Genomic DNA, 144,179 nt, shown 5'->3' on the forward strand with positions numbered 1-144,179 from the left:
GAAAGCTTTTGACAATGTTGACTGGAATACTCTCTTTCAAATTCTGAAGGTGGCAGGGGTAAAATACATGGAGCGAAATGCTATTTACAATTTGTACAGAAACCAGATGGCAGTTATAAGAGTCGAGGGACATGAAAGGGAAGCAGTGGTTGGGAAGGGAGTAAGACAGGGTTGTAGCCTCTCCCCGATGTTATTCAATCTGTATATTGAGCAAGCAGTAAAGGAAACAAAAGAAAAATTAGGAGTAGGTATTAAAATCCATGGAGAAGAAAAAAAACCTTCAGGTTCGCTGATGACATTGTAATTCTGTCAGAGACACCAAAGGACTTGGAAGAGCAGTTGAACGGAATGGATAGCGTCTTGAAAGGAGGATATAAGATGAACATCAACAAAAGCAAAACGATGATAATGGAATGTAGCCGAATTAAATCGGGTGATGCTGAGGGAATTAGATTAGGAAATGAGACACTTAAAGTAGTAAAGGAGTTTTGCTATTTGGGGAGCAAAATAACTGATGATGGTGGAAGTAGAGAGGATGTAAAATGTAGACTGGCAATGGCAAGGAAAGCGTTTCTGAAGAAGAGAAATTTGTTAACATCGAGTATAGATTTAAGTCTCAGGAAGTCATTTCTGAAAGTATTTGTTTGGAGTGTAGCCATGTATGGAAGTGAAACATGGACGATAAATAGTTTGGACAATAAGATAATAGAAGCTTTCGAAATGTGCTGCTACAGAAGAATGCTGAAGATTAGATGGGTAGATCACATAACTGAAGAGGAAGTGTTGAATAGGATTGGGGAGAAGAGAAGTTTGTGGCACAACTTGACCAGAAGAAGGGATCGGTTGGTAGGATATGTTCTGAGGCATCAAGGGATCACCAATTTAGTATTGGAGGGCAGCGTGGAGGGTAAAAATCGTAGAGGGAGACCAAGAGATGAATACACTAAGCAGATTCAGAAGGATGTAGGTTGCAGTACGTACTGGGAGATGAAGAAGCTTGCACAGGATAGAGTAGCATGGAGAGCTGCATCAAACCAGTCTCAGGACTGAAGACCACAACAACAACAACAAATCCTCAAGCCAAAAATAAAACACGTTCCAGCCTTGTTACATATGCCTACCTAGGAACAACATCTGACTGACTGGCCCAGTGGCTTACCTTAGTGCCACGAAAACAATACAAGTAGCGCCGACTGTCGGGCGCGGACAGTGACAAGTTCCGATTTCAAGCATTGTAACAGAAATGGTTGAAAAAACCACACTTAATTATAAAACCAAATTACAAGCGAAGAGAGCATAACCTATTTTTGAAAGTACACTGTAGTCACGCAGATGAAATACAAGAATCACTTACATTGAAGTGCCAAAGTAACTGTTATAGGCATGCGTATTCAAATACAGAGATATGTAAACAGGCAGAGTAAGGCGCTGCGGTAGACAACGCCTACATAGGACAAGAAGTGTCTGGCGCAGTTGTTAGATCGGTTACTGCTGCCACAATGGCATGTTATGAAGATTTAAGTGAGTTTGAACGTGGTGTTATAGGTGGCTCACGATGGGACACAGCATATTGGACGCAGTGATGAAGTGGGGACTTTCCCGTACGACCATTTCAAAAATGGTTCAAATGGCTCTGAGCACTATGGGACTTAACATCTATGGTCATCAGTCCCCTAGAACTTAGAACTACTTAAATCTAACTAACCTAAGGACAGCACACAACACCCAGCCATCACGAGGCAGAGAAAATCCCTGACCCCGCCGGGAATCGAACCCGGGAACCCGGGCGCGGGGAAGCGAGAACGCTACCGCACGACCACGAGATGCGGGCACGACCATTTCACGAGTGTACCGTGAATGTCACGAATCTGCTAAAACATCAAATCTCCAACATCGCTGCGGCCGGAAAATGATCCTGCAAGATCGAGACCAACGATAACTGAATTCACCGAACATCATCGATACAGGTTTTCTGAGCCGAAGGCCGACTCATAGACCCTTGATGACTACACGACACAAAGCTTTACCCCTCGCCTGGGCCCGTCAACATCGACATGGGACTATTGATGACCGGAGACATGTTGCCTGGTCGGACGAGTCTCGTTTCAAATTACATCGAGCGGATGGACGTGCACGGGTATGGAGACAATCTTATGAATCCATGGATCCTGCATGTCGGCAGGGGACTGTTCAAGCAGGTGGAGGGTCTGTAATGGTGTGGAACGTGAGCAGTTGGAGTAATATGGGACCCCTCATACGTCTAGATTCGACTCTGACGGGTGATACGTACGTAAGCCTTCTGTCTGGTCACCTGCATCCATACATGTCAAATTGTGGAATTCCACGGACTTGGATAATTCCAGCAGGACAATACGACACCCCACACGTGCAGAATTGCTACAGAGTGCCTCCAGTTGAAACAGTCTGCTGGCCGCCAAACTCCCCAGACATAAACATTATTGAGCATATCTGGGATGCCTTGCAACGTGATGCTCAGAAGAGATCTCCACCCCCTCGTACAGATTTATGGGCGGTGCCCTGAAGGATTCATGGTGTCAGTTCCCTCCAACATTAATTCAGACGTTATTCGAGTCCATGCCACGTCGTGTTGAGGCACTTCAGCGTGCTTGAGGAGTCCCTAGACGATTTTAGTTAGGTGTACCAGTTTCTTCGTCTCTTCAATGTATTAGACTTTACAGAAATTACTATTACGTGCAGGACAAAATAAAATAGAAAATTAGTACAAACAGCTGTACAAACCGTAAAATGTCTACATGGAGGTAAATACAGAAGTGCACTTCTGTAGGATTTGGAGATAATCGTGTTTCGCAACTAGCGACAGAAAATTACAGTAAAAAATAGAGGATACAAAATTATGCGAGTAGTGGACTAAAACCACTGGAAAAATTTTGTTGCGTAATTGTAACTGTTTATTGAGAAAGAGTCCATCGTTCTTAGAAATGTGGTAGAAAATCTCAAGCTCTTCGAGTACGTACAGTCTATCGCCTGTCTTTTCTTTATGTGAAATGGAACTTTATTCAACGCTTTTCGGTTTGTGACCGGAAAGTATCAGATGATCAACAAGAGTGGAATTATGTACATTAGTGCCTCTTCTTCCCACCAAATGTTCTTTGTGCCTGACACTAAATGATCTTCAGTTTGTCCTATATAACAAACGGAAAATGTATCACACGTGATTTTATATACTCCTGAGTTATGTATAGAAGCAATTGTAGACTTGCGATTGTGAGCAAAATTATTATGCACATTATTGTTGCTGGGAAAGTTAACTTTGCATCCGTAAATTTTAATAAGTCATTTATCTGCAAGACTGTAATCGAGGGATAATGATGTCAACAGTACTGTGCAGCATCTCAGTAGTATGGTGAGAAAATACCTTCAGATGTCTTTTAGCAATCCTAATACGGTCCGACAATCACAGTAGACTTGCGACTTCATGTAATCCCGAAACCAATACTCAGACGAACTACTTGGGAGGACAATATGGCGGACGTGGCAGCCCTCCACGCGAGCCTCACTAAACAATGCGCCCAAGAGATCAATACGGATGAATCGCCATCATTCTTAAGAGTCGTACCTCCCAGCGGGGGCCGGCTAGTGTGGCCGAGCGGTTCTGGGCGCTACAGTCTGGAACCGCGCGACCGCTACGGTCGCAGGTTTGAATCCTGCCTCCGGCATGGATGTGTGTGATGTCGTTAGGTTAGTTCGGTTTAAGTAGTTCTAAGTTCTAGGGGACTGATGACCACAGATGTTAAGTCCCATAGTGCTCAGAGCCATTTGAACCATTTTCCAGCGGGTGTTTATCATCTAGACCAGGGATGATTTGATCCCTCTTTCACTACGGCTCATTTTATACACGGTTTTCATGTAGCTTCACTGGTGTGTTGCTGTCCAACGTCATATGTTGGTAAATTTTTGCATTAGTTTTTGGTTTCATTAAAACCCCGCTCCCCCTACATTAACAAGCGAATTAGTGCATTTTCAAACGTTAACGTACTTTTGGGTCACCATGTCGATTTCACATTGCTAAGATGGAAGCAGCGACTCCAGTAAGCTTTGTTAAGCATACTACATAGTTCTCAGATTATTATGGTTCGTTTCAATGCCGCTATGGGCTTATTGTGTGCACTCTGCCTGGTGGGCTACAACAACGGCATATCTGTTCCCCTGTCAGTGGGTGGAATGAGCTGGTCATGCATGTATCTTGCAGTAGCCATTTCTCCCTCCCTCCCCCCCACTCCCCCCTCCTCCCGCCACACTATCCTCGTACAGTTATGCTGGCCACACTACTGAGATCACTTCAGACTCCATCTCTGACTGAATGCAGTGACTGCCGTAGCTGGCTTAGCATCGGCTGTGACTGTAGTGATGGTGGAAGTGATTCCTGACCCTGAACAAAGTGAGGTTCATGTGGGAGGCACCAGAACAGGTTTTGGACGGAGCAGACCATTAAAAACACCTTCCACCGTTTATGCTTGTTTGTATTAAAGATATCGTTATTGTTCCTGTCCCATCTCTATGGTGGCGGTAGCAACAAAAGTGCAGGAAATTGTTTAAAAAGGCTTACCAGTGTAATTTAGCTCCGTCTTGCGTGTGAGGTGTAGTGTGTATACATACAAGGCTGTACAAATGTTAATACTTATCTTTTTTATTTTTTGTCGCTTATTACAAATGTATAATTATATTAGTGTCAGTCTTATCTAATGCAACCTGATAGTGACACCATATGTCTAGATCATTTTTTGTGTCACAGATTATAGCAAGTATGGTAGAAAGTATTTTAACAGACTGATAATGCAAAAACAAGTTCCTTGTGAGTACATATATTCGACTGTCTGGACCTAGTGGCTGATCTCTGCCAATGATTCATGTTGATCGGGTGATGTACAGACCACGAATGACGAATTTGTTACCATACGTAGATGAATGGGAGGGGGGATGGTTGAGATACAAGCAGTTTGGTAGAAGAGGAATGTCTTATGCTGCCGTATGGGATTGTGACATATTTGACCTCTAAGTTATAGTAATTAAGATCATTCAGCCAATAAGACAGCGCCCCTTTCAATTTTTCCCCTTTCTTACCCATCCACAGTACTGTCAAAGCGTCTGGGCAGCGATGAGATAGTTTTTGAGTAATCAGTTATAGTAATTCGGATCACAATTTACTTATACATTAACAGATTGATGTAGATGAGTACAGGAAAGGAGGGGGAATGCGCTATTCTTTAGCCCTTAAATTATAGCTATTAAGGTAAGCCTATAAGCATTTCATCATAAATCAGGCTTACATTAACATAACTTAAGAGCGTTATTGTGTGGTTCCTTCACATGAGGATAAGAGTGCAAATGGGCTACTAGGAGATGAGGAGGTGTGTGGGGTGGTGATCTTGAAAGTGATAAGTTTTTTTTGTTTACATAATGGACATACATTAGTGGGACCGAACTGGTACATACTTACTACCTCTCCTCTGTACTGCTTCCTGGGATTCCATTCTGGACTCAATTAAACACGTTGTTCATTCTTGGCTCCTAGACTTTACAGTGAAAGGGTTTGGCTACATATCATTCTCCAAAGCGACCATCAGAGATATAGGATCTATGGTTGGAAACTTTCACGTCTACATCGACATCTAAATCTACATCTGCAGTCTGCAAACCACCGTGAACTGCTTAGCGGGAGAGTACTTTCCACAGTAACAGTTATTAGGACTTCTTTTGGTTCCATTCACGTACAGACCACAGGAAGAATGATTATTTAAACAAATTCCTGTGCGCCGAAACGCAACAAAGAGCACAAATGGAATTCCAAACTTCACAAAATGTTTCGGAATCGGAAGTGAAAATCAAATCTGAATCCCTTGATGACGAATACGGGGGGACAATTAAAGAGGAAGCCGCTACGGAAGTACTTTCCACAGTAACAGTTATTAGGACTTCTTTTGGTTCCATTCACGTACAGACCACAGGAAGAATGATTATTTAAACAAATTCCTGTGCGCTGCAGTCAATCCAGTCCTCACAATCACTATGAGACAGAAAAATGTCACTTGTAGTATATTCATGCTTTCATCACATGCGGCTGATTTTTGAAACTTTGTAAGCATTCTTCCTTGCAACAACGTTCGCCTATTATCAATGTGTAACGCCGGAAATGCATATCCTCCTATTTCCATTTATTGTACTATATATTTGTTTTCCTTATTTTGTTACCTGAATATATAACATTTCTGTGTCTTCGTATATTGTAATTGTTTTACTATTTGTATATATATATTTATGCATTTATGTCGATGTATAATTGGTTTGTTTCGTAAATATTATTTGTATTTTTACGCTGGGTCTTGCCTAGGGAAAACTGCTATCGAACGATTACATCGATAGGTCGTGTGAAGAATCAAAGTGTGTAGGATCTTTGGTAGTGTTAACTCTGTCGCGTGGAGCGCGGGCTGAGCAGAGAGGGAGTCTGGCTGGAGTAGCGAGTGGAGCAGGTGAGTTGTGTGACGCTCCCGCGAGTTGTCGCGCTTTCGGGGTTTGGCAGCATGTAATTGCGCTCGACTTGCGATGATAGTTTCTGACACGGTGTCGCGGACGGGAAGCATTAGCTGGCGCACGTCAAGAGCCCGTTTCGCCTGGTGACCGTGTCGAGAGGAAGGCGCGCCAACATCCAGCTTCTGCAACAGCGACGGGCGACAATGAGTGACTGTCGCCACCTCCTCGATCGACGGCTTCAAACCTTCAATCAACCAATCAACCAACAAGGAAGACTGGGAGCACGTAAAGTTTTAGAACTGTATGGCAGACCTCAGCTTTTCAAACTCTACCATTTTCGTAACTATAATTACAGCAACTTAGCATGAACATTTGTTGCTCATTGTCCCAATTGCATTACCAAGCAGGGTCCCTTGCTTTTCCGGAATGAACCCGAGTGTCGTTAAAATTCAAACGCCAGCATTAAAATAATAATATTCTATTTCACTGCTTTAATTCCAAAGTTCAGTTAAAGTACTCATAGCTGGCTACAATATTTAGATTACACAAGCACAAATTAAGAGTGCGAGTTTTGTTACCGTATTTTAGCTTACCTGTGACTGCAGCTCAGCTTGGTACGTACTAAATTTTACTACTGTTAATTGTTCAGAATTATTTAATTCAAGTTCAAAGTTAAATCCCTTATTTCTAAATTGCGTAGATTCAAGTAGCTTTTGAAATGATTGTTGAGGTAGTCCAAGACTAACCGTATTTTTCTGAATTTCGATGTGCTTCAGAAAGAAAGCTCACTATTAACTTCAGTCACTAAATTAACTTTCGATTTTCCGGTTTTATTAATTCTTTTGCTAAATTAAGTCAGAGTGTAGCGAAATTTATTACTTCTGACAAACTTTCTGTTTTCACACAACACGTGTCAACCTTCAGTTGCCACGCTTCTAGTGCTAATTATATGTGTAATAACCTTTCTTTTTCAGTTACTATAGTAATTGTCCTTAGGACTGGCGACCGTAATTTCCCCCAAATCTCAAATATCTAATTACCGCTAGTTGATTGTTAACGTAATGGCCGCACATTTACTTCCTTTATTAACTTTACCCCTATTTCAAAATCAATTTCCACCAGTTTCATTAGCACTTTTTCTTTCATTTAGATGTAACCCTTTCCTCCCTCTTTACCGACAAATTAACTTCGGTGACGATTGCTTTTCCCAAATTTCCATTAGGTACATGCGGTTTAATTTTTCACTGTCATTAAGGTCGATAAGTGAGGGGGAGGTTACACCTGGTGACAGGACAATCTTCGGATTTGAGGTTGTTCTGGACACGAATTTTGCATTGTGCAAATCTCGTAACAAAGTACTGGTTACCAAACGGTCGATACATCAGCCAGAATATTAGTGTGAGGAATCCTAATTAGATTTGAGACTTGGCATTTACATTGAAAATTATTAAAATGAGTGAAGGCAACAATTACCAAAATTTGGTAGACTTGGATACGGAACAATCGGTCGAACAGTGGGAAACGCGCACCGCGGTACCCATTGTTCAGGGACAGGCGGCTAGCATGAAAGACGCGACCGCCGAAACGCAACAAAGAGCACAAATGGAATTCCAAACTTCACAAAATGTTTCGGAATCGTAAGTGAAAATCAAATCTGAATCCCTTGATGACGAATACGGGGGGACAATTAAAGAGGAAGCCGCTACGGAAGTAAAACCGGTAGTTTCCGGGAATTTAACTGATTTATTGAATGTTTTGATTAACGAAATCAAGAGTCAATCGGCCAAGCAAGAAGCTCAGTCTGAAAAAATTGAACGAAAGCTAGACAGTCAGAACAAAGCTATTAATGTTGTTAACAACAATGTTGGAGTTGTTAACACAAAAGTTGATAAAATCAAAGAAGATATTGTTGTGATTAATACCGAAATCGGTAATCTTAAACAGGAAATGATAGGCGTTCAGGCGGAAATTGCGAGCATAAATACTCGTTTTTATTCCGAAATTAGCAGAATCGAGAAAAGTATAGGAGAACCAGTTGCTCCGATCACCGAGACTAAGGTGGCGGAACAAATTCAATTAGTGAAAAAAGAGGATCAAAAGTAGGTGGAAACTTTAAAGGCTTTAGTATCCGAAGTAGACACCAAAGTGACGAAGCAGGCTAATACCTGCGAAGAGAAGAAAAGGGAAGTAGAAACGCTTGCGACAACCACTTGCCAAGTAATTACGAGAGTGTCGGAATTAGAAAAGAAACTTGACGAAAAACAGAGCTATGTGCCAATCTATGCACATAGTTCGGATTTTTTGACGAAAGAGGAGCGGTTCGACCCCTTGAAATAGGCGGTATACACGCGACGGATTTCATTAAGAATTGTGAAAGAGTTTTACCCAGATAATGGACTAATGAGAGAAAAATTAATGCGATTATTGATGTGTTGGCTGGTGATGCCAAGCGCTGGGGCTTAAACCTCAACATTACGAACCTGACTTTTGACGAATTTAAAAATTTGTTTCTGGCTGAATACTGGTCAGAGCAAAAACAGCAAAGTGTCTGGCGCGAATTTGTCGTATCGAGGCCTTTCGATGCGAATTCGCGCGGTTCGATGAAGGAGTTTTGTGAGGGCTGGATCCGCAAGTTGGAATATTTGCGTGATCGCCGCACGGAATCCGAAATAGTCTGGGAACTCTACAAAAAGCTTCCAGATGATACAAAACGCTACGTAGGAAGCAATTACAGGACAATAAATGATTTCCTGGAAAGAGTGGAGGACGAGGACAATTGGCGCAATAATAGCGACAGTGGTAGAGACCGTGGTAACAACAACGGGTACCACAGCAACCACAACAACGATAAGCATGGGAATAATGCATACCGCAACCATGGCAGCAATAACATTAATGGTTCGGACCGTCATAACAATCGGTACAATGCAAATAATAACAGGAATGACGGAAACCAGTATCGTACTAACGTGATACGGGCTTCACAGAATAGTAATAACGCCAGAGGGTGTGATCAGCCGCCCCAGCAGCATCCGGGGACTGTATCTGCTGGGACGAGACAGGGAAACCATTAGCCGCGCCGGTGAGGGGCCGACCGGGCGTGGAGAAATTTTGGCGGCCCAATAACACGAGAAAACCCAGGTGTCGTCGTTATGAAAATTCCGTGTGGAATAATCAACGGCGGGAGAGTGTGCCAGTGTTAAGAGAAAGGAGTACGCCCACGAGTAGTAGATCAGCTGTAGACACGGCAGTAGAAAATACATTCACTGTCAGTGAGAACAATTTAAGTAGTGTTCCGGAAATCGATTATAAAGTGGCAGCTGTAACACCCACAGCGGAAATGGAGATTGAGTTTAAGAATGATTCGCAAGTGTTGAGAGAAGATCAGATGTCGGATAAAACGTCCGTCATCGAGCGAGGGGATGCAGAGAGGGATGGGGTCTGGTTAAGGCAGTTCGGTCGCTTATACGACGAACCAAGAGATTATAGGGGTCTGTATGGGAGAAGTGTTTATGGGGAGCGTGTGCAGGATTTGCCGCGTCTCGTCCCGCAGGAAGATAGTGTTTGTGAAATGATAGAAAGTTCTGGCCCTACCGGCAGACTTTACCAGAAACAGTTGATGTTAATGGGTAGCACGAGCAAGATTCGTCGTGTTTCGTCCCGCAGGAGTTAGATGGTGAAGTAGTAACGGAAAGTTCTGGCCCTAACCGGCAGACCTTACCGAAAGTCGTAGTGGTAGAAGTAGCCGACCCATCCGACGCAAACCTCCAGTTTAAACATTGCGAGAGTATTAAGGAGAAAGATTGCGAAAATTTTAGTGATAGCCGCAAACGATTAGTAGAAAAGCACATAGATTACAGCGTGTATGAGGTTAGAACTGACGTTATACGGTCAGACGGTAGCAATGTGGGTTGCGCAGATCTAGAGGAAGTAATTGCAGATACTACTGGGCACATTCCTCCAGGTAAATTGGCAGATGAGATCAATCTGACCAAAGTGGAATCAACGAAGGTGACAATTAGTGAATTGATAGCAAAGCAACACTCACTAGTTGACGAGTTACAGGAAAAGGTTTCGTTATTGGAGGCGAAGCTACAGACTAAGCCTCAGGACAAACGTGTTGAAATTAAAACTGTATGTGAACAGAGGCTGAAAAAGCCGCCGGATAAGCCGGATTTAGGATCAAAGCCGGATGTTTTTTTCTGGAATGACCTGGATATAGACGAGGATTTACTGTGGGAAAATAAAGAAACAGTCGAGGACAAGTGTAGACAGATAGTAGTGTCTGTTAATATGTACGACCTACAACTAAACGTGTTGATTGACACCGGTGGAGAATTGAGTGCTGTATCTGGGAAAATATTTGAGTTACTGAAAGACAGACCTGGCATCGTAGTTATGCCAGCAACAGGAGTGAAAATTATCGGTGCTACTGGGAAGGCCAGTAAACCGGTCACAAAACAGATTTTTGTCAACTTCGAGATATGTGGGGCACAATTTGAACAAGAATTTGTCGTCGTGCCAGACTTAACTACGGAAGTAATTATCGGGTTAGATTGGCTATTAAAGTACCGTACAGTGATTAATTGCGAAAGCAAAACTTTGACATGTACGTCACAAGATAAAACAATAGTAGTTAGCTTTGACGAGGCAGGAGACGGTGTGCATAGGCAATACCAGCCTATACACATTGTTAACTGGCCGGATGGCCTTGATGTAGGTATGAATTTGAACTGCCGTAACGTGAGGAATTTCGGCATTGACAAAAGTGTAGAAAGTGAATTGGAAAGCATTGTTGACGGTGTGTCAAACGTAACATGCGAACAAAGACGAGGCCGACTTTCCCGTACCTATTGCCATCACAACCATAGGGCATGGGGCAAATATGAAGCAGAATTTAAGAGAATTATGAACACCTTGAGACATGAATCGACGGGATTTTCTCCAGAGGAAATCCTGTTTCATGACAGAAGTAAAAGTTTAGTGGAAGAGATAATCAAATTCCCTCCACGGATTAACATTAGTATTGGTGTGAAAAGAGATCGTGTGCGAGAAGTAATGAAGCTAAAAGCCGATGCTCGCATACGTCGTCATGACGCTAAAGCGCGTTTTGCTAAGTTTGCAATCGGAGACTTAGTACTTGTAAAAGCTCATGAGAAATCGAGCGAGATAGACCATGAAATCTCTAAATTTAAGTTTGTTTATAATGGACCATATAAAGTCATTGGTATACCTCACACGAATGCTTATTGCTTAGAGTATCCAAGCTCTGGAAAGCTATTAGGTATATGGAACGTTGTAGACCTGAAATTGTACCAACCAAGGATTGATTAATACCACAGAAAGGGTAATTTGCACAGTATGTAAATATAGAGTGTAACATTTTAAGGATGTGCCATGTTGCGATGCTTTTGCCTGACCTAGAGGTCTTTAAAGAAGTTGTAATTAGTAAGTAATTAATTTTGATTAATCAATTTAATTTTAATCAATCTAATCATGATCTAATCAACTGAAAAATCCAAGCTGCTAGTTTAAGTTTTCAGCTGAGTCACAGTAGATTAAGGAATGTAAATATGATTTTGTAAATAGCTGTAAGATTCCATAAATATGTCATTTACTAGTCATTGCCGATGTACTTAGACGCTGTTTAAAGTTTCAGGCTAGTACATGCGTGTGATGATGGACAGTGTTGAGTTATCCACTGTGATAGTGTTTATGGACTCCTTGAGATTACTCGGGAGTGAGTTTTACCGAAAGAATTCAGTGAAACGGACGTTCTGGAAATGCCGTTACAAGGGCGAGAGAGATCAAGCGTGCCGCACAGGCGGGCGCAACAATACTGGCGGGGCGGAACCGCTGTCGGCTCTTGTGCCGCTGTCGGCTCTTGTGCCGCTGTCGGCATTCTTTGTACTTGCGAGTACGGAAGGCGGAGTTGTTTTTCTTCCCGGACAGCTGATGTGAAAGAATTCTGTTGTCAATATTTATGTTTTTGTCGACCTGCTGTATATTATTTTCTTGTTTAGCGTTAAGTGCACACTCATGACGAGAATATTAATTATGAAACGTTTATATAAAATACGTATTCTATGTAATTAATTATTAATTTGCGTATTTTGATATACCTGTTTTCTATGACCATGTAATCTGGCTAATTTTGTAAATAGTATTCCATTTCTTGATACTGCTAGGAATTTAGATTTTTAGAATAGCTAAACCATTTCTATGTTTTCTATGAATTTTAATATGTTGTCAACCTGTTTTATTTTGATCAAGATGGAAGAGTGGTATAAGATTAGAAGTGTCTCCACTCAATTATTATCGTCTAAAAATTGGTTTATGGTTAATTAGGCGAATGCTAAATTTTGTTGACGTTTTGAGCATATGCATTTCCGCTGTTTCTTTTTTGGGACATTTTCTGAGTCTGTTTAGGTTACACGAACATCCTCAGACAATGTGGGGCACGTGTAACGCCGGAAATGCATATCCTCCTATTTCCATTTATTGTACTATAAATTTGTTTTCCTTATTTTTGTTACCTGAATATATAACATTTCTGTGTCTTCGTATATTGTAATTGTTTTACTATTTGTATATATATATTTATGCATTTATGTCGATGTATAATTGGTTTGTTTCTTAAATATTATTTGTAGTTTTACGCTGGGTCTTGCCTAGGGAAAACTGCTATCGAACGATTACATCGATAGGTCGTGTGAAGAATCAAAGTGTGTAGGATCTTTGGTAGTGTTAACTCTGTCGCATGGAGCGCGGGCTGAGCAGAGAAGGAGTCTGGCTGGAGTAGCGAGTGGAGCAGGTGTGTTGTGTGACGCTCCCGCGAGTTGCCGCGCTTTCGGGGTTTGGCAGCATGTAATTGCGCTTGACTTGCGATGATAGTTTCTGACACTGTGTCGCGGACGGGAAGCATTAGCTGGCGCACGTCAAGAGCCCGTTTCGCCTGGTGACCGTGTCGAGAGGAAGGCGCGCCAACATCCAGCTTCTGCAACAGCGACGGGCGACAATGAGTGACTGTCGCCACCTCCTCAATCGACGGCTTCAAACCTTCAATCAACCAACAAGGAAGACTGTGAGCACGTAAAGTTTTAGAACTGTATGGCAGACCTCAGCTTTTCAAACTGTACCATTTTCGTAACTATAATTACAGCAACTTAGCATGAACATTTGTGCTCATTGTCCCAATTGCATTACCAAGCAGGGTCCCTTGCTTTTCCGGAATGAACCCGAGTGTCATTGAAATTCAAACGCTAGCATTAAAATAATAATATTCTATTTCACTGCTTTAATTCCAAAGTTCAGTTAAAGTACTCATAGCTGGCTACAATATTTAGATTACACAAGCACAAATTAAGAGTGCGAGTTTTGTTACCGTATTTTAGCTTACCTGTGACTGCAGCGCAGCTTGGTACGTACTAAATTTTACTACTGTTAATTGTTCAGAATCATTTAATTCAAGTTCAAAGTTAAATCCCTTATTTCTAAATTGCATAGAATCAAGTAGCTTTTGAAATGATTGTTGAGGTAGTCCAAAACTAACCGTATTTTTCTGAATTTCGATGTGCTTCAGAAAGAAAGCTCACTATTAACTTCAGTCACTAAATTAACTTTCGATTTTCCGGTTTTATTAATTCTTTTGCTAAATTAAGTCAGAGTGTAGCGAAATTTATTACTTCTGACAAACTTTCTGTTTTCACACAACACGTGTCAACCTTCAGTTGCCACGCTTCTAGTGCTAATTATATGTGTAATAACCTTTCTTTTTCAGTTACTATAGTAATTGTCCTTAGGACTGGCGACCGTAATTTCCCCCAAATCTCAAATATCTAATTACCGCTAGTTGATTGTTAACGTAACGGCCGCACATTTACTTCCTTTATTAACTTTACCCCTATTTCAAAATCAATTCCACCAGTTTCATTAGCACTTTTTCTTTCATTTAGATGTAACCCTTTCCTCCCTCTTTACCGACAAATTAACTTTGGTGACGATTGCTTTTCCCAAATTTCCATTAGGTACACGCGGTTTAATTTTTCACTGTCATTAAGGTCGATAAGTGAGGGGGAGGTTACAAATGGTCTGCTATTTCACTTTCTTCAACATCTCCATGGCACACTCATGCATTTTAAACGAGCTTTCAATTTCCCCATTAGTCATACTTGATATTGACAACATTTTGGGATGGGTCCCACGACTGTTTTGTTAACCATAGAATGAAGGCTTTCACGGCAGGTGTTGTCATCTCTTAACACTTCCGGGCTGAGATGCCGTGGTCCATACATGAGACTCTCCCCTGACGTTTCGCCTTCGACTGCAGAAGGCATCCTCCGAGGACAATCGGCTAACTGCAACGAGAGCACGAGTGAGCGCCGTATATGTAAGCCATCCAGAGGGCGTCGCTGCCAATCACGTAACGTCGGCTGTGCTATGATCTCTGATATTCCCAACTTTCTCAATTGAAATTAATCGATTGTCACGCTGTTGCTGTAATGTTGACATCCATATGTCCTCGGACATATTGATAAATCGACTGTAGCGGAACATGTGTTTCAGGAAGGTGATCATGAAGTAAAGTTTAGTGACACGTCATGGCAAACACGTCGCATTATTATGCGTGAATGTACAGAGAGGCCATTGAGATTGCCAAACACTGCAATAATTTTAATAGAAAAGATGAAAGCATTAAGCTGGATAAGATATGGATGTCAACATTGCAGCAACAGCGTGACAATCGATTAATTTCAACTCAGGAAAATGGTAATATCAGAGATCATAGCACAGCCGACGTTACGTGATTGACAGCGGCGCCTTCAGGATGGCTTATATATGTACGGCGCTAACTCGTGCTCTCGTTGCAGTTCGTCGATTGTCCTCGGAAGATGCCTTCCGCAGTCGAAGGTGAAACGGCAGGGGAGAGTCTTATGTATGGACCACGGCAACTCAGCCCGGAAGTGTTAAGTGATGTTTTGTTAACAATTTCACTTGTACATTGATTACATTTCCCTGGTGTTGTACCAAAGAACCAAAGTCTACCATGCGGTCGTCTCATTTCATATTCCTAGTTTCTGTTACCACCACGTATTTGTATGAGTTGATCGATTACAAACGAAACTCTCTAACACTGTAGTTGTAAGTTCATAAGTTTTATGGTATCGTGAAGTGCACAATTTAACATTTATGAACGTTCAAAGCAAGTCGACAGTCTTTTTGCAGCATTTGGAAATCTTGACAGGTTCCGACTGAATATTTGTGCATTTTCCGAGAATAGTCTGAGGCTTCAATACACACTGTCTGCAAGGTCAAAGATACACACCATGAACAGCAAGAAACCCAGTGCACTTCTCAGAGGTACAATAGAAATTACTTCCATCTAAGGCAATATACTACGCCTTCCCCACCTGCAAATCCATAATGCCACCAAAATCAAGAAAGACAGTATCTCATCAGGTATGTGCCATGTACGAAAGTGACCTACAATCATGAATAGTAACTAAGAGGCCTTATTTTTGAAGCTTTGTTGTAATAAATGAATGTTCACAGCTTGGTTTCATAATATTACTAGGTGAACACAAAAATCAAAGTACTGATCTTTAGTATTAATTATACAAGGATTCCAATGAAACTCAAATAGTAACTTGAAAGGTACTATGCCTTAGATGAGTAAAAAGAAAAAAACAAGTCATGTTTGTACATAGCCGTTAAGAATGGGAAAAGGAAGTAAGTGCTTTCATTCAAACTTCTGATGATACCTTTTCCATTACACATTAAAATATCCAAATGCTGAACATCGAAAATAGAAGTGCATCCAATTTCTGCTCTTCCTTCCTATCAGGCCTAACGTAGAAATGATATACAAAAGTAAAGTTTCTTGAATAGCATTCAGGTCAATTACATGAATTGTTTGCACTAACTTATGCATACCAGACAGCTATACTGTGTCAACTGCTATGTCGATTAAGTTGTCAACAGAGGAAATGCAAATCTGTAAATCATGTAGCATATTCGTGTCGTTATTGCTCTTACTTTCAATAATATCCATAGCTATTGTGCAACATTTGCTATCTTCGGTTCTGAGGCCGAGATTACAGACAGAGTTTTACGTGGATTGTATCACTTTAAGATACATGATTTTTTTAACATTGGTTGGATACATTGAAAGATTATGGTGCAAGAGTGGAAAATTAAAACAACTATAATTGCTTCGTTATTACATTTAATGAAATAATAGACCGGTGGTGTGGCAATGATGCTGTTGAAACTGATGTGGCTGCTATTTTTACCGCAGTTGATGGTGAGCCACCATTCGAGAGATAAACTTTTTTTCAAACGAAGCACTGGCGCAGTCAAAAACATCACTGTTTTAGGTTCTTCTCTGGATCCATTAACATATCCATTGCTATTTCCTAATGGATTCACTGGGTGGCATGCCAGTTTTTTCCATAACACCACAATACATCTACTATCAAAAGACTAGAAATAAAGTTGCTATGTAGCAATATACATGTTATCACCTTTGAATTAGATATGACTTCAGACTTTTACATCATTCACGAAAATTATTTTTGCGATGGATTGTTGATATCTATGTACTTCTTGAACACAAAGTCAGTCATTTCTAAGCTCAGAGATTGATAAAAATGTATGTGATGGTTCTAATGGATCTGAGCACTATGGGACTTAATATCTGAGGTCATCAGTCCCCTAGAACTTAGAACTACTTAAATCTAACTAACCTAAGGACATCACACACATCCATGCCCAAGGCAGAATTCGAATCTGCAACCGTAGCAATCGCGCGGTTCCAGACTGAAGCACCTAGAACCGCTCGGCCACCTCGCCCAACAAAATGTATGTGACCATATACAACTAACCACCAGTCATACTGTAAATACTGGAAGAACAGTTAGCCTGCTTTTCTCGGTTAAGGATTCCCCAACAAATATGTATCAAAACTGTTTGGATGCAATGTCCATTGTCCAATACTTCTGGAAAACTTCACTGTTTGGCACAATTACGTACAGTCCTAATTGGTCAACAACATTGATCCACAAGAATCTGCTAATTTACATCCATCAATTATTGTGAGAGTTGTGAGAGTATTCAAGGTGAAATTACAAAAATTAATTCATGCAGTAGTAACAAAATAATTTTTGGTAAAGTTCAAGCAATCATCTACACAAGTAAATCTCAAAAAAGAGGATTTCCGCATGGCCACATTTTAATTACTTTTGTGAAATCGATAAAATGTTAGACATTTGTGATATTGATGAAGTTTCCACACAGCAATTCCATATATCCAAACATGCCTTAAACTTTATAAATATGCTAATAAACATATGAATCATGGACCATGTGGTACATTTAATCAAAATTCTGTGTGTATGACAAATGCATAATGATGTTACTGTTAATTTTCGAGGACAATTGTTATTTTGCACTATACCATCCCTACTTACCTGCAAAATTTGCTTTTCATGGGAATTTTGAAGTTTTCAGTACAGAACTGTTACATAAAGTCATAAATATGTATATAAATGGTCTCATAGTGGAATTGTAGGTAATGAAAGAACACATAGGAATGAAGAGGTTCAGATTGATAAAGTGTGCAATTTTGTGAACGGACATTACACTACAGCGATTGAAGTGATATGGGATATTTGTAAATTTCCAGTGCATTGTTGGTTGCACACTAACATTAAACTTGATATTCATTAATCAAATAGACAGAACCTTCATTTTGGAGTGGGACAATCTGAAGATGTGAAAAATATTTCTCGTTCTTTGCATTAAATGAAACTAATCCACTTGCGAATGTTAACTATGTTTGAGTACATGCTGGAAAAACAGAGAAGAGTACATGCTGGTGACAAAATGATTGACCATATTTGTGTAGTGTCTCCAAGGGATGTAAAACTTTTTTGTTTACCTTTGCTTTCATTTCACAATCGTTGTCCTAAATCATTTGGAGATGTTAGAACTTGTAGTGAAATCGCTTACAGTACATTTACTGAAGCATATCACACTCACAGTACTGGTTCAAATGACAATGAATGGTGTGAATTTTTAAAGAAACAAAGGAATTGAATTTGCCAATGCAAATGCATCATTTATTTGGTACAATTTGAGCAAGGAATGTACCAGCATTAGCATTGTGACATGAATTTAGAATTTTTATTTGGAAATATTTCTTAAGGAAATATGCAAAAGAAATTTCTCACAGCAGCACAGTATAAGAAACAAATATTTTGAATGGTCATAATCTGACATGTGGATTACTTGGAATACCTGTTCCAACATTAATACCAGAATTTCGTAAAGCAGGTACTATAGATCCCATCCATGGAAGAGCTACATTATAATGAATTTTATAAAAGAGTGAACTGTGAGCGACATAACTGACTGTATTGTTCTGGAAGTTCATTACGGTGACACTGGCTCAAATGTGTTTTCCGTAACTGCTCATTCAGGTCATGGTAAAATATTCAAGGCAACTGCAGTTATTCATAAATTAAATTTGCTGAAACATTTTTATAGTGCTACAGCTGTTAGTCACATGTATTCAACTATTCTAATTAGAGGTATAATCTTGCATATGTGTTTCAGTTGTCCGTTCCAGTTTTGGAAAATTCGGTGTCCAGTAGCACATCGATTGGTAACTAAGATCAATAGACTATTTCATGTTTATTGATTACAGTTGATGAAGTTTACATGTGTCCACTTCAAGTACTAAATCCTATAGGTGGATTACTTACAGGTTTATGTAAAAATGAATGTGATATACATAAACGTTTGGCAGCAAAGTTTGTTCAGTGATTTTCTACAAAATTAACAGTTATTCCAAATAGATTACACGCAAATCTACTCGAAAACTGCATTACAAGTTGTAATGAGTTTCATAAATTGCATCATGTTACTTTAACTGAAAACATGAGAGCTCTGTTACATGAAGTAGAGTTTGTGAAATTTTTGATACAAATGGGTAACAAACAAGCAAGGAAATTTGCACAGTTTCGTTACAATATTATTGAAGTACCACAGCCATTAGTCATCGATCTAAATAATATAATTTATTCCAGCACTAAAACAAAATGAAGAGTGTGTTGTCATAACAAGTAACAATGTACTCAGTGTTATGCTAGATGGAGCAAAAATTTATCACAGCTATGAGAAAAAAATTTGTAATAACATACACAAAAATAATAATTACTAGCATTCTTGAATTCTCTGTGTGTAAGAAGTTTACTACCAAATAAATTACAATTAAAAATGAACTACATTGTTCTTGTTATTGAAATTACAAAAACAAAAGAAGGATTAGTTATGCATTAAGAATGCATTTCAATTCATCATCATTTCCTGGTGCCTTTGTCCCACATCAACATGGGGTCAGCCTTGTTACTACTGATTTGGCATTGTTAATATCAGACGGTGGCCAAATGCCCTTCCTGTCGCCACCCCAACCCCCCCTCCCACCACTAGGACAGAATGAGTGTATTTGTGCGTCTAGTGTAATCCATGGAATAGGGCGAACATGTTCAGATGTCTGTGAGTCCTATAACTGAGGCGGGACATCCCAGTATTAACCTAGTGGTATATGGGGAACCGCCTAAAAACCACTTCCAGGCTGTCTGGTACACCGGCCCTCATCGGTAACCTGCCAGGTGGATTAGATCCGGGGCTAGCACATCTATCCAAGTCCAGGAAGCAGCGCATTAGCACTCTCAGCTAACAAGGCAGGTCAGAATGCATTTCAAATGTTTGTATAATAATGCCACCAATGGCCAAGTTTTAACTGAAATCACACAAATTCAATCTATGAGTACATATGACTTGTTCAGGTACTATTTGATATTTTCAGTTTCAAAGATTACAGTTCCCAATTACTGCTGCATTTACTATATCCATTAATAAGTCACAAGTGAAAACATTCGAAAAATCTGGGATTTTATTGAGACGAACAGTTTTCCTGGGTCTTGCCCACTCATCTTGTACAGGATGTCTAATGGATGCTGCATTCTCGGAACGCTATACAACAATTCAAGCACATAGCATTAGTAGTTGTATTTCAATAAAGCAGATTGACTATACTTAACTTGGAGATTTACAAGTAGTAGTCGTTAGCAATGGGCGACATGCGAACAGTAAAATTCTTAGCTGTGAAATATTCCTGCATGTTTGACACACGTCACGTATAACTGATCTGCGAGTGCCAGTCTACAACTGCGCCTATACTGTCCACTAATGTCCTTGTACTGAGCTGATCTGAGCACTAATGTCCAGCCGAGGCTGGCAGCAGTGGCGCTTATATTCACTTCTTGCAGGGGGCGCTCCTTTCATGGTGTGGTCCTAATCAGCGCGCACCGTTGGCTGACGTCGTTTCACCGCCTTCTCTGATCTTCCATTCTTCATCTTCGTTCCGGCGCTGGTGGTTACGGCTCAACAATTTTTATGAATGGTCAGTTATACGAGGTGTGACAATAAAGTAATGAGACTGATTTTCTTTGTAAGATGTGGCAACCCTGCAGGCTTCAATAGGCGCAATATCTCTGACCTTGGTCTATAAGCTGCTTCTAGTCCAAGTGGCACATCGATGCAACTTCTCAGTCGTGAATTGTGCTGTAATAAGTTTGTGTCTCTCATCACGGAAGTGAAACCACATAATATTGCGAAAGGGTATGCCATTTCTTTTTGCATTAAATTGGGTGAAACCGCGACGACAACTTACGGTAAGCTTCAGAAGTCTTTTGGACTGTAGGTTATGTCAAGAGCTCAACTTTTTCGCTGACATAAAATGTTTAGTGAAGGAAGAACAAATGTTGAAGATGAAGACTGCAGTGGACGACCATCAACCTCTTTTATTCTAAGGAAGTTGTTCATAAAGGGTGGGTGCCTCTTGGACAAATAGTTAACCAACATTACTACAAAGAAATTTTAAAAACACTTCATAAAAGTGTTCTTCGTGTCTGTACCAACATTGCTGATAATTGGATTCTGCATCACGATAATGCACCATCCCACACTGCTCTGTCAGTACAGCAATTTTTAACCTTAAAGCAAATTTCAGTATTACCACACACACCTTATTCACCAGATATCGCTCTGTGCGACTTTTTTCAATTTCCAAGATTCAAAACGGCGGTCGAGGGACCCCATTTTCAAACAACACAAGATCTCCAAAAAGCTGTGACGATGGTGTTGGAGGATATTACAGAAGATGAGTTCCAGAAATGTTACCATCAATGGCAGAAGCGCTGAAAAAAGTTTGTGCAATCATAAGGGGACTACTTTGAAGGAGACAACACTAAAATTGACTAAAACTGTAAGCAACATTTTCTTTCACATCAGTCAAATTACTTTATTGTCACACCTCATATATTGCAACAACTAGAGTTCAGTCATTTGGTGGTTTGAAATTTATATTACTGAAGATTGCGAGCAAGTACATTTAACAAATTATGATAGAATATTTACTAAAAATGTTATTTATACTGAGGTTTTGTATCATTAAACTGTAGACTGAAGAAATTATTTCCTCATTTTTGTCTTTCATTCTCTGACACTTCCTCTACATCCTTTCTTACTCAGTTCTCATAGGAATTAGGTTCTGGTGAGAACTAAAAGCCTGTATAGAATAACTTCAATATACTTACATTAATGAAGTTCAGTTTCGTTGCTTTATAAACACGACTGGTCAAATTTCCACCAGAGGTGATGGCATTTCAAATGAAAACACAATCTGACCAAGAGAAACTCAAAAAAATTGTTGCTTCAACAATCCCACTTGTGCAAACAACTGGAATCTGGAATGGCAAATGAAATTTCTATGGCTATGTACTTGGACATCAAAGGGTAGGTATACATTGACAAAGTCCTACCAGAATGCAATAATGCAGTTACATTCACCTTGTCGCCTTACACAGTGCAATGAGTATGTTTTCTCATGACTGTAATTATGGAACCTGGACTCGAAAGGTTTTTCACTGAGATACTTCATCAAACCAGCAGATCCGTAATGAAGGTCAGTGATAAAACCTGCACACATTATTGAATATCATGATATACTCAAAATATCTCGTTGTTAATATGAATTAACACACTGTATAGGACTCCACTTACGTCAGCAATCGAGCTACAGTGTCCAAAATTGTCTTTATATATCAGTAAATTACTCATGCGGACATTGCCTATGCACAGACAAAGATGTTGGCTATTACTACTTACGTATGCGATCATTAATAGATGGATTAATCTTGAAGGGACAAAAAGATATTATAGGAACAGCTGTTAAAGAAACGGTGTCACACCAAGTGTGCATATATTTTATGTTCAATGATAAGTGGATGGCTACAGAGAAGCAAAATTGATTTTCAAGAATACTGAACATAATTATTTATTATTCGCAGATTTTGCAGGCGGGTAATGCAAACCACATGGATTCTCAATAAACTTGCAATAAATCTAAGTTTTACTAAAAGCCATAATAATAAGTATTGTCTACACCGGTCTTACCGTAAACCATAAACTTAGTGCAGGAGAGGATGATGAGAATCAGTGCAAAAATTATCGGATGCAATAAATAAGACTCAGTTCCATGATCAGCTTCCACCATAAGACAATGAGTCGTCTGTAAGGCTTTGTGATAACACGCGCGCTAAAATACCAAACCATGTTAGAATCAATTCTAAATTCTAGAAGCGGTGTAATTGGAATAAACTGTGCAGATATACGTATAACTTGAATAAAATGATTTGAGCACCGTCTATGAACAACCATAGCTAAATAAGGAATTCTCACGAATAGCTCCAACATTGTAGACATTTCCAACGACCTGCTTCGCTTCGAATTCTGAAACACAGTGCCTATTCAGATAAACAGGTTCTCAATGCGCAGAACCCACCAGCGTCCCTTATTAGCGAAAGGCCGAAGAAGCAGGTCTGAGATGAAAAGTCTCTTCCGCGATGTCACAAAGAGGCAACCCATAGAGTTTGCACAACTATACGGAAGCCTATAAATGAATATCCTTGCTGAATATTGCAAAGACTATCTCGCGATATTAAGAGAATGCTACATGTAAAAATGGTAGGGGTAAAAATGAAAGTACTATTTCACACGCAGTTTTCAATCAATCTGACAGATTTGAGCCATGTGTCTCACGTGGATAGTGAGAAAAGTGCGGGTTGGATTTCGCATGATCGACGTTTTCTGGGTCTATGCTGCTTGCATGGAGGAGGTCACTCTGTTCGAGACACTTCGTTATATCTTATTTCAGAATATGTTCTAAGATACTACAAACAGGATAATGGACGGTAGGTTTTTGGATAACTTCTGCTGCCCTTCTTGTAGAATGGTGTGACATGTGCTCTCTTCCATCTAATGGGTACGGTTGTTTGTTCGACGGATCTAAACAGTATGTTATCGTTAAAAGTGTGGTAATTGGTGAGGTGACATGCCACTGCTCAATAGTTCGCTAAAATAACTCTTCACCTGCTGTACCAAAAATTCTTATGTACTGACGCTTTTCGAGCACAGCCTATTATCAGACCATGTGCCAAGGAACAATAAGAAACCAGAAACACAACGTAACTGTCGAAAGTCACTTAGAGTAAATTTACAAATGGTGTTTCCTACTGTTATGTAATTTATGGATTCAGTATCAAGTTCTGTTTGTTAAGGTATGTATAGCCGTCTTTCAATTAGTTAAGTTCTGACACTGACGGCTGATAGACGTGACTCCATATTCTGTACGAAGACTTCCCTTTTTGTTATGTCTGCCCTTCGAGAATTTCGTCATCTTGTGATTATGGATTTGTATTTTTCCTTGGGAGATGTTCTAATGATGAGGTATGTCCGCAACGCTTCAGTAAATAATAACACCAAGTGGCAAGTTATCCATCTATTCAGTAGTGGCTAAGTCTCCTCAAATGTTACGTCATGGTCATAGACCGCATGTACGAATTCAACCGCATCTTAAGTTACCTGCTAACTCAACTGCAAATTCGGTAAACAGTCTGATAACACAAGCCAAATTTGAACTTTTTCTGCATCTGACTTTTAAATGGGCATATTTGTCTAATTTTGGAAGGCCGAATTCAATGGCAAAATATTTTTTTCTCTAATACGTCACGTTTCCTAGATACATAGCAAAATCAAAGACAGAGCCGGCGAGTATTCACCGAATTAATACAAAGAAGAACTTTACAACTCAATGCTATGATATATATATATATATATATATATATATATATATATATATATATATATATATATATATATATATATATATATCTGTACAGGACGCCAATAGAAGCTCTAAAGGAATACACAACATATTTTCAACTTTAATCTTGTTTGGTATTTGAGTAACGTGACCAAGATGCTCTTCTTTCGTTGTCGTTTCATCACTCTTTGTAACAAGACCCAGTAGCAGTCGTCTATCATCGACTGGTTCCAGTGACCTTTATAACAACGATCCATCTTACGGATGTCTTGGTGAAAGCGCTCACACCACTCAACGCTTACGGCTCCCACATTTTCCGGAAAGAAATCAAGGTCGAAACGTAGAATGAGAGTTTTAAGCAAATGTTCTACATCTTGTGTTTTTGAAGCTGCCTAACAGGTAATTCGCAGTGGAAACACTGTTATTATCTCTTCTATTTCCCAAAAAGCCGCTCATAGCTGCATTGAAGGCTACCAAGCAGCTAATTCGATATTTGTGACTCTGGTATCACACCTTGCATTTTTCATCAAAATTCCTAACTGTGATGCAACAGATATACCTTGTTTCAATTTCGACCCATTCAATTTAGGAAACATTAGTTTTAAATGATTAAAGATCTTGTCTCCGTAATCCATAACTTTTACAAAATACTGCGCGATGCCCAACTTAAGAGGAAAAGGAAGCCAAAATGATTTTATTTGGTTCAGCCAATGAATTGTTTTTCAGATTTTCCTTACCAGATGTATACTTTCCTTGCAGGCCATTCCTTGACAGCACAGTGGTTCGAGTTACGACTGTTCTGCAGCCACAAAAGAAAAAAAAAGTGTACTTCTTGAACTCATATAAACTGGTAGCTTGCGACTTACAGACAGGAAAGACAACCCTTCATTTCAGGCCGCCAACAAATGCACTGAAGATACATTTGGATTCTTTGGTTTATGTCCAGTTTTGCTGGGTTGCCCTGCAATATTTCTGAGGCAAGAAAACAGTCTCATAAATCGTCTGTAGGCTCACACCACACTACTAGCACAGCAAATGACTTGGCTGGTGTTTAACGATTCGGCTGAAGTGGTGGTACAGGCTATGCAGGCAAAAGGAGGTGCTAAATTTTTATCTTGATCAGCAACAGCATAACCAAAATGTAGTTTATATGCCTTCTTAATTCAGTCGGTAGTTAGACATCCAAACAAAAGTACAATAAACAGTGAAATATAGAAATTGAATGAATAAACGCTTAAAAAAATCTTACGTGTTAGAAAACTTTGGAAGGTAGATTCTAATTCTACAGACCAAGACACATACTAAATGACGGATCACATCGCAGATGCTGACTGACTGTAGTTTAGTTATTCCATAGGGCCCTAAAGCTTTGTTCAGTTTCAGCGATTGCAGCAGTTCCTCAGAACAACTAACGGTAAAACTAGTATTGTATTAAACCAGGGTCGGCCGCTGTGGCCGAGCGGTTCTAGGCGCTTCAGTCTGGAACCGTGCTGCCGCTACGGTCGCAGGTACGAATCCTGCCTCGGGCATGAATGTGTGTGATGTCCTTAGTTTAGTTAGGTTTCAGTAGTTCTAAGTCTAGGGGACTGATGACCTCAGAAGTTAAGTCACTTAGTGCTTACAGCCATTTGAATCGTATTAAACCATGTTCAAAAATGGTTCAAATGGCTCTGAGCACTATGGGACTTAACTTCTGAGGTCATCAGTCCCCTAGAACTTAGAAATACTTAAACCCAACTAACCTAAGTACATGACACACATCCATGCCCGAAGCAGGATTCGAACCTGCGACCGTAGTGGTCGCGCGGTTCCAGACTGTAGCGCTTAGAACCGCTCGGCAACCCTGGCCGCCATTAAACCAGGGACCTAGAAACGAACCCCACAACAGCCTAGAGCAGTCCACCCACCCCACCGCCGCCCGACACTGAACCCAAGGTAATTGTGCGGTTTGGCCCACAGTGGCCTCACCCCCTCCCCTCCCTCCAGGAAAGTCTCCTAACAGACAAGTGTAACCCCAAATGTTTGTGTGGTAGAGTTATTATGTTGTAAGCATACGTGAAAAGAGTGTTTGCGCACCAATCGCCGACATGGTGTAGCTGAGGTGGAATAATGGGAACCAGCCCGCATTCGCCAAGGTAGATAGAATACCGCCTGAAAAACCATCCACTAGCGGCCATCACACCGGACGTTGACGCTAATTCGCCGGGCGGATTCGTGCCGGGGACGGGAACGCCTTCCCACTCGGGAAGCTGCGCGTCAGACCGCGTGGCTAGCCGGGCGGGCAAAATGAATGTTACTCATCTCTGCAGCGGTGTAAGAATAAAATGTAGCAATACTCTCAGAATTTCCTTTGCAAAGGAAGGAACGTTCGAAACACTGTTCTGAATGTTTGCTTTTGCTTTGCCATCCTCAATTTCGTCGCATGTCTCGTCCTTGAGCGTTTGGACAGTAAACTTGTTCACCAAGTGCGGAACTCGCACTCAGCTGAAAAAGATACCTCGTTTCTTTGCCTGCAAGGCATATATCGGCAGAGGCTCTACCCTCGGCGTGGGTCGCCAGTGTCGGTCGTGGTGTGGAGGCATGTGGCGGCTGCGACTTCAGCGCGCCTCAGACGCAGTCCGGCGCGCGCCTCGATCGTCGCGACCGGCGGCGCTGTCCCCGCCGACTGTCTGAGCGCGTTAATTACGGCGCCGTGGCGACGCGGCGCACCTGAAGCACATGCATCAGCCGCCAGAGTCGGCCAATTAGTTTAATTAAAGCCTGCCACTGGATACCCGGTCTCCGGCCGCGTCCTCGCCGTTCGCATGATATAAGGGCGCGCGGGCGAGCGGCTCCGGTTGCTGCGTGTGGAAGCCGACACCTCTGGCAGGTGAGCTGCCGGTGCTCCGCGGGTGCCAGCCTTCTGCTCTGTCATACGGGCTGACTCCTGAGAAGCATACAGCTGGCTACTGGCGTCGTTCTGGCTGGACAACGTGAATAACAACAACTTGTACATTCGGAAGTGATGCTGTCATCCAGTTGGTCAAGGAAGACAGTCGTGTGAAGTTAGCACCCCTTTTTCAAGAAATATACATTTTTTTCACAGTTCTTGATACATGTAGCATAGTTCTAGAGTTCTTTGTACAAAATTTCAATAGTTCTGCAGAATTTAGCGACGAAAACAACAATACTCGAAAAAATTTTCGTATCGAAAACATTCTTTGGCAATTTCCAGAAAATGTAAATAAGTACAAGAGTTCTGAGCACAGTTCTGAACAGAGCTCCAAGAGTTCTTTCGAAATTCCAAGTAACATTTTTTTGTGCAGCTAACAGTTTACGAGATAATTGCATTTTAATGAGAAAATCTTTTCACTTACTGTGAAGTTGGCACCCTTTTTTTCAGAAATATATATTTTTTTCAGAGTTATTGATAGATATGGCATAGTTCTAGAGTTCTTTGTACAAAATTTCAATAGTTTTGCAGAATTTAGCGAAGAAAACAACAATATTCGAAAAAATGTTCGTATCGAAAACATTTTTTGTCAATTTTCGCTAAAATTAAACTTGTACAACAGTTCTGAGGACAGTTCTGAACAGAACCCCAAGAGCTCTATCGAAAATCCCAACAACATTTTTCTATGTTGACAATAGTTTACGAGATAAATTGATTTAATGTGGGACACACTTTGTCTACGGAAAAAATAACTCAGAAAAAAGTATACATTTCTGAATAAAAGGGTGCCAACTTCACAGTAAGTGAAAAGATTTTCTCCTTAAATTGCAATTATCTTGTAAGCTATTAGCTGCACAAAAAAATGTTACTTGGGTTTTCGATAGAACTCTTGGAGTTCTGTTCAGAACTGTGCTCAGAACTGTTGTACTTACTTACAATTTGTGAAAATTGATGAGGAATGTTTTCGATACGAAATTTTTTTCGAGTATTGTTGTTTTCTTCGTTACATTTAGCGGAACTATTGATATTTGGTGCAAAGAACTCTAGAACTATGGCACATCTAACAAGAACTGTGAAAAAAATGTATATTTCTCGAAAAAGGGGTGCTAACTTCACACGACTAAGGAAGACTGCTGCCTGTCGTTTCCACAATGCTCAGGTGACAAACAAAATGTCGTCAGTACGTCACGCCTTCAGAGTCCTGTCATCAGTGTGTAACAGCCAGTGGACTTAAGTTACATACTGTCCATATATGTACACTCAGTTTGTTAGCTATGGAATTCTTTTTGGGTAACAAGTGCACGAAGCAGACACAACTTTAAAACTATGTAAAAACTGTCTGTTGAATACCTGCTGAAAATAGTAGGCTTTCGAATTGCACTGAGCACAGATCTCTTTAAACGGTTGGGGATTCTTTTTGCATCATGTGAGTACATCTACTCAGCACGTCTAGCTGCCAGCTGCGCACGTCCATGAGGATGGAACATAGGTAATTTACCTGGTGGTTATAAACTCTAAGGAAGAAAATAAAATAAAACGACGCGCTTCAAAGCAAATATCCAAGTGGGACGGAAATGATTATATGTGATGTACATGTACAGACAAACAACCAATATTACTCAATATCTCAATGGTAGCACACCTGTGTGCCTAACGTAGTTCACTGTCGGTACAGGAATGGGGCTTTTTTGCAGTAAGACAAATGTCCATACGAACTGTGCAACAACTGGTGCAACACCTCGGACTGCCAGCACGGAGGTCATAGTTGGGGCACCCCTTGCCGTGGCAGATGAAAGAGGCACGCCAGTAGTGGTTTCACCGATGACACATCATCACGCCCCCTTTTCAGGCGAGTGCAGGTTGTAGGTGCAACATTACAATGGAAATAGACGTGTGTTGGGGCTCGTTCCCACAGTGCATGCGTCATTGGCGTAGGACCCGAGCATCTGCATTGGTGGTATGGGTGCCATTATATACACCACACGATCATCTCTACTGAGCATATCAACTAATTTAAACATTATTCTTTAATTTTCTGTCGTGCTACGGCCGGCAAATGTTCCCTGTGTTCATGGTTTTTATCAAGTTATCTATCACCAATATAACGCAATACTGCATGTTGCCCTTGCCTTCTGACTTGCCTTGATAGAGTCATTGTTCCCAGCATTCTCTCTACATTTTTTGCTCAGTAAAATTACCTCTTCAATGGTTGATGAGAGACTGGCATAACACAATTCGCCGGCGACTTTACTGAAGAACTCTCATGTGGAGTGGAATCAACATGGAATAACGTACCCATATCCCAAGCTCTGTTCGACTCTATGCCCAGTTCTCCAAGAGTTATTTTTGCTGCCAGAGGAGGCAGCTTTGTGTACAGAATCTCGCATGTTGAAAACTCCAATTTACCTACAAGTTTAATTATATATTCTTCTTACTGTACAACGTACACACACTAAATTACTTTTCGTTGTTTGCAGTCCTTCATGGTGCTGCAATTTCAATGGCGCCAGCAGTGCGTAAATCATTAATTCCCTTTATTATTTAATATTATAACATTTGAATCGAAAGAAAGTAAGCGATTACCGAAAGCAGAATTGAAGGCTATAACGTTCCTATACTCTACGGAAGGACGCGCTAAACAGCACTCCGCAACGCAAGCCCTCCGGCCACGCTCTTGTCGAGTGTGAGGCTTCAGGAGGAATAGGAAAATGAAGGTTGCAGCCGGACGCCGCTATAGTAAAACAGTTGCCTTGCAACACCTTAAGCGCTGTCCTGACAGGACTGCTTGCGTTAATTCAGATTTACGTTATGCTTTCGAAACGCTATGGCGTCTACTTACTTGTCCAAAAAAGAAGAAATGGAGACGCCACATCTGTCAATGCCAGATGGGAATTTCCCTTTTCGTATCGTTTAGAAGACATGCTAAATGCTTAATAAACCGACGCTCTATTATTTGGTAAAACACTTATGGATCGTCATTACCTCACCAGCCACAAATACAATATGATGCACCTGTCTTCTGACAAACGACATAGCATGCTGGCTGCACTGTAGGCGCCCATTAGGGAACAAACTGATATTAATGGTTAGCATAATGATGCAAAAAAGTTTTATGCCTGACTTCACTAATTACTGGAACTCGTTAAGTGTCGTAATGCAAGGGGAAATTCATGCGATAAAAGATACTGCGGAAATGATTGACGCTGCTAAGAAAAAGAGTAATCCTACAGATAAATCAACTTCAAGTTCATCACATAGAGCCTTTCCCATAAACAAAGGCAGTCATTTGTGAACCAGACATGACTATGCTTCAGTAATTGAAACGTTTAATTATTCCACGAAAAAAAGATTTCGATTTGTCTGTCAGACTGCTCTCGCTTTTGGCTATTAATGTACCTCGTTAGTTCCAACTTTAGCTGATAGATGTAAAGGGTAGCATTGAGCTCGGAGGCAATTTTGTCCAAACAATGAATTTTCGGTACTTTTATAAAATGTTACCCCAACTGCAACATCATCGACTGCACAGGTAAGCAGGTAAAGTTCTTTCAGTGTCTGTTTTCAGTACATATGTGTGTGTGCGAACAGTTTTCTTCTGTTATAAAATTGGTTAAGCCTCGCTAACGTTTTGGTTTAACATATTTTAGCCTGCATAGCTCCTTGTGTTTGGCTGTACCACGACGCGAAGTCCAGATATAGTACATATTCCAAAAAGTGAAATGTATAAAACATGACAAATTTATGTTAATTGCTTGTTTGTATAGCTTTTTGTAGTTCTGCTCAACATATCAGCACGAATGTGCTGATAAAGTTTTGCTGATAGAATTACACTGCAATATTCGCCTCTTAAATGCAAGCAAATCTTCTTAAGTTTCCCACATGTGCAGCCTTCGACATATAGCTATGCCACTCGAACACTTTCTTGGAATAGGATCATGGTGGGGGAATTAAGAGCGCTAACCAGATACGGCTGCGCTCCTGGAGCACGAGTGCACTCCAGGAGAGCAAATTTAGGACAGGCTGCTCTATGGTGCATGTAAGTTTTGTTGTCAGCTGAAGCACGGCATCGAATCCGAAGATCAATGTTTGCCTGTAGAATGTAGATAGTTACAACCTGATCCCTATCACACGAGTGTTTGTTACTATATACAACAAAAACTAAAATGTGAAAAATAGTAATAAATTAAAATCTCAAGGTAGTTAGCCGTAATTCTGAATGCCAGAATTTAGTTTCAATGAATCTAGATTGCAATATAAGACGGTCGCCATCTCCAACACAAGCAAGAATTTAAATTTAGTAAACTACTGTAATGACTTTGAAATGACAGGACTGTCATGTGGCAAAAGCAAAGCAGCAACTTAACAAAATGTACACGCACTAGCTTACATGTAAAAGACACATGTACCATAAACATGCAAGATGTTAACTTGGAATTCAATGGTGTTAGGCCGGCCTCTGTCGCCGAGCGGTTCTAGGCGCTTTAATCCGGAACCGCGATGCTGCTACGGTCACAGGTTCGAATCCTGCCTCGGGCATGGATGTGTGTGATGTCTTTGGGTTAGTTAGTTCTGTATCTAGGGGACTGATGACGTCAGATGTTAAGTCCCATAGTGCTTAGAGCCATTTTTTCAATGGTGTTAGTTACTATAACGATCAACAGTAATAATCAACACTCTATAGAAACTGTACTGCGTTACATACCTCACGATGATGTTGTCCGTTTGGAAAAGTGCCTAAAGGAGATAAAAACTGTTTATTTTTGCAACTGGTTCATTTTTAAAATAGGTGCAGCAAGAACTACTTTGACTACATGAAAGACAGCATCCTGTTGTCATACAACATTAATTTGTACTTTATACAACTTTTAATTTGAACTGATTGTCTGTGGTAGTATTGCGATAGTATATGAGGAACTATAGTTACTGCCACATTTTACTGCATTAATTAAGCCGGCCGAAGTGGCCGTGCGGTTAAAGGCGCTGCAGTCTGGAACCGCAAGACAGCTACGGTCGCAGGTTCGAATCCTGCCTCGGGCATGGATGTTTGTGATGTCCTTAGGTTAGTTAGGTTTAACTAGTTTTAAGTTCTAGGGCACTAATGACCTCAGACGTTGAGTCCCATAGTGCTCAGAGCCATTTTTTTTTTTTTTGCATTAATTATTCTATTGGAACTGAACTGCAAATTTTAGTATTGGCTTTTTGTGACTGTTTCTTTCACTTGTGATTTTCTTGGAATTAGTGGTGGGAGAATAGGACTCTACTGATTATTAACGACTCTGGTCAATGAAGTTTCTCTCGAGAGGTTTCCTCTTTGACTGAACACGCATTACCGTTCCAAAAAGTTACTAAGATGATGGCACGGCCATTACACAGCTACAAAATATTGGCTGGATCTTACTTTGCGGAGATTTGCTTGTGGAGCGATGTAGTGCTTATTATGAGATCCATTAATGGCAACAGGCTCTTCTTCAATAATGGGCAGCTTGCATAAATTTGTGCCAAAAGTATTCTTCATTGCTTCAAAAATCTTCTTGCCACCATATACTGTGTCGACATCCCTGTCAGGGCCAGCATGGTTACTATAATGATTTGACACAAATAATTCTTACTTATCCTCTCAACATACATTATACACTCCTGGAAATGGAAAAAAGAACACATTGACACCGGTGTGTCAGACCCACCATACTTGCTCCGGACACTGCGAGAGGGCTGTACATACAATGATCACACGCACGGCGCAGCGGACACACCAGGAACCGCGGTGTTGGCCGTCGAATGGCGCTAGCTGCGCAGCATTTGTGCACCGCCGCCGTCACTGTCAGCCAGTTTGCCGTGGCATACGGAGCTCCATCGCAGTCTTTAACACTGGTAGCATGCCGCGACAGCGTGGACGTGAACCGTATGTGTCGTTGACGGACTTTGAGCGAGGGCGTATAGTGGGCATGCGGGAGGCCGGGTGGATGTACCGCCGAATCGCTCAACACGTGGGGCGTGAGGTCTCCACAGTACATCGATGATGTCGCCAGTGGTAGGCGGAAGGTGCACGTGCCCGTCGACCTGGGACCGGACCGCAGCGACGCACGGATGCACGCCAAGACCGTAGGATCCTACGCAGTGCCGTAGGGGACCGCACCGCCACTTCCCAGCAAATTAGGGACACTGTTGCTCCTGGGGTATCGGCGAGGACCATTCGCAACCGTCTCCATGAAGCTGGGCTATGGTCCCGCACACCGTTAGGCCGTCTTCCGCTCACGCCCTAACATCGTGCAGCCCGCCACCAGTGGTGTCGCGACAGGCGTGAATGGAGGGACGAATGGAGACGTGTCGTCTTCAGTGATGAGAGTCGCTTCTGCCTTGGTGCCAGTGATGGTCGTATGCGTGTTTGGCGCCGTGCAGGTGAGCGCCACAATCAGGACTGCATACGACCGAGGCACACAGGGCCAACACCCGGCATCATGGTGTGGGGAGCGATCTCCTACACTGGCCGTACACCACTGGTGATCGTCGAGGGGACACTGAATAGTGCACGGTACATCCAAACCGTCATCGAACCCATCGTTCTACCATTCCTAGACCGGCAAGGGAACTTGCTGTTCCAACAGGACAATGCACGTCCGCATGTATCCCGTGCCACCCAACGTGCTCTAGAAGGTGTAAGTCAACTACCCTGGCCAGCAAGATCTCCGGACCTGTCCCCCATTGAGCATGTTTGGGACTGGATGAAGCGTCGTCTCACGCAGTCTGCACGTCCAGCACGAACGCTGGTCCAACTGAGGCGCCAGGTGGAAATGGCATGGCAAGCCGTTCCACAGGACTACATCCAGCATCTCTACGATCGTCTCCATGGGAGAATAGCAGCCTGCATTGCTGCGAAAGGTGGATATACAATGGACTAGTGCCGACATTGTGCATGCTCTGTTGCCTGTGTCTATGTGCCTGTGGTTCTGTCAGTGTGATCATGTGATGTATCTGACCCCAGGAATGTGTCAATAAAGTTTCCCCTTCCTGGGACAATGAATTCACGGTTTTCTTATTTCAATTTCCAGGAGTGTATTTTCATATACACTAATTACTGGAAAACATTAACCGATACATATATTTATAAAAATTGTTATAAACTCGAAATGTCAAATTGCTGAGAAATACGTGGGGCACTGGGTTGTAGTGTTAGATAGCGACCACAATGTGATTCTAGCGTTCCACCATACCAAGACGTCCACCATTTTCAGTTTTAGTATCGCCAATCTCATTGGTTGCCGTGTTATTTTTATGAGCGGGTGATTCTGCAGGATACATTTACTGCTCTTAGATTTGCATGTCATCACTGTCAACAGACGTCGCCTGCAGTTTACGATCGCTGACGTGTCACGTCTGCTGTTTAGAGATCTCGCTTCTCCATTTATATGCATTGTCTGTTTGGCTGCAAACTACGGATGTTTTGAATCTCCTCTCATATCGATGTCGGACATCTTGGCAACCAGTTTTGTGAATATCGCGCAGTATCCCTGTTCTTGATTTTAAGATAAAATTTTTAAAGTAGGAACAGACGTTAATAAATTAACGTCCCACCTGCAGCGTATGCACTTATGATAGAACTGTTGGTGAGTTTATAAACTTTGAAGACGAGGGAATATATCACAGGTCTTTTCGAAGAAACGATTTTATAATCTAAAAGAAGTGATTCAGACCGTCAAGGAAAACCTAAGTATGCATGACAACGCTGTCATTGGAACACAGTTCCTTGCAATAAATATAATTTTCGTTCATTTAGAGTAAGGCGCGAATGCAGTGTAGCGCCAAGATTATTGTCATGTTCTTCTACGGTCTCGAAGCCTGTGTGTCTGTCAAAGATTCATGAACGGTAAATACTTCAGTATCTTTCGTAAAAAACGGATAAATTCGTTAAATTATTCGCTTCACGCTGTGCTGATAGCAGATTGTTTTATACACATACCCACTGCAAAACATAGTTCATACTGCGACCATAACATGCATCGCCGAATAGCGCACTCAGTATATCGAATACAAACAATAAGTATTTATTTAACGTCATGACACTTTATCCACGTCACTTCAACTGACTTTGTGCATAGTACGAGCGTAAAGTATAAGGAGCCTCAGTAATCTCCATAGATGACTACAAGTCAATGCACTTCAGTATCGACAAGACTGGTGTTTCATAGCTATTCAATTGTGTAGGTTATATACTGCTAACACCACTGTCCCATGTTAATGTCCAAACAGTTTCCAGTACATTCGCGCCACCATAAGTCCGCCATGTTTATTCGTGTCTGGAAACTGTACTGAAGTGCCAAAGAAACTGATGTATGCATGCGTACTCAAATACAGACATACGTAAACAGGCAGAATACGGAGCTGCGGTCGGCAGCGCCTATATAGGACAAGTATCTGGCACAGTTTTTAGATCGGTTACTGCTGCTACAATGGCATGTTATCAAGAATTAATTGAGTTTGGACGTGGTGTTATAGCCGGCGCACGTGTGATAGGATACGGAGTCTCCGAGGTAGCGATGAAGTGGGGATTTTCCGGTACAACCGTTTCACTGGTGTACCATGAATATCAGGAATCCGGCAAAACATCTAGTTTCCCACATGGCTGCGGCCGGAAAACGATCCTGCAAGAACGGGACCAACGATGACCGAAGAAACTCGTTCAGTGTGACAGTAGTGCAATCCTTACGCTAGTAGCTGCAGATTTCAGTGCTGTCCACCAAAAACCGTCAGCGTGCGAACCATTCAACGAAACATCATCGATATGGGCTTTCGGAGCCGAAATCCCACTCGTATACCTTGGAAGACCACGACACAAAGCTTTACACCTTGCCTGGACCCGTCAGCACCAACACTGCACTGTTGGTGACTGGAAGCATGTTGCCGGAGCACGAGTGTCGTTCTAAATTGTATCGAGTGGTTGGAAGTGTACTGGTATAGAGACAACCGCATAAATCCATGGACTCTGCACGTCAGCAGGGGAGTATTCAAGCTAGTGGAGGCTCTGTAATGGTGTGCAGCGTGTGGAGTTGGAGTGATATGGAACCCCTAATACGTCTAGATACGACGCTGACAGGTGACACGTACCTAAGCATCCTGTCTAGCCACCTGCATCCATTCATGTCTATTGTGCATTCCGAAGGACTTGGGAAATTCCAGCAGGACCATGCGACACTTCATACGTCCGCAATTGCTACAGAGTGGCTCCAGGAACACTCTTCTGAGTTTAAACACTTCCGCTTGAGCATATCTGGGCTGCTTCGAAATGCGCTGTTCAGAAGAGATCTCCACCCCTTCGTACTCTTACGAATTTATAGGTAGCTTCGCAGGATTCGTTGTTTCAGTTTCCTCCAGCACTACTTCAGACATTAGTCGAGTCTATGCCACGTCGTGTTGCGGCACTTCCGCGTGCTTGCGGGGATCCTACACGATATTAGCAGGTGTACCAATTTCTTTGGCTCTTCGGTGTATAGCATGTTTCACAGAAAACTGAACGAAAACTGGTATCAAAGCATTTTTTATCTAGTATCTATGGACTGCCCAAGATCCACAAAGAAGGTGTGCCTTAACACCCTATAACAAACAATACTGGAGCAGCCAAATGCCTGGTTTCTTGACTCAGTCGAATTGTAGGCACGAGTCTACGTAATATAAGAAAATCTGCTGATTTCATCAGCAGATTTTAGTCACTTAAGCTGGAAAACTGCGACTTATTGGTCACATTTGATGTCGTTTCACTTTTTACAAATGTGCCTCCGGTGGAGGTTTCAGGATGACTTTACAGCTTTTTTCGGACACACTCTGTCCTCTACGTACTTTTTTACTATTAAAAAAAGTATTTTCAACAATCTGACTGTGTCGCAGAGGGACACTTTTGTTGGTGGCCAATTTTTTATGGAAGATTTTGAGGAGTGAGCACTCGCCTCAGCTATTTTGAAACCAACATCATTTAGGAGATACGTTGGTGACTCTTTTATACACTCCTGGAAATTGAAATAAGAACACCGTGAATTCATTGTCCCAGGAAGGGGAAACTTTATTGACACATTCCTGGGGTCAGATACATCACATGATCACACTGACAGAACCACAGGCACATAGACACAGGCAACAGAGCATGCACAATGTTGGCACTAGTACAGTGTATATCCACCTTTCGCAGCAATGCAGGCTGCTATTCTCCCATGGAGACGATCGTAGAGATGCTGGATGTAGTCCTGTGGAACGGCTTGCCATGCCATTTCCACCTGGCGCCTCAGTTGGACCAGCGTTCGTGCTGGACGTGCAGACCGCGTGAGACGACGCTTCATCCAGTCCCAAACATGCTCAATGGGGGACAGATCCGGAGATCTTGCTGGCCAGGGTAGTTGACTTACACCTTCTAGAGCACGTTGGGTGGCACGGGATACATGCGGACGTGCATTGTCCTGTTGGAACAGCAAGTTCCCTTGCCGGTCTAGGAATGGTAGAACGATGGGTTCGATGACGGTTTGGATGTACCGTCCACTATTCAGTGTCCCCTCGCCGATCACCAGTGGTGTACGGCCAGTGTAGGAGATCGCTCCCCACACCATGATGCCGGGTGTTGGCCCTGTGTGCCTCGGTCGTATGCAGTCCTGATTGTGGCGCTCACCTGCACGGCGCCAAACACGCATACGACCATCATTGGCACCAAGGCAGAAGCGACTCTCATCGCTGAAGACGACACGTCTCCATTCGTCCCTCCATTCACGCCTGTCGAGACACCACTGGAGGCGGGCTGCACGATGTTGGGGCGTGAGCGGAAGACGGCCTAACGGTGTGCGGGACCGTAGCCCAGCTTCATGGAGACGGTTGCGAATGGTCGTCGCCGATACCCCAGGAGCAACAGTGTCCCTAATTTGCTGGGAAGTGGCGGTGCGGTCCCCTACGGCACTGCGTAGGATCCTACGGTCTTGGCGTGCATCCGTGCGTCGCTGCGGTCCGGTCCCAGGTCGACGGGCACGTGCACCTTCCGCCGACCACTGGCGACAACATCGATGTACTGTGGAGACCTCACGCCCCACGTGTTGAGCAATTCGGCGGTACGTCCACCCGGCCTCCCGCATGCCCACTATACGCCCTGACACTGACGGCGGCGGTGCACAAATGCTGCGCAGCTAGCGCCATTCGACGGCCAACACCGCGGTTCCTGGTGTGTCCGCTGTGCCGTGCGTGTGATCATTGCTTGTACAGCCCTCTCGCAGTGTCCGGAGCAAGTATGGTGGGTCTGACACACCGGTGTCAATGTGTTCTTTTTTCCATTTCCAGGAGTGTAGTTCGGTCTCATGGATTGGTCAGTCTCCGAGAGTACCTTCAACATCTGAACCCCATATATGAAAACATAAAATTAATATGAAGATGAAGAAAGATGGTTGCTTGCCGTTTTGAGACGTCATGGAGTGACATAAGAGTGGTGGTACTCTTGGGCATTTGGCGGTTTGAAAGCCAGCTCATACAGACCTATCTTCGCAAGATACTAGTTACCACCATCCGGCACAAACGATGGGCGTCCTGAAGACCCTACTTCATTGAGCTCCTACCATGTCGAATGCCGATATCTGCAAACAGGACTGGAACACGTACAGACTGTGTTCCTGAACAATAGATATTCGTCTCAGGAAATACAGAGAGCGCTACAGTCGTGAAAATTGTAACCTCCCCACAAAATATAATGTCAATGAAAATGTAAATGAGCCAAGCGTAACCTCCTCAAATACAAAAATGAAAATGTGAGCCAAGTATAACCTCGCCACAAAAAATAGTAATTAAATGAATTTTTCTATGATTGTAACCTCTGAACAAACTTGGCTCCGATTTAAGTCGCTGTGCAAAGAATGCATTCACACATAATATTCCCACAAAATTCTTTTCTCATTTAATATCAAGTTCGGAATAGAAAAATTCCTAAACAACAAAAATAATAAAATAGTTTCTGTAACCTGATAAATTTTATAAGGACAGCAGCGCTGACCTTCGGCCCTGTAATCTCAATAAAAAAAAGCAAAAATTTCTTACCTCAATAAAACTGCAATTATATCCGCTCTTAATTACTCAGTTTTCGACACAGCTTCGTGCAATGCTGGCATATATTTTTTGATTTTTGGATGCAATGATAATGCATTGGAAATTCTTTAAATTGAAATGAATGCTTTTCTTTAAAAGAGTTGGTTTATATTATAAAAATTATTATTGGGGAATTTTTTTAAACAAATTAAATTACAATTAACATACATTATTTAATATGCGCAAGGCTGCTTCTTTACCTTCTACAACAATACTCATCCTCCAGAGTCGCGAACAGAGCACACAGCCAACGAATGCCGACTCCCGCCGACTAGCACGGACTAGCACGGACTGACGACTACTACTCACTCGCTATTACTACTGTCGACTCGCGCGGTCAAGCGCAGACTAGCAACAGCTAACGATAAACTACTCTCTGGTTAGAGATTCTGTCATGCCTCGCCAATCGCTGGCAATGTATACATCTTTCAAAATGGCAGAACTAGGAAGAGGATGAGGATTCAATTAAGAAGATAAAAAGTTGTCCTGTTTCCAACCTCTCGGCACTATTGGGCCCTATTTAAGACAGAGTTGTGCAAGGTAGGTGTTTACAGGTTTGAGTACGAAAACGGAAAATCGTAATTAGTGCAAACGGCGCGCACAGTAAAGATCGCATTGTAAAATGTCACCGCTATAATCGCTTCCTCCTAGACGGTAAGACTTCTATCCGCGAACACTGAATTTTAACTGGTCTTTTGAGGAAATTCAATGAAACAAATTGAGGGACATTTGTCAAACTTTTGGAGCTCCAGCTTCAATGTATCAGTGGAAATACGACTGAGTCCCTTATTAATAGAGACGGTGGCTTCCTGTTCTGCATGGAATCGTACCGGAGAAAAACATTGTGTCTTGAGTATCCGGCATCATTCCGCGATGTTACCATACGAAGAAATCGATTTGATATCGACAAGGGGCGTGGCGCAGAGCACAGATTTGTCGCAGAAGAGCAAGTGCTCAAGCAGCGAATGTGTAACGCCAATTGAATACACCACGCATGTGCTGCTGATGTATGAGACATGTCAACTCAGAACATCGTTAAGGTAAACCACCGCCGATGGGCGTGATTAGTCCACCGACATCGATCAAAGTTCACAGATTATAATGGCAAAATCTCCTCATGAGTTAACAGACGCGTAAAATGTGAGAAATTGGAAGTTGACAGTTATAAAACGCAAATTCATAACTGAGTGATGTGTATAACGTGATGAACAATGTATTCGGGTAATAATGCTGCATATGACTGTCGCTCTGTTACAGAACATACAAAGTAAGTTTGCGTTCACCATTCTAACTTAATACGTCACTCATAATTTCTGTTACGAATGGAGCAATAAAATCTCAAGAGACATTGCTAAATTTGTAAGTTATGTGAAGAAAGGAATTATTCTGGTTTTGAAACACTTCTGTTCATCCATTGATTCCCTGATATATATACTGTTACAACAGTTAACATGCGGTTTAGAACTAGATGTAGATACGTGACCCTTAATCGTGTACAGACTGCTCGAAGCTGAACCAATTGGTACTGCTCGGGAAGATTGGGTTGCGAGCTATCACAAAGCTTCACCTTCACCTTTTCAGTCATTCGACATTCGTTTTGAACAAACCAAGCTGTATTCCGTTCTTCGGAATACACGGGTTAGAGTCTTCCGAACAGCACTGATAAACATGTGGCACTCCATAAAGCTAAGGCAAGTCAGGATTATATAGAGTGTCCATACAGACCTGGTATTATTTCAAAAAATTATAAATTGAAAGTATTTTGAGACAGAAAATAGTGGTTTAACGTAAAACTTTTATGAGTTCTCAAGGTTTCGTTTTTCTATTGTCTTTGTTGCGGATTTGAAATGATCACAAATTGCACAGATGTGTGGAAGTTGCAAAGTATCGGTGGTGTGCGGAATTCAGATCTGTGACAACGATTATTCGTAATTATCGACGGTGATATGGGCGAGCACGTCTGGCAAAGACAAACGAAATGGGGTTGTTCAAATGCTTCATACAGACAGGCGGTGTCGAAGGCCTTCCTCTAAGTTGAGGACCAAACCTTCTTCCCTTCCCAGTGTATGAAACGCGGTCTTGACAGAGTGCAAGCTGCATTTCAACACATCTTTCAACACGTTGTTACAGCCACACAGAATGACACAGTTCCCGACAGGTAGATGGACCCATCGCATGGCTTCCGCACTCTCCCATGTCACTTTTGTGGAGCTGCCCAACAAGAATCAATGACAATGCTACGCTTTGGGCTCGAATAAGTGAAGTAGTCACAAATACTGTAGCTGTAGTGCTGATCTGTACATGGGCATGGCTTGAATGGCCCGGATGCTCTACATGCCATGAGTGGGACACACATTGATATACTGGCGTAACAGACAAATAGCTTTGAGGTCTATTTCGTGCTTTACAATTAACAAGGTTGATCCGTTTCTAACAGCTTACACGTTGTGATATGTAAATAATAGCAAGACTTCATGGACACCCAGCGCTTAGGAAACGAGCGATGAGAAGAAGTGTGGGAATCTCACATGACTCTCTTCGACAAAGCCATTGCGGATGTGATTTGTCATTGGCTGCCTAAGACCTGTCATGATGTATTATGTGTGTGTTTGCGACGCATTTACGTCTGTGGCGACTCCTTATCAGTGCAGAGTTTTGTTGTTATGATCTAAAGGAAGCGAGATGGTCAAGCATGGTGCCTACACGTAGCCTGCCTGCTCCTCTCGAATAGCACCAAGCTGACCAATGTACCAAACATCGCCATCCGATGTATCACCATCAGCAGTAACCTGTCTTCACTCCATGAGACACTGTGATATGGTAGGGAATTTAACTGAGGACACTGGCCTTATGTGGTGATCATTAACCGTATTTACAGCTCCTTCTCCCCCGCCCCCCCCTCACTCCCTACAGACCAAATACTAGCGATGAAGATTACGTTCAACAAGAAGAACTGGTTACCTCCGAATTGCCCAAGACCGATTAGGCATACGATATCGATCTTGGCTACTGAGTTGAGGACACATTTTACGTGTCGTTTTTACAAGGACAGCAATGATGGACTCCAGGCTAATTCTCAGCTCCCTGTTCACTTTATGGTGTATTGTAGCAAGACTAATTCAGGAGTAGGTTGAGTGGATACAACAATATATACACAAATTATTAGTAATTTATTAAGACTTGGACATGGTAAATCTTAACTCTGGAAACAAATAGCGGTCACATATATGAAGTGAAATTGATGCTCTCCCTGGCACTTATAACGATTCACTATGAACGACCCCAACAAGTGCGATGATGTCATGCATTCAATTCTGTTTCCTTATAAGTGTAAGTAGGCTGTTTATGTTTTCTTATTGGCAAAGTTACGTAGCGCTCTATATGAAAATCACTGGCTGTGCTGTGTGCAGTCTGTGGCTAGTTTGCATTGTTCTCTGCCATTGTAGTGTTAGGCAGCGGCAGCTGGATGTGAACAGCGCGTAGCGTTGCGCAGTTGGAGGTGTGCCGCCAGCAGTGGTGGATGTGGGGAGAGAGATGGCGGAGTTTTGTAATTTGTCATGAACTGCTGTATACATTATGACTATTAAGGTAAATACATTGTTTGTTCTCTATCAAAATCTTTCATTTGCTAACTATCCCTATCAGTAGTTAGTGCCTTCTGTAGTTTGAATCTTTTATTTAGCTGGCATAAGTGGCGCTCGCTGTATTGCAGTAGTTCGAGTAACGAAGATTTCTGTGAGGTAAGTGATTTGTGAAAGGTATAGGTTAAAGTTACTCAGGGCCATTCTTTTGCAGGGATCTTTGATAGTCAGATTGCGTTGTGCTAAAAACATTGTGTGTCAGTTTAAGCACAGTCTTGTATAATTTGTTCTAAGGGGATGTTTCATATGTCGACCCTTAGCCTAGGATACCTCACTGGAATCTTCTGATTTTTTCTTGTAGTTTGTGTATTTAGTGTAGCTTTTGTTTATTGCTAGCGCGTAATTGTAGAGAGAATCTCCTTTGTAGTTGCAGTCTTTCATTGTTGTACTGTAAAACAGTTGTGGCATGCATGTAGATTTGCACCAAGTATTTCGCAGCTGCAATTAACTAGATATTATTTTCAGTGCTATGTTAATGTGTTCTCTTATTTTTGCTCTTCAAATTGTGTTTTTCTGTGTTATCGTGTGAAATATTGTCACAATAATGGCGTGTGAAAAATGTAACACTAGGCTCCAAAGTAAACTGAGAAATAATAGTGACGACGAGCGTAGCTTATCAGCACCACTGTGTAGTGAATTAACAGACGTTCGAAGTAGTAATTTGGTAATTGTGCATAGGGAAATGGAGCGGGCGGCAAACAATGGTGTAGACGGTGAAACAGGTTGTGAACAGGGAAGCATTATCGATCGATCGGTCGGCAACAGCTCGCCTCAGGAATCCGAAATGACAGGTCACAATTTTACAAATACTGTAGATTCAGGTTTTGCGACCTCACCGTTTTCTCAAATAAGTCAAGACACATTTTCAGCTTGTCAAAATGTGAATGTTGCCGGTGCAAATGCACTGCCGAAAAGCGTAGAGGAACAGATTCCAGACACTAATGCATTGTTATTACAACTAATGCAACAAATGGAACAAAATCAGAGACAAACACTGCAAAAGCTTCAAAAGTTAGACACAATGGAACAACATCAGAGACAAACACAGCAACAGTTAGACGCAATGGAACAAAATCTTCACACCATGCTTGAACAAACACTTGAAGATTTAACTACTGAGTTACATAAAATAGAATCGAAATGTCAAAAAGCCTGTAATGACGTAAAAACACAAATTTGTGAGCATTTCCAACCTATTTTTTCGCGTCATGAAAATGCATTACAGAATCACGAAGCAGCCATAAAAGAACTGCAAACCATTGTTCATGAAAATCATGAGACCTTGTGGGCTAAAATTGACTCAGTTGCATCTACCGATTCGGTTACGCAACTTGCAAAAACTCAGGAAAACTTAAAGGACACAGTAGATACGATTTCAACACAAATGGACACTCTGAAACTTGGTTCAGAAAAACACACTGAGGAAATAAGTACACTATCGGAGAAAGTAGCCGAACTTTCGGATCAGTTCACTAACTTATCTGCAAAGCTAGATGATGATCTGAATGACACAACACCTGTAGCCATCACTGACACAGAAGAGTGCGAACAAATTAGGAAATTCAAACAAAATCAGAATCAAATTAATACGCAACACCAAAGAGAAATCCGGGAATTACACGATCAGCTGACACAGGTAATACAAGAATTACGTATTTCAGAGGCCACTCGCGCTCCAATACGGGTAGAGGGACATAGAAATACGGAACAGCCACAAAATAATAACACAGGGCATTTCGGAAGTTATGAAAGAAATTGGCAATGTGCACCGAATTTTGAGATGGAACCGCCGACACGACGTAACAATGACCGACATGCGACTCGCCGACATGATGATTTTGACTATAAGCTGTTCATTACTACACGTAAATTCAAAACATTTAAGAATACTGCCAACGACATTCATCCACAAGCGTGGCTCCATCAATTCTCTCATTGTTTTCCTCCCAACTGGTCATTGGAGCACAGGTTAGAATTTATGTGTGGCTACTTGGAGAATGAACCAGCTGTAAGAATGCGATCGGTCATTCACGATTGTCACAGTGAAGGAGAATTTTACCATGCGTTCCTCTCGGCATATTGGTCACAAGCTACACAAGACTGAGTAAAACATAGCATCATGATGATGAAACACTTTGAACAATCTGAATTTTCCAGTCTTGTCAAATATTTTGAAGACATGTTGCACAAGAATCAATACCTGTCAAACCCATACAGCCCCTCAGAACTCATCCGCATTTGCTTAATCAAATTACCTGAACATTTACGGCATATTATTTTGGCAGGACGTTGCAAAGACGACATTGAAGCTTTTCAAGGATTGTTACAAGAACTGGAAAGTGACACTGACAATCGCGGAACGCGGAAACAGGAACACAACATTTACAGATCACATCCGTCGCAATTCCGCGATGAAAGAAATAATAACTGGACGCAACAAGGCTATTCTTACAACGCAAATCGTGACCAAAACAGACACCACCCATACAGTTACGATTCCGGGAGAAATTCTCCACCACATGACCGACAAACAAGAAACTGTGTAAACTACCGGCAAAACGACAGACCTGAATTCCATCAGAACTGGCGAGCTTTAAACAGAGCTGGGCCCTCTCGGCAAGGCGAATTTGTGGAAGTTAGGCCTACTAATCCCAGTAACGACGCGCGCCAACAAAGAAACAGACTATGACTCACACCGCAGGCAGCCGCGTGCGCCGGCTGGCTCAGAGAAAAATAACATTGACGCTAACCTTGACCAAAACTCCAGTATTCTTTACGGACGAATACCCCATGATAATTGCATTCAAGTTGAAACTCTGCGTACTGTGAAGAGTAAAGTTTTACTCCACATTTCACATGTAAAACCGTTTACTGAGAGATAATCTGCTTTTAACTTTGTCTTTGCCATAAAACGTTTCACTTCACGTTACTAGTATGCTTTAGAAACTGTTACCATGCAACAATGTTTGAAGTTAAATATCCAGTCAAGAACCAAGAGAACTTATTTAAACAGAAATTACGAATGCATTGTTATTGTGAACAGACGTCACAGTGTTATTGTGTGTGTGCATTCTTGCTTGTTAGTTGCACGATTACATAACGACTATAAGTCTCACATACTTAGAACATTTACCAGTACTGCAAATGAGATTCTAATGCAACATTTTGGTTTACTGGAAAATACATTTGGGACTTAAAGTACTTTCTGTGAGATTAGAGATGACTTAGTATTTGGTTTCTTTGACAGCTACATGGTTATATTACGACACTACTAATGTGTGACATAATTTACATTGTTGCTTTTGCGGTGTATCTGTTTTATATCTGCACAGTTTTTCTGAATTCTTCTGGAAAGCAAAACATGTTTTATTAGTAACTTTTGTGGTATAGCTACAAGGAGACAGCCTTTTCCATAGCACATCAATACGTTACAGCACAGTACTTTCATCATCACAACAATAAGCGTAATAACTAAGATATATCTACGCCAAGCATTTCACTTTTGTTTATCATGAGGTAAGTACATTGGCTTCTGCAGAACTTAGATTTCAGAGGAAAATAACAATGACACTTCCACAGAGATTATCTTACAACAAGATGCACCTTTAGCGCTACAGGACACGCATTTCAGTGATTAATTTTGTACTTAAAACATTTATTTTTAAAGATTTTTGAATTACAAAGAAAGTTTTCCGTGATACATTTCATTCCATTGCTGTAATCTGTAACACCTGAGGGTATAATTACATTAATCGTCAGGGGGGTACATGCCTACTTTGTGTACCTTGTGTTTGGCAATCACAAGGAACCCTAGCTAATATGGTATTTGCTTATACAACTTTACACATCGGTACCATATTTCTATAAAACATAAATTACACAGCTATCTGATCATTTAACTCAGAGATAAACATGTTTTTTACTACGTCAGTGACAGATGTTTACGTGATTACACCGTTGGATAACTTCACACTTACGAAATTGTATTTTGTCTGTACTTTGTGAACTGTTCATATTTCTTCGGACCCATTGTGCTACTACGAGAGCTTTGAATGATGTATTTGGTATGAGATCATGATTTTTAAAGTATGTTTGAGGTAGATGACACTATTGAAATGAGAAGAGAATTTTTTTATGGTTTGAAATTATTGCAGAAAGCTACGACTTTTTGAGATTTGACTGAGGTGTTATGATGTTATTTTTACGACGACGATGTGTATTATGCTGTTGAGGTACGTTGATGTCAATAAGATGATGCTACCATATATGAGGAATGTGATTACGTGTTTATATGTATATGAATAATGAATAGAAGTTAGGGACTCTTGGCTTGTGAAAAAGGATGTTGGAAACCAAGAATCGTACTTTAAGAGTTATGAAATGTGTGTAAATGCGTGAATGTATCACAATGCCGGCGAAAATTTTTTTGGACACTGTTATATTCATAAGATTTTGTTTCTACACATTTGCAACGCAAATTCTTGACCTGTGAAATATTTTTATATGAGACTGTCACTGTAGCGGAAACTGCTGTCGTAAATATTTCTGTAAGGGAGTTAAGTGACCACCTGCACGTAATGCGTCGTGTGCACCCAGCTGCGCGACAGACGCCTGGAAAAAAGCTATTAGTGCCTTTCAGAGGCAGAGGTGGAGAAAAAAAAAAGAGACATTAACCTCGCTGTTGACATTCCTTTAGAGAAAACATTGCAAATGCGACACCCTCATTACTTGGAAAGATACTTACATCTGCACACCTGATTATGACAAGCGTCTTTCTCTAGAATTGAGGGAATTTTTACTGCATTATGAAACGCCATATGGCTAATGAATGATGTTTCATGTCGTCCTTTGTACATATTTGCTCATTTCCTTTAATATCTAGTTCCTAGCTGCACTGCAGCATTGGTTAAAATAAAATTTAATATATGTACTAATATAGTTATTTTATGCCTACAGATCCAGTCAATAAGAAATTTATGATCTACTTACAAGAAAACGAGGGCACATAAATAGACATTTCCCTTCACAGGAATTGCATAAATAATTTCTTTACGATTTGGTAACTTATCTGCTAGTGTAAGTTCTCGTGATGCATCACTCTAGTGTTAAGATGTGACATAGGTATTAGACATGGCCATTTTAGTGTAATATTTTTTCTGCTTGAGCTTTGTCATGTATAGATATAAGTTTTATATTTTTTATATTTTTTATATTTGCTGCTGCTGTTTGCCAGGCATAATGTTACAGAATTTGACTTTGTATTACGCTGTTAAGCCAGTTTTACTACGGATTTAGTTTTCTTGTTGCTGCATATTGGCTCATATTAGTTGTAATTTTGCATTTTATCTGTTAATTTAGATTTACTGCTGCTTGCTTTGCAAATTGGCATTTTTTGTCATTGCTGTTTGTGTTAATTTGTTATGTGCTGCTGCATTGCCTCGTCCCTTAGTTTAGCATCTGAGCTCAGTAGATTTAAGTTAGCTTAAGAGGGGGTAGCCTATAAGACAATGAGTTATGATGAATTGGAAGAAATGCATTGAGAAGCTATACGAAAAAGGTTTGGCAAAAAAAAGTAGTGTACAGTGGAGAAAAACTGTTTTTGACAGAGGATGTGAACAGAATACAGAAAGCAGGCTTAGATAGGACTTTTGAAAATAATGATGAACGAAGGGAGATCTCCATGCAAAATACTGCAGTAAAACAAACCCTGTCCTTTCCTTTTGTGTTATCCCACTATGTGTTTGTGCACCCTTGTGTTTTCTTCCTGTCTCTGTGTAGTTTCATAGAATTTTTTCTTCTTTTAATATTAAGCTACATTCACTATGATGAGGAATACTGCTATCCTCAAATATAATTGGCATTAATAATATGTTATTTACCTTGTAAATATGCTTAGACATTATTTATTCTGTTTTGTTTAATGCTCATGTGTGAAGTGGATGTTTCAATCATTATTCTGATCTTTTATGTATTTACTTATGTCATAATTCCTGTAACACTGATGTATATGTTTATTTCTATTCTGTTGTACAGCCTGTACTACAAATGTTCTCTGTATTGTTATGTTCTTTAATGATGTATTTTGTACCTTTGTAATTGTATTCTCATGTTATAACATTGTAATTGACACCAGTTCATCAAATTAAGTAACTTGTAAGCATTCATTTCACTGCATACATTTCTGTTGGTCGTAGTATATGGACAATATGTGAGAAGTAGGGACTGTTAGTGTTTGCACGTGTGTTGATAATTCAGCAAGGGACTGGATAACAGCATTGCTCGTTCTAAGGATGATTCCAAAAAACTTTGTGAGTGCACAAGTGGTGGTTATGGACTTGCTATATTAACTGCAAGACTCTTCACTGGTGATTGTGCACCCGCACAGTCACAACAGATGGCTGCTGGTCATCTCTACCAGGACTACAGTGGGCCTCTCCACACTTTCTACAAGGACTGCAGTGGGTCTGCACCTCTGGTGGCCCACCAATACCATACTCTCTACCAGGACTACAGAGGGTCTGCTCTGTGATGACCTACCTACCAATATTCATCAACTTCGACTGACTCTTCTATGGGTTTGCTCTGTTGTGGCCCATTACCTGTCTGCATGTCAAGAGTCAGCACTGTCTTTCCGTTGGAAGGACAACACTACTTCTTCAAGACTTCATGGATATCCACTACTTCTGTGTGCAATTTCTTTTGCTAATGAGACTTTGTGAAAAACAAAAACTGTAATTACTACTGTGATGAACAATCTGGACTGTCTTTATGGACTGTGAGAAAATTTTAGCTTTTGACCAACATTGTATAACTAAGTGTGTGCATTTGATATCTTTGTTATTGTAATTATGAAAAAATTTTTCAAATCATTATTGGCCACTGCCCAAAAATATTTTGTAAAATTTTTTGTGGGGAGCACGGGGGCTATGTAAGTAGGCTGTTTATGTTTTCTTATTGGCAAAGTTACGTAGCGCTCTATATGAAAATCACTGGCTGTGCTGTGTGCAGTCTGTGGCTAGTTTGCATTGTTCTCTGCCATTGTAGTGTTAGGCAGCGGCAGCTGGATGTGAGCAGCGCGTAGCGTTGCGCAGTTTGAGGTGTGCCGCCAGCAGTGGTGGATGTGGGGAGAGAGATGGCGGAGTTTTGTAATTTGTCATGAACTGCTGTATACATTATGACTATTAAGGTAAATACATTGTTTGTTCTCTATTAAAATCTTTCATTTGCTAACTATCCCTATCAGTAGTTAGTGCCTTCTGTAGTTTGAATCTTTTATTTAGCTGGCAATAGTGGCGCTCGCTGTATTGCAGTAGTTCGAGTAACGAAGATTTTTGTGAGGTAAGTGATTTGTGAAAGGTATAGGTTAAAGTTACTCAGGGCCATTCTTTTGCAGGGATCTTTGATAGTCAGATTGCGTTGTGCTAAAAACATTGTGTGTCAGTTTAAGCACAGTCTTGTATAATTTGTTCTAAGGGGATGTTTCATAAGAACCTCAAAGAAGACTTGAAACGTCCCCTTAGAACAATTATATACATGACTGTGCTTAAACTGACACACAATATTTTTTTAGCGCAACGCAATCTGACTTTCAGAAATCCCTACAAAAGAATGGCCCTGACTAACATTAACCTGTACCTTTCACAAATCACTTACCTCACAAAAATCTTCGTTACTCAAGCTACTGCAATACAGCGAGCGCCACTACTGCCAGCTAAATAAAAGATTCAAACTACAGAAGGCACTAACTACTGATAGGCATAGTTAGCAATTGAAAGATGTTAATAGAGAACAAACAATGTATTTACCTTAACAGTCATAATATATATAGTAGTTCATGACATCCAGTGTTACAAATTTCAAAACTCCGCCATCTCTCTCGCCACATCCACCACTGCTGGCGGCTCACCTCCAACTGCGCAACGCTATGCGCTGTTAAAATCCAGCTGCCCAACACTACAATGGCGAGTATTACAACAATGCCAACCAGCCACTGACTGCACACAGCACAGGCAGTGATTTTCATACAGAGCGCTATGTGGCGTTACCAATAAAAAAACCTATACAGTCTACTTACATAGCCCCCATTCTCCCCACAAAAAAATTTACAAATTGTTTTGGGCAGTGGCCAATACAGATTTGAAAAAATTTTTCATAATTACAATAACAAAGAAATCAAATGCACACAGTTATTAATACAATGTTGGTCAAAAGCTAAAATTTTCTCACAGTCCATAAAGATAGTCCTGATCATTCAATATAACAGTAATTACAGTTTTTTCACAAAGTCTCATTAGTAAAAGCAATTGCACACAGAAGTAGTGGATTTCCATGCAGTCTTGAAGAAGTAGTGTTGTCCTTCTAACGGAAAGACAGTGCTGACTCTTGACATGCAACAGAGCAAACCCACAGCAGAGTCAGTCGAAGTTTTGAAGTATATTGGTAGGTAGGTCATCACAGAGTAGACCCACTGTAGTCCTGGTAGAGATTACGGTATTGGTGTGCCACCAGAGGTGCAGACCCACTGCAGTCCTTGTAGAAATAATGGTACTGGTGGGTCATCAAAGGTGTAGACCCACTGTAGTCCTTGTAGAGATGGACAGCAGCCATCTGCTGCGACTGTGCAGATGCACAATCACCATCGAAGAGTCTTGCAGAGAAGATAGCAAGTCCATAAACCACTACTTGTGCACGCACAAAGTTTTTGGAATTGTCCTTAGAAGTCTGGCAGACAATATAGCAAGTCCATAAACCACCACTTGTACACTCACAAAGTTTTTGGAATTGTCCTTAGAACCAGCAATGCTGTTATCCAGTCCGTTGCTGAATTAGTAACACACGTGCAAACACTAACAATCCCAACTTCTCACATATTGTGCATTACTATGACCAACAGAAATGTGTACAGTGAAATGAATGCTGACAAGTTACTTAATTTGATGAACTGGTGTCAATTACAATATTATAACATGAGAATACAATTACAAAGGTACAAAACAATACAGATAATATTTGTAGTAAAGGCTTTAAAGAAGAATCGAAATAACATATACATCAGTGTTACAGGAATTATGACATGAGTACATACATAAAAGATCAGAATAACTTTCTAAACATCACCTTCACATATGAGCAACAAAACAGAACAAATAATGTTTAAACATCTTTACAAAGTAAATAACATATTATTAATGCCAATTATATTTGAGAATAACAGTATTCCTCATCATAGTGAATGTAGCTAAGTATTAGAAGAAAAAAAATTCTATGAAACTACACAGAGACAGGAAGTAAACAAATACACAAGGGTACACAAACACATAGTGGGATAACACAAAAGGAAAGGACAGGGTTCGTTTTCAGTGTAACATTTGGTACTGCAGTCCAACCCAAAACTTCATTCCATAGATCTTTCGTCTTATTTCGATATTTGCTCCAGCCAAAAAAATCCTATCCAAGCATGCTTTCTGTATTTTTCTCGTATAACCTCTCAGTGCATTTCTTCAAATTGATCGCAACTCATTCTCTTATAGGCTACCCCCTCGTAAGCTAACTTAAATCTACTGAGCTCAGACGCTAAACTAAGGGACGAGGCAATGCAGCAGCACAAAATAATTAACACAAACATCAATGACAAAAAATTTAAATAGGCAAAGCAATTGCAATATTACAAGTAATATAAGGCACTGTGCAGCAAACAAGAAAAATAAATCCGTAGTAAAACTGGCTTAACAGCGTAATACAAAGTCAAATTCAGTAACACTATGCCTGGCAAACAGCAGCAGCAAAAGCAATAACTTATATTTAAACTTGACATAGCTCAAGCAGAAAAAATATTACAGTAATGATGGCCATGTCTAATACCTATGTCACATCTTAGTGTCTATGTAATTAAAGTGGAGCACCACAAGAAGTTATTCTACAAAAAAAATTACCAAGCAGTTGAAAAGAAAATTCCATATGCAATTCCTGTGAAGGGAAATGTCTTTGTGCTCCCCCATTTTTGGGAAATGTATTACAAAATTAGTATTTACTGGATCTGTAAACAGCAAATATTTATATTAGTACATCTATAAAATTCTATTTTAACCAATGCTGCAGTGCAGCTAGAAAGTAGATATTAAAAAAAATGAAAATATGTACAAAGGAAGGCATGAAACATCATTCATTAGCCATATGGCATTTCATAAGGTAGTAAAAAATCTCTCAACTATAAAGACAGTAGTCATAATCAGGTGTATAGACATAAAATATTTCTCGTCATTTCATTAGGCATTTCAGTAAATCATAAATTAAGAGCTCCACAGTGTAATCATATGTTTTCAAGTTTGAGCGTGTCGTATTTGGGATGCTTTCTACAAAGGAATGTCAATAGCGAGGATAAGGGCCTCCTTTTTTTTTCTACCTGTGCCTCTGAAAACGCACACACTAATGGCTTTTTCTCCAGGCGTCTGACGCAGCTGGGTGCCCATGACACATTATGTGCAGGTGGTCACTTAACTTTCTTACAGAAATATTTACGACAGCAGTTTCCGCTACAGTGACAGTCTCATATACAAAATTTCACAGGTCGAGAATTTGCGTTGCAAATGTGTAGAAACAAAATCTTATGAATATAACAGTGTCCAAAAAATTTTCGTCGGCATTGTGATACATTCACGCATTTACACACATTTCATAACTCTTAAAGTACGATTCTTGGTTTCCAACATCCTTTTTCACAAGTCAGAGTCCATAACCACTATTCATTACTCCTTACCTTATTACACATATATAGATTCGTCGACACGTCAATCTTGCGACGACACTTCAATATTTCATCATAATAAATACATAGCATAATCAAATTCCTCATATAGGATCAGCTTATTGATCATAAACATGCCGCAACAGCATAATACACATCGTCATCATAACACCATAAAACCTCAGCCAAATCTCAAAATCGTCGTAGCTTCCTTCAATAATTTCAAAACCTAAAAAAAATTCTCTGCTCATGTCAAAAGTGTCATCTACCTCAAACGTACTTTAAAAATCATGATCCCATACCAAATACATCATTCAAAGCTCTGATAGTATCACAATGGTTCCAAAAAATATGAACAGTTCACAAAGTACAGACAAAATACAATTTCATAAGTGTGAAATTATCCAACTGTGTAATTGTGTAAACATGTGTCACTGACATAGTAAAAAAAATGGTTGTTCCTCTGCTAAATGATCAGATAGCTGTGTATTTTATGTGTTAGAGAAATATGGTACTGATGTGTAAAGTTGTATAAGCAAATACCATATTAGCTAGGGCTCCTTGTGTTTGCCAGACACATGGGACACAAAGTTGGCGTGTATCCCCCAGAGGATTAATGTAATTATACCCTCAGGTGTTACAGATTACAAGAATGGAATGAAATGTATTATGTAAAACCTTTGTATCGTTGTACTTCAAATATCTTTAAAAATAAATGATTTAAGTACAAAATTAATCACTCAAATACGTGTCCTGTAGCGCTAAACGTGCATCTTGCTGTAAGATAATCTCTGTGGAAGTGTCGTAGTTATTGTCCTCCGAAAGCTAAGTTCTGCAGAAGTCAATGTACTTACCTCATGATAAACAAAAGTGAAATGCTTTGCGTATAGATGTCTTACTTATTACGCTTATTGCTGTGATGAAGAAAGTACTGTGCTGTAACGTATTGCTGTGGTACGGAAAAGGCTATACCACAAAAGTTACTACTAAAACATGTTTTACTTTCCAAATTAATACAGAAAAACTGTAGAGGTATAAAACAGATACACCGCAAAAGCAACAATGTAAATTGTGTCACATATTAGTAGCGTCGTGATATAATCGTGTAGATGTCAAATAAATTAACCACTGTGTCATCTGGTATCTCTCAGAAAGTACTTTAAATCGAGAATGTATTTTCAAGTAAACCAAAATGTTACATTAAAATCTCATTAGCAGTACTGGTAAATGTTCTAAGTATGTGAGCCTTATAGTCGTTACGTAATCGTGCAACTAACAAGCAAGAATGCACACACACAATAACACTGTGTCGTCTGTTCACAATAACAATGCATTCGTAATTTCTGTTTAAATAAGTTCTCTTGGTTCTTGACTGGATATTTAACTTCAAACATTGTTGCATGGTAACAGTTTCTAAGTCTGACAATGTATACTAGAAATGTGAAGTGAAACGTTTTATGGCAAAGACAAAGTTAAAAAGCAGATTATCTTTCAATAAACGGTTTTAGATGTGAAATGTGGTATAAACCTTTACTCTTCCTAGTACGCAGAGTTTCAACTTCAACGCAATTATCATGTGGTATACGTCGGATTCTGTAAGGTCCATTGTAAACTAGAAAGAATTTGTGACTCAAGTGTTTCTTCTTATGTGACAATGAATGAGCTTTAATGAGAACTTTCTGACCAATATATAATTTCTTTGCATTTGCTTTACAGTGTAGTTTTCTCCTTTTGTTTGCTGCAGATTTTATATTTTTAAGAGCCAAATCAATCATGTGTTTGTGTCGAAGTTTACGTGTATTCGGGAAAGGTACAAGCTCTCTGATTCTGTTCGGTGGTTCTTCATTCTTTAGTACAAGAGTAGGTGGTAAAGCAGTGGAATCATGAGGCATTTCATTCAGCACATTTTGAAATAAGTGTAAATATCTGTCCCAATGCTGATGCTTTCTGTGACAATAAAGTCTGCAAAGCTTATTGATTTCTTTCATAATCCGTTCAGACGGGTTACAATGTGGTGAGTACAATGAAATAAAAACAGGTTTGATTTTATGATTCCGAAGCATGCGTGACCAAACAGCAGATCTGAATTGCGGTCAGTTATCTGAAATGACTTTAGCAACGTGGCCAACTTCACGTAATAAATTTTTAACAAAGGCGTTGGATACAGACCGTCCAGTGGCTTTACGTAACGGAGTGAAAGAAACAAATTTTGAAGTAAGTTCAACAGCGACTAGAATGTACGAAAATCCATTCGATGTTCTGACAAGGGGTCCCAAGAGATCAACAGCAGCAAATTCTTTTAATTTAGAAGGAATAATAGGAAACAACGGAGCATGATGTGAGATAGATGGTTTCGCCTTTTGACAAAGTTTACAAATAGACAAGACTCTTCGAATTCTCTTTTCCATATTGTTAAAATAACAAGTTGTTCGAAGAATATGATAACATTTTCGTGGACCAAAATGTGCGTAGCTGAAATGAATGTACCAAATGAGCTTATTAACAAAATCGTCTGGAATGCGAAGTACCCATAGCTTGTCATCAACAGTGCAGCTCTTGAAGAGTATGTTGTTTCTAACCAGATAATAATGCCGAATCTGAGTGTGTGTCTTTTCATGCCATTTACTTTTGACGTCTTTCCAAATCGGATATTTATCTTGTTCGTGAGCAATGTCCTTTAAAGATGTGGTGATGAAGTTTTCAAAGGCGACTTTCTGAATGTAAAGAATACTGAAATTTTTCTTGAGGTTGCCTTCTGTGTTACTTTTCTCAAGCCCAGCCAGTGCGCATGACAATGGGTCCGCAACAATGTTGTCCTTGCCAGGAATGTAGAATATTGTGAAGCGGAATTCTTGCAGAAACAATCCCCAACGTTTTAACCTGTCATGATTTAATTTTGAAGACATAAGAAATTGTAATGCACGATGATCACTGTATACTTTTACGTGCTTACCAGAAAGAAAGAAACGGAATTTGTTAAATGCCCAAACGATAGCTAAAGCTTCTAATACAGTAACGGAATAATTTTTTTCAGATTTTGTTAGCACTCGGCTAGCAAAAGCAATGGTTTTCTGAACAGTAATGTCATTTTCTATGGCTTCTTGAAATAAATGGGCACCAAGACCGACTTTAGAAGAATCCGTGCTAAGGCAGAAATCTTGTGACAGATCTGGACGAGCTAGTATTGGCGCGTTAAGTAGCGATTCTTTCAAAGAATTGAATTCCAACTGTGCTTGTTCGTCCCAGTTCCAAATAGTATTTTTTCCAGTGAGAGAACTAAGTTTGGGTGTAACAAGAATTTGCATATTCAGAAAACGACGGTAAAAATTTACGCGACCTAGAAAACTGCGGATTTGTTTTTTTGTGGATGGAACTGGAATGGCTCTGATTGCTTCTAACTTTTCAGGATCCGGCTGAATGCCTTCAGAAGAAATAATATGTCCCAAAAACCTCACCTTTGACCTACCGAATTCAGACTTTTCCAAGTTAACTGTAATTCCAGATTCTGCAAAAATACGTAACAAACTGTTGAGGATGCGGTTATGTTGTTCCCACGAAGCTTCTGCTGTTAGAATATCGTCCACATATAAGGTGATGTGACGTTTTAAGAACTCAGGTAATATGGAATTTAGCCCGCGAATGAATGCTGCTGAAGAAATGTTCAAACCAAAAGGAAGTTTCCGAAACTGATAACAAATGCCGAAACAAAGGAAAGCTGTGTATTTTCTACATTCTGGATGAAGTTCGATCTGATAAAAGCTGGATCTGAGATCAATGGAAGACAACACTTTTACACCATTAAAATTTTGAAGAAGTTCTTCCATCGTCTGCGGCCTGTCTGTTTCAGGAATAATGATAGTATTGATTTGTCTCGAATCTAAGACAAGCCTGATCGATCCATTTTTCTTCTCAACAACATGTAACGGATTGTTGTATGAGCTTACTGCAGGCTCAATAATGCCCTCATCAAGCATAGATTGTATTTCTGTTCTAACACGGTCCCTATAATGTGCTGGAATTACGTATGGTCTAACAAAAAATTTAGTATGCTCACGAACACGAAATTGGTATTGAAATCCCTTGATTGTTCCTGTTTTGTGAGTAAAAACCGTGGAATGTGCTTGTAAAATCTCAAAAAGGTCCTGCCTATCAATGTCATTACAATTCTCAATTGTTTGAATTATATTCTGAATTAACTCATTAATTTCAAATATGCCGTCGATATCATCCCTGTCAGTACTTGCAGAGTGATTGTTAGTGTCTAGTTCCGTAGAAAATTCCGAACTGTTGTCTAACAGAAGGTAAAGCCGATTAATTTCCTCGTCATGGATTGAGAGCCAATCTTCAAATTTCAAAGCTATTGACTTACCTTCCTTCTCTAAACTTATTTAAGCATCGTGAATGTTTAAGATTGCTTTGTATTCATTCAAAAAGTCTACTCCCAATATAATTTCCATTGACAATAATGGAACAATAAGAAAGTTCATAGAGAAGCTGTGGCTTTGGCAAAAGAATTCTAAATTGGTTTGTTGGCGTACATCTACACTTTTTCCAAAGATTGCACCTTGTAATTTAATCTTACGTAAGGGAAGTGTGGGGCAATCGTTCGATATGTTGCATTTTCTAAAAGCTGTGTCACTAATTACTGAAATGGGACTGCCGAGTCAAGTACTGCCGTAAATTTTACGTCATTTACTGTAATGTGAATCACAGGATATGCAATGTTGTTATGTTTTACGTCGTGTTCCTGGAGTAAGATGTCTCTAATGTCTTCCATTTTTATGTAATTACTAGCTACGGCAGCTGCGTCGTCAGTTTCATAAGCACGTTTTGTGGCTGCCAGCGGTATGAGTCACTGCCTCTTGTGTCTTTGTTGGCGTGCGTCGTTATTGGGATTTGGAGACCTAACTTCTACAAATTCACCTTGTCGAGAGGGCTCTGCTCTGTTTGAATCCCGCCAGTTCTGATGCAATTCAGGTCTGTCGTTACGATCATATCGTCTGTCGTCCTGTCGGTAGATTCCATAGTTTCTTTCTTGTCAGTCACGTGGTGGAGAATTTCTCCCTGAATCGTAACTGCACGCTGGACCGTTTCATCTGAAGTTATTCTGTCTCCCTTGATAATAATTATTTTGGTTCCCATATTGTCTGTTTCTCTGATTGTCTCTGTGATAGTCATTACCGTGGAGAGGTGATCTTTCCCTGTAATTATTAATACTCTGGCAACGGTTGTTATACGGGTGGTGTCTGTTTCGGTCATGATTTACATTGAAAGAATATCCTTATCGTATATTATTTCTGTCATCGTGGAATTGTGACGGATGTGTTCTGTAATTGTTGTGCTTCTGTTTTCGCGTTCCGCGATTGTCAGTGTCAATTTCCAGTTCTTGTAACAGTCCCTGAAATGCTTCAATGTCGTCTTTGCAACGTCCTGCTAAAATAATATGTCGTAAATGTTCAGGCAGTTTGATTAAGCAAATGTGGATGAGTTCTGAGGGTCTGTATGGGTTTGACAGGTACTGATTCTTGTGCAACATGTCTTCAAAATATTTCACAAGACTGGAAAATTCAGATTGTTCGAAATGTTTCATCATTATGATGGTATGTTTTACTCGGTCTTGTGTAGCTTGAGACCAATATGCTGAGAGGAACGCATGATAAAATTCTCCTTCACTGTGACAATCGTGAATGACCGATTGCATTCAATCAGCTGGTTCATTCTCCTAGTAGCCACACATAATTTCTAACCTGTGTTCCAGTGACCAGTTGGGAGGAAAACAATGAGAGAATTGATGGAACCACGCTTGTGGATGAATGTCGTTGGCAGTATTCTTAAACGTTTTGAATTTACGTCTAGTAATGAACAGCTTATAGTCAAAATCATCGTGTCGGCGAGTAGCATATCGGTCATTGTTACGTCGTGTCGGCGGTTCCATCTCAAAATTCGGTGTACCTTGCCAATTTCTTTCATAATTTCCGAAGTGCCCTGAGTTATTATTTTGTGGCTGTTCCGTATTTCTATGTCCCTCTTCCTGTATTGGAGCGCGAGTGGCCTCTGAAATACGTAATTCTTGTATTACCTGTGTCAGCTGATCTTGTACTTCCCGGATTTCTCTTTGGTGTTGCGTATTAATTTGATTCCGATTTTGTTTGAATTTCCTAATTTGTTCGCACTCTTCTGTGTCAGTGATGGCTACAGGTCTTGTGTCATTCAGATCATCATCTAGCTTTGCAGATAAGTTAGTGAACTGATCCGAAAGTTCGCCTACTTTCTCCGATAGTGTACTTATTTCCTCAGTGTGTTTTTCTGAACCAAGTTTCAGAGTGTCCATTTGTGTTGAAATCGTATCTACTGTGTCCTTTAAGTTGTCTTGAGTTTTTGCAAGTTGCATAACCGAATCGGCAGATGCAACTGAGTCAATTTTAGCTTGCAAGGTGTCGTGATTTTCATGAACAATAGTTTGCAGTTCTTTTATGGCTGCTTCGTGATTCTGTAATGCATTTTCATGACGCGAAAAAATAGGTTGGAAATGCTCACAAATTTGTGTTTTTACGTCATTACAGACTTTTTGACATTTCGATTCGATGTTATGTAACTCAGTAGTTAAATCTTCACGTGTTTGTTCAAGCTTATGTTCCACTGAGTCTAATATTTGAAGCTTTTGTTCCATTGTGTCTAACTTTTGAAGATTTTGTTCCATTGTGTCTAACTGTTGCTGTGTTTGTCTCTGGTGTTGTTCCATTGTGTCTAACTGTTGCTGTGTTTGTCTCTGGTGTTGTTCCATTGTGTCTAACAGTTGCTGTGTTTGTCTCTGGTGTTGTTCCATTGTGTCTAACTTTTGAAGCTTTTGCTGTGTTTGTCTCTGATTTTGTTCCATTTGTTGCATTAGCTGTAATAACAATGCATTAGAGTCTGGAATCTGTTCCTCTACGCTTTTCGGCAATGCGTTTGCACCGGCAACATTCACATTTTGACAAGCGGAAAATGTGTCTTGACTTATTTGAGAAAACGGTGAGGACGCAAAACCTGAATCTACAGTATTTGCAATATTGTGTTCTGTCATTTCGGATTCCTGAGGCGAGCTGTTGCCGATCGATCGATCGATAATGCTTCCCTGTTCACTAATTGTTTCACTGCCTACGCCATTGTTTGCCGCCCACTCCATTTCCCTATGCACAATTACCAAATTACTATGTTGAACATTAGTTAATTCATTACACGGTGGCGCTAACACACTGCTTTCGTCTTCACTGTCATTTCTCAGTTTACTTTGGAGCCTAGTATTACGTTTTTCACACGCCATTATTGTCACAATATTTCACACGACAACACAGAAAAACACAATTTGAAGAGCAAAAATAAGAGAACACGTTAACGTAGCACTGAAAATAATACCTAGTTAATTGCAAGCGCAGCTGCGAAATACTTGGTGCAAATCTACATGCATGCCACAACTGTTTTACTGTACAAGAATGAAAAACTACAACTACAAAGGAAATTCTCTCTATAATTAGCACTAGCAATAAACAAAATCTACACTAATTACACAAACTACAAGAAAAAAAATCAGAAGATTCCAGTGAGGTATCCTCGGCTAAGGGTCGACATATGAAACGTTCCCTTAGAAAAATTATATACGTGACTGTGCTTAAACTGACACAAAATATTTTTTAGCGCAACACAATCTGACTTTCAGAAATCCCTACAAAAGAATGGCCCTGACTAACATTAACCTGTACCTTTCACAAATCACTTACCTCACAAAAATCTTCGTTACTCAAGCTACTGCAATACAGCGAGCGCCACTACTGCCAGCTAAATAAAAGATTCAAACTACAGAAGGCACTAACTACTGATAGGCATAGTTAGCAATTGAAAGATGTTAATAGAGAACAAACAATGTATTTACCTTAACAGTCATAATATATATAGTAGTTCATGACATCCAGTGTTACAAATTTCAAAACTCCGCCATCTCTCTCGCCACATCCACCACTGCTGGCGGCTCACCTCCAACTGCGCAACGCTATGCGCTGTTAAAATCCAGCTGCCCAACACTACAATGGCGAGTATTACAACAATGCCAACCAGCCACTGACTGCACACAGCACAGGCAGTGATTTTCATACAGAGCGCTATGTGGCGTTACCAATAAAAAAACCTATACAGTCTACTTACAGACTCTTCATCCTGAAGGTGAAACTTTGAGACGGCGGAACCAATTGTCTCCACAGTGGTCACAGATGAGGCTACACGGTAAGGTGACGAGGACTGTAAAATAATTCTGTTGGCAAGGAGTGGTTGGACGAAAGAAAAATTTTTAAGCCTTTCTCCCACGTGTGTGAGGAATGGAGTTTCTCCACGTGCCCTATGATGTTTGAACAAACCGTCCAGTTTCACCGTTACACTGAGGGTAAAAAGGTGCAGTAGTTATATGGTATATGCCGTTGTCCACACAAAACTGTTCTGGATTTGCTGTTGTGGTGTGCGTACTGTAAGACCTTCGGAACACACACCATCAGATTATTTGACTTGTCGCTCTAGCGAAGTAGGTGAGTGTCAGCAATATGTCTCGTGGTCTTATCGTGGCGTGTTTATCTTCTGCCGTTAGGTCAGACGATAGAAATGCCACTTGCACGCTTAGAGTAGCAGATTGCCGGTGACCAACTTTAAACATAATTTTCACACACATTTATTACAATAATAACCGTCACAAACCTTACTTAACTTGATTCTGGATGCTATTTACAATTGACGATCTGAAGTTCCTTTGGTCTTGGTACGTTAATCTTATTCTCACATATCTCTGATACTTGACAAAGTGTCTATTCATTTATCTTCATTATGTACAGGAATATGATAATCTTACTAGGCGCAGACTGAAACTTGACTACAGACTGATGCAGACTCATGTGTCACTGCGCGAGCGTGATCCGCGAGGAGAAAAGGTTCTACGTTAGCAGCAATCTCATTGGCTGCGTTACATATTAATACGCGGATCGGCGGAAACAGAATTTGGTCCGTCTTTATGGCAGCGCCATCTCGTAGAGCGGAGACGGACGAGCGCTGCGCCTGCGGTGTTGTGCTTAGCGGGGCGCGCTCTAGTGGGAAAGTTGTGTACGCGCTGACTACACGGAACTATGTACGCAAAAGCTGTCGTATATTGTGGTCCGCTGCCTGAGTCAGGGACCTCAGGAAGACTTTGGAGACAAAAGTCGAAGACGAAGACTATACAAAACTAGCAGTAGTGGTAGATGTCATGATTTCAACAGAAAGAAACATGCTCTACACATCTTACATCATCAACCACCACGTGTTCTAGGACGGACCCGCAAAATCAATATTAATGCGTCTCCACGCTCCACATAGACGTGGTAACTAGTTATTTGCTGAATATTCACATCCATACCATGCCAAGTACAACGACACTGGGTGAGATGTTGTGTTCGACCGACACCTCAATGGCCTTGATGCAATAATGAAAACTCATCCCGCAGGACAGAACGAGGAATCACGAGTCGCATATCGTCATTCGCTGTGTGTAACAGCAGAGCGGCCGTGCGGTTAAAGGCGCTTCAGTCTGGAACCGCGTGACCGCTACGGTCGCAGGTTCGAATCCTGCCTCGGGCATGGATGTGTGAGATGTCCTTAGGTTAGTTAGGTTTAATTAGTTCTAAGTTCTAGGCAACTGATGACCTCTGAAGTTGAGTCGTATAGTGCTCAAGAGCCATTTGAACCATTTTTTTGAACAGCAGAGCACGTGACATCATGGATAGCGTGTCACGTCGCAAAAAATTCCGACGCGCCGATGGGCGGGAAATTTATTACAAACTGTGGGGCCACCTGTGGCACACTTTTACAATAATTTTTTTTCCGAATATACTAGAATTGTTTTTATGACAATATTGTTGGCTTTAATTTTTTTGGGTGGTGACTTTTATTCTTTTATATTTCTTTATTAAGCTTGCTGTTATATCTTTTGGGTTTATTTGAGTTCGAGGTACTTTACTGCGATTTCATTATGGTAAGTTTATATACTTGGCTTGAAAGAGCTTTTCATCTTTATCTTTGAATTTTTTTATTTTCTTTGTAAGGCAAAACTGCCGGAACAGCTTCGTCAGGAGCAGTTGCTCAAGAAACACACCGAAAGTCGAGAGAAAAATTCTGAACAATTTCTAAATCGTGTCAATTTGATAACATGATCCCTGAGACGAATCAGATGCTATGTCGTTACCGACCTGTAACCGAGAAAACAAGTCAGTATTAGAATGTTGTGTATCACAACTTAAACTGATAATTAGAAAATAACAGAAGGCCATACGGCAATTTTTGTGCTTTTATGGGAGCACAAGTTTGGGAAGATTGAACATCATCTTTTTCTTTGGACCATGCCGGGTCGGCCTCGTTACTATGGATTTGGCCATGTTAGTGTCACAGGGTGGCCGGATGCCCTTATAGTCGCCACCCGCTACCCCTCAGGACGCAAATGGTTCAAATGACTCTGAGCGCTATGGGACATAACATCGGAGGTCATCAGTCCCCTAGAACTTAGAACTACTTAAACCTAAATAACCTAACGACATCACATACATCCATGCCCCGTGCAGGAATCGAACCTGCGACAGTAGCGGTCGCGCGGTTCCAGACTGTAGCGCCTAGAACCGCTCGGCCACCCCGGCCGGCGGAAGTCTTAGTCACAAGGTCCAGGGAGTGCAAAAAGGTGGAGGTTCCCTACTGTTTTGGGGTGGCATTATAAGGGGGCCGACGTACGCCGCTGGTGGTCATAGAAGACGCCGTAATGGCTGTACGATACGTGAACGCCATCCTCCGACCGACAGTGCAACCATATCGGCAGCATACTGGCGGCGCATTCGTCTTCATGGACGACAATTCGCACCCCCATCGTGCACGTCTTGTGAATGACCTCCTCCAGGATAACGACGTCGCTAGACTAGAGTGGCCAGCTTATTCTCCAGACATGAATCCTATCGAACACGCTCGGGATATATTGAAAAGGGCTGTTTATGAACGACGTGACCCACCAACCACTCTGAGGGATCTACGCCGAATCGCCGTTGAGGAAGACCTTTTCGAGATTTTTGCTAACAACGTTTCACTATTATCTTTACAGGTCAATAGCACGAGCTGTTCTGAGCTACCGAGTATCAACCATGAAATGACCGTATTAGTATGTAGTGTAGCCTCCACAGGTGGCAACGAAGGCGCTGGCTGTGGCATCCAGTCGATCGAACGGATAGGAACACTGTCCTGGAATACGTAATTCCACGCCTGCTCGACTTGTTCACGAAATTCTGTGAGAGTTGTTGGCTGACAATTCACTTCTTGTCCCATCCTACCTCGCACGTGCTGGACTGGAGACAGCGCTGGAGATTATGGTTCAAATGGCTCTAAGCACTACGGGACTTACCATCTGAGGTCATCAGTCCGCTAGACTTAGAACTACTTAAACCTACTAACCTAAGGACATCACACACATCCATGCCGAGGCAGGATTCGAACCTGCGATCACAGCAGTCGCGCGGTTCCGGACTGAAGTACCTAGAAATGCTCGGCACAGTGGCCGGTGATGCTATTACTGCATCCCAGTTGTATGCTTCTAGTATAAGCCATGAAATAGTGCGAACGTTTTCCAAATGTCTGCGATTCGTGTAACTAAGGCAGGATGTGGGGATCAGTCCGGTATTCACGTGGTAGGATGTGGAAGACCGCCTAAAACCACATTCAGGCTGGCTGGCACAGCGGCCCTCGTCGTTAATCCGCCAGGCGGATTCGATCAGGGGCTGGCGCTCCCAACCAAGTCCAGGATCCAGCGCATTAGTGCCCTCGGCTAACCTGGCGGGTCCTTTGGAAGGTTTGAACAAAGCTGTTATAAGCCGACGGTCTGCAATCAAATAGAACTGCTAACCATACTAATGTTGCTGGAACTTGGCAACACCTAGTCATAGACGGGAAATTAAACACTAATCTCCTCCTCCTCCTGCTCCCCCTGGAATTTGTTAAGCCATAGATAATGGCGAGGCCCTTTGTTTCAAGTTGCTTGCTATTGGATTGAGCTTTGTTGAGAGTTTTCGAAACAAAAGTAATAGATCGATCAGAGTAACTATGGGAGAGCACAGTCCAGACTCATAAAAAAACATATTTTCTGTTAACACAGCTAGCTTAGTAAGATCGAAACAAATCAGACCAAGACTACGTAGCAATGCGCCCTTTAAATGCTGAAATGCATCCTGATATTTTTGGGACCGCAGAAAGGCAACACCTTTCCATCGCAACTGATTCAGCAGAGCAGCAGTTTGTGTTGCATTAGCAATAAACTTCGTGTAATATGTCAGTTTCCCCATGAAGGCCTTTACATTACTGGGTCCTAGCACATTATTCTGATGTACACTACGTGCGCTACGAGACTGAGAAGTTTTGCGTTTACTTTTACGGTTAACAAAAATGGCTCTGAGCACTATGGGACTTAACATCTATGGTCATCAGTCCCCTAGAACTTAGAACTACTTAAACCTAACTAACCTAAGGACATCACACAACACCCAGCCATCACGAGGCAGAGAAAATCCCTGACCCTGCCGGGAATCGAACCCGGGAACCCGGGCGCGGGAAGCGAGAACGCTACCGCACGACCACGAGCTGCGGGCTTTACGGTTAACCTGGGCATTGTCTTTACTTATTTGTACATTCTCTTTAGATTGAGTCTTGTACGCATTTAACAAGAGAAATATATGGAAAATCCAAATCAATTTCAATCGTGTCCACAATACTTTGGTTCTCTAAAATAGACATATCTGTACTCAGAACTGGATCTCGCAGTTTCAGAATAAGTGCATCTGACGCATTTTGCACGGTTACACGTGTAAGATAACAACACTGCATCTTAGACCACACTAACAATGTAACCTGCCACGTATTCTTATTCATTTTAAGATGGGCTGTACTTTTCTTTAAAGAGTTTTCCAGTTGCCTCTGTAGACAGAAATACTTAAATATCGCTGTACCTGTCTAAAGTTGTGCATCAAAAAGCAAGTGGAGCTCACAGACGAGATCATAATAAGCAGGTTTTTCAGGACGAGAGTCTGGGCGTAACTTAAGACTGAGTCTATACATTTCGGCTGCTACAATAGACAGGAAATACACATGCGCGCCGTATATTTGTTGTAAGCTGTGGCCTCCAATTGCGCGCTATGTTCAGGCCATTCCTCTTCCTTACTGTTAAACTGGCGAAACCTGAAAACAGCAGCCGGCTGTGGTGCAGCTTGTAGGAACAACAATGTGGTCGTCTGTTGAACTGTCAGCAGCATCCTTTCAATCTTGTGCGCCCGAAACTGGACAACTTCGCATACAGACGTTTCTCGTGGGGGCTCGGACAAGGTTAAACACTGTTAACGCAGCAGACAAAAATGAAAATGGTTGCTGTCTTAATTAGCGCTCCCGATGCGACACAAGGAGGCGTGGGAAGACTTTTAATGAAGAAACATACATCAAGCAGCGTCGATTTTACGGGACGGAAGAAAATCTCGAAATGGCCGTCTCCGTCCTCATTGTTCTGAAATTTGTCTCTGTATTCTCTGTCACACTGCAGGTCAATAATTTCTAGTTGCAGCTCAGGACGAATCTCTTCAACATTCGATGAATATGGAGAGGAGAACAGATCAAAATCACTGTCTAGTGCTGTCAGATCTTGAAAGCGTTGATCAAATTCTTCCTTAAGGGCAACTAAACTATGTGAATAACGTTCACAGTCTTTGTGAACATCTTGCATGGATGATAATTTAGGAAAATGAGCTAGATTTCCTGTTTCCAGCTGACTCACCCAAAGTGTGAATTTCATTTTAAAAGCTCGTATTCTATCTATGAAATGAGTAATTAGCAGATCTTTACCTTGTAGTGAAATGTTCAAAGCATTCAGATGGCTAGTTAAATCTGCTAAGAACGCGAGATCACATTTCCATGAAGGCTCTTTCAATTCAGGAACACACATCTTATTTCTTTCCATGAACATATTTATCTCATCTAATAGGCAAAAATATCGATTTAATAATTCGCTACGACTAAGCCAGCGGACCTCGCTGTAATAAGGCAGGCTACCATACTGGATTTCTATATCCTCAAGAAAGCTTTTAAATTGCCAGTGTTGTAACCCATGCTTCCTTATATAATTGGTTGTACGAACAACACTCATCACATTTTTTAGAGAGATACTCTTTGCACATAAGTTTTTCTGTTGGATCACACAGTGAACGCCCTTTATTTCATTCGGCACGGTCAGCTTTTGCATTTTCTCCTTCAACAGCGCAACGAAACCTGATTTTTTCCCTGTCATCGTTGGTGCGCCGTCTATAGACACTGAAACTAAAGAATTCCACGACAATCCTATATTTTCAACACTTTCTTCAACACTACTTAAAATATCACCTCCGGTTGTAGTGTTCTTCATGGCTGCTACATCGAGGAGCTCCTCCCTCACCTGAAGATCTCTGTTAACACCTCTAATAAATATGGCAAGCTGCGCTGTTCCAGTGATATCAACACTTTCGTCCAGAGCTAGAGAATACGCCATAAAATCTTTACAGATCTTTGCAAGCTGGCTCTTGACGTCGTCTGCCATGTCCTGCATGCGACGCATAATGGTCATGTTAGATAATGGCACAATCCGAAACTGTTCAACTTGAGATGGACACAAATGTTCCGCTGAAACTGCCAAACATTCTTTTATTAAATCGCTATCAGTGAAGGGGCGCAGGGATTTTGCTAAAAGCAAAGCAATTTTGTAGCTCACTCTGAGAGCTGCCTCAGTTGATTTTTCTGCGTCGTCCAGATCTTCTTCGGAAAGCTTCCTTTTAAGTTTAATAACTTCCTGTGCACGATCTGGTCCATCACATTTTCCACTTCCGTAGTCTTTCGCGTGGTACGACATATAATGTCGCTGCAAAATAAATTTTCTAAAAGAATTCAGCGTTTTGTGACATACTAAACATTTTGCAACACCATCTTTTTCTGTAAACAGATAAACTTCTTCCCAATGAGGGTTGAACTGCGAAAGCATGGTTGGGGCTACACAACGGCGACTTGACATGATTCTTAACCAGCGAAGTGACTGTCAGATCTGATCGTAGTACTTTAAACGTTACACAGTCGGCGCGAATTCAATAGGCACGCTGCGACCCTATTCAAACGTGCGCGTGCATTTCCCCTCCCTCCCTTCTCCGCGACCATGCACCAGCTCACGAGCACGTGCCTGAGCAGACGCGAGTACTCGCGCTCAAAACCGGCCAGTTGTTAAGCCCTGACCTAACAGACCAAAGCGAAAATTTCTGTTCCGACACTGATAATGTTGAGTGTTTATGGGAAAAGTTCAAGGCAATCGTAAAATGCGTTTTAGACAGGTACGTGCCGAGGAAAACTGTGAGGGACGGGAAAAACCCACCGTGGTTCAACAACAAAGTTAGGAAACTACTGCGAAAGCAAAGAGAGCTTCACTGCAAGTTTAAACGCAGCCAAAACGTCTCAGGCAAACAGAAGCTAAACGATGTCAAAGTTAGCGTAAGGAGGGCTATGCGTGAAGCGTTCAGTGAATTCCAAAGTAAAATTCTATGTACCGACTTGACAGAAAACCCTAGGAAGTTCTGGTCTTACGTTAAATCAGTAAGTGGCTCGAAACAGCAAATCCAGACACTCTGGGGTGATAATGGCATTGAAACAGAGGATGACACACGTAAAGCTGAAATACTAAACACCTTTTTCCAAAGCTGTTTCACAGAGGAAGACCGCACTGCAGTTCCTTCTCTAAATCCTCACACGAACGAAAAAATGGCCGACATCGAAATAAGTGTCCAAGGAATAGAAAAGTAACTGAAATCACTCAACAGGGGAAAGTACACTGGACCTGACGGGATACCAATTCGATTCTACACAGAGTACGCTAAAGAACTTGCCCCTCTTCTAAGAGCTGTGTACCGCAAGTCTCTAGAGGAACGGAAGGTTCCAAATGATTGTAAAAGAGCACAGGTAGTCCCAGTCTTCAAGAAGGGTCGTCGAGCAGATGCGCAGAACTATAGACCTATATCTCTGATATCGGTCTGTTGTAGAAATTTAGAACATGTTTTCTGCTCGCGTATCATGTCGTTCCTGGAAACCCAGAATCTACTTTATAGGAATAAACATGGATTCCGGAAACATCGATCGTGTGAGACCCAACTCGCTTTATTTGTTCATGAGACCCAGAAGATATTAGATACAGGCTCCCAAGTTGATGCCATTTTCCTTTACTTCCGGAGGGCGTTCGATGCCGTTCCGCACTGTCGCCTGATAAACAAAGTAAGAGCCTACGGAATATCTGACCAGCTGTGTGGGTGGATTGAAGAGTTTTTAGCAAACAGAACACAGCATGTTGTTCTCAATAGAGAGACGTCTACAGACGTTAAAGTAACCTCTGGCGTCCCACAGGGGAATGTTATGGGACCATTGCTTTTCACAATATATATAAATGACATAGTAGATAGTGTCGGAAGTTCCATGCGGCTTTTCGCGGATGATGCTGTAGTATACAGAGAAGTTGCAGCATTAGAAAATTGCAGCGAAATGCAGGAAGATCTGCAGTGGATAGGCACTTGGTGAAGGGAGTGGCAACTGACCCTTAACATAGAGAAATGTAATGTATTGGGAATACATAGAAAGAAGGATTCTTTATTGTATGATTATATGATAGCGGAACAAACACTGGTAGCAGTTCTTTCTGTAAAATATCTCGGAGTGTGGGTGCGGAACGATTTGAAGTGGAATGATCGCATAAAATTAATTGTTGGTAAGGCGGGCTCCAGGTTGAGATTCATTGGGAGAGTCCTTAGAAAATGTAGTCCATCAACAAAGGAGGTGGCTTACAAAACGTTCGTTCGACCTATACTTGAGTATTGCTCATCAGTGTGGGATATGTACCAGGTCGGGTTGACGAAGGAGGTAGAGAAGATCCAAAGAAGAGCGGTGCGTTTCGTCACAGGGTCATTTGGTAAGCGTGATAGCGTTACGGAGATGGTTAGTAAACTCAAGTGGCAGACACTGCAAGAGAGGCGCTCTCCATTGCGTTGTTGCTTGCTGTCCAGGTTTAGAAAGGGTGCGTTTCTGGATGAGGTATCGAATATATTGCTTCCCCCTACTTATACCTCACGAGAAGATCACGAATGTAAAATTAGAGAGATTCGAGCGCGCACGGAAGCTTTCCGGCAGTCGTTCTTCCCGCGAACCATACGCGACTGGAACAGGAAAGAGAGGTAATGACAGTGGCACATAAAGTGCCCTCCGCCACACACCGTTGGGTGGTTTGCGGAGTATGAATGTAGATGTAGATGAAGAAATGACTTCGTTCCTGCAGCGGCGCAAACAAAGATTAGGAGGCATGTCTCCGCCGAAGTATCCGATTTGTTCCTGCTTTTGCATCGACTGTGTTTTCTTGTGGTGCAGTATTGAAATACCAACTTTTGCAACATTCTTAGTTCTGCGCACGACGCCACAGACGTTGCTTTCATAGTCCCTACACTACATATTTCTACCATTTGTGATATTGCGTTTCGAGACAGAAGGATACCGAAATTACACAATCACACTGTGACTTCTCTGTGCCGCTTAATCTTACGTGCTGTTGAAAATGGCCTTCATAAATACGTAATGTAACTACACTCCTGGAAATTGAAATAAGAACACCGTGATTTCATTGTCCCAGGAAGGGGAAACTTTATTGACACATTCCTGGGGTCAGATACATCACATGATCACACTGACAGAACCACAGGCACATAGACACAGGCAACAGAGCATGCACAATGTCAGCACTAGTACAGTGTATATCCACTTTTCGCAGCAATGCAGGCTGCTATTCTCCCATGGAGACGATCGTAGAGATGCTGGATGTAGTCCTGTGGAACGGCTTGCCATGCCATTTCCACCTGGCGCCTCAGTTGGACCAGCGTTCGTGCTGGACGTGCAGACCGCGTGAGACGACGCTTCATCCAGTCCCAAACATGCTCAATGGGGGACAGATCCGGAGATCTTGCTGGCCAGGGTAGTTGACTTACACCTTCTAGAGCACGTTGGGTGGCACGGGATACATGCGGACGTGCATTGTCCTGTTGGAACAGCAAGTTCCCTTGCCGGTCTAGGAATGGTAGAACGATGGGTTCGATGACGGTTTGGATGTACCGTGCACTATTCAGTGTCCCCTCGACGATCACCAGTGGTGTACGGCCAGTGTAGGAGATCGCTCCCCACACCATGATGCCGGGTGTTGGCCCTGTGTGCCTCGGTCGTATGCAGTCCTGATTGTGGCGCTCACCTGCACGGCGCCAAACACGCATACGACCATCATTGGCACCAAGGCAGAAGCGACTCTCATCGCTGAAGACGACACGTCTCCATTCGTCCCTCCATTCACGCCTGTCGCGACACCACTGGAGGCGGGCTGCACGATGTTGGGGCGTGAGCGGAAGACGGCCTAACGGTGTGCGGGACCGTAGCCCAGCTTCATGGAGACGGTTGCGAATGGTCCTCGCCGATACCCCAGGAGCAACAGTGTCCCTAATTTGCTGGGAAGTGGCGGTGCGGTCCCCTACGGCACTGCGTAGGATCCTACGGTCTTGGCGTGCATCCGTGCGTCGCTGCGGTCCGGTCCCAGGTCGACGGGCACGTGCACCTTCCGCCGACCACTGGCGACAACATCGATGTACTGTGGAGACCTCACGCCCCACGTGTTGAGCAATTCGGCGGTACGTCCACCCGGCCTCCCGCATGCCCACTATACGCCCTCGCTCAAAGTCCGTCAACTGCACATACGGTTCACGTCCACGCTGTCGCGGCATGCTACCAGTGTTAAAGACTGCGATGGAGCTCCGTATGCCACGGCAAACTGGCTGACACTGACGGCGGCGGTGCACAAATGCTGCGCAGCTAGCGCCATTCGACGGCCAACACCGCGGTTCCTGGTGTGTCCGCTGTGCCGTGCGTGTGATCATTGCTTGTACAGGCCTCTCGCAGTGTCCGGAGCAAGTATGGTGGGTCTGACACACCGGTGTCAATGTGTTCTTTTTTCCATTTCCAGGAGTGTATAAAGAATCTTGTGGCCATTCATGAGTTGTAGTGTGTAAATTATCTTCCTTGGTTTTTAATTTAGGGAAATCCGAGGGACGTTAAATGTCCAGATGGTTGCTCGTCCAGAAGTAGCTGCTTCCCAAGCATGTCGACAGTAACATATATTTGATTTCTTGTAATCTGGATGTCATATATCACTGTACCTCAAAGCAGTGTAGTTTTTATAAGCATTAGATAACTTTCAAATACTTTCATACATGATGTGGGTGTTCTGGTTAATATGATGAGTATGCATTCTTGCGGAGCTGGTTTGAAATCCCAGACCGACCGATCTGGTTACGGTTTTCCGTGATTGTCATATATAAGGGCGAATACTGAAACTGGCTTCTCGAAAAGACTGCAGTGGATTTACACCCACATCAATGCACAGTCACTCCTCTCGAATGACAACGATGTCGACAAGATGGTCAAACGAAACACCTGTTTCCTCTTTAAAATTATGGTAGGTGATTCAGTTTTTATATTACATTCTGCACCTAACTCAACAGTATGGTGGACAATCTATAAAGCAAGAAAATTACAGATAGTAATACAGAAATATGAAGAGAAAGGCTGCTTTAGTAATTACTTTTAAAAGCCGTTTGACATAAACAAACGCCTGAGTAGATGTTATACACTAAGTTCGACTTCTGCTGTTACGCACGATGGGAACCAACAACTCTGTGCCGGGACCCCATCTTTTTCTTCGTGAAGCACTAAGTACCAGGTACTGAGAGATAACAACAAATGGATTGGGCTAAACTAAAAGCAGTAACTTGAGGCAGTAGACATCTTGCAAGAAGGCTCACGCTCTTCTCTTAGAGCTAAGACCTATTGAAGTACAGTAGTAAATGTACTCCGGACGAACTGCCCTCCTTCTCTCTGACTTGTTCCTGCGTCTCCTCAAGATCGGCTTACAAACTCTGTTCAACGTCTACGAGTACAATGCAGAAGCACGCTCGGCATGAGGGCTCTTGAGCTGATGAGATGTCTTCGCGCTGTGAAATTGCTCAGCTTCTCCTTCTGCACGGTTCTACCCCACACCATGCAGTGCTTATAGACTACCCACCAGAGAAAGAAGACAAGAGGATTCATAACACCCGTCTGTACTGACAAAAGTTGGGGTCGACAGCGCTGATGCGCATTACAGCAATTCGAGACCAGAAATTGTTGGGAACAGCAACAAATGAAGCCAGTGTGCAACGTACCACGTCTCATTGCAGTGTCATTGCTGCTGGCACACAGAGTCGTCTCTTGATTGAAGGGTATTGATAATTAATTAATTAATTAATTAATAATGTTAAACAAATATTTGTGAAGTAGTTTATGAATAATAGTCAACTGTCTCATGATACTTGAGAATGCGTTCGCAAAAAGAAAATCTTGGGTCTTAATTTTGGATCCGATTGAGGGTCAATGTATCATAACATTGCCCAAAAATATACTGCCAAATTCACATGTACGCGAGAAAATAGTGGGTGTAAGAAGCTCGTTGCTGTTCTTGTTGAATTAAAATAATATATATATATATATATATATATATATATATATATATATATATATATATATATATATATATATATATATATATATTATTTTAATTCAACAAGAACAGCAATATATATATATATATATATATATCGGATTGTGTGAGAGCTAACAAATGAAACAGAGGCTGGGATCAAAGTTTTAACGTATCTGTGTCTAACTAGCTGTACCCGACCACGCGTTACTGTGGCTGTATGAACCATAGGGAAAAGAAAAAAAGAGAGAGCACACGTTTCGGATATGTATTGGGATGGCATGTTCGTTCTAATTTCCTTCTTTCACCTCCCCCCCTCACCCTCCTCGCTCCCAGAGTCCCGATCCATCTCCTCCTTCCCCTCTCCTTGTCCATTTCCTCCTTCATCTCCCACACCTCCTCCTACTCTCTTTCTGTCCGTCTGCTGCCCGCCCTCTATGTCCATTGCCTCCCGCCCCATTGTCCATATCATCTACCCGCTCGCCTCCTCACTTAGCTTTATCCCTGTTTACTGTTGCTGCATAGTTCGATTCTATGGTAGAATTCCAATCATAAACCAACAAGAATGAAATACAACTTCCCTGTTTTGTGGTAAAACTGTCGGAAGAAGCTAAAACAACACATTTTTGTGTACAAAACTTACTTTTAAAAATACATGCAATGAGAAAGAATGTATGTAAAAGAAAAAACTTATCTGACTTCTATCGGAGTTAAAAATTCCCTACGACAACGAAAACAAAAACGCACATTTTTACAGCAGAGTACAGTAGAAAATTTTCTTTCTCAGAATAACTTTCAACAGAAATAAGCTATTTCGTAATTTCTTGCGTATTCCTTTCACTCGGTATGCGCGTGAGTCAAATGTCACGTGACTGTTCGAACTAGTTCGATACTGTATCGAACGCTGCAGCGTATCGGGAAATCTCGAACCCGTTGGACCGTGAGTATTGTTTGCCCAACCCTACAGCCCACTTCGCCACACTCCAGACAATTGCTTTCCACTTTATACAATGGTGTGCAAAACTTAACGACGAAAGTAACTTTTGCATGATGTGCCGCAGCCAAGTAACATACCTCGAACAAATTTGAATTATAGAAAGACACAACAACTACAATATAGTACAGCTGGCGACTGAAAGAAATACGCAGTGAGACGAACAGAAATGACACCTGTATAAAAAACCATAATTATCTGAAGTCACCGCGATTCATGATCACCCCCTAGGACATATCACGCAATGCGCCGTCGTTCTTAATACTGTGTGCGATCACTACCGGGTGGAAATGTACGCAACGTGCACCAAAGCTGGCCCTGAGGTAGGTAAGTTCTTGTTGCAGGGTGTTTGACAATTACGGGATAGTAATTGGCGCATGTGGAGATGCTGCGATACGTCACCCGAACGCATACCGGTCAGGTGAACGTGAAGGCCTTCCATTAGCCGAATATCCTCTCGTTCCAAGAGATCCTCCGCCTTTGATGTTAGAGGCGGTCGTGCACTGGCACCCATGACAATGAAGTCACAGACAGAGAACACTCCTTAAAAGAATCACAGGAGGAGTGAGTACAGTATCACAATAACGTTGATCGGTGAGTGTACAGTATTAAGAGATCTGGGGATCTGTACACACATAGAACGGTATATCTCCCCGCACCGTAGCACATTGACCACCATAACAATCCCCAGCTAGTTTCCAATCTGGGCCAGCACTGGAGTACGTTACAGAGCATGTACTTACGTCCATGATGATCACACGCCCTATTATGAACAATGTCCCACCGCTTGTAACGTCTAGAGGAACATTATAAATCACGGTGACTTCAATGTACTTATTGTCTTGTAAGGTAGTCAAGTCATTTGTAGTCAAGTCATTTTGGTTTTTGCATGTCATTGATGTGCGTGTCAGAGAGAGAGTATATTGAAATGAAATGAAGTCCCATGGGAACGATGCGGGAGACCCGCACCGCCTTACTAGGCAAGGTCCTAATGGAGGTGGTTTGCCGTTGCCTTCCTCCGACCGTAATGGGGATGAATGATGATGATGAAGACGACACAACAACACCCAGTCATCTCGAGGCAGGAAAATTCCCTGATCCCGCCGGGAATCTAACCTGGGACCCCGTGCTCGGGAAGCGAGAACGCTACCGCGAGACCACGAGGGGCGGAGAGAGTATATTACGTTACTGTTAAACTATCTTTGGTCTTGTCGTGGTACAACCGTAGCTTCTGTGCACTCTGATACATTCTTAATTGAAGGGTGGTACGAGATGGACGTATTTAATAGTGCTTGTGATTGTATCTGTTAGGATGAATATGATGTAGACAATGAAAGGTGAAAGAATATAGATTTTCAATAATATACTTACTTTCGAAGAGAAGAAGTTTGAGGTAAGACTGCAGCACTGCGTACCTAATTTGTCGGAATGGATTTTGTCAGTTGGTTAACTCACTCACAGCTGAGAGAAAGACCACCCCACTTCCCTGAATCATCGATTAACATACTAATTAATTAAGCTGTTTGATTTTTTATAGAAATTCTCTGTTAACAATGTACCCTTTTTAAATCGTTGTTCACTTTGTTAAGCATAGTATTATTCAGACCAATCTTATGTGTAAAGATCACGCGAATTTTTACTGTCTTTCTTAATATATACTTCGCTATAAAATCGTTGTCTTGGCATATAATTTCATAGGGACAGTTACTCTTTCCACCCCACCGTTTATCATTACGTACTATCACATGCAACAGTTTGAATATGTATTTAGAAACCGAAATCTAGCTTACTCGCTGCGTGGTTGCTGTTTGCTGTTGTGCTTCGAGAAATCTGCAAGAATGTTGTCAAGACACGAGGTAAGTGGAAGTTTTAATTAGTGCCAGTTAGCTGGTTTTCTTCAGTTGCGCATTTAATAAGTTGCATTCAGGTCAGTTACAGTTCGGTTCAGATTAGGTTCTTCTTAATCAAAGGCTCTCAACGAGTGTAAGTTGAATAACAATTTGTAAATACATAGTTTTGGTTTTATGTATATTTTTGTAGAGTGGAAGGTAAAGTAGGGCTAAATTTCAAACAGAAACAAATACATCTGGAAGGTTACAGTCTTTACGTAAAATGCCATTTCCGTTGGTTTCATTGCGTTTTTCTTTCAATTAACTTCTCTAGTACACTGCAGCAGTTCCTTCTATGTATGGTCCAATTTTCATAGAGCTCTGTGGCTTGGCAGTGACACATCATGCAAAAGCTACTTTCGCCTTAAGTTTTGCGCATCAGTGTGATATCAACCTGTCGGCAGCCATATGATCCGACAACCACTACTGATGTTCTGGGGAGCCATTTATGATTTCTTTAATTCTTTTGGATTATACTTATGTTGAAATGTATTTATTTATGACTATTTTTGATCCTTCTCTGTTTATTAAACAACTGTTGAGGGTTGGTTAATTCTTTGATATTTCCGTGAAGCTTTATTTTTATAACTTTTGATCATTCTTATGCCGATTTCATAGCAGGAGCCTTTTGGTTGCCACTCACAGCATCCTTATAGCAGCATCCAGTGCTTACACTTAAGCAAGATAATGCCCGTCAGCACTCAGCGTGACATACTACTGCTTGTGTGCGTGCTTTCCAAAACCTGAACTGGTCAGCAAGGTCGCCGGATATCTTTCCAACTGACAGCGTTTGGAGCATTATGGGCTGGCCACACCAACCAGCTCGGGATTTTGACTATCCAAAGAGCCAATTGGACAGAATTTATCACGGTATCCCTCAAGAGGTCATCAAACAACTCTTTTAATCACTGCGAAGTCGAATAACTGTTTATATGAGGTCCAGAGGTGGATTAACGCGTTTTTGACTTGGTCAATTTGTGAGGCATTCTCATCCAATTTTTCTGAAACTGTGATAATTTGTTGTGTATGAAAATCACATATACCGATTTCCGTCCCATTCGGATAGTGCCTTCGTGGTGCGTTTCTTCGTTGTTAGGCTCTATGAAGGATGAATTCAGCTTTTGACTATGTGACTGAATAGATATTTAAGATGACATTATGTAATGGCTAGTGAATTTTTTAGTGGCTATTCATTCGCACTAATTCACATTTTGCTTACAATATTTCTAACAAGTTTCCAAGTTGAAGTAAAATAATACCAGGTCGCTCTGTAGTAAATATAAGACTGTCTCTCATCTTGATAACGTATTCCCCACTACGTCGCTGCAGAAAAGGCACCGCTGTCTCAGCAGCACACCAGAATTTTTTGACAGGTGTCGTGTTCTGTGGCTGTCCACTGTGGTGCATTTTTTCCACCACGCAGGGTCGAAGATGTCGACGAACGTTTTCTGCAACGGTGCCACCTGTTCGCTGCAATTCGCGTTTTCGGCCGCCTCAGAATCAGGTAGGCCCCTTGCACATGTCTTCACTATGTCTACAGAGCACCTGTAGACATACGTTTTCGTATTTTCATTTAGATGTCACACAGTGAATGTAAAAATATCAGGAAGAAGGAAGATTTTTAGCATGCAATAACGAATGAACCGGGAAGCAACCGTAGTAAAGCCAAGATACGAGTGAAATATATGGATGCAAAAATTGCCAATTATTTAACAAATAACATATCTTGAATCCTCCGACACGTAGGAAAGCAAATTTTAAGGCCAAACAGTAATTATTTTTTCAGTATAATTCCTGTTGTGTATACAGACTTTTACTTTAAGGCTAGCGGCATTTGTAATAATTCCGTAACCTGAAAAAAGGAAGACGTTAACGTTTCTTATGTTAAACACTGCACGATAGTGTATACAAGAAATATTTCTACATTCATTACAAAGGTTCAGTCCAGTACCTCGTGCCTGTAAACTGCCTCGCCTCCCTCCACATCGTTTCGATGTAGGTGGTGCAAATCTCTTAATATTACATAGAATTACCTACGTAACTGAGATAAAGAAAAAGGTTATCAGTGATGTAAACCAGTGACTACAATTGTAAAATATTCATGAAGAAAAAAATAATGGAAATAGTATGTGATAACACTGGAATACATGAATAACTAAGTCTGTGTAACTTAAGAAGTAAATACTTTCGACAATAAGTAATTAATAGTTGAAATAATTAAAAAAATTCCTGTATCTGTAAATGTTGCTGTGACAATATGTCACCTGCTGTATTCAAAATTTCTGAAGGCTTGTTATTCTTGTCGTGGAGGGTCAAAAAATTTCGGAAATCTGCATCGCAATTTTTTGACTTTACTTGTGTAAGTAAGATATATACTCCATTTATGACTTGACTCCTTTGTTCTTATTGGTCGACATAATAATCTCCAGTTAAACCAGTACGCCAAAGGCATTTTTAACTACCTGTATAAAACCCATGGTTATATTATAAATTATTTTGGGTCATTTTTAGGATGCTGCTGTGGAAAAGAACGATTACGTTATGGCTTAAGAGCGAAATCTTCATCACCATCCAGTATGTGCGGGCAAGATGTATTCTGTCCGAGAAGATTTTCATGAGTTAGAACATCATAGCGTTCTCTTCAAACCTGCGACCCATGTCAGATGCCTCAACAGTCCCAGCGTCGTTATTTTTCCATAACCACCTATATCGACACAAGCAAATGTATTATCCGGCCCAACGAATGGCATGAGCACCAAAGAAAATTTGTTGAAGAAGCGATAATAATTTGACATAATTTCTGTGCATGCTGGATAGTACACTCCTGGAAATTGAAATAAGAACACCGTGAATTCATTGTCCCAGGAAGGGGAAACTTTATTGACACATTCCTGGGGTCAGATACATCACATGATCACACTGACAGAACCACAGGCACATAGACACAGGCAACAGAGCATGCACAATGTCGGCACTAGTACAGTTTTTCGCAGCAATGCAGGCTGCTATTCTCCCATGGAGACGATCGTGGAGATGCTGGATGTAGTCCTGTGGAACGGCTTGCCATGCCATTTCCACCTGGCGCCTCAGTTGGACCAGCGTTCGTGCTGGACGTGCAGACCGCGTGAGATGACGCTTCATCCAGTCCCCAACATGCTCAATGGGGGACAGATCCGGAGATCTTGCTGGCCAGGGTAGTTGACTTACACCTTCTAGAGCACGTTGGGTGGCACGGGATACATGCGGACGTGCATTGTCCTGTTGGAACAGCAAGTTCCCTTGCCGGTCTAGGAATGGTAGAACGATGGGTTCGATGACGGTTTGGATGTACCGTGCACTATTCAGTGTCCCCTCGACGATCACCAGTGGTGTACGGCCAGTGTAGGAGATCGCTCCCCACACCATGATGTCGGGTGTTGGCCCTGTGTGCCTCGGTCGTATGCAGTCCTGATTGTGGCGCTCACCTGCACGGCGCCAAACACGCATACGACCATCATTGGCACCAAGGCAGAAGAGACTCTCATCGCTGAAGACGACACGTCTCCATTCGTCCCTCCATTCACGCCTGTCGCGACACCACTGGAGGCTGGCTGCACGATGTTGGGGCGTGAGCGGAAGACGGCCTAACGGTGTGCGGGACCGTAGCCCAGCTTCATGGAGACGGTTGCGAATGGTCCTCGCCGATACCCCAGGAGCAACAGTGTCCCTAATTTGCTGGGAAGTGGCGGTGCGGTCCCCTACGGCACTGCGTAGGATCCTACGGTCTTGGCGTGCATCCGTGCGTCGCTGCGGTCCGGTCCCAGATCGACGGGCACGTGCACCTTCCGCCGACCACTGGCGACAACATCGATGTACTGTGGAGACCTCACGCCCCACGTGTTGAGCAATTCGGCGGTACGTCCACCCGGCCTCCCGCATGCCCACTATACGCCCTCGCTCAAAGTCCGTCAACTGCACATACGGTTCACGTCCACGCTGTCGCGGCATGCTACCAGTGTTAAAGACTGCGATGGAGCTCCGTATGCCACGGCAAACTGGCTGACACTGACGGCGGCGGTGCACAAATGCTGCGCAGCTAGCGCCATTCGACGGCCAACACCGCGGTTCCTGGTATGTCCGCTGTGCCGTGCGTGTGATCATTGCTTGTACAGCCCTCTCGCAGTGTCCGGAGCAAGTATGGTGGGTCTGACACACCGCTGTCAATGTGTTCTTTTTTCCATTTCCAGGAGTGTAATATGTTTCCCGCCAGTATTAATAATGCAATTAGGAAAGTCCCCAAGAATCTCCATTTCTTTCAGCATACTTTATTTTATAAAGGCATAACAGACTTAGACAACAATTGCAGCCACGGTTGAAAATACCATCGGGAACTGTGGCCTATAGTATAAAACGTGTCAACTGAGTGAGACACGTAGATCAAAGCTGTAATAGAAATGACTACTAGTGTTGTATACCACTGATATCATTAAAAACTAAACTAAACTCCTCTCGAACAGGCCAAGATGGCTCAAAGGCACCGACCGGCCGCCGTGTCATCCTCAGCGTCACTGGATGCGGATGTGGAGGGACATGTGGGCAGCACATCGCTCTCCACGCCGTAGGTCAGTTTCCGAGACCGCAGCCGCTACTTCTGAATCAAGTAGCTCCTCAGTTTGCCTCACAAGGGCTGAGTGCCCCCCGCTTGAAACGGCGTTCGGCAGACCGGATGTCAGACCGACAGCGCTTAACTTCGGTGATCAGAAGGGAACCGGTGTTACCACTGAGGCAAGGCCGTTGGCCATCACTGATATCATACCTGATAGTAATTGATGTAGTGAATACCAGTAAAATGAATAGCGTAATGAAAGGGTAATGTTTCGTAATATACACTCCTGGAAATGGAAAAAAGAACACATTGACACCGGTGTGTCAGACCCACCATACTTGCTCCGGACACTGCGAGAGGGCTGTACAAGCAATGATCACACGCACGGCACAGCGGACACACCAGGAACCGCGGTGTTGGCCGTCGAATGGCGCTAGCTGCGCAGCATTTGTGCACCGCCGCCGTCAGTGTCAGCCAGTTTGCCGTGGCATACGGAGCTCCATCGCAGTCTTTAACACTGGTAGCATGCCGCGACAGCGTGGAAGTGAACCGTATGTGCAGTTGACGTACTTTGAGCGAGGGCGTATAGTGGGCATGCGGGAGGCCGGGTGGACGTACCGCCGAATTGCTCAACACGTGGGGCGTGAGGTCTCCACAGTACATCGATGTTGTCGCCAGTGGTCGGCGGAAGGTGCACGTGCCCGTCGACCTGGGACCGGACCGCAGCGACGCACGGATGCACGCCAAGACCGTAGGATCCTACGCAGTGCCGTAGGGGACCGCACCGCCACTTCCCAGCAAATTAGGGACACTGTTGCTCCTGGGGTATCGGCGAGGACCATTCGCAACCGTCTCCATGAAGCTGGGCTACGGTCCCGCACACCGTTAGGCCGTCTTCTGCTCACGCCCCAACATCGTGCAGCCCGCCTCCAGTGGTGTCGCGACAGGCGTGAATGGAGGGACGAATGGATACGTGTCGTCTTGAGCGATGAGAGTCGCTTCTGCCTTGGTGCCAATGATGGTCGTATGCGTGTTTGGCGCCGTGCAGGTGAGCGCCACAATCAGGACTGCATACGACCGAGGCACACAGGGCCAACACCCGGCATCATGGTGTGGGGAGCGATCTCCTACACTGGCCGTACACCACTGGTGATCGTCGAGGGGACACTGAATAGTGCACGGTACATCCAAACCGTCATCGAACCCATCGTTCTACCATTCCTAGACCGGCAAGGGAACTTGCTGTTCCAACAGGACAATGCACGTCCGCATGTATCCCGTGCCACCCAACGTGCTCTAGAAGGTGTAAGTCAACTACCCTGGCCAGCAAGATCTCCGGATCTGTCCCCCATTGAGCATGTTTGGGACTGGATGAAGCGTCGTCTCACGCGGTCTGCACGTCCAGCACGAACGCTGGTCCAACTGAGGCGCCAGGTGGAAATGGCATGGCAAGCCGTTCCACAGGACTACATCCAGCATCTCTACGATCGTCTCCATGGGAGAATAGCAGCCTGCATTGCTGCGAAAGGTGGATATACACTGTACTAGTGCCGACATTGTGCATGCTCTGTTGCCTGTGTCTATGTGCCTGTGGTTCCGTCAGTGTGATCATGTGATGTATCTGACCCCAGGAATGTGTCAATAAAGTTTCCCCTTCCTGGGACAATGAATTCACGGTGTTCTTATTTCAATTTCCAGGAGTGTATGTCTGAAATATACTTACAGGGGAAGAATTATGTTTTAAGAACCTGTAAAAGGAAAAAAAGACAGTCTGCTCATGACAAATGGCAGAGGGTAAAAAAGGTTGGCCTTCTGCTCATTATTATCATTTGCGTTAACCAAAACTAATGTATCGGACACTCGACTCGAAACAAGTTTAGTTACAACAGACTGAAAAGAAGCGTACATGCCCCTGCATCTTTCGTATCTGTACAGAACGAACAAGGAAGGAATGTGAAAGCTGTACTTTTTCCCTACAAAGGGAATTAACTGTCTGTGAGTCGAGGATAGCAAGAGTGAAAGAGCTGCTCTGCGTGCTCGAGCAATGCCAAGAGAATCACATCTGTAAGAAACAACTGGCAAAGGTTGTACATCACATAGCGCTAAGGAAAGGATTTTATAACAGATACCTGGCTTTTTTGGGCATGTGCCAAAACAGTGAAGACATGTTCGCGAATAAGATAAGCCTAAGTAAAACTGAAAATGGCGCACATAACAGCTGAACAATAGTCCTTACATTTGGAGAAAATGACAACACTTAATGCAAGGAATTGCTCTTAACTTTAGCGATGAAGAGTGTGAAAACGTACAGTTGAATAGTGCAGCGCATGTGCAGTTATTCAAAAGAAGTCAGTAAAAGTCCACAATATACCCTTGTCATTTGAAAGTAACTTTGTCATTGTTGTCTTCTCTACAGTTCACTTGCAATTAAATAAATAAAAAAAATGTGTCTAAGGACACCTGGTTGTAGTACTACCTACTGTAAAGTGAAAAATGGTTCAATTGGCTCTGAGCACTATGGGACTCAACTGCTGTGGTCATAAGTCCCCTAGAACTGAGAACTACTTAAACCTAACTAACCTAAGGACAGCACACAACACCCAGCCATCACGAGGCAGAGAAAATCCCTGACCCCGCCGGGAATCGAACCCGCGAACCCGGGCGTGGAAAGCGAGAACGCTACCGCACGACCACGAGATGCGGGCTACTGTAAAGTGACGACCAACCATTCTTCAGGGTCAATTGTTTCACGAAAAGTAGTATATTGTTCTCTTATATCGCCTTTAATGAGATTTAAAACCTCATCGAAACACTAATTCCTAATTCTAACGTAAATGAAAAACCGTTTCTTGTCTATACAGAGCTGCGGCATCAGCGTGTGATAATCGCCATTCTAGCAGCTTTCCAAATAGATATCATGCTTCCACTTTCTTTTTCTGAAAGAGATTTCAACTGTAATCATCGAAATTTACTGACATGAGTCATAACGTATCTAAATTCGAAACGAATGTTTCCCTCGCTCTTATTCAACTTCTATGACAGCTAATCACAGAATTGCCTCTTCTTTTTTTTCGGACAGTTGCTCGAGTAGCTGCAGAGAAGTACGTCACTCCGCCAACGCAGTCTAGTGGAAACGCTTCTCTTTCTCTCTGGTGTCGTGGGGCACTAGGGCATCGCATGTGAATCCTCTGCGTATCCGCCGCGGCAAAATTCGCCCACCGCGTAATGCATCAGTGTGGGTATCGTTTTATTTTGTTGGTTTGTAACGTCATACTCATGGCGTGAAACAACCCTTAAGTCAGAATCACGATGTGTCTGTTGAATTACTTTAAGTTTAACATAATTTTTAGCTATTGGAAACTTTAATTTTTCCAACAACATAAAGCGTTCAAACATTTTACGGGAATGTGGATGGGTGCCATCATAGGTGCCATGAAAATGACGCGGTGTTCACCTGTAGAAATACTGGCGGTTGTCGAAGACATGACCTAGCTGCATTTCAGTAAGCTGTTTGAACTTTTTAGTTATTCCGATGGACAATTATAAGACAATTCAGTGCATCTAAATGACTTTGGGAACCAACCACAAAATGCCAAATGCCAAAAAGAAACTTAATGTTATAGTGAGGTATATCAAACAGTTACGTTTGATGGGCGGATTAGGAAACTGTAGTTGGACTTTGTCCAGGCAAAATATTACGAGCTTTCTTGATGTACGCTTAACAACTACAATATCGTTTTTTAAGTAAAACTCCTTTTCAGATTTGAGGTACTTTGGTCTCATGCTTCGATTGAAACGGGCTTAGCAGGCTTAGTTGATCGGAACGATACCACACGAAATCTAAGAGGCGATTGCTGAAGTAAAGATGCAGATAATTGCTAGAAGAGAAACCAAATACGAAAACTTTAACTTTACGAAGAAATCTGATGACGCACACGCTATACCTAACAGAAAAGGAGACATTCGCTGTTGTGGCTGTTGTGGCGTTATATGTAACCTCTGAGCGTGAATATGTTTATGGAGAGATGGCATGGTGGTATTCCGAGGTGCACAAGCGGAGTTAACTACTTCGCAGCAATTTCCTGACTTCGGAGAGTTGCTTCCAGACGATGAATTCCTGCCGATCAGCACGAAGAGCGGTTATCTAATTTATTTGCAGGGTGTCAGCGTCATCAGGTGGGACGTGCAAACATCATGGACGTGCCACGCCCTGGGCAGGCGTACGTTGTTGCCACAGGCTGCATGATTTCGGCTGTGAAAGAGCTCATACAGACGAATCGTCTGATCACCACAAATGACACAGCTGTTGAAGTGTCGATAAACAAAGTTACTGTGCATCAGATTATCCACGAGAAGCTTCGTTACGGCAAAGCTTGTGCACAGTGGATTCCCAAGCATCTTCCATAGAAACAGAAGAGGTCGAGAACGGGCGTCTCTCTAAACTTCTGTTAAGATACGCGGAGCAAGGAATGGATCTGTTTGCTCGGATTGTGGCATATGATGAAATAGGATGTCACCACTTCTACTCTGTCTCCAAACGCAAGGGCATGGAGAGGCGGAATTCCGGCACCCCTAGTCCCGAAACAGTCCGCTCTGCCTGCAGTATGAATTTTTTATTTTTTTATTTTTCGACGTGGAAGGAAATTCGTTGATCGAGTGTAAAATAAGGGTTGGGGGAGGGGTGTCAACGGTTAACAGTTAACACCGAGAACTACTGTAACATCACTTTGCTGAGATCAAACTGGCCATTAAGAACAACCACAGGGGCTAGCTCTCGAATGGAAAAGTGACTCTCCAGAACAAAGCTAGGCCTCCTGTGGCCAACAAGATCTTCGAGATCCACCCGGAATATCGTTCGGAGGTCCTGGAACATCCTCCTTGCAGTCTCGACACCTCCCCGTGGATTCCATATCTTCGCCCCCTTAATATAAACTCCGAAAGGTCAGGGGTTCACCTGTGATAAGGAAGGACACCGTGGAAAACTGGGTCCGTAAGGAATCGGAAGTTTTTACAGTGAAGCCATCGACTCCGTTCCTACGCATTTGCATCAGTGTATCAATATCAAGGGGAAGTGTGTGTAGTTGTACTGTTCCACACGTATTGTAACTATAACATTGTGATTCAAACTTCTTTAAAAAAGTATTCAAATTCAGTCTCAAGATAGCATTTCTTTATATTCATATGACTGGTTTCGGGCGAGATGCTTAAGCCGGCCGCGGTGGTCTAGCGGTTCTAGGTGCTCAGTCCGGAGCCGCGCAACTGCTACGGTCGCAGGTTCGAATCCTGCCTCGGGCATGGATGTGTGTGATGTCCTTAGGTTAGTTAGGTTTAAGTAGCTCTAAGTTCTAGGGGACTGATGACCATAGATGTTAAGTCCCATAGTGCTCAGAGCCATTTGAACCATTTTTTTTAGATGCTCAAGTACAGATCATTTGTTCCAGCTGCAGAGAAACATGGAGAATGTGAAACTGAGAGTCCATTGTCACGTGATGTTATGATAGTAAACTCTTAGTTCCTCATGTTACTCTGTAACTGTAACAAATGATCTGAAGGTGCAAATCTCGCCCTAAACCTGTCAAATGGGAAGAACGTAATCTGGGCACTGAATTTGAACAATTCTTTTTTATAAGAAACGATCGTGGCAACTCCAACTTTTGACAAAAATTTCTTTTCGTTTAACTATAGTCCCTTTTCTTTCTTTTTTTTTTCTTTATTGAATTTCAATTCCTCCCGAAGGGGGCGGGCTGGCAGCAGCTTAGTATGCCGCTCTTCAGCCTACAGATTTTGTGACAAAGATCAGGAGAACAAATAATAATAAAAACAGGCGATAAAATCGGAGACTTAGAGAGTAACAAGGCGAAAAGAAATCGTGGAACTTAAAACAAACAACAAAGGGATGATGATGCTAATAAAAATACATACGAATCAGACAGGGAAAACAATACACAATTAAAAAAACACGGCGACAGTCTGGATTCTGCCCTTTTCATTTTAACAAAACTTATAACTACAATACTCATAATATCGCAGTTGAGCGCTCTTAAGCTCCTATAAATACAAGTAAAAAGATCCATATGGAAACAGATGGATAATCTCAATCCGTTTTATACAAGGTGGTCCATTGATCGTGACCGGGCCAAATATCTCACGAAATAAGCATCAAACGAAAAAACTACAAAGAACGAAACTCGTCTAGCTTGAAGGAGGGAACCAGATTGCGCTATGGTTGGCCCGCTAGATGGCGCTGCTATAGGTCAAACGGATATCGACTGTGTTTTTTTTAAATAGGAACCCCCATTTTTATTGCATATTCGTGTAGTACGTAAAGAAATATGAATGTTTCAGTTGGACCACTTTTTTCGCGTTGTGATAGATGGCGCTGCAATAGTCACAAACATATGGCTCACATTTTTAAACGAACAGTTACTAAGAGGTAGGTTTCTTAAACTAAAATACATAACGTAGGTACGTTTGAACATTTTACGTGGGTTGGATTCCCTCTCTTCTTCATCGAAGACTTTCACTGCCTGGGCTATTCTCAGGGTGCAACTTCGACGTGGAAGATCCCCACCGTTTCCTTGCCGTGTCGTCTGCTCGCCGTCACTACTGCTCGCCGTCCGGTCCTCCTCGCCGCCGCCGCCGCCTGGTCGCCGCCTGCCGGTGCTCGCCGCCGCCGCCGCCTGGTCGCCGCTTGCCGGTCCTCGCCGCCGCCGTCGCCGCCTGCCGGTGCTCGGGTGCTCGCCGCCGCCGCCGCCGCCGCCGCCGCCGCCGCCGCCGCCGCCGTTTGGTCGCCGCCGCCGCCGCCGCCTGGTCGCCGCCTGCCGCCTGCCGCCGCCTGCCGGTGCTCGCCGCCGCCGCCGCCGCCGCCGCAGCCGCCTGCCGGTGCTCGCCGCCGCTGCCGCCGCCTGCCGGTGCCCGCCTCCGCCGTCGTCTGGTCGCCGCCGCCGCCCTTCTCGCGCGCCGCCACCATGTCCCAACCCACCACCACCACTATCATTTTCACCTCTCCCTCCGCTGCTCCAACCACCATCACATGGAGCTCATCCTCCACACCACTTCCCGTCCTTCCTTCTCTCCCTCTGGCGCATGGCGGAGTTCCTATAGGCCACCTCAAGCACCTCCCTGTCCAGCCCCAACCTCTCCTTAACAATCCTGCCGAGCATCTCACCCTCAGCCTCTTCTTCCCCACCCTTACCATCACCTGTGCCACCATTTATGTCCGCCCTCACACCCCCATCCCGTACGATTTCCTGGCCCACGTTGACCGCACCTTCTCCACCTACGTGATTGCCGCCGACCTCAATATCCACAGCCGTGATCCTGCCGACCTCCAGTGGTGGCATCAGTTTCTCACCACTCTCCAGGGAGACCTGGTTCCCCTGCCTCAGCACACCCGGCCTGAATCCAACACCACTCGTGATGTGGTCCTTGCCTCTCCCAACCTCCTTGGGTGCATCACTGCGGATGTCCTAGCCCTCATTGGCAGTGACCATGCTCCTGTTCTCCTCACTATCTCTAATGGTCGCCATCTGCGCAACGCTCCTCGCCCTGCCATCCCTCCTAAACTTGTCCATGATTACTCCCGTGCCAACTGGGATGCCTACCAGGACTCCATTCACACCCAGGTTGACGGCCACGACCTTACCCTCCAGTCTCCTGATGACATTTCTCGCACTGCTGCTTTCCTGCACCAGACCTTGTCTGACGCCGTCGCCACCCATATCCCCACCAAAGCCATCCACCCTCACCGCCCCGCCCTGCCTCCACAGGCCATCCTTCTCCTTCGAGAGTCCCGCCGCCTCTACTGCTCTTTTCTCCGCACTCGTGACCGGGATACACTTACCCGCCGCCATTAATTACAACGACACATCCGCCACCTGCTTACTGCGAAGAAACGCCGTGCCTGGCGCCAGACATGTACACAACTCAACACCACGCTCCCCATCAACTCTTCCAAGTATTGGTCTGCTTTACACCGCCTTACTGGGAACCGCCCCACCCCCCAGTACCCTCTCCTCCTTAATGACCGTCCCTTTCCTGACAACCACAGTAAGGCCAACTACTTTGACTCCCACCTCTCTGATGTTTTTTCCATCCCAGATGAGCCCCACTTTGATTATTCCCTCTTCCCTGATGTCATAGACCGTACTAATACCTCTGTTCCTCCCCTTGCTCCTAGCTTCCAGTACTTGGGCCATACCCCACCATCTGCACTTAACACTCCCATCACATCACAGGACATCAGCCTCACTCTCCGCACTAAACGCAACACTGCTCCCGGCCACGACTGCGTTACCTACCGCCACCTCCAACACTGCCCTCCCTCCTTCCTTTCCCTCCTTGCCACCCTCTACAATGTCATCCTTGCCACTGGCTTCTATCCCGACCTGTGGAAAACCTCCCGTATCCTGATGTTCTCCAAACCCAACAAGCCTCCATCTGATGCCTCTTCTTATCGTCCTATCTGTCTCACATCGATGTTCAGCAAGCTCTTGGAACCCATCCTTTCCCGGCGCATCCATCTCCACCTCCACCAAAACCACCTCCTCCCAAACACCCAATGTGGCTTTCGACCTTCCTTCTCTGCTGATGACCAACTCCTCCGCCTCACTCATCTCCTCTCCCTCCAGCTTAACTCCCGTCGCTCCGCCATTTTCGTCTCACTTGACCTCGAAAAGGCCTACGACCGTGTCTGGCATCCTGGTCTCCTGTTTAAACTCCAAACCTATGCCCTTCCTATCAACTATATCCGTCTGATGGCCTCCTTCCTCTCCCACCGCCCCTCCTACGTTACCATCCATAATGCCAATTCCCACACCTTCTACCCCTCTGCAGATGTGCCCCAGGGCTCTGTCCTCTCCCCTCTCCTCTACCTCCTGTACATGGCAGATATGCCCCAGCCCCCCCCCCTCCAGTACACCTCTTGCAATATGCTGATGACACCGCATTCCTCGCCCTCGCTCCTACCCTCGAACGGTCCCAGCGCCTTCTCCAGAATCACCTTGACCTTTTTGCTGCATGGTGTAACCAGTGGCTCCTGAAACTCAATCCTTCCAAGACCCAGGCAATCATCGTAGGTCGTACCACTCGCTCCTTCCGGCTCCTGGATTTCTCCCTTACTGTCTGTGCACGTCCTGTTCGCCTCACCCCCACCCTCACCTACCTTGGCCTCACCATTGACCGTCACCTCACCTGGATCCCTCATCCCCACTCCATCCAATCCAAAGCCCACAACCGCCTCTGACTCCTCAAACTCCTCTCTGGCCGGACGTGGGGGTTGCACCCCTCTACCATCCTCCACAACTACAAATCCTTAATCCGTCCCATCCTCTGCTATGCCAGTCCTGCCTGGATATCTGCCCCCCCCCCCAAATTCTATAAGTCCCTCCAAATCCTTGAGCGTCATGCACTCCGCCTCGCCTTCCGTATACGCCTCCCGTCCCCCACGCGGATCCTCTATGATCTCATTCCTTTCCCCCATCTGCTCCTATTCCTCAAACATATCCGCATCCTCTACACCTCCCGCCATCTTGAACCCCCTCACCCCCTGGTTGCTCCTCTCCTCTCCCATCCCCACCCCCTGCCACATCTTCACCGTTGTGTCCCCCCTACCCTCCATCTCTACACCCTACATCTCGTTTCCCAAGGTGGCTTCCATCAACTCCCCCTCCCGGATGATGCCCTCTCTCCCTCCATTTATCCCTCCTATCAACTCTGATCCTCACTCCCCCTCCTTTCCTCTGTCCTTTTCTCGGGCTCCCTCTCCCCCACTTCCATCCTCTTTCTTCCCCACCCCCCCTCTCTTTGCCCCCTTCTCTCCCCCGCATCCTTTTACATTTCCCTCCTCTGCCTCCTCTCATTCCCTCTCGCGTCGGCCCTTCTCCCCCTTTATTAGTCCTCTCCCTCCTTGGTTTCCCCCCCCTTTTCGTTTTTTCCTCTCCTCCCTCCTTTTTTTTCCCCTACTCCAGGTCCCCCCCCCCCCCCATCTGCCTTGGGTCGGGAGTGCCATCTTTGTGCCGCCTTTTTCGTGCAGTGTTTTACAGTGTGTTTTTCCAGTGCGTGCTCCGTGTTGTGTCTTTTGGGAAGTGTAGCGAACAGCCATCATACTGTCGCTGGGTGTGCTTTTTATTACTTGCGAACAGAAACCAGACTGTCGCCATGTTTTTTTTAATTGTGTGTCTACTGTGTTACTTGTCTGATTCCTGTGTCTTTTATCTACATTGCCAACCCCCTTTGCTTTCTGTTTTAACTTTCCGCAATTTTACGCCATTTTTCACTTTAAATCGCCATTTTATCGCCTGTTTTTCCTTGTTTCTTTCTTCTTCCTTTATTTACAAAAGTCTGTAGGCTGTAGAGCAGCGTAGTAAGCAGCTGCCGACCCGCCCCCTTGGGGGGGAATTGAAAATCAATAAAGCAAAAAAAAAAAAAAAAAGAACATTTTATTTCGGTTGTTCCAATGTGATACATGTACCTTTGTAAACTTATCATTTCTGACAACGCATGCTGTTACAACGTGATACCTTGTAGATACCACATTAATGCAATAAATGCTCAAAATGATGTCCGTCAACCTCAATGCGTTTGGCAATACTTGTAACGACATTCCTCTCAACAGCGAGTAGTTCGCCTTGCGTAATGCTCGCACATGCATTGACAATGAGCTGACGCATGTTATCAGGCGTTTTCGGTGTGTCACGATAGCAAATATCCTTCAACTTTCCCCACAGAAAGAAATCCGGGGACGTCAGATCCGGTGAACGTGCGGTCCATGCTATGATGCTTCGACGACCAATCCACCTGTCATGAAATATGCTATTCAATACCGCTTCAACCGCACGCGAGCTATGTGTCGGACATCCATCATGTTGGAAGTACATCGCCATTCTGTAATGCAGAGAAACGTCTCGTATTAACACGAGCCGCGCGGGATTAGCCGAGCGGGTCTACGCGCTGCAGTCATGGACTGTGTGGCTGGTCCCGGCGGAGGTTCGAGTCCTCCCTCGGGCATTGGTGTGTGTGTTCGTCCTTAGGATAATTTAGGTTAATTAGTGTGTAGGTTTAGGGACTGATGACCTTAGCAGTTAAGTCCCACAAGATTTCACACACATTTGAACATTTTGACATCATTGACCTCTATGTATTGCAGCGTCCCTGACGTTTTATTCGTCTACTGATTAGAGCATTTGAACATTTGTAGTAACATCTTTAGAACATTACGTAGGAAATCAGCATACATTGCACCATTTAGATTGCCATCGTCCAGTAATTTCTCTTGTGCCCAATGGCAGAACTGTACACGACGTTCAAAGTCGTCTCCATGCAATTCCTGGTGCATAGAAATATGGTACGGGTGCAATCCATGTTGATGTAGCATTCTCAACACCGACGTTTCTGAGATTCCAGATTCTCGCGCAATTTGTCTGCTACTGATGTGCGGATTAGTCGCGACAGCAGCTAAAACACCTACTTGGGCATCATCATTTGTTGTTGCAGGTCGTGGTTGACGTTTCACATGTGGCTGAACACTTCATGTGCCTTAAATAACGTAACTATCCGGCGAACGGTCCGGACACTTGGATGATGTCGTCCAGGATACCGAGCAGCATACATAGCATTTTGATCGCAATAGCCGTACATCAACACCATGTCGACCTTTTCCGCAATTGGTAAACGATCCATTTTAACACGGGTAATGTATCACGGTACAAATACCGTCCTCACTGGCGGAATCTTACGTGATACCAAGTACTTATACGATTGTGACTATTACAGCGCCATCCGTTATAAAGCGAAAAATGTGGTCCAACTGAAACATTCATATTTCTTTACGTGCACCCGAATATGTAATAAAAATGGGGGTTCCTATTTTAAAAAACGCTGTTTATATCCGTTTGACCTATGGCAGCGCCATCTAGCGGGCCAACCATAGCGTCATCTGGTTTCCTCCTTCAAGCTAGACGAGTTTCGTTCTTTGTAGTTTTTTCGTTTGATGCTTATTTCGTGAGATATTTGGCCCAGTCACTATCAATGGACCATCCTGTATAGTGACCAAAAGCATCAGTTATATTACTTGAGAACCTACATTTACTCAGTAAAATTTTAGGTAATAGTTTACAAACGAACTTTTAAATGGCTCTAAGCACTATGGGAATTAACATCCGAGGTCATCAGTCCCCTAGACTTAGAACTACTTAAACCTAACTAACCTAAGTACATCACATACATCCATGCCCGAGGCAGGATTCGAACCTGCGACCGTAGTAGCAGCGCGGTTCCGGACTGAAGCACCCATAACCACTCGGCAACAGCGGCCGGCAAGAAACTTTCAACCGAATCAGGTTGCAATAAATCTAATGGTCGTAATCGCTCCCGCATTTATGAAATGAGAATTCAATAGAGTTAAATAACATGCTGTCGACAAACCTGGCTCCCGTTCCTGAACTTCTTGCAGCTTCTCGTTTGAAGTCGCACATCGCATTCTCTGGGTTGTGATGTTTCGGAACGTACACCCCACCTATGACCACCTCACTCTCCCCTCCGTGTCATATAGTGGAGGAGGTGTCGTCGGGCTCATAGCGCCCTCCTCCATTCTAGGCGACCTTTCTATCAGTCGCTGCATTCTTGGAGAAAATATAAACTGAATGGGTGGCACTCCAGCAAAAATCATCCTAGAACACTTGCGTATCTAATAAATAGTATGACTTATTTTCCCAGTCTCTATTTTCTGTCAGCAAACAGAAAATTACGATGCAACCTTTAACTTTTATTAACTAATAACTTATTCACTACAAAATATAACTATTTAATTACTAGATCGCAACTTTTACAATTGCAATGAAATTTCCGACCATTTGGGTTGCACATTACAACTCTGTATGAAGACTTAATACAACTGCGAAACAATACCGCGTTGCTACTTACTTTTTCTATGATAAGGCTTCTCCCCCTTCTAATTTGCTACGAAGTGTGTGGCTTCCTTTGATTAAAGTTGTACATTTGTTTCTTTTCCCACTGGCAGTCACTGCAGCGGAGTGAACCGAAATCGAGATTTATCGTGGCCGATGTAAATTACCCATCCGCAGCATCCCGTACCTGCGGGTGAGGGGAAGTTGTACGCTCCCAATGGCCCACCGAGGAATACCGAATTTCCGTGCAAATAATTAAAGCGCGCTTTAATTACGCAGCCCCACGCAGCGCAGAGCTCGCACCCTGTAATTGAGCGCAGTCGCCCATCCTTGCGTGCTAACGACGTCATACGATTTATTTAACGACTCTTAAAGTATCGGCCGCCGTTCAGCTCGAACGGAGCTGCATGTACTGCCGTGTTTTTAACTAAAGATAGCAACGCATCAAGTAGAAAGCAAACAGCGGAATATCCAACAATCCCCTAATGAGCAAATAAATTTGCTGAACATACTTCTTCTCACCAACATTCCATTGCACACATATTTTGATTATTGCAGGAAAGCATGATTATGAGGTAATAAGAATCTGCGCAGGAAATTCAGTGCATGGTTAGATGGAGAAGTAAATCGGCCGTAATAGTTTGAAGGAACGAGTCGATATTTGCTTAAGTGATGTACTAGAAATACAGAATGACTATATTACGATGAGTGGGGTGGGATTTGAAACATTGTACACCAGAACGCATGGTCATTGGTTGACTGACTCTTACAGCAGTCAGCTGAATAAAAGTAATTAGAGGACTGAGAGATTCTGCAGCAATATATATAATATATATAATATACACTCCTGGAAATGGAAAACAGAACACATTGACACCGGTGTGTCAGACCCACCATACTTGCTCCGGACACTGCGAGAGGGCTGTACAAGCAATGATCACACGCACGGCACAGCGGACACACCAGGAACCACGGTGTTGGCCGTCGAATGGCGCTAGCTGCGCAGCATTTGTGCACCGCCGCCGTCAGTGTCAGCCAGTTTGCCGTGGCATACGGAGCTCCATCGCAGTCTTTAACACTGGTAGCATGCCGCGACAGCGTGGACGTGAACCGTATGTGCAGTTGACGGACTTTGAGCGAGGGCGTATAGTGGGCATGCGGGAGGCCGGGTGGACGTACCGCCGAATTGCTCAACACGTGGGGCGTGAGGTCTCCACAGTACATCGATGTTGTCGCCAGTGGTCGGCGGAAGGTGCACGTGCCCGTCGACCTGGGACCGGACCGCAGCGACGCACGGATGCACGCCAAGACCGTAGGATCCTACGCAGTGCCGTAGGAGACCGCACCGCCACTTCCCAGCAAATTAGGGACACCGTTGCTCCTGGGGTATCGGCGAGGACCATTCGCAACCGTCTCCATGAAGCTGGGCTACGGTCCCGCACACCGTTAGGCCGTCTTCCGCTCACGCCCCAACATCGTGCAGCCCGCCTCCAGTGGTGTCGCGACAGGCGTGAATGGAGGGACGAATGGAGACGTGTCGTCTTCAGCGATGAGAGTCGCTTCTGCCTTGGTGCCAATGATGGTCGTATGCGTGTTTGGCGCCGTGCAGGTGAGCGCCACAATCAGGACTGCATACGACCGAGGCACACAGGGCCAACACCCGGCATCATGGTGTGGGGAGCGATCTCCTACACTGGCCGTACACCACTGGTGATCGTCGAGGGGACACTGAATAGTGCACGGTACATCCAAACCGTCATCGAACCCATCGTTCTACCATTCCTAGACCGGCAAGGGAACTTGCTGTTCCAACAGGACAATGCACGTCCGCATGTATCCCGTGCCACCCAACGTGCTCTAGAAGGTGTAAGTCAACTACCCTGGCCAGCAAGATCTCCGGATCTGTCCCCCATTGAGCATGTTTGGGACTGGATGAAGCGTCGTCTCACGCGGTCTGCACGTCCAGCACGAACGCTGGTCCAACTGAGGCGCCAGGTGGAAATGGCATGGCAAGCCGTTCCACAGGACTACATCCAGCATCTCTACGATCGTCTCCATGGGAGAATAGCAGCCTGCATTGCTGTGAAATGTGGATATACACTGTACTAGTGCCGACATTGTGCATGCTCTGTTGCCTGTGTCTATGTGCCTGTGGTTCTGTCAGTGTGATCATGTGATGTATCTGACCCCAGGAATGTGTCAATAAAGTTTCCCCTTCCTGGGACAATGAATTCACGGTGTTTGCCAGGAGTGTATATATATATATGTATATATATATATATATATATGTGTGTGGGGGGGGGGAGTGTGTGTGTATTCTCTCCGTCCAGAAGATGAAGACAAATTATCATTTCTTTCTTGTCTTGCATTTCCTGACTTTAATAACTGCAGAGAGCGAGCATATAATAATACTTACGTTCCGCCATTAGTAAGAGCGAGCAGTGCGTGGCTCGTGTTCGCCCCATCTCTTATTTTAGATATTCTTTTTTTACCATACCGCCACCTCGTTATGTTTGTTTCAATTTCTGTTGTCACTAAGTTGCTGCTTTGCCTCCCCGTGAACGGCAGCAGCGGCTCTAATCGATATAAGCCCTGGCGTATTATCTTTGATGACTGCTATTACTTCCCTGTTGTCGTGTGCTCGGGTGAGTTCGGATCTGCCTATGAGTCGGGAGGCGCTAGCAGTGCAGTTCGGACCTGGCAGTGTTTGACTTAGGACGCGGCAGAAGATCAGTCGGGGCGCGGCTGCAGTGAAGGCCAGACAGCCGTGCCTCGCCGGACTGTTGCCGATACATATCACTTGAGTGCGGACCACCTTGGTTGGTCGTCTTGTCGGACGACGAGTATGTTTGCCGGCGATCGCTTATGGATTGTCTGCGTGAGCCGACTCGATTCGTCCTTGTTATTGCACAGTCGCTGGCGCTAGTATTGTCTAGTCTTTCGTGCAAGTGTTCGTGAAACTGTGTTTAGCTTGTGATGTCGACTGCTCAGTTATTTTAGTGCTGCCTCTGTGCTAATGTGTGACAGTCGATTGGTTGGCGTGGAACAGCGAGGAAATCTCCGCGGGGCGTAGTTTGGCCGGGCCCCACTGGCAGTCTCTACGCAGTATCGGAATGTGTGGGGCTTGTAGCAAATGGTAGAAAATAGGGTTAAAAATCAAGTAAGATGTGGGCTTGGAAATTCTTGTTACCAGCAAGTTGGACGTGACCGGACGTAGCTTATGTGTAATGTTTACTCTGCTAAAAAGAGTCGACTATGCCGCATCAGTAGGCTCGAGAGCCATTACAAGCCGCAAACCTTGTATACAGCGAACATTGCGGAGTACGGCCTGTCCGTCTCGGAGGCAACACGTGCTGTGCTGGAAAGTGCTGGAAACTTCTAGCTCTACCGCCTATAAAAAGGCTAGCCGCCATAGTGTTGGGGGAGTGATGAGCTGGTCAGTTGGTCAGATATGGTTTAGCTGGAGTTATGATGCTGTGAGATTGTAGTGCAGTGCTGCGTAACCACGAGGGAACTTAGACTCATTTCCATGTAGTCAACACTTAGTTTGGTGCACCCGCCTCTGCTATATTGGGACTTAGACTCGGGGAGCTATGAGAAGTTACTCTATTAAGAAGGCAGTTAGTAGACTTTGTATGTAGAACTGTATATAAAATGGATGTGCCAGGGGTGCTTCCAGTGTACATATCCTCATGCAATGATTTATGAGTGCATCCAGTGTACCCTGAGATCCCAGCCAAGTTCCATATTCTAACTCACCCTACAAGTGTTCGATTGTTTGGGCCTTCAGCCTGATTCATATATTGTTTAAAGATAAAGCCTTGGGCCTTCTGCCTACTAAAAATTATTTTTGTTGTGTTTCAAGTCAAGGGCCTTCAGTCGTTTTAAAATTAAAGTTCCTTGCTTTTCAAGTATTAGATTGTTTGTGGCCTTCAGCCTAATTGAAGATAAGGCCTTCTGCCTTGTGTTTTTTTTTCATTTAATTTTACCTTTTGTCTTAAATCATGGGCCTTCAGCCGTCTTTAAATTAAGGTTGTTGCTTTTCAAGTGTTAGATTTTGGGCCTTCAGCCAAATTATAGAACCTACTTGACGTGAGGCCTTCTGACCTCTAAATATTCTCTTTGGCGTCTGAAATTTAAGCTAATGGCTTTTAGCCGTTCTTTTAAAATTAAAGTGGTTGTGCCTTAAGCCGATAACTTAGTTCAAGAATTTGTACTGTAATGTTTGGTCAAATAAATAAAGATATATGTGTTCGAGTGTTACTGGCAGCCGCTCATTTTGACCCCTTTCCACAATTCCAACTACCTGTCCTGTCCTGCGGGTTTACCTGGGTCTCTCAAACAGTACATGTAAATAAACCTCGGATAATATTGTAATTACTTATTTAAAGATCTTATTTAATGTATATAATAAAATAAAAAATCTTGCACGCAATACTCAGATGTATATAAATATAAAATGTAAAGGTAAAATGTAACAGTTTGTTACTGTTATTTACCTAATGCTGAGGCAATGCGACATAGTGTTTCCAGTAGCAATGGGGCTATTAGCATTCAGGCATAGTCTGCATTGTTACTACATGTCTCCTTTCCTCTCCTCTCGTTCCTCCCCAGCCTCCCTGTGACATCACGCACTCTTACCAGATTTCTCTCATCCCCTTCCCCCACGCGTCTGATTTAGCCCAATTGCTCTGTAAATAAGTTTCTGGGAAATTCCAGACAGCCAAATTGTCTGCACGGTGCTCGTCCATCCCTTGATGTCACTGTGGAAGTAGTACAGATATCAAGAGTATGAGAGGCGGGAAATTCCAGAAATACAAAATTAGGCAGTGTTTTGTTAGTGGGAAATTCTAAAAATTCAAGCAGACGATCGACGATGGGTTGCCTGAGGATACTGGTACAGCACTATGACGTCAGCCTGCATGGCTGCCGGGCATATGTGCTAATTATTGAATCTGGTTTGAATCCTAAAATGATGGGAAATTCTGAATTAATTGGTTTTCCCGTGACATTACAGTTAACTTCCCTTAAGTTTCAGATATTGCTAGGCCAACTTCCAAAAACTAAATAATTTTCCCCCAACTCTCTGATATTTATTTTTAACCAATTGTCGACATAAGTTTTGAGCTAATTCGCCCTATGTTTAAAACTTTTTGCTTTTCAAATATGTATGGTATAACATGATACGATGGGAATGTTTAGTGAAACAAACAACACACCATGAAGTGCCTCAGTCTGTCAGAGAGATTCTGCGGGCAGTCTGCTTGTATATTGTTTAATCCACAAGTCAACAGATCAGGTACTGGACAGAAATGCAAAGAGACACCACACAAATCATACTGATGATTTATGTGTCTAATGGCAAATGCAGGATAGCAGTTCCGATTTTCGCCACAGTTATATATTATGGTGCTGCAGTCATAGTGCACTTAAACAGTGATAAAATTTGAAAATACTAGAAAACACTTATACTTTAACTGATACTGAAAAATGGCAGGATATTTAAATTTCTCATAAATTTAAAATAACCGCCAGCCCATATAGGTGTTCTCTAGGAAATCCAGACTTCACAGGAACACATTAGTCCTGCTGAAGGAAGACTTGTGCAGTGATCCAAGAGCCCAGAGATAGATGATGTTCTCTATTTAAAATATTCGCTATAAAAATTGAGATGTTGAGTGAATGGTAGTTCGTAAAGCAAGTATTAACATGCCTTGGTCACAGTCAAAACAAAATTCTTTTTTCTCTTTATTGTTCTTTTATCCTGACGTGTCCGACATGGGGGGATGGGGGTGGGCTACCAGCAGTACAGGCAACTCGCTCTTGAGCCAGTTGACAATGAAAATTAAATAACATCAGAAAAGAAACAAGAAACAAATAGGGGAGGTATTTACAATGAATTAAAAATTTTATAGGTGAAAACCAAAATTTTTTTTAGTTATATGAGAGATATGACCTATTGTACTGCTAGTTAAAAAATTTAATAATAAAAGATAAGGGCAATTTGGCCCTCGGCCAGGGCGATCAGCGTGTGACGCTATTGCCCTGGCAGCTGAGGTATGTGGCTCACCTCCACAGAAGTATATTGCCGGCATCCTGGTGAATATCAGGGTGCCTTCGTCCACTTGTGGTGGCCTTCGCTCTTCACCTGCTTGGAATATGGATGTCGAACCTCCATTGCACGGATTAAAAGGCAGTGATGGTGTGACAGAGCGGATAGCTTGCGCCGTGACGTGCTCCTGCTTATAGGCGGCCATAGCCTTGAGGACCTGGAACCGAGGATAGAACATGCAATAACCATGCTATCTAAGTGGTGCCGGAAAGCTAGGATGAAGATCTTTCCGAATAAGCCTACGTATCTACTGTTAAAAGGACAATTAGTTAGAAATCCAAGCGTCGGAAAGGATGGCTACCCAGTTCTCCGATGTTGTGGGCGTCATCGTTGACGAGAGACGGAACTCTGCTTCATATCTCGAGACTGTAAGCCAGAGATCGATGGAGGTACTGAATAGTCTTATAGGATACAAACGTAGGCTTCCGCGGCCACTGTCACATTCAGAAGAAGGTCGTTTGCAACCGGGACCGAAACGTCGGTAGTTTTGTATATTGATAATGCGCTCACAAACCCAGTAAAATTTCATTGAATCTTATTGGAGTTGGACTCAGAATATTTCGCCTTCCGGCCAATATAATTCGACTATGTCACAACAGTATTCTTACTTCTTTCGTGGCTTACGTCTCCGGAGTTCGAGCACAGAGACTCAGGAGGGTCAATCCCGCCATGGCCGTGCGAAGAGTGGAACTGAATATGCTGCTGCGGTCAATTTGGACATACAGAACAAGTCGAAGTGAGGCCATGGTAGTTATAAATGGGGCTCTGCTTACGTGACATTTAAATAAGTGAGCAGGCAGCATGGTACTGGGTGAAGAGGGGGGAAAATTGATAAGACAGCACAGATCATGGGCGTTCAGGTAGGGGCAAAATTTCGATCAGTCGATGAGATGGGGAATTGTGACAAGAGCCCTGGGAGACTGACGAGATGGGAGATGGGACGCATTTCGGAACGACTGAAGCCTTTTGAGCCTAGCAGACGTCTGTTGCACTTTCTAACAGGTCATGAGCCCTGTCCGGCATACCTACGTCGATTTGGGAAGCGAGCAATGTCTTCGTGAGACTGTGGAGTCCTGGAGGGCACATCTGACCACGTGGTCTGCGAGTGCCCCATACACTATGAAGTGGCAGCCTACGTGAGGTGACAACTACCAAATTACGGCGCTTATAACCTACTACGACATCAGAACACCTTTGAGATCCTTAACAGCTTGGCTAACGTGGTTTCTACCAAGACCCTAAGGGAATAACTGAAAGATATGAATGTATAGAACTGCCAAAAGAAATAACTACGCCCGTGTCCTATTCCGCCGGGACGTGGACTGCCCTACCACCGTTACGGTCGGAATCGGTCGCGTCACGGACTAGGACCGATGAAGGACATCGCACCAGGCTATTAAGATGGTAGTAGATGTACTTTAGTAGAAATAGATTTTTGAAACCATTAGTCTAGGATCCTGCAGCGACAGTACAGTTCTTAGAGCCAGCCCAATGCCTGGGGCATGCCCACTGGGGTTATCTCGGCGGGCACGGCCGCAGAAGTAGGTTTACAGTCTTCCCTGTACACCTGTAACGCTGCAGGTAGTACAGTGCTGTGTATCGCATTGGAAAGTGATAACCAAGTATGGGATGGAAACTACACTCCTGGAAATGGAAAAAAGAACACATTGACACCGGTGTGTCAGACCCACCATACTTGCTCCGGACACTGCGAGAGGGCTGTACAAGCAATGATCACACGCACGGCACAGCGGACACACCAGGAACCGCGGCGTTGGCCGTCGAATGGCGCTAGCTGCGCAGCATTTGTGCACCGCCGCCGTCAGTGTCAGCCAGTTTGCCGTGGCATACGGAGCTCCATCGCAGTCTTTAACACTGGTAGCATGCCGCGACAGCGTGGACGTGAACCGTATGTGCAGTTGACGGACTTTGAGCGAGGGCGTATAGTGGGCATGCGGGAGGCCGGGTGGACGTATCGCCGAATTGCTCAACACGTGGGGCGTGAGGTCTCCACAGTACATCGATGTTGTCGCCAGTGGTCGGCGGAAGGTGCACGTGCCCGTCGACCTGGGACCGGACCGCAGCGACGCACGGATGCACGCCAAGACCGTAGGATCCTACGCAGTGCCGTAGGGGACCGCACCGCCACTTCCCAGCAAATTAGGGACACTGTTGCTCCTGGGGTATCGGCGAGGACCATTCGCAACCGTCTCCATGAAGCTGGGCTACGGTCCCGCACACCGTTAGGCCGTCTTTCGCTCACGCCCCAACATCGTGCAGCCCGCCTCCAGTGGTGTCGCGACAGGCGTGAATGGAGGGACGAATGGAGACGTGTCGTCTTCAGCGATGAGAGTCGCTTCTGCCTTGGTGCCAATGATGGTCGTATGCGTGTTTGGCGCCGTGCAGGTGAGCGCCACAATCAGGACTGCATACGACCGAGGCACACAGGGCCAACACCCGGCATCATGGTGTGGGGAGCGATCTCCTACACTGGCCGTACACCACTGGTGATCGTCGAGGGGACACTGAATAGTGCACGGTACATCCAAACCGTCATCGAACCCATCGTTCTACCATTCCTAGACCGGCAAGGAAACTTGCTGTTCCAACAGGACAATGCACGTCCGCATGTATCCCGTGCCACCCAACGTGCTCTAGAAGGTGTAAGTCAACTACCCTGGCCAGCAAGATCTCCGGATCTGTCCCCCATTGAGCATGTTTGGGACTGGATGAAGCGTCGTCTCACGCGGTCTGCAGGTCCAGCACGAACGCTGGTCCAACTGAGGCGCCAGGTGGAAATGGCATGGCAAGCCGTTCCACAGGACTACATCCAGCATCTCTACGATCGTCTCCATGGGAGAATAGCAGCCTGCATTGCTGCGAAAGGTGGATATACACTGTACTAGTGCCGACATTGTGCATGCTCTGTTGCCTGTGTCTATGTGCCTGTGGTTCTGTCAGTGTGATCATGTGATGTATCTGACCCCAGGAATGTGTCAATAAAGTTTCCCCTTCCTGGGACAATGAATTCACGGTGTTCTTATTTCAATTTCCAGGAGTGTATTTTCAGGCCCACCTGGAAAATAAAAGAATATTTAATATCGGCAAAAGATGCACGACATCCTTCGGCTACACCGGGGTGTATAAAATTCCTTGTAGTTGTGGACTAGTTTATATCGGTACCACAAATAGAAGTGTTAACACCCGTCTTGTGGAACATAAGAGGAATTGCCGCCTGGGTCACAGGAATAAATGGGCCGTAGCAGAACATGTTTACCGGGTAGGTAATCACGAAGTAAAATTCGGCGGGACGAGCGTCATATCTAAAACATCGCGTTATTATGCGCGCATGTATAGAGAGGCTATCGAGATTGATAAACATCGTATTAATTTTAACAGGAAAGAGGAAGTTGTTAAACTGGATAAAATTTGGATGTTAGCACTGCACCGGGAAAATGACGATCGATTACTTTCAATCGAGAATGTTGGCATCACCAGAGACAGTCTCATAGCCGACGCTACGAGACGGACAGTGGCGCCCTCTGCAGTACCTATATAGTAGTCAGCGCTTCCTCGCGTTCTCGCGGCAGTTCGCCGCTCTAACTCGGAGGCTGTCTCACGCAGTCAGAGACGAAACGTCAGGGGCGAGTTTTATACATCGATCACGGCCCATCAGCCTGGAAGTTATAGCGAAGACAATATTGGTCGTGATAGCCTACGCTGTTTAAGCTAACGCCAAAGTTTCAGAGATACGTGTTCACGAACGGTCGTCAACTACACTACTGGCCATTAAAATTGCTACACCACGAAGATGACGTGCTACAGACGCGAAATTTAACTGACAGGAAGAACATGCTGTGATATGCAAATGATTAGCTTTTCAGAGCATTCACACAAGGTTGGCGCCGGTGGCGACGCCTACAACTTGCTGACATGTGGAAAGTTTCCAACTGATTTCTCATACACAAAAAGTAGTTGACCGGCATTGCCTGGTGAAACGTTGTGATGCTTCGAGTAAGGAGGAGACATGCGTACCATCACGTTTCCGACTTTGATAAAGATCGGATTGTAGCCTATCGCGATTGCGATTTATCGTATCGCGACATTGCTGCTCGCGTTGGTTGAGATCCAATGACTGTTAGCAGAATATGGAATCGGTCGGTTGAGGAGGGTAATACGGAACGCCGTGCTGGATCCCAACGGCCTCCGGAAGGTGCAGCCATGTCTCGATCCCTGAGTTAACAGGTGGGGACGTTTTCAAGACAACAGCCTTTTGCACCAACAGTTCGACGACGTTTGCAGCAGCATGGACTATCAGCTCGGAGACCATGGTTGCGGTTACCCTTGACGCTGCATCACAGACAGGAGCGCCTGCGATGGTGTACTCAACGATGAACCTGGGTGCACGAATGGCAAAACGTCATTTTTCGGATGAATCCAGGTTCTGTTTACAGCATCATGATGGTCGCATTCGTGTTTGGCGACATCGCGGTGAACGGACATTGGAAGCGTGTATTCGTCATCACCATACTGGCGTATCACCTGGCGTGATGGTATAGGGTGCCATTGATTACACGTCTTTGTCACCTCTCGGTCGCATTGACAGCACTTTGCACAGTGGATGTTACATTTCAAATGTGTTACGACACGTGGCTCTACCCTTCATTCGATCCCTGCGAAACCCTACATTTCAGAAGGATAATGCACAACCGCAAGTTGCAGGTCCTGTATGAGCCATTCTGGATACAGAAAATGTTCGACTGCTGCCCTGGCCTGCACATTCTCCACACCTCTCACCAAGTGAAAACCTCTGGTCAATGGTGGCCGAGCAACTGACTCGTCTCAATACGCCAGTCATTACTCTTGATGAACTGTGGTATCGTGTTGAAGCTACATGGGCAGCTGTACCTGTGCACGCCATCCAAGCTCTGTTTGACTCAATGCCCAGGCGTATCAAGGCTGTTATTACGGCCAGAGGTGGTTGTTCTGGGTACTGATTTCTGAGGATCTATGCACCAAAATTGCGTGAAAATATAATCACATGTCAGCTCTAGTATAATATATTTGTCCAATGAATACTTGTTTATTATCTGCATTTCTTCTTGGTGTAGAAATTTTAATGGCCGGTAGTGTATTTTTCAGTAAAATCGCCTCCTATGAGAATCTCAAAAGTTAAATCTTCCGTTGAGTTGGTTTTTGGATCTGTTATCGTAATATTAGAAGCGTATGATAACTCATTACATGTTGAGGACAAGATGGCTGTTGTGAAATCACATGAAGACTTTCAAAGCCCCTTCATATGAAACTAAACAAATTGGCGGTGGCGTGGGTGTGTAGGCTCTGAGTCAATGAAAAAACAGTTGATCTCAGCATATAGTAGCTTCTGAGACGCATATTAGGCCATCTGAAGATACGTGAATACATCCGGAGCAACAGCTATTTTTCCACGGAAGCAATGACTTTCCGATCCACAGGAGTCTTAGTACACTTTCCTTCATCGCAAATGGACTTTTGATACAGCTGTCTACACTTAGCACACCGAGCCTCTCCTTCTTCCTGCAGTCTGGATCTGTATGCGCACATTGGAGACAAAGATAACAGCTGTTCTCTCGTTTCAGATTATCTATTTGATCACTGACACAAACGATCTTCTGACAAACCTGCGCCCAATGACCGCAAAAGAATGCAGAACGGTTCTTTAGTACCTTTCTAGGCTGGTGTTTTAGATTTCACCCGTACGTGAGAGCGGCAGCCGTGGGGTGAGTGCTAGGGGTGGTGGAAATATCACCGCCTATCCTCTGCGTCGTAAGCGTCCCGTCCACTTCGCCGCTCAGAAATCCATCAGCTGCAAAATATGCTCTTCAGATATTACCGTACGCTTGGCGGAAATTGTCCAGCGGCGGAAAATGTCATCCGGAAAAACTGCAGAGAATTTTCGCCATGAGGACTCGGCTCTATCCATTCACGTCTACCCCAAGAGCCTGGGGAGCTTGAATACGTCCTTTACATTTCTGCATGCGTCTCGGCTGTCACCACAGCATCATCTACTGAATTCTGTGGCTCTACTGACAGTCTGATGGGAAGAAATATGTATTTGTTTAAGGTAGATACCGACGGGTCATCGTCGGCTGACTGCTCCCAGAACCGTTGCCCTGTTTCCGGATCACCAGAGAAAGGCTTATGTTTCATTGGCGAACGTTTTATTTAAGTTGGCTGAAGACTTTTTGTTATAGATTGTGCCGTGGGGGAATCGGAAACGTCTAAGTTTGCTACAGACTTTGCTATTTTTTTCTCTATTTCGTGCAACATTCGCATTTTCGAAAGTCTGGTTTGTATTCGCCTTCATCCAAAAGGTCATGAATCCCCTCATATAGTTTGGTGAGCCTGTTCTAAACGTCTTTTAGTCTTACGACATAGTATTTCTAATTCGCAAGTCTCCCAGTGTCCGTCAAACTTTTCAACTTGCGCGGAGAAGGCTGTAATGTTCGCTCTTTCTCTCGTGCATTTCCTCTTTAGGCTATGCAACTACTCTTTCGAATTGTTATCCACCATATCTAATCGAGGCTCACGATCAACTGCTCCTGAATCAACAATATCTGAAGATGGCTAGCTGAGCAGTTCAATGAACGACCATCCGATTACAGTACATACGCGTACGGAGCAGTATTCCCGAAAAGCTCATATTATCGTTACGAACGAAACAATTATTTGATTTAAACAGCAACGAAAGCACTAATGATGTGCAATATCTTTTTTCTACTCGGAGCACTTACTTTATTACTCCCACAGGGCCTGAGTAGAACTTCGCAAATATTAAGATATTGTAGTATTACATATCTGCGTTGTAAAGGAATTGCGTACTGTTTCTTGTCTTCCAGATCGTCTTTATAGTTCTGTCCTTTTCTTCCCGACTCACTCCTTCCCGGATTTCGGGAAATAGTCACACACCCACACGGTCACAATGTGAAATCACAAAAATCCTAAAGCAGTACCGAGCCAAAAAGGAATGTTAGGAAAGGCAAAAAAATTTTAGTCCCATGATCGTCGCCAAAATTTGTATCCCGCATGGGAGGCGGCGCGTGGGTAGGAACGGGTAAAGGTAATACAAGTCGGTAAAGCAAGAAAGTGGTTTACTGGTGCAAAAACGTGATAAACGATTACATAACTTTGTACGTAGGTGCGATGCTGAAGCGAAGGGTCTGGGCTGGCTGCAGCTGATGAAAATGGGCTGAAGCAGTCGCGGAGCTGGTAGACCTCGACAGCACCTGATAGAGGGCGCACTTCGTGATGTCGCGTACTAGTGCCAACCTAGCAGAGCGCACCTACGTTGTGGCATCGTAGCTATCGATACTAGAACAATTAAGCCCCTGTCCTAGGGCACCATGTGATACTCTACATGCAGTTCGTTTTTCCTCAGCGTGATGGCATCTACCAGCCTGCATTTTATGTGCGTGCACCAAGATGAGTTTACCATACTCGTCTGCTCACCAAAGTCCCCGGATTTAAACGTAATCGAGGATCTGTGGGACCGTCTCTCTTCGCTCTATGAATCCTCAACCGACAGCCCCAGTGCGTCTTGGCACGGCACAGGAACGGCATGCCGCCACATTACCGTCGTACCTTCCAGAACGTCCTTAACGCTTTTCGTGCATATCTTGCAGCGGTCCGCCAAAGGTAGTTATTCAGACTTTTGACAGTGGTCGCATTATTTTACCTGGGGACTATAAGCTTAAAATGGCATCAAAATAATGGATGCTGTCCTAATTATCAGCTATACAAACCACAGGTAACTGTACTGTGCACCCAATGGTAACCCGTACCGTCCCTTACCATCGCTTTAGTCCGGAGCCGCGCGACTGCTACGGTCCCAGGTTTGAATCCTGCCTCGGGCATGGATATTTCTGATGTCCTTAGGTCAGTTAGGTTTAAGTAGTTATAAGTCTAGGGGACTGATGACCTCAGATGTTAAGTCTCATAGTGCTCAGAGCCACCATCGAAATACATCTACATCTTCATCTACATTTATACTCCGCAAGCCACCCAACGGTGTGTGGCGGAGGGCACTTTACGTGCCACTGTCGTTACCTCCCTTTCCTGTTCCAGTCGCGTATGGTTCGCGGGAAGAACGACTGTCTGAAAGCCTCCGTCCGCGCTCTAATCTCTCTAATTTTACATTCGTGATCTCCTCGGGAGGTATAAGTAGGGGGAAACAAAATATTCGATACCTCATCCAGAAACGCACGCTCTCGAAACATGACGAGCAAGCTACACCGCGATGCAGAGCGCCTCTCTTGCAGAGTCTGCCACTTGAGTTTGTTAAACATCTCCGTAACGCTATCACGCTTACCAAATAACCCTGTGACGAAATGCGCCGGTCTTCTTTAGATCTTCTCTATCTCCTCTGTCAACCCGATCTGGTAGGGATCCCACACTGATGAGCAATACTCAAGTATAGTTAGAACGAGTGTTTCGTAAGCCACCTCCTTTGTTGATGGACTACATTTTCTAAGGACTCTCCCAATGAATCTCAACCTGGTACCCGTCTTACCAACAATTAATTTTATATGATCATTCCACTTCAAATCGTTCCGCACGCATACTACCATATATTTTACAGAAGTAACTGCTACCAGTGTTTGTTCCGCTATCATATAATCATGCAATAAAGGATCCTTCTTTCTATGTATTCGCAATACATTACATTTGTCTATGTTCAGGGTCAGTTGCCACTCCCTGTACCAAGTGCCTATCCGCTGCAGATCTTCCTGCATTTCGCTACAATTTTCTAATGCTGCAACTTCTCTGTATACTACAGCATCATCCGCGAAAAGCCGCATGGAACTTCCGACACTATCTACTAGGTCATTTATATATATTGTGAAAAGCAATGGTCCCATAACACTCCCCTGTGGCACGCCAGAGGTTACTTTAACGTCTGTAGACGTCTCTCCATTGATAACAACATGCTGTGTTCTGTTTGCTAAAAACTCTTCAATCCAGCCACACAGCTGGTCTGATTCCGTAGGCTCTTATTTTGTTTATCAGGCGACAGTGCACAACTGTATCGAACGCCTTCCGGAAGTCAAGAAAAATAGCATCTACCTGGGAGCCTGTATCTAATATTTTCTGGGTCTCATGAACAAATAAAGCGAGTTGGGTCTCACACGATCTCTGTTTCCGGAATCCATGTTGATTCCTACATAGTAGATTCTGGGTTTCCAAAAACGACATGATACTCGAGCAAAAAACATGTTCTAAAATTCTACAACAGATCGACGTCAGAGTATAGGTCTATAGTTCTGCGCATCTGGTCGACGACCCTTCTTGAAGAATGGGACTACCTGTGCTCTTTTCCAATCATTTGGAACCTTCCGTTCCTCTAGAGACTTGCGGTACACGGCTGTTAGAAGGGGGGCAAGTTCTTTCGCCTACTCTGTGTAGAATCGGATTGGTATCCCGTCAGGTCCAGTGGGCTTTCCTCTGTTGAGTGATTCCAGTTGCTTTTCTATTCCTTGGACACTTATTTCGATGTCAGCCATTTTTTCGTTTGTGCGAGGATTTAGAGAAGGAAGTGCAGTGCAGTCTTCCTCTGTGAAACAGCTTTGGAAAAAGGTGTTCAGTATTTCAGCTTTACGCGTGTCATCCTCTGTTTCAATGCCTTCATCATCCCGGAGTGCCTTATGATACTGACGAATATAATCTGGCAACTTCTCCTCGGAGCCTCTACACATGGAAACGTAAATAATGAAGTTGCATGGAGAATGCAGAATCGTATCAAAGGACGACGTTGTGCTGCTACTATTGCCAGACTTGTCGATGGACGCACCACTGTCGACGCGTATGTGTTAACATCCCCGTCTGGGGAAGCAACTACAACGATCACCGTGCTGTTTAGTCCTAGACGTTGTACTGTCCATGTGGATGTCTTTCTCACTCTAAACAATACCATTACATGATATCATTTGCGTCACGTGACCAACGCGAGCTGCAGCATCGCGGAATTATAGCACATTCTTACACGAGGCATCGTTGGGGGTCATCAGTCTTCTGACTGATTTGATAGGGCCCGCCACGTATTCCTCTCCTGTGTCATCCTTTTCATCTCAGAATAGCACTTGTAACCTACGTCCTCAATTACTTGCTGCATATGTTCCTCTACAGCTTTTGTGCCCTCCACCGCTCCTTCTAGTACCATGGAAGTCATTCCCTCATCAGTGTTTTCCACATATTCCTTTTCTCTCCAGTTCTACGCATAACTTCCTCATTCCTTACCTTGTCAGTCCAACTAATTTTCGACATTCGTCTGCAGCACCACATCTCAAATGCGGCAATTCTCTTCTGCTCCGGTTTACCCACAGTCCATGTTCACTACCATGCACTGCTGTTCTCCACACATACATTTTCAGCAATATCTTACTCAAAGTAAGGCCTATATTTGATACAAGTAGACTTCTCTAGGACAGGAATGTTCTTTTGCCACTGTTAGTCTTCTTTTGATGTCCTCTTTGCTCCGACCGTCGTTGGTTATTTTACTGCCGAGATTGCAGAATTCCTTCAGTTCATCTGCTTCTAGAACATCAATCCTGATGTTAAGTTTCTCGCTATTTTCATTTCTACTACTTCCCATTACATTCATCATTCTTCGATTTACTCTCAATCCATATTCTGTACTCATTAGGCTGTTCATTCCATATAAGAAAGCAAGTAATTCTTCTTCACTTTCACTGAGATAGCAACGGCATCAGCGAACAGTATCATTGATATCCTTTCACCTTGAATTTTAACTCCAATCCTGAACCTTACTTTTATTTCAATCATTGATTCTTGGGTACAGATTGAACATTAGGGGCGAAAGACTACATCCCCGTCTTACACTCTTTGTAATCCGAGCACTCCGTTCTTGGTCATCCACTCATATTATTCCCTCTTGGCTCCTGTACATACAGTATATTACTCGTCTCTCCCCATAGCTTACCCCTATTTTTCTCAGGATTTCGGACATCTTGGGCCATTTTACATTGTACAACGCTTTTTCCAGGTCGACAAATCCTATTGTCTTGATTTTTCCTTAGTTTTGCTGCCATTATCAACCGCTACGTCAGAGTTGCCTCTGTCGTGTCTTTACCTTTCCTAAAGCCAAACTGACCGTCATCTCGCCCATCTTCAATTTTCTTTTCCATTCTTCTGTATATTATTCTTGTCATCAACTTTGATGCACGAGCTGTTAACCGAGCGAGGTAGCGCGGTGGTTAGACACTGGACTCGCATTCGGGAGGACGACGATTCAATTCCGCGTCCGGCCATCCTAATTTAGGTTTTCCGTGATTTCCCTAAATCGCTCCAGGCAAATGCCGGGATGGTTCCTTCGAAAGGGCACGGCCGACTTCCTTCCCAGTCCTTCCCTATCCGATGAGACCAATGACCTCGCTGTCTGGTCTCCTACCCCAAAACAACCAACCATGAGCTGTTAAGCTCATTCTGCGAAACTTCTCGCAGTTGTCAGCTCATGCAGTCTTCGGAATTGTGCGGATGATATTCTTCCGAATGGCAGATTGTATGACACCCGACTCATAAATTCTACACACTAACCTGGATAGTCGTTTTGTTGCCACTTCCCCCAATGAATTTAGAAATTCTGATGGGGCATTATCTATCCCTTCTGCCTTATTTGATCTTAATTCCTCCAAAGCTACACTACTGGCCATTAAAATTGCTACACCAAGAAGAAATGCAGATGATTAACGGGTATTCATTGGACAAATATATTATAATAGAACTGACATGTGATTACATTTTCACGCAATTTGGGTACATAGATCCTGAGAAATCAGTGCCCAGAAAAACCACCTCTGGCCATAATAACGACCTTGATACGCCTAGGCATTGAGTCAGAGCTTGGATGACGTGTACAGGTACAGCTGCCCATGCAGCTTCAAAACGATACCACAGTTCATCAAGAGTAGTGACTAGCGTATTGTGACGAGCCAGTTGCTGGGCAACCATTGACCAGACGTTTTCAATTGGTGTGAGATCCGGAGAATGTGCTGGCCAGGGCAGCAGTCGAACATTTTCTGTATCCAGAAAGGCCCGTACAGGACCTACAACATGGGGTTGTGCATTATCCTTCTGAAATGTAGGGTTTCGCAGGGATCGAATGAAGGGTAGACCCACGGGTCGTAACACATCTGAAATGTAACGTCCAGTGTTTAAAGTGCCATCAATGCGAACAAGAGGTGCCAAAGACGTGTAACCAATGGCACCCCACACCATCACGCCGGGTGATACGACAGTATGGCGATGACGAATACACGCTTCCAATGTGCATCCACCGCGATGTCGCCAAACACGGATGCGATCATCATGATGCTGTAAACAGAACCTCGATTCATCCGAAAAAGTGACGTTTTGCCATTCGTGCACCCAGGTTCGTCGTTGAGTACATCATCGCAGGCGCTCCTGTCTGTGATGCAGCGTCAAGGGTAACCGCAGCCATGGTCTTCGAGCTGATAGTCCATGCTGCTGCAAACGTCTGTTCGTGCAGATGGTTGTTGTCTTGCAAACGTCTCCATTTGCTGACTCAGGGATCGAGACGTGGCTGCACGATCTGTTACAGCCATGCGGGTAAGATGCCTGTCATGTCGACTGCTAGTGATACGAGGCCGTTGGGATCCAGCCCGGCGTTCCGTGTTACCCCCTTGAACCCACCGATTCCATATTCTGCTAATAGTCATTGGATCTCGACCAACACGAGCAGCAAATTCGCGATACGATAAACCGCAATCGCGATAGGCTAAAATTGGACCTTTATCAAAGTCAGAAACGTGATGGTACGCATTTCTCCTCCTTACACGAGGCATCACAACAACGTTTTACCAGGCAACGGCGGTCAGCTGCTGTTTGTGTACGAGAAATCGGTTAGAAACTTTCCTCATGTCAGCACATTGTAGATGTCGCCACCAGTGCCAACCTTGTGTGAATGCTCTGAAAAGCTAATCATTTGCATATCAGAGCATGTTCTTCCTGTCGGTTAAATTTCGCGTCTGTAACACGTCACCTTCGAGGTGTAGCAATTTTAATGGCCAGTAATGCATTTTAAAATCTGACTCTAATACTGGATCCCCAAGCTCTTCTAAATCGACTCCTGTTTTTTCTTCTATCACATCAGACAAGTATTACTCCTCATAGAGATTTTCAATATATTCCGCTGTCTCGTCTGCATTTGAGAGTGGAATTCCTATCTCACTCTTAATGTCACCACCCTTGCTTTTAATGTCACCGGGGGTTGTTTTGACTTTCCTGTATGTTGAGTCTGTCCTTGCGGCAATGAATTCTATTTCGATTTGTTCACTTTTTTCATACAGCAATTTCGTCTTAGCTTCCCTGCATTTCCTATTTATTTTATTCCTCAGCGACATGTATTTTGTTGTACACATAATCAAAATTACTGACTGAGAAACCTGCTGTGTAATTTTTTTCTGTACAGATTGGCCGGGAGGAATGGGGTACGATAGCAACGGTGATTTAAAGCAAAGAAATCTTGGTAAATGTGGGATCTAAAATGCTTAACTTACGATCTATCATCACTTGTTCATCTCGCTATTGTGAAACACACCTTTTCTATTGAACAAGTACTGATAGACCTTAAACAATGCATATTAAAGACCATGTTTACTAGACAATTTTTTATCATTTCGATTCATACTCTCTCTTAAAATATGGAAACCAAGGAGTTTGCAGTAGAAGAGATTTGTTCTTCAGTATCCACTATGAAGAAGTGCTCATAGCTCTTGGTGTACACATTTTAGAGCTCATGAATAACACATACATATTCTTCAAATAATCGTGTCTGTCTGTTGTGTACATAGTTCCGCGTAGTTAGCGCGTACACAACTTTCCCACTAGAACGCGCTCCACTAAGCACAACAGCGCAGGCGCAGCGCTCGTCCGTCTCTGCACTACAACATGGCGCTGCCTTAGAGACGGACCAAATTCTGCTTCCGCCGATCCGCGTATTAAAGTGTAACGCATCCAATGAGATTGCTGCTAACATAGAACCTTTTCTCCTCGCGGATCACACTCGCGCAGTGATACCGGAACGCGTGAGGTATTATAGCGAGTGTACAGACCTCCGAATAGTCAGTCTGCATTTGTCTGCACCAGTCTGTACCAGTCTGCATTAGTATGTACCAGTGTATAGTCAAGTTTCAGTCTGCACCTAAGAAGATTATCATATTCCTGTACATAGCCATGAAGATAAATGAATAAACACTTTATCAAGTATCACAGATATGTGAGAATAAGATTAACGTACCAAGACCAAAGGAACTTCAGATTGTCAATTGTAAACAGCATCCAGAATCAAGTTACGTAATGTCTATGCTTTTTATTATTCTAATAAATGAGTGTGAAAATTAATCAAGTTCTGTTTAAAGTTCGTCACCGTCAATCTGCTACTCTAAGTGTGCAAGTGGCTTTTCTAAGGTCTGACCTAACGGCAGAAGATGAACACGCCACGATAAGACCACGAGACATATTGCTGACACTCGCCTACTTCGTTAGAGCGACAAGTGAAATAATCTGATGGTGTGTGTACCGAAGGTCTTACAGTACGCACACCACATTGTCATAGCCCTGAATACCGACCATTTCTCTTTGTCACTCTGTTTCTAGTATGCAGATGGTGTGCCTTCTACCTACGTTGTACAGTAGCACTTAAAAGCCGGTCTGTGTCATATCCAAAAACAGTTTTGCTTCACCTCGTTTTCGAGAGTTCCTGAACCGGTACAGAAAATTGGAATACAGATCAACATAAACATCATTTCCACCCTTTTTATTGCTCATGAAAACCACACATTGCATGTTGTACCACTGTACAGCGAGACCTTCAGAGGTGGTGGTTCAGATGGCTGCACGCACCGGTACCTCTAATACCCAGCAGCACATTATCTTGCATTGATGCATGCCTGTGATCGTCGTGGCATACTATCCACAAGCTCATCAAGGCACTGTTGATCCAGATTGTCCCACTACTCAACGACGATTCCGCGTAGATACCTCAGAGTGGTTGGTGGGTCACGTCGTTCATAAACAGCCCATTTTAATGTATCCCAGGCATGTTCGATAGGGTTCATGTCTGGAGAACATGCTGGCCACTCTAGTCGAGTGGTGTCGTTATTCTGCAGGAAGTCATTCACAAGATGAGCACGATGGGGGCGCGCATTGTTGTCCATGAAGGCGAATGCCTCGCCAGTATGCTGCCGATATGGTTGGACTATCGGTCGGAGGATGGCATTCACGTATCGTACAGCCGTTATGGCGCCTTCCATGACCACCACCACGGTACATCGACCCCATATAATGGCACCCCAAAACAGCAGGGAACCTCCACTTCGTTGCCCTCGCTGGGCCATATGACTAAGGCGTCCAGCCAGACCGTGTTGCCTCCAAATACGTCTACGACGATTGACTGGTTGAAGGCATATGCTACAATAATCGGTGAATAGAACTTGATTCCAATCCTTAGCAGTCCATTCGGCATGTTGTTGGGCTCATCTGTACCGCGGTGCCTGTTGTGGTGGTTACAAAGATGGACCTCGCCTTGGACGTCGGGTGTGAAATTGCGCATCATACAGCCTATTGCGCACGGTTTGAGTCGCAACATGACGTCCTGTGGCTGCACGAAAATCGTTATTCAACATTGTGTCAGGGTTCCTCCGAGCCATAATCCGTAGCTAGCGGTCATCCACTGCAGTAGTAGCCCTTTGGCTGCCTGAGCGAGGTATGTCATCGACAGTTCCTGTCTCTCTGTATCTCCTCCATGTCAGAACAACATCGCTTTGGTTCATTCCGAGAGGTCTGGACACTTCCCTTGTTGAGAGCCCTTCCTTGCACAAAGTAACAGTGCGGACGCTATCTAAACGCGTTATTGACTATCTAGGCATGGTTAAACTACAGACAACACAAGCCGGGTACCTCCTTCGTGGTGGAATTACTGGAATTGATCGGCGGTCTGACAGCTTCCGTCTAACAGGCGCTGCTCATGCATAGTGTTTACATTTTTGGTCGGGTTTCGTGATATCTGTGAACAGTCAAAGGGACTGTGTCTGTGATACAATATCCACAGTCAACGTCCCTCTTCAGGAGTTCTCGTAAACAGGGAGATGCAAAACGTTTTTTGGTGTGTGTAGAACACATCACATCAATTTAATGTTTTGGTAGCTGTCTTCGTGGTATTGCCACTGTTCGAGTAGGTGCATTGTCTTGGTGAATGGATAACTTTTCTTTGACTTCGTGTTGTTCTTAGCTCAAAATGCTATAACTAGAGGCAAATAATCTGGCGTATACTTTTTGGCAGTCGTGGAACATCTGTTGATCTGCCGTCTGGTCTCAATGGACACTTACAAGGGAGCATTTCCAAGCGTCGATAAACTTTCTTAATGAAACTTGGCCGGTTTGTAGATCGCGCAAAATAATGCAGTACTGAGTTTCTAGTTTGTGCCTAGTTTCACTTTTGAGTTATAAAACACAACCAGAAAGTAAATTAGGCGTTTAGGTTTGGAGTGAATATCTTCGAAACGATAATGTGTAAAAAATGTTTCTCATATAAAAGATGATATGTGATTACCATTCTTGAAAACTGTATAATCGAATTTTGTAATAATTTGAAATTTTGAAAAATTCCCGACCACCATTAATTAACTTTGAAGATTAAAATTTTTTATTAAACATAAGTGAAAGAAACTTTCAATCTACATTCAAGCTTGTGTAATAAAGCTGGTTTCTGAATACCATTTTTGGAAAATAAGCTGCACACATTGTGCTGTCAGAGTATTTTCAACACATCTAATTAAAATATCTGAAGATTCGTTATTAATCTGGTTGTTTATTTTACCTATATTTGCTTTATCCTTTGTTATTTTAAGTTTTAGTTACTTCTTTTTAGTTTATCTTTTCACGTAAATGTATTTTGCTAATTGAAAGTAATAAGTAATTCATTATTATGAAACAAAATCATTACAGTTGTGATAATCTGTAAATAAGTGCTTTAAACATAACGTTTTCTTACACCACGCACGTAAAATGAACGAATTTCTTCACATAACAAACACGGCAGAGAACACTATAATTATATAACATAATTCAGCAGGATTTCAAATTCCACGATTTTCCCTCTAGAATCCTGATTTATATCAGACATATTTCAGTACATTGGTAAGCCTTGGCAAAGAGAATTCCAGATGTACTAGTGACTGCGGCTGGATTATTGTTCCTCAATTGGAGACTGACGTCATAATCATTTAACAGAACTAAATCTGAAAATCTTCTCACGAAGTTCTTCCAGAATCTAAAGCCATACACATCTCTCGACCGTACCTGTGCCGTCTAGCTCCTTGGTATCACCAAAGAATTGCATTACTTTGCCCCGTCTGCACACTCTTCAAGATCTTTTATTGACACTTGGAATTGTTCCCTTGTTAGTGATTGGCTTTTTCTCCAAATATCCAGGTGTAGATTCAAAGGAGTAGGATAGTAGTGCAGATCAAGACCCCGTCGCCAGTGAGCGAAAGAACACTGCACCATATTCGTTTATACAGGGTGTCCCATCTTGACCACCCTAAATAACTGCATGTCCAGATGCAAATTACAAAACGTTTCAAAGAAATGTTCTTTAACCGTCAGGGGGAATGAATCGGTATGATTGCCTTCGTTGTAGTTTTGTTTTTACAGATATATGAACAGCGGTATGACTTTTTTAAGTGGCATCCTGTATTTTTTATTCGGTTCTTCTTTTCCTCTCCTGAAGACTTATTCAAAAATGTATCACATTGTACCATTCACTGAAACACAATGTTATTAATTACATAACACAGCACTGAAGTTGAACATCCCAGTGCTTAGTACAGGTACTCGGGGTAATGGAACACACCCACGTGTTGACGTTGACACAGGACAAATGTAAACATAAGTATAATGCACACCCGTCATTCCGTCAACCATCGTAAGTTGAAGAGTTGTGTGAGTATAATGTTCACCAACGAGCAGAAGGTAGATATGCTACATATCTATGGGGAATGTAAGTTAGCAGAACAGTAATTGCAATATTGTTTTATTATGTACGGGTACACTTAGTACAGTAGTTTAGTCCTTTCAAATGCCGTTGTGTAGAGTAGGCATACAGTAAAGGCTGTCTTTCCTACAAACTGCATCGACATAAAGTTCCTTTTATTGCTGTTGTTGAAGGTAGGCGAAATACTGCGCAGGCAATGGAACTGTACAGGGAGCGATATCCTGACAAGAACCCACCGTAGCGACGGATGTTTTCTCGTCTTGTTGCGACGCTTCAGGAAACGGGAAGTTTCAACCCACGGCAACGCAATCGTCGTAGCACTCGCATAGAAGAAGCTGCCAATGTTACTGTTCTCGTTTCCGTTGCTATGAATCCACATGTGAGCATACGACAGCGTGAAAGAGAGATTGACATTCCTAAAATAAGTGTACATCGTATTCTTACACGTCACCGGTTCCATACTTACCATGTACACCTACATCAAGAATTGCTTGGGAATGATTTCCAGAAGCGTGCACAGTTCTGTCAGTGGGCACAACAGCAAATCCTCGCCAACGCGAACTTCTTCTCCGATGTTCTATTTACCGATGAATGTTCCTTCTCAAACAAAGGTCAGGAACATGCATAATTGGTCCAGCGACAACCCACGATAGTTTAGACAAGTGGAACATCAGCGTCGGGGGATGCTTGGTTCTACAATTACGGGTCCTTATTTCATCAATACTGGTCTAAACGGCACAGCATATGCCAACTTTCTCAGACCAATTCTTCCCCTTCTTCTGGATGAAGTGCCGCTAAGAACCAGAAGGCTTATGTGATATCAACACGATGGATGTCCAGCACATAATGCCTTGCGTGCACGTCGTATTCTGAACCGAAGTTATCCTGCATGATGGATTGGTCGAGGAGGAACTGTTACTTGGCCTGCTAGGTCTCCCGATTTAAATCCTCTGGACTTTTTTCTTTGGGGATGCATTAAAGACGTTGTCTGTCGCAACATTCCAACAACTCCAGAGAACATGCAGGAACGTATCGTGCTTGCTTGTAATTCTCTTCAGCAGGCAACACTGGAAACAGTAAATAATTCTTTCATTCAACGTGTGCACCAGTGTATCGGTGTCCAGGGTCACCAGTTTGAGCATCTTTGAATGTTCAATTCCTGGGAAATGGTACAGGAGAGTCAAAGTCAATTTTGTGTTATGTTTTTACTTGGTTTTCATTTCCTTTCTGACAACTCTAGCAAGTGGACGAGTTTGTGATCCTGGGCTCAAAGTCAATGTTGTGTTATGTAATTAATAAGGTTGTGTTTCAGTGAATGGCATACTGTGATACATTTTTGAATTGGCCTTTAGGAGAGGAAATGAATTACAGAATAAGCAATAAAGGGTGCTATTTTAAAAAAGGCATTCCGCTGTTCATATCTTTGTAAAACGCAAAACTACAACGAAGGCAATCTTGCTGGTTGATGTCCCCCTGACGGCCAAAGCACAATTGCTTGAAACTTTTTGTAATTTGCATGTGGACAAATAGTTATTTAGGGTGATCAACATAAATGGGACACCCTGTATATAGACATATAACAATTTAATCGATTTATGTGGAAATTAGGCCGTATTCCCATTCAGTTGCACAATCTGTAAGATAATACAAAACACCGGAAATTTTAATATTTCCTTTTTTTAGTGGCCAGCAGTGTGTACTGAGTTTCAACTCCACGTAATAGAGAGCAGTGTAGTGTTGCGGAGATAGACTACTAAGAGATAAACCTTGAAACGAAATAAGACAATCCAGAAGTAAATTTATTTCGAATACCGTAGAATCTTCGTAATGGGAATTTCCTAAAAAAGTCTGATACTTTTTTGTTGCGTTTCTTTCGCTGAGGTGGTGAGAGCGCGCACAGTAGAACGCCTCCACTCCAGCAGCTGGAATTAGAGGCGCGCTCTGAGGGTGGGATGTATAAAGCTGCCTGGAGGACGAGGAGCAGCTGAGGTTGGGGCTGGCTCGCAGGGAGAACTTGGCGGTGGGCGTGAGACGGCCGCTTGCAGAAGCCAGACCGCGATATATTAGTAGCGAGTCTAGGGGCCGTTATGTACAGTTAGTGGCGGACGCGACAGCCGAGGTAAGCAACCGGTGACAAATATCTGCAGCCGGCTTCTTAATGCACTGCCGCCGAGTGTGTGGCGAGGGAGGGAAGAGTCCAGAACCCCGCTGTTTCCTACGCCTCTCTAGTCCCGCTCGGGAGAAATAAACCTGGCGAGATACCTCGCTTTTGCAGATCTACAGTGAAAGACTGGTCTTACGAGCTCAGCACAGTTTTCCCGTAGCCTTACAGCAGAGTGTGATTTATTTGCTCAAGAAAAATGCGGTGATTTTGACATGTGATGTATCACAAAATAATAGAATATGTGACGGGAGTTCTGTAAGTAATGAAGCACATTTTTTCTGAAAGAATATTGATTTTATTCAGGATTCCAATGCATCATATTATTCCTCACTCTTTTGGCTATAGAACTCTATTTTTCAACATGATCTTCTTCAATAAAATAGTTTATTGAAATGGGCCGCGTCATTGTAACTATTAATGTTGTTATGTTGTTATTGTGGTCTTCAGTCCTGAGACTGGTCTGATGCAGCTCTCCATGCTACTCTATCCTGTGCGAGATTCGTCATCTCAGAGTACCTACTGCAACCTACATCGTTCTGAATCTGCTTAGTGTATTCATCTCTTGGTCTCCCTCTACGAATTTTACCCACCACGCTGCCCTTTAATACTAAACTGGTGATCCCTTGATGCCTCAGAACATCTCCTACCAACCGAGTTTGTGCCACAAACTCCTCTTCTGCCCAATTCTATTCAGTACCTCCTCAGTAGTTATGTGATCTACCCATCTAATCTTCAGCATTCTTCTGTAGCACCACATTTCAAAAGCTTCTATTCCCTTCTCGTCCATACTATTCATCGTCCATGTTTCACTTCCGTACATGGCTACACTCCATAAAAATACTTTCAGAAACTACTTCCTCACACTTAAATCCATACTCGATATTAACAAATTCCTCTTCTTCAGAAACGCCTTCCTTGCCATTGCCAGTCTACATTTTATGCCCTCTCTACTTCGACCATCATCAGTTATTTTGCTCCCCAAATAGCAAACTCCTTTATTACTTTAAGTGTCCCATTTCCTAATCTAATTCCCTCAGCAGCACCCGACTTAATTCGACTACATTCCATTATCCTCGTTTTGCTTTTGTTGATGTTCATCATATATCCTTCTTTCAAGACACTGTCCATTCCGTTCAACTGCTCTTCCAAGTCCTTTGCTGTCTTTGACAGAATTACAATGTCATCGGGAAATCTCAAAGTTTTTATTTCTTCTCCATGGATCTTTCTTTTGTTTCCTTTACTGCTTGCTCAATACACAGATTGAATAACATCAGGGAGAGGCTACAACCCTGTCTCATTTCCTTCCCAACCACTGCTTCCCTTTCATGTCCCTCGGCTCTTATTACCGCCATCTGGTTTCTGTACAAATTGTAAATAGCCTTTCGCTCCCTGTATTTTACCGCTGCCTGTAACTATTAAGACAGCTAAATTGCCGACATTTCGACCGACATGCTGCGTTCTTCTTCAGGACGGTGGAAGCCTACAAACTTATATCAGTGAATATAATCTTTGTTCAATACTACGGCCTTACACCACCTTATTGGGAGGGACTGTATACCAACGTAGTACGTCTCTACTGTTCGACGTCGCAACTATAGTCTCCCTGCAACAATAGCCTCCCCATATTCAACGTACTGCTTCCACCGTGTGCATCCTTCAGTGGGACAAGCAGATGGAATTCGGAATGAGCGAGATTCGAGCTGTGGGGTGGATGAGGTACAACAGTCCACTGGTTCTGTGTGCTCCACTTGTATGAGGCCTTACAGTGCCATGGAGAAGGAGAGGTTGGTTTATGTTCTTGTGGCGACGAACGCGCTTGAAATCGTTTCGTCAGTTTCCTGAGGGCATCGCAATACACTTCATAGTTGATCGATGCAACATGGATTCCGGAAACAGCGATCGTGTGAGACCAAAACTCGCTTTATTTGTTCATGAGATCCAGAAAATATTAGGTACAGGCTCCCAGGTAGATGCCATTTTCCTTGACTTCCGGAAGGCGTTCGATACAGTTCCGCACTGTCGCCTGATAAACAAAGTAAGAGACTACGGAATATCAGACCAGCTGTGTGGCTGGGTTGAAGAGTTTTTAGCAAACAGAACCCAGCATGTTGTTCTCAATGGAGAGACGTCTACAGACGTTAAAGTAACCTCTGGCGTGCTACAGGGGAGTGTTATGGGACCATTGCTTTTCACAATACATATAAATGACGTAGTAGATAGTGTCGGAAGTTCCATGCGGCTTTTCGCGGATGATGCTGTAGTATACAGAGAAGTTGCAGCATTAGGAAATTGCAGGGAAATGCAGGAAGATCTGCGGCGGATAGGCACTTGGTGCAGGGAGTGGCAACTGACACTTAACATAGACAAATGTAATGTATTGCGAATACATAGAAAGAAGAATCCTTTATTGTATGATTATATGATAGCGGAACAAACACTAGTAGCAGTTGCTTCTGTAAAATATATGGGAGTGTGCGTGCGGAACGATTTGAAGTGGAATGATCATATAAAATTCATTGTTGGTAAGGCGGGTACCAGGTTGAGATTCCTTGGGAGAGTCCTTAGAAAATGTTGTCAATCAGCAAAGGAGGTGGCTTATAAAACACTCGTTCGACCTGTACTTGAGTATTGCTCATCAGTGTGGGATCCATACCAGGTCGGGTTGATGGAGGAGATAGAGAAGATCCAAAGAAGAGCGGCGCGTTTCGTCACAGGGTTATCTGGTAAGCGTGATAGCGTTACGGAGATGTTTAGCGGACTCAATTGGTAGACTCTGCAAGAGAGGCGCTCTGCATCGCGGTGTAGCTTGCTGTCCAGGTTTTGAGAGGGTGCGTTTCTGAATGAGGTATCGAATATACTGCTTCCCCCTACTTATAGCTCTCGACGAGATCACGAATGTAAAATTAGAGAGATTCGAGGGCGCACGGAGTCTTTACGGCAGTAGTTCTTCCCGCGAACCATACGCAACTGGAACAGGAAATGGAGGTAACGACAGTGGCACGTAAAGTGCCCTCCGCCACACACAGTTGGATGGCTTGCGGAGTATAAATGCAGATGTAGATGTAGAAGAAGGACGTTAATCAAAATAACCTCTTCAGACTTACAGAACACCGTTGCCATGACTTTACGGGCTGAGCTTGTGGTTTTCAACTTTCCGCACAGATGGTCATTCGTACCTATTTACAGTCTTCTGTTAGGCGGCAATGAACCCAGTGGGCACACACCTCTGAATAACCCAACTGGTAAACGAATGTGTGAGCACTATCAGCAGAGATGGCCAGTTTTGCTACGAGGTGTTCGATTGCGGTCCGTTGATCACCTCGAACGAGATTGTCTGCACCTTCCAACATTGCAGGAGTCACAACTGTATGCTGTCGGCCGGTATGCGGGAGATGGGCAGGTTTGCGTGACCTTGTTGCGACGATGAAAGACGCCTCGCTTAACGACTCACCGTGTTTTTGTACACTGACAGGTCTCCGTAGACACTCTGCAAGCGCCTACGAATATCTGCAATGCTCTCAGATACAGGTCTTGGTTTGGAACGCACCTCCGTTACAGACGCCGTTTTGAAGGCTTCGTATACCACACCCACCAATCGGAACTTTAGGGTCTGAAGAGTGAATATTCCACGATGACCCACAGCAAATTCCGCATTTTTTTTTTTCGACCAAAATTGACCGAGAAGAAAAATGTATTACATTACTTATAGAACGCCCCTCGTAAAAGTGCATATTCGCAGGACTGGAGGTTGCTTTTGGTCAGAGTAGACATGAGTGAATTCGAGTGTAGAAGTAATGGCTGCGTGCGACAGGAAGTAGACGGCTATATTAAGAAAGGACATGAATTTCCTATATGAGTCTAAGCGCGGTGCCAATATTTTGTGAATGTGATCGTCTGTGACGCTATTAAAATTTTATTTATTTATTACGCCGTTCCAGTTATTGCTATCATCACATTAGGAAAGTCATCCCGCAAGGGGAAAATCGTAAAGCGTCTGTTTTCTCTCACCTTATTGTCCACTGCCTGCACCAAACTTTCATTAACGACCGAAGGGTGCCCACTCCGTTGTCCATCATGCACATTTGTGCGGCCATCTTTAAATGCTCTCACCCACTTTCGTACCATTCCATCACTCATAATGTTTTCTCCGTTAACTGCACAGTTCTCACGATGAATATCGATCGCTTTTACGCTTTTAGCACTAAGAAATCTTATAACAGCCCGTATTCACAGTTGACGGGACTCACGATTATCGGAGGCATCTTAAACGCTCGGTGCACAAAATAAACAAGGAAGTATCAGACTGTAATGTCGTCAGTGCGTAGATTAAGGTACAGGCTTTCATGTAAAAATAAAATTATTGAGATATCTTAGCACGTCTTTTTTTTTTAAATTTCAAAACGGTACTTACTCAATAAACACGCCTCGTACCAGTTATAATTGACTTTACAGAGTTTCAGCAGAAAGAGATTTTGAGTGCTGTATGCGTCTTTTTGTACTAGGGTTACTTATGTAGGAGTAAGTCAGCTGCATGAGGCGAGTCGGAACAGTGGCACGGCGCTATGCATGTGTTTGCAGAAGGAGCAGCGCCTTTCCGATCAACATGGTTCCTTACGTAAATTACATCAGACGAGTGCCGGTAGCGTTACTTCACGAAGCAGTTAATTGATGCTCATGCTTGTTCAACAGAACTGGTAATCCGTCTCCAATGTTGGTCAGTGCCGAGGGCGTAGCGAGATAGACCCCCGCCAACGGCGCAGGCACAGAGGGAACGTAAAACAGACAAAAAAAGAAGAAAGAAAAACTGATAAGAAATTCGCCGGGAGAGGTACGAGAGATCTCCTGCCCTTCCCATTTTTATCTTTTGCCTAAGCTTTTCTCATTCACGTTATGTTTGCCATAAGCCATGTGCTGATGCTACTCACGACCGAATTTCATGCCTTTGGATCACATTCCTCATACAGGAGCTGGGCAGTTAAGAATATTTGGACAGAAAGAACTACAGGCGTTTGTTATGCTTCAAAGAGGTACAAAAGATGAAAAAGTAACAATTTGAAAAAGTTGTGGCTTGTGTTGGGTGAGAATAGCTGTAGCTGTGGACGAAGTCTCTGTCGTTTCTCCTCTTAAGAGTTTGAACTTATTTGGATTATCGAAAGATGCAATACATAGCCCTCGGACCTATACGAAATTTCATAGTTCCCTAGTAGATCACTCACATGCTGATCCTCTGACCTAGGCGCCGGACTTCGTTTCTTACGTCAGGTGTTTCGTCGTCTAGTAAATATCCGATTAACAAAAAGGGACAACAGAGAAGGTACGCACCAGTGGAAGTCAGTATAACCTAGCAATGCTAGAAACGGACATTTAAATGAGAGGTAGCCCAGTCACAACTTTCTGAACGTATCATTCATAATAAATAAGTCGCTAGACGAGGAATGGACTTAATGTAGCACAAGTCAAAAGTACAGAAGTTCACACAAACAATAACTTCTTCAGCATCAAGACTATTCCGTAGAGAGATTACAAAATGAATTAATATGAGATAGTATAACATAAGAAACTGGTCATGACTCATAATGAGGTCACAGTGACAGGCGTCGGACAGTAGAGCTTAGCACTCTACATGTCGATTTGCAGCGCCGGAATCTCGCGGTGCAAACGTAACGACAGAAGGGATGCGGTGTGTTTCGTAATTGTAAACATCACAAGAAACTCGTGGATGATTAACACAAGGCTGCGGCCAGGGTCATGGAAGCTAACACTTGCCACAGGATGGCGGTAACTGCTCCACGATCAACGTAGCGATGGCGACACCTTCAGTAAATGGAACGGCAACTCCGTCGACGAACCGCAGTGCGCCTTCGCGGTATACGAAACCTCCAGACTTTGGAGGTGTAACCGTTTCTGTTGTTCAGGCTGATTGGAGCGGCCAAGTTCTTCCCCTCAGGTCGGGTGGCCCGAACTGGCGCAGATTCCCAGAAGTCGGGAGACTTTCTATGTTTCCGACGCCGCGTGGCTTCAACGCCTATGTGAAGTAGCGATCATGATGCCAAGTAGATTTCGCCACATCAGCGATTTTTACATTTAAGAAAGGACGAATGCCGAATTTATCCTACCCCTAGCAGCCGATGGTCATGTACGTACCCATCACCTCGATAGTGTCTGCCTGGGAAAATTAATTTAGCAATATTGAAATGAATAATAAATGCCGACGACTTGTTAATTGATTAATCAATCACCAGTCTGAGTGTGGTGCCAAGTTACTCGACTATGCCATCGACTGCGTGATAGACTGTGCTATCAGTTTCTCTTCCTTTGCGGAGGAGACTGTAACCTCGCCATGTGCGCTGTGTGCTTGGCAAAGGCACTGAGTTACAAAGTTAAAAGATACTCGTATTTTTAAAAGTAACATCACCAAAAATCTTTGAACGTCTACAACAAAGTTCATCATCAGTATTAAAATACATGCCTAATCTGGGTGTCAGCTAACAGTAGGTTGAAATATTTGTACAAAGTCCTAACCACCAGGCGGTGTTAGTGTGGGGGACGATTCTTTCAAATTTTATTATGTTGTTTACGTTTCTCTGTTTCCCAACATACTTATACAAATACAGATAGTTTTAAATTATAAAACAAAATTTAAATGGTTAATGTTCCTTACTCATCACATTAGATTTTCAGATGTAACCAAGCTGAGAGAGGACAAGTTACTCTCTCACTCATTTTTCGCATAAAGAAAATTATTAAAGATTTTATTACAGTCTGGCGCATCTTGAGCGAGACTCCAGAAAGTGCCGGCCGAAGTGGCCGTGCGGTTAAAGGCGCTGCAGTCTGGAACCGCAAGACCGCTACGGTCGCAGGTTCGAATCCTGCCTCGGGCATGGATGTTTGTGATGTACTTAGGTTAGTTAGGTTTAGCTAGTTCTACGTTCTAGGGGACTAATGACCTCAGAAGTTGAGTCCCATAGTGCTCAGAACCATTTGAACTCCAGAAAGTTAACGGCCTAAGCAGACATTGATGGAACCTGGTAGACCACTAAAAGCAAAAGGTATTTTTATGATTCTTAGCAAGTAGAAACAGGGTTGGAAGCAATTGCAGGCAAGCCCATAGTAAATCTTGCCGGACAGGTAAACAGCTGTACTGGGCAGACAGGGCAGCCCCTTGTCGGGACGCCGGCTGGAGTGGCCGAGCGGTTACAGGCGCTACAGTCTGGAACCGCACGACCGCTACGGTCGCAGGTTCGAATTCTGCCTCGGGCATGTATGTGTGTGATGTACTTAGGTTAGTTAGGTTCAAGTAGTTCTAAGTTCTAGGGGACTTATGACCACAGTAGTTGAGTCCCATAGTGCTCAGAGCCATTTGAACCTTTTTTGAACCTTGTCGGGACAGGGCTCCCAGCAGAACAATGCTGTGATACCTGCCGCGGCGCCAGCAGAAGCCTGGGTGGGAGCGACAGTCTAAGTGAACATGTCTACACAGTGGAGTTGTAAACCAGGTATTTTGTGTAGAGCCAAGCGTAACAAAAATTCACATGTTTTCATGTTCGCCAAATTTGCAAGAAGGCCAGGAAGCCACTTCCTTCAGCTGTTGTATAAGAAAACTCCGGCGTCTGAGAAATATTTAGAGATGGAAATTTTATTACACCTCATAGCTAGGACTAGCAAGCACCAACGCACAGGCGATTTAGATATAGATCTTTAAAGATTGTATCTGTTTACTTGTTGCCAAGGGAAGAGAGACAGCTTCAGGAAAAATCATCTTTTCCCCCTCTGCAAAAACTTAAAAAAGCCACTCATTGGTGGTTTCTTGTTTTTCCAGAGACGCAGGTTTCTTAACGTTTGCCCTGGTTTGACATGAGTTTGTGATGTCATGTGGGAGGGGGCATACAGCGCCTCTAGAGGCTTGTGATGGCTCAAGATGGAGTGAAGGTGGTGTCGTTCATGCACTTTGCGGGAAAACGGATTTTTTTCAGGATAGGTGGGAAGCTATTGGGTGCGGGGACTTTGGGCTGATAAGCACTGCTGGTCGAAGCTCTGGCATGTGTGGTTGGTACTTGGGACCCTGAAAAGAAACTGGTTGTCCCATTCAGTACTTTTTCTCAATAAATTCCGGTACAGGAGAATTCTAGCGAGAGGTTTTTTACTCTGTAGAAGTAAGGCTGTAGGCAACAAGCAGAAGAGAATGGACCAAGCGGTGTTTATTTATTTATTCACTGATTTTTTATTTCGAGTGTGCCACGTTTCCTTGTATCCCTTCCTTTGTGCGACCTTTGACTATATGAATGAGATATCATGTGAAGTAGCAGAAAGCTTTGGTCAGAGGTGGTAGCATTGCATGCGTAGAGTGGTTCTGTGGTAGGATAGTACCAACCCCCTAAACGCTAACTAGTTTGGCAAAGATAGTGTGCAAGTCAGGTCATACAGGTCGTGAAAGCACGAGTATAGGCTCTGTCAGGTTGGCGAACCATCCCCTCCACCACCTTTTGAAAGAACAACGGTTAGGCGAGGTGTCCAAAGGTCCACTTGTTCCTGGGTAGCAGCACTGGACAGACGTGGAGACGCAGCTCACGATTTTGGTAGAGTTAACAAACGTATCAGAATGTCTCAAATCTGCTTCTTAATAAAGTCCAGATGTTGAAATCAGGTGTGAGGTTAAAACCAAACCCCAATAAGGGAGTTTATTTTCATAATTTAGTCAAATTTCCGTAAGAACATTGCATTTGTGCCTTGGTCACGACATGCACCGTGGGCCTTAAGCACACGGTAGTATTATTGCTCTGTGCTTAACGGAAGTTCACTCATTTAATGTATTTTAATGTAATCTTTCTTATACAGTAATATTTTGGGGGATTTTTATTTATTTTTCGTATGTTCCCTTTTTGTACTTGGTTTATCGCCATATGGTCGGCTGGAGCAACTGCCACATTGGTAAACTGCAGTTTCGGTCTGAAAATATATAGTAATCGAGTGAATAACCATACGGTAGTGGGTGAGTGTAAGATAGAGAAGGAATAATCTTGTATGTCCGTATTTTTTGCATTTCTATTGGCTACCGCTACTTGGTTACGTGTGTGGAATAGTATTGATGTGATAGTTAGTTAATTTTTCGTGTGCCACCAATAACAATTTCATTCGCCTACAGTGAAGTGCGTTTCGTAAAATACACGGTTTAAACTCTTGTATTTGGGAAAGCTCAGATTTTAATGCACATTGATAGTAAATGTTCTTCTCCCCAGCTCAGTAACGTGAGGGTAATAAGCATGGGTTTAGGTATAATTGTGTGCCAGCATAAAATTACATTGAAGCCAGATCTGCGCTCCCCTCCCCTTCCATAATTAGGTGGTGAAAGATAACTAGAGAGACCAATTGTGATGATGTATATTCCCCCAGACACACGGCTAGTTATTGAAATGCCATCGGTGCTGAATAAATGTCAGTTAATCTATACCTTTCACTGATCATTTCCTTCCTTCATCATAAAGAATAGGTGAAAGTCAGTACCACAGTCGAATGCTGGATCATGAAAGTAATTAGTGGCTATATGTTCCCTATTAAGCCATGCATAGGTGCCTTCTGTAGTGGTTCTAAAAAAATATTGCGTTATCTGTCGCATTCAAATTTTTACCTGTTGGTTAAACTCTGTTCCTAGAAATTATTAACACCGGGCTATAACTCGCAAGGGTCTGTAATTTCGTGGACCACACGAATTTGTTAAACCATTACTACAGAGTGTAGCTTGCAGGAGCTGTAGGACATGACAAGCGACGGTAATCTTCCTACCAGGTCGAGTTTTAAATTTAAATATATCACCGCAAGTTAGAAGGTTACGTAGCACGTGGCTACCCTGTCCAGGATTGTGAGTCGCAGGTCCTTCTGACCAGTAACTAAGATGTACAAAATTCTAATGTACTAATAAACTTTTTTTGTACAGCATAGCACAATCCTGCTTGTGTTGCATAAAACATTGTCTTCATTTGTGTTGCATTCTATTGTTTTGTGTGTGTTGTGTTCTACAGAAAAATTAATGGGTATTTCAGAACTAGAACTTAGGCAATTAAAATTTTTCATTCGTGTTTTGTGCACGTATGCTGTGTGAGGTGTAGGAGACAGGGATTGTAACGGTAGAGATAGGTAATGTCAGATTATTACCAGGGTGCGAGCTAAAAGTATGGTGGAAATGGACTCGCTTAGCGTTGGAAGCAGTAGCGTTGCCGGCAGCCGCAGTCAGAAAGCGGGGCAGTGAACCTGCAGTTTCAGCTGACCACGGGTGGTGAACAGGCAGGCAGGCGCGGCGCGACCCTAACGAAATCCGAGGCAGAAAGTGTCTGGATGACCCTGGAAGCCGCCAGCGTTACCAAGGGTGCGAGAAGCAAAGCTGTGGAGCAATCACTTCCAACAGTCTTGGCTAGTGAGGAGGTATCAGCATGGAGACTCGCTTTTAGCAAGCATTCTCCATTTCACGAAGCAGCAGGCCGATGGGCGCAAAAGGGCTAAAAATAACTTGACCTTGCAGATTAACGATTCAGTTAAAGCGTTAAGTGATAAATTGAACGATTCATACAAAGCATTAAGTGAAGCATTAAGTGAAGCATTAAGTGATAAATTGAAAGATTCAGAGAAGGCTTTAAGTGATAAATTGAACGATTCAAATAAAGCACTATGTGGTTACTTGAGCTTTTTGCGAGAAGACCTAACAAGGAAATTGGACGAGCAAATAGGCGCAATGAATACGCGGTTTGACGAACAAGAACGCAAGCTAGGACACCACCAGGAACGCCTAGAAGCATTAGAAACCAGAACAGAAACAGCAGCTGCTGAAAACCAAGCAGTAGCTGACTCCATGTTAAAGGAGATACGGTCTGTGCAAACCGAAGTCAGTGCGGCCACGGGCAAGCTTGAGAGTGAAAATGTCATTCTAGAAACATCCACCAGGCTGTGGCTAAGCCATGTCTTCGCAATATCCTTTCTTCCAGGAGTGCTAGTTCTGCAAGTTTCGCAGGAGAGCTTCTGTGAAGTTTGGAAGGTAGGAGACGAGGTACTGGCGGAATTAAAGCTGTGAGGACGGGGCGTGAGTCGTACTTGGGTAGCTCAGCTGGTAGAGAAGTTGCCCGCGAAAGGCAAAGGTCCCAAGTTCGCTTCTCGGTCGGGCACACAGTTTTAATCTGCCAGGAAGTTTCGTATCAGCGCACACTCTGCTGTAGAATGAAAATATCATTCTAAAGAAAATTATCCCTTGAAACAGGAGATAAAGTTCTCGTTAAAACTCATAGATTGTCCAAAAAAACACCAGTACATTAGCAGCAAATTCTTCAGTGTCTATTCTGGACCCCTTCGGGTGAGGCGTGTCGCTCATCAGAACAAGACTGAAATAAAAGCATGAGGTCTCGTAGGCTTAGAGGTTTGCAAGACATTTCTAATATCAAGAAATGTATCTAGTAAAAATTAGGGGCATCATCGTAAACAACAAATTAGCTTTGTATAAAAGTAGTACTCTACAACATCAGGTGTGAAAGATTTGGTACTCTTTACTGTCCTTGCCTGGTCATCTGTTAGGTATGAATAATAATAACGAGTGTCGAAGGAAGATATTCGTACGTTATGGTCGTGATTTACTCTGGAGGAGCGATGATCACTTGCAAGTGAAACAAGAGGAAATTACGGTAGGGAAGGTAAACCTTTCGCAATGTATAATGATGGGGAAATGCACCGTAGATGCTCTTATGTGTAGTAATGGCTAGCGCGAAAGTAGCGAGCGGACCAGTTGTCGTTTGCAAAAGGCATCGAATTTTGTGTGTTGTATTTGAGTTATAGTGGTGTGCAGAGACGCAGCGCTATGAAGTGTTACTGACTTAGGCAGTGATGACTTTGAGAGACCCCGAGGGAGAGCTGAACTCTATAAAGAATGCATGACAAGCCACAGCGAGGAAAATCAGGCGGAGGCAAGTTAAGGACCCTTGAGGTAAACCATCCAGAGGAATGAAGGGAGGACTAACTGAAGAGGAAGCCCATGGAGGTAACAGAAGGGAGTACTGGTTGTAGTCATGAATGACATCTATGTGACGAAAGAAGATGCTTGTAGAATAAGAAGTAAATATAAAGTGTGCCCTTAGTTTTAAACTAGTTGTACATGATATGCAGTATCTGTGCCAAAAGTTTTAAACTAGTTGTACATGATATGCGGTATCTGTGCTTGATTTTTGTTCAAAGAGAATAAAAGGCACTAAAGAGGACGAGATGCTGATGACGGTAGTAACAAGAATTGGTGCAGTGACTAAAGTGGAGGCATAATGTTTGTATGAGGTCTTAAGTGAACAACGCCGTAGTGGTTTCCTTAGCGAACTACATTGGATAGGACGAAGAGCAAAATGTCCGAACTGAGTAACGTAGAAGACTGCTCCAAGTGGTAATAACTCCAGGGGGTATAGTTCCAATGAGCTTTGATTTTGTTTATTATTCTCTCGTACTGTGTAATTGTCTACTTAGCATTTGATGGTGTGTTATCGTGGTCATACCCTCATGGATGAGCAGACACGTCACCTGTTTTGACTGTTTGTGTAGTGTAAAAGTACAGTAATAAAACATCTAACCTGTTTGGGAAGTAGATTAGAGGAAATGGTGATAGTAAGACCATATTGTGATTTGTAAATGTTTCGGGTAATGACATGTATTTAACTTAGACCCAGAAAGTCTATGAGATGTGAGCATGCCGAATGGTAGGACATGGAGTTGTAGATAGTGGTGGTGGTGTAGTGAATTGCATACCGGTCCTCACAACCCCTGATACCTGTCCTGATTGATTCCACAATTTGCTCCTTTCTGGGCAGTCGATTACCTTCTGAAGAAGATATAGGCTAGTTATTTGTAAAAACCTCAGAGATGTACTTTCTTTATTTAAAGGTTACTTAGGGATTGAAAGAGATGAATTGTTAATTCATTTAGTAAGTGTAAAGTGGCTCACAGTTGAGAATGGACATTTTAGAGGCCTGTTTTTGTAAGCAAACGAGTAATATGTAGAGTTCGGATGGTTTTTATTCTATTAATAACTATTCGATCAAATGGCTCTGAGCACTATGGGACTTAACTTCTAAGGTCATCAGTCCCCTAGAACTTAGAACTACTTAAACCTAACTAACCTAAGAACATCACACACATCCATGCCCGAAGCAGGATTCGAACCTGCGACCGTAGCGGCCACGCGGTTCCAGACTGTAGCGCCTTTAACCGCTTGGCCACCCCGGCCGGCAATAACTAATCGCTACTAACTGTAAAGCTCTGGAGAAATCCGTAGATAATTAAGATTTGGTGTACAGTAGGTTAAGTGGAAAGTGTACTTGGTTCAAACAACAAAGGAACTGAGGACCTGTAAAGGGACAGACAATTGTTCTATTTAAATGCTGCAAGGTGGCGGCGAGGAGAAAAGGGCAGCCTGACGGCTCCGAACGGCAAGGACACAGGACGAACAGTCCTTGTCAAACAGCTGACCCCGTGGGCGCTAGCGGCAGGCCGGAACTTCTGAATGGAGTGTGGCGCAACACTCGTCCCTCCTCCAAGAGGCAGTGGCGGCGGCTGATGGGACAACAGCCGAGGCCGAGCGCTATTATAGCAAGCGGCGAGTCTGGACGGCTACCTGCGGAAGAGTCACGGCCGATCAGAGCGGCTAAACTCTCTCCACTACAAAAGGATACCCCTGTTGTTATCGCTACGATGCATCTTGTCAGACGCAGATCGCAATGTCGCTCCACCGGGACACAGGAGGCAGCGACTTTGGCGGAGGCTACTATAGCTACTGAAACTGTTAGCTGGTGACAGTTAACACTGTCGCTTTTTCAAAAGTCAAGGGATGAAGGACAAGATACTAAGGACTGTTAATCTCATTATTAACCCTTGTTGGAGGCATGAACACTGAGAATAGGATGAACACGCTGTAGAACTTCCAATGCAAAGACAGCGGACTTTGAACTTAGAAAGAGGGGATAAATACGCCGATATTTAATTGAATAAAGTGTGTGTGCAGTCGTGATGAACTTCAGCTATGTTTTGGTGATCCATGACGGTGAGGGGTAGGCACAAACAGCAGTGCCAGGCCAGAAACTGCCAGACACTGTTCACCACAGAACTTAAGGCCCATAAACCATGGCAAATTCCTGTTAAAAAATTTCGGAAGTAGACTACGGACGGTAAAATGTAGCTCAACAACATAACGACACATACGTGCAGTGTAGCTGTTTGACATATTGTAAGTAGGCTGTTTATGTTTTCTCTATGTAAGTAGGCTGTTTATGTTTTCTTTATGTAAGTAGGCTGTTTATGTTTTCTTATTGGCAAAGTTACGTAGCGCTCTATATGAAAATCACTGGCTGTGCTGTGTGCAGCCTGTGGCTAGTTTGCATTGTTGTCTGCCATTGTAGTGTTGGGCAGCGGCAGCTGGATGTGAACAGCACGTAGCGTTGCGCAGTTTAGAGGTGAGCCGCCAGCAGTGGTGGATGTGTGGAAGGAAATGGCGGAGTTTTGAAATTACATATATTATGACTTTTGATGATATTAAGGTAAATACATTGTTTGTTCTCTATTAATATCTTTCATTTGCTAACTATCCCTATCAGTAGTTAGTGCCTTCCGTAGTTTGAATCTTTTATTTAGCTGGCAATAGTGGCGCTCCCTGTATTGCAGTAGTTCGAGTAACGAAGATTTTTGTGAGGTAAGTGATTCATGAAAGGTATAGGTTATTGTTAGTCAGGGCCATTCTTTTGTAGGGATTATTGAAAGTCAGATTGCATTGCGATAATAATATTGTGTGTCAGTTTAAGCACAGTCGTGTATAATTATTCTAAAGGGGACGTTTCAATATGACTTTATTTGTATTGCTGGAACTGATGAACCTTTAGTCCAATCCAGAGCACTGGTGCTACTACTACTACTACTACTACGTGATCAGGCCCAGTGGACCGCAGCATCTACAAGTTTCCTCCTCCACTGTATTCTGTCCATTGCTGCTATCCGTCATTCGTTCACATCTATTGACACTTGGTTTAAATCTTCATGGAGTCCATCCCTCCAACGCTTCTTGGGTCTCCCTGGCGGTCTCTTTCCTGTACGTGTGAAATCCAGGAGCTTCCGAGACGATATGTGATCCTCCATCTTGGCCACATGGCCGGCCCACTGCATTCGTTTGGCTTTGACAGTTCCTGCTATGTTGGGCTGCTGGTATAGTTCCTCAAGCTCTTGGTTGTATCTGAATCTCCATTCCCCTGTACCTGCATCCAGAACCGGACCAAAGATCTTCCGAAGCACTTTTCTCTCAAAGACAAGGAGCTTATGGAAGTCCTGTTTCCGGATACTCCATGTCTCACAGCCATATAGAACAACAGGCTGGATCAGGGATTTCTACAGTGGAATCTTGAACTGTCTGGAGAGGTATTTGGACCGAAGCAGTTGTGCTAGGCTGTGGTATGATCGGTTTCCTGCTTGTATTCTGGTATTGATCTCTGCTTCATATGACGAGTTCTCAGTGAAAAGTGCCCCTAGGTATTTGAATTCTTGCACTCTCTTGTAGGAATGGTCCCCAACCTGCAGTGATTGTAGATGATCAGCAGTCTGACAATGACCGCGTGTCATAACGAGGTACTCTGTCTTGGCTTCGTTTATGTTTAGCCCAAATTTGCTGGCAGCCTCCTTTAGTGCTTTGGTCATTTGCTCCAACTCCTCTTCCGACCTAGAGAGCAAACAGATGTCGTCTGCATAGGCTAAGTATACCAGTCTCTTTCCTCCAATTTCAATCCCTTCGTTCTCTGGCCGGCCGCGGTGGTCTAGCGGTTCTAGGCGCTCAGTCCGGAACCGCGGGACTGCTACGGTCGCAGGTTCGAATCCTGCCTCGGGCATGGATGTGTGTGATGTCCTTAGGTTAGTTAGGTTTAATTAGTTCTAAGTTCTAGGCGACTGATGACCTCAGACGTTAAGTCGCATAGTGCTCAGAGCCATTTGAACCATTTGAACCTTCGTTCTCTTGGAAGGTCTCGCGTACTATCTTCTCGAGGGCAAAGTTGAACAGGATAGGGGACAACCCATCTCCTTGCTTGAGTCCTGTCACAATTTCAAACTCCTTAGTTACGCGGTTTCCCATCTTCACCTTTGCACGTGTTTCGCTCAGACAGATCTTTATCAGATTGATGAGTTTCTCTGTGCTAATAATTAAAAAAAGGGGGGAGGTGGGGAGGAACTGGTTTCTGACTCTGCGTTAACTGCAAATGGACAATTAGTTTGCAACCATAATTTTACAGAATGAAATTGATTAAGGCACAACAAATTTAAGGAAATAGCATGAGGTGAAAGAGAGATGGCAGACTGTAATAGGCTACCTCTAAGTTCCTTTGGAAGAAAGTCCTCCCCCATGATGACCCTAGATGGTGTGCGTTTGACTTCACGGTGCTGTGTGATTACTCAAACGTAGGGCAGGCCAAACAATATTAGCTGAACTAGCGTGACAGCTGGTCCTTTGATCGTGTGAATAATGTGGATTTTCGTCAACATATCCTCATGTTAATATCCTGTGTTTTTGTGTATGACTTTGTTAAATATGTTGAGTAGGTTATGAAATGTTGTTTGTGTTAGGTTAGTCATTTCTTTAGTGTTTCCTTTCTTTGATGAAACGTGCAACAGGACAGTACCTTGTTTACTGAGTAACAATTTTGAGCATAGAGAAAAGAGGGAATGTTTTGCTTTAATATAAAGAATTATCTCTGCCCTTAGAAGCGTGATCGAGGGTATGTTGTTTTCTATCATTTATCAGCCTGGAAAGGGGGACTGAGATGAACAAAAGTTCGCTAGCTCAAGGCAAAATGTTATCTAACAACTCAATCAGAAATTAGTCCTATGGTGTTTCCCTCATTCCTGTCTGGTCAGAATTAAATGTGTGAAGAAACAAGGAGGCTCTAAGCCTAAAGATAGTAGATATAATGTAGTTAAGTGTTAGCTGGTCAGGATGTTCAAAAGGACTCACTCTGTGAGTTAATTATAAAGATAGATTATTACATTGCTTTCAGGGCATATACAACTTCATTCCTAGTTAGTAAGGAACAAATTAGTTAAGACATAATAAATTGTTAGGAAACATAGTTGCTTTTCCAATGAAATTTGTGGCCTACCTAATGGGCCACTCTATAGTTTTGTACCGGTTTAATTTGCGATTTGGAGACTCAAATATATCATTAGGAGTTTCATTACGAAAAAATCGTGCCAGATAGTTATCAGTTTCAAATGTGTATTTTATTTGTCAGAGTTTCTGGTTTGTGATGAGGTAATATGCATAACAGTATACATTCGTGGAACCATTGTAGGCTGAGTGTTTAATATTGTTGATTGTGCTCAATAATTACAACTTTTTCAATGCTTTGCGTACAACATATTGTGTTTTTGTTGAGAACACTAACAGACACAGTTGTTATCAGTATTTGATTATTATGTCTTACGATAATTTAGCTTGTTTACATAATGAGTACCAACCTGTACTGGATATAAATGTGATCAATTGCTTAAGATGATTTCATTTATAGAATTTTTGCAATGTTATGAATGTGTTTACATAATGCATACCAATCTGTTTTGGATAAAAGGGGGATTAATTGATTAAGGTGATTTGATTGATAGAATTTTCGTAATTTTATGAATATTTGTGGCAATGGCCACTGCGTCAATGGTATTCCGTTCTGTGGTCTTGGAAACTTAACTATTTTAAATGATGAACTTTGAACCTTGCCAAGCATAACAGGAAAAATAATGATAACGGATGGGTGTAGTGTGGAAATTAGGGTCTCCTACTTGTGGCACCAATTAAAAAATGTCCTGGACTGTCGTTCCATCGGAAAGACAGCCCTGAGTCCTTTTTCCTCGAAGATACCTGAGAGTGATGAAACTGAACTGGCTTTGCCGTTCCGTATTTTTTCCCAATGAATTCCGGTACAGGAGAATTCTAGCGAGAGTTTTTTTACTCCTGAGAAGTAAGGCTGTGGGTAACAAGCAGAAGAGAATGGACCGAGCGGTGTTTATTTGTTTATTCATTGATTCTTTATTTCGTTTGTGCCATGTTTCCTAGCATCCTTTTCTTTATGCGACCTTGGACTGTATGAATGAGATATTATGTGAAGTAGCAGAAAGATTTGGTCAGAGGTCGTAGCATTGCATGAACAGAGTGGTTCAGTGGTAGGATAGTATCAACCCCGAAAGCACAAACAAGTCTGGCAAAGACAGTATGCAAGTTAGGCCAGAGAGGTCGCAAAAGCACAAGTATTGTGTAACCTCCCAACAGAAAAAATTCCGAAAGCTCCCAACAGAAAAAATATAATTATTTATATCATTCACACCTCCCAATTCAAATTCCGCAACCTACCAATAAGAAAATGTGACTAACCTCCTAATAAAAAATGTGACTCATATATAACCTTTCAATAATTAACTGACTGTGAATCTAAACTGGTAAATTTGGACGTCAGCAGTGCTGCATCATGGCCCTGAAAGATCATACTGAATAAATTGAAAATTCTTACCTCAATAAAGTCGCCGAATAACGCATATATATATATCAGCTCCTATAAGAAATTTTTCTGGCACAACCCAGTGCAATGCTGGCCGATAGATTTGTCATGTATAAAAAGAAACAACTGATTTTTCTTTAAAATAATCGGGATGACCATGGATTGGAGAAATTAGTAAATTCTTTAAATTGAGATGAATGATTGTCAAAAGTTAATTTTTATAAGAAAGATTATTATTAAGAGATTTTTTAAAAACATTTACATGGGACTTGATATAACAATACTACGTATGCGCGAGGCTGCTTTTATCTTAAAGTACCTCGCTCAGGCACCGCCATCACTCCCCTCGACCGGCCCAGCACACTCGACACACACAACTCCTACAACTCCTCGCTACTACTTACGTCTACTGCCACACAGTTCCTACTGCAGCCAATACTGCTCTTTGGTCTGAGATTCTCTTATAGCTTACATATCGCAGGCAGAGCGTGAGCAATACATCGAAATTACATCTACTCGAGTGCGCTAGCAACTAATTCCTTAATCATGGACCTCTTACAATTGGCTCTGTCACGTTGGCGAAACATCCACTCCAACACCTTTTGAAGAAACAACGGTTAGGCGAGGTGTCCACAGGTCTTCTTGTTCCTGCGTAGCGACTCTGGACAGACTTGGAGACAAAGCTCTCGATTTTGGTAATGTCAACAAAGGTATCATAATGTCTCAAATGTGCTTGTTAATAAAGAACAGATGTTGAAATCAGGTGTGAGATTACCACCAAACCCCCATAAGTGAATTTATTTTCATAATTTATTCAAATTTCAGTAATAACATTGCGTTTGTGCCTTGGACACGTCACGCACCATGAGCCTTAAGCTCACAGTCGTATTACTCCTCTGTGTTTAACGGAAGTTGACTCATTTAATGTATTTTGATATTATCTTCCTTTCATAGTAATATTTTGTGGGATTTTTTTTTATGTTTCCTTTGTGTTCTTGCTTTCCCACTATGTGGTCGGTTGGAGCAACTACCACTTTGGTAAACTGCAGTTTCGGTATGAAAATTTATAGAAATCGAGTGAATAACCATACGGTAATGGGTGAGTGTAACACAGAGAAGGAATAATCTTGGTTGTCCGTATTTTTTGCATTTATGCTGGCTACCGCTACTTGGCACATGTGGAATAGATTTTATGTGATAGTTATCGGCCGCTGTGGCCGAGAGGTCCTAGGTGCTTCAGTCCTGAACCACGCTGGTGCTACGGCCGCAGGGTCGAATCCTGCCTCGGATATGGATGTGTGTGACGTGTTTAGGTTAGTTAGGTTTAAGTAGTTCTGAGTCTAGGGGACTGATGACCTTAGATGTTAAGTCTCATAGTGCTTGGAGCCATTTGAACCATTTTGATAGTTAGTTAATATTCTTGTGCCCCCTTAACTATTTGATTCCCCTACAATGAAGTGCGTTATGTAAAATACACGGTTTAAACGCCTGTATCTGGGAAAGTTCTGATTTTAATTCCCTTTGATGGATTAAGGACTTGCAAAATTTTCCCACCATATGATAGTAAATGTTCTTCCTCCCAGCTCAGTAACGTGGTGTTTCTGAAAGCAAGATTAAACCAAAATTGGCAATGATGGTTAAGTGCACCACTTGCTACCCATTTCTTCAGTGTACGTTTCAACGAAAATTGAAATCTTTAGGCAAATACTCTTCTACCCTGACCTAGTTCGCTTGGAGTGTCTTTGATGAACTTGTTCTGCGTGACCTATAGTAAGTGATTGTAATATGCATGGGTTTAGGTATAATTGTGTGCCTGCATAAAATTACATTGAAGTCCAGGTCTGCGCTCCCCTCTCCCTTTCCATAATTACGTGGCGAAAGTGAATCATGTTAACTAGAGAGACCAGTTGTGATGAGGTATATTCCAACAGTCACAGGGCTAGTTACTGAAATGCCATCGGTAGTAAATAAATATCAATTAACCTATACCCTCCACTGATTATTTCCTCCCTTCATCATAAAGAATAGATGAAAGTCAGTACCACAATCGAATGCTGGGTTATGAAAGTAAATAATGGCTATATACTCCCTATTAAGCCCTGCTTAGGTGCCTTGTGTAGTGGTTCTAAATAAATATTCCGTTATCCGTTGCGATTAAATTTTTACCGGTTGGTTAAACCCTCCTGATAAAAACTATTAATGCCCGGCAACAACTCGCAAGGGCCTATAATATCGTGGACCACACAAATTTGTTAAGCCATTACTACAGAGTATAGCTTGCAGGAGCTATAGGACATGACAAGCGACTCTAATCTTACTACCAGATCGAGTCTTAACTTTAACTATACCACTGCAAGTAAGATAGTTACGTTGCAACCTGTCCTGAGACTGACTTCACATGCGACTACTTTCGACTGGGGAGCCTGTGGTGAAGTTCTTACTGTACCGACAGTGTGACTTCAAACGTCTCGGACTACTCGTTTTCCGAGGGCACATTTATTCATTTTTGGCCTACCAATCTTGACGTTTGGTATCCTTGTGCGTTATGTCGTACAAGCGAGCCAAACTGGTCCTTGGTATAACCAGCGAACAGGTGTGCCACACATTGAAATCTATCTTGATTTCAGGGCTCTGGAAGAGAGTAAATTGCGATCCATCTGCCTGATCGCAAGAGTGTGAGATTTTTGCTTTTCTTTTTGCATTTCTTTCGTGGCCGCGATCGTTACACAGGTGTCAGCTGGTTGGTTGTTTTGGGGAAGGAGACCAGACAGCGAGGTCATCGGTCTCATCGGATTAGGGAAGGACGGGGAAGGAAGTCGGCCGTGCCCTTTGAAAGGAACCATCCCGGCATTTGCCTGGAGCGATTTAGGGAAATCACGGAAAACCTAAATCAGGATGGCCGGACGCGGGATTGAACCGTCGTCCTCCCGAATGCGAGTCCAGTGTCTAACCACTGCGCCACCTCGCTCGGTCAGGTGTCAGCTCCACATCTACCTCCTTCGCCGCACACATCACGCCAGCTGCAAGCCACGTCGCCACCCGAAGGAGACAGGGTAACCTACTGCCGCTCCGGCATTGTCAGGGCGTACAAGCCTCAACCGCCACTTGCTCTCAACTGCACCGATGTAGAGAAAGTTCAGTAAATCTGATCAATCAATGTCTGCTCCGCTTCAGATCATTTCAGCTTGCGTTATCCACATTTCAGGAGCAGAGTACTTGACTCAATGATCACCTAGTTAAAACGTCTTTCTCAACCAGTCGCCACCTAGAGGAGTGTTTAATCTTGTTAGTTGTTTAGGGAATTCAATCTATAACTTTTTTAGTGTACTTTATGTCTTGTTTGGTAAAATAAACGTTGTTAGTAAACTAAATTTTGGCAACATTCTCAATCAATTAAATAGCCCAAACAAGTTACCTTTCAAAGTTGCCTACTTAGAGTTTGGTAAAGCAGATCCAAGTATTCTCTGGATCTGCTACAAGATAGTACCTATAGAACAGCTGCATCAACTTTAGTATTAAATACATTTTGCATTGATAAGATATTCCAGTTATAGAGATAGAAAGCTGTGTAAGCATGTACTCACTGCGGAAAGTCACCCAGCGTAGAACACGAAAAATGACGTTGATATGGCATTGGGAAAAGGCTGTGACCAAAAATGAACTTCCAGAATGAAATTTTCACTCTGCTGCGGAGTGTGCCCTGATATGAAACTTCCTGGCAATTTAAAACTGCATAACGGACACAGACTCGAACACTGGACATTTGCATTTCACGGACAAGTGCTCTACCATCTGAGCTGCCCAAGTACGACTCACGACCCATCCTAACAGCTCCAGTTCCGCCAGCACCTCGTTCCTACCTCCCAAACTTCACAGAGGCTCTCCTGAATACTCTGCAGAGCTAGCACTCCTGGAAGAAAGGCAGTTCTAATCTGCCAGGAAATTTCAACAAAGACGACGAGAGATGAAGACTGTAGTGGGTTTTACCCATCTTCAGGTCGGGACTTAGCACAAGTTCCTCAACAGAATAAAGAAAATTGTTATGGTTAAGAAGCCATAGCTAGATAGCTACTCTGTCTTTCTTCGAAGATGTAGAAGGACCGTTTCGAATGACACAGACAC

Source organism: Schistocerca cancellata, chromosome 5 (assembly GCF_023864275.1).
Source record: "Schistocerca cancellata isolate TAMUIC-IGC-003103 chromosome 5, iqSchCanc2.1, whole genome shotgun sequence".
NCBI lineage: Eukaryota > Metazoa > Arthropoda > Insecta > Orthoptera > Acrididae > Schistocerca > Schistocerca cancellata.